Raw genomic sequence first — 144,179 nt, 5'->3', positions numbered from 1 at the left:
CCCAGGAACAGAAAGGACTACAAAAAGTGGTGGATACAGCCCAGTCCATCACAGGCAAAGTCCTCCCCACCAATGAGAACCTTTACCACAAGAAAGCAGCAACCATCATCAAGGACACCCACCATCCAGGCCATGCTCTCTTCTCACTTCTACCATTGGGCAGGAGGTACAGTAGCCTTAAGTCTCACACCACCAGGTTCAGGCACAGTTATTACCCTACAACCACCAGGTTCCTGAACTTGTGTGGATAACTTCATTCCCCACAACTCTGAAGTGATTCTACAACTTACAGACTCACTTTCAAGGACTCTATTTCAGATGTTCCTTGTACTATATTTTATTTGCAGTTAGTTTTCTTTTCACATTGGCTAGTTGTTAGTCTTAGTTTATGTATAGCTTTTTTTTGTGAATTCTACTTCTTTGTTTTTCACGTAAGAAACATGAAACCGAACCGAAATATGTCTTTTGATTTTGCATTTTACATTCTGTGTTTTCACTCACTTTTTTGTTGCGTATGGGAGGGGGCTTTGATGCTTGATATTCTTTGAACAGGTTGATTCCATGGTTCTTGTTTCGTGACTGTCTGTGGGGAAGATGAATTTCAGGATTGCATACTGCACACATGCTTGGGTAAAAAAAAGTACTTTTATTCTTTGAATAAAATGAATCTCAAGGTAATATATGGTAGCATATTGTATTTTTTCATAGATAATAAATTTACTTTTAACTTTGAATTTTGAAACTGACCACCGTACCTCCCTTATTTGGTTCCATGCTCCACCTTCCTTACCTATCAGATTTCATCAATTACAGCCCTTAGTTGCCTCCACCTGTGCCCCCCAGCTTCTGTCACTATTTCTACTCTTCCCTTGTGCATCTGGCTATCAAACCTCCTCACCCAGATTTGCGTATCACTTGCCAATTCTTGCTCCACCCCTCCTCCTCACGATTCTGTACTGGATATAGAAACATAGAACATGGGTGCAGGAGTAGGCCATTCGGCCCTTCGAGCCTGCACCGCCATTCAGTATGATCATGGCTGATCATCCAACTCAGAACCCTGTACCAGCCTTCCCTCCATACCCCCTGATCCCTTTAGCCACAAGGGCCATATCTAACTCCCTCTTAAATATAGCCAATGAACTGGCCTCAACTGTTTCCTGTGGCGGAGAATTCTCCTCTCTACTTTTTCAGTCCAGATAAAGAATCTCGACCCAAAATGTTGACTGATCACAGATGCTGCCTGACCCACTAAGTTCCTCCAGCATTTGTTTCTTGCTCCAGATTCCAGCATCAGCAGTCTCCCATGACTCCGTTTTACTTACATTTAACATTTAATATTTCCCTTTGTTAGTGCTGATAGTAGGGTTTACTTTCAGATGCGATTGAGGAATCTGCTGAATACGGTCTGTGTAAACCAATTGATTTCACCACAGAAGGTGAGTCCTACTAATATAAGGATTCCTTAATGATAAACTTATTTTCTCTTCATACTCTTTGACAAGCTCACATATAAACAAGAAACTACTAAATTTCGAAAATTTGCCTGTCACAGTTATTAAATTGCAGGTAATTTCCTTCTGGGTCTTTTTTTCTTCTCACTCTAATCCAATCTGTATTAAGACTGAGGTTCAGGTTTGCAGTGAATGGCAGAGCAGGGTTCAATAGTGTGCCCCCGCTCCTATTTATCTATATTTCATATACATCTTCTCTTCTTTACAGTATTTCTCTTTGCCTGTCTGCATTCATTATGTTTTTCCCTCCTTTGTTCCTCTGTTCTTCTCTCCCTGCTATCTTTAAACCTCTTTCATTAAGGAGATAATCAGTCAGTCCTTGCATTTACTAAGGTCCCAAATGCCCTGTTATTTTTCTTCAAGCTGAAGGGCAAGAAATAAAATTTGCCAATGGGTCACACTGCAAGATTCTTCTGCTCTAGCAGATTCTGGGCCAATGTTTTAACGCACTGTAAAGCAGCGCAATTAAGAACCTTCTCCAAGTAACTCATTTGTTAAATGCTATGAGCATTATTGTAGCAATACAAATTAAGAAGCCTCTTGATTTCTTTCAAATGCAAGATATTACTTTGGAGTGCACTGTAGTTTAGGATACAACAGGAGAAATGAAAAACCCAAGGGCAATCAAAATTTTACATCTGAATGTTGGCCAGTTGTAAAAGATACCAGAGGAAGTAGTAGCCACAAAATCTGACAGTGTTCTACAGAAAAGCTTGTCTATGAAAAATAAAATTTTTCAATATTATTTTGCAGATTACTGTAATAACATTTAACCCATATAGTGCATACAACTCAAACTATGATCTGAAAAAAATTTGAGAGTGAGTGATTGAGCTTTTGACAGCTGTAACCAACTGAAACAGTTTTACATCTGCTGAGTTACGTACAGTCAGAAACATGTGCATAAGAAGTAAGAACATAGAAATGGAAGCAAGACCAAGCTCCTTGCTCCTACTCTGTCATTCAGTAAGGTAGATTGATGCCATTTTCCTGCACTAACTCCCTATCCCTCTATTTTCTTAATATCTGAAAATAAGCTGATCTCTGTCTTAAATATACTTAGCAACTCAGCTCCTACAACCCTCTCTTTGTTTAACCCTTTTGGTTAGAAGATTCCTCAAAGATTTGCAATCCTCTGGATGAAGAAATTTATTCTCACTTCTGCCCTCAGCCATTATTTTGAGATGGTGACCTGAAGTTTAAGACACTCTGACTAGGACAAATTATCATTCCAGCTTGTACCCTGTCATGCTCTGTAGTAATTTTGTATGTACACTGATATCATCGCCCATATTTCTAAGTTGTAAAAAGTATTGGTCCGGTCCACTTAAACTTTTCACATGGGACAATACCGTCTTCCCAGGAATCATCTAGTAAAACTTGGCTGCAGTCCCTCTGTTGCAAGAATACTCTTGCTTAGGTAGTATTGTAAATGATATTTCCAAGTGCAGTCTCATCAAGGCCATTTATAATTTCAGGAAGGTGCTTTTACTCATATATTCATATCTCTCTGCAGTGATGGCCAACATTACATTAGCCTTTTAACTTTAAATAGTGTGTTACAAGGACACACACAAAATGCTAGAGGAACTCAGCAAGCCAGGCAGTATCTATGGAAAAGAGTACAGTTGACGTTTTGGGCCAAGACTCTTCAGCAGGACTGGAGAAAAAAAAGATGAGGAGTCAAGAGTAGGGGGGAGGGGAGAGAGAAACATAAGGCGATAGGTAAAACCGGGGGATGGGGTGAGGGATGAAGTAAAGAGCTGAGAGGTTGATTGGTGAGAGATACAGGGCTGGAGAAGGGGGAATCTAATAGGAGAGGACAGAAGGCCACGGAAGAAAGAAAAGGGGGAGGAGGACCAGTGGGAGGCGATAGACAGGCAAGGAGATAAGTTGAGATTGGGAAAAGGGGATGGGGAAGGGTGAAGGAGGGGCAGGGGCAGTTCGAGAAATCAATGTTCATGCCATCTGTTTGGATTCAGATGGAATATAAGGTGTCACTCCAACCTGAGTGTGGCCTCATCACGACAGTAGAGGATGCCATGGGAAGTGGAATTAAAATGGGTGATATCGGTAAGACCCGACCTAGGTTGGAAGATGTTGAATCCTTGAGGTTTGAATTTAAAAAACTGCAAGGGTAAAAGGACCCTGATGGCAGTTATATACAGGCCTCCCAACTGTGGCTGAGAGGTGGACCACAGATTACTACAGGAAATAGAAAAGGTGTGTCAAAAGTGCAATGTTATGATGGTCATGGGAGATTTCAACATACAGGTCGCTTGGGAAAATCAGGTTGGTAATGGATCTCAAGAGAGTGAGTTTGTTGAATGCCTAAGAGAAGGCTTTTTAGAGCAGTTTGTCGTTGAGCCTACTAGGGGACCAGCTGTACTGGATTGGGTGTTATGTAATGAACCGGAGGGGATTAGGGAGATTAAGGTAAAAGAACCCTCAGGAACCAGTGATCACAATATGATTGAGTTCAACTTGAAAATTCATAGGGAGAAAGTGAAGTCTGATGTAGCAGTATTTCAGTGGAGAAAGGGAAACTACAGTGGTATGAGAGAGGAGTTGGCCAAAGTAAATTGGAAGGAGCTGCTGGCAGGGATATCAGCAGAGCAGCAATGGTGTGTGTTTCTGGGAAAAATGAGGAAGGTGCAGGATAGACGTATTCCAAAAGTGAAGAAACACTCAAATGGCAAAATAGTACAACCATGGCTGACAAGGGAAGTCAAAGCTAATGTAAAAACAAAAGATAAGGCATACAACAAAACAAAAATTAGTGGGAAGATAGAAGATTGGGAAGTTTTTAAAAACCTACAGAGAGCAACTAAAAGAATCATTAGAAGGGAAAGGATGAAACATGAAAGCAAGCTAGCAAATAATATCAAGATGGATAGTAAAAGATAATAAAGGTAAAAATGAGGCAGGAGAAATATAACTGCACCTACTTCTTTCCTTCACACAACATCTGGCACACTGCTAGTCTTCCACAGTGAGGACAGATGCAAAATCCTAATTTAGTTCATCTGCCAAATGGCCTACTTCTGCTCCTATATCTTATGGTCCTAATTGAGAATAAATTTCTTCATCCAGAGGAGGGACAAGATGACAGATGAACTAAATGAGTATTTTGCATCTGTCTTCACTGTGGAAGACACTAGCAGTGTGTCAGATGTTGTACTGTGCGAAGGAAGAGAAGTGGGTGCAGTTATCATTACAAGGGAGAAGGTGCTCAAAAAGCTGAAAGATCTAAAGGTACACAAGTCACCTGGACCAGATAAACTGCACCCTAGGGTTCTGAAAGAGGTAGTGTTAGAGATTGTGGCGACATTAGAAATGATCTTCCAAAAAAATCATTGGATTCTGGCATGGTGCCAGAGGACTGGAACATTGAAAATGTCACTCCACTTTTTAAGAAAGGAGGAAGGCAGCAGAAAGGAAATTATAGACCAGTTTGCCTGATCTCCGTGGTTGGGAAGATGTTAGAGTCAATTGTTAAGGACGAGGTGATGGAGTACTTGGTGACACAGGACAAGATAGGACAAAGTCAGCATGGCTTCCTTAAGGGAAAATCCTGCCTGATGAACCTGTTGGAAGTCTTTGAGATGTTGTGTATCTGGACTTTCAGAAGGCCTTTGACAAGGTGCCACACATAAGGCTGCTACCAAGTTAAAAGCGCATGGTATTACAGGAAAGTTACTAAGATGGTTAGAGTATTAGTTGATTGGAAGAAGGCAGCAAGTGGGAATAAAAGGATCCTGCACCTAAAGGTCGACTGCACCTCTTCCTAGAGATGCTGCCTGGCCTGCTGCGTTCACCAGCAACTTTTATGTGTGTTGCATAAAAGGATCCTTGGTTGGTTGGCTGCCAGTGACTAGTGGTGTTCTGCAGGGGTCGGTGTTGGGACCACTTCTTTGTACACTATATGTAAATGATTTAGATGATGAAATAGATGGCTTTGTTGCCAAGTTTACAGATGATACAAAGATTGGTGGAGGGGCAGGTAGCGTTGAGGAAACAGGTAGGATGCAGAAGGACTTAAATAGATTAGGAGAATGGACAAGAAAGTGGCAAATGAAATATGCCGGAAAATGCATAGTCATGCACTTTGGTAGTAGAGATAAATGTGTGGACTATTTTCTAAACAGGGAGAAAATCTAAAAATCTGAGATGCAAAGGGACTTGGGAGTCCTTGTGGAGAACACCCTAAAAGTTAACTTGCAGGTTGAGTTGGTGGTGAGGAAGGCAAATGCCATGTTAGCATTCATTTCAAGAGGTCTCGAATACAGGAGCAGGGAAGTGATACTGAGGCTTTATAAGGCACTGGTGAGGTTTCACCTTGAGTATTGTGTACAGTTTTGGGCTCCTCATCTTAGGAGAGATGTGCTGGCATTGAAGAGGGTCCAGAGGAGATTCACAAGGATGATTCCAGGAATGAAAGGTTTATTATACGAGGAACATTTGATGACTTTGTGACTGTACTCGCCAGAATTTAGAAGGATGAGGGGGGATCGAAACCTTTCGAATGTTGAATGGACTAGACAGAGTGGATGTGGAAAGGATGTTTCCCATGGTGGGAGAGTCTAGGACAAGAGGACAGAGCCTCAGGATAGAGAGGTGTCCATTCAAAACAGAGATATGGAGATATTTCTTTAGCCAGAGGGTGGTGAATTTGTGGAATTTGTTGCCATGTGCAGCTGTTGAGACCAGGTTGTTGGGTGTATTTAAGGCAGAGACTGTTAGGTTCTTGATTGGACGTGGCATCAAAGGTTACGGGGAGAAGGCCAGGAAATGGAGTTGAGGAGGAGAAAAAAAGGATCAGCCATGATTACATGGTGGAGCAGACTTGATGGGCCAAATGGCCTAATTCTGCTCCTATGTCTTATGGTCTTATAGATTGGGAGACCACTTTGCTGAGCACCTACATTCCATCTGCCAGAAAAAGCGGGATGTTCCAGTGGCCACCCATTTTAATTCCACTTCCCATTCTCATTCTGACAAGTCAATCCATAGCTTCCTCTACTGTCGCAATGAGGCCATACTCAAGTTTGAGAAGCAACACCTCATATTCCGTCCAGGTGGCATCCAACCAGATGGGATGAACATTGATTTCTCGAACTTCCGGTAATGGCTTCCCCCCTCTCCTTCACCATTCCTCATCCCATTTCCCTCTCTCAATTTATCTCCTTGCCTGCTCATCAACTCCCTCTGGTGCTCCTCCCCCTTTCCTTTCTTCCAAGGCCTTCTATCCTCTCTTATAAGATTCCCCCTTCTCCAGCCCTGTATCTTTCTCACCAATCAACTTCCCAGCTCTTTACTTCACCCCCCACCTCCCAGTTTCACCTATCACCTTGTGTTTCTCCCTCCCCTCCCTTCACCTTCTAACATCTTTTTTCCTCCAGTCCTGCTGAAGTGTCTCTGCCCAAAACACCGACTGTACTCTTTTCCATAGATTCTGCCTGGCCTGCTGAGTTCCACAAGCATTTTGTGGGTGTTGTTTGGATTTCCAGCATTTGCAGAATTTCTGTTGTTGTGATTGTGTTGCAAGGACACCCAGGTCTCTCTGAAAAGTAATACTTTCCAATCTCTCACCATTTAAATATTCTACTTTGTCTGCCAAAGTGGATGACAGCACATTTTTTCATATCACCTTCTTCTTTCACATCCTCACCATTCATTTTGGTTCATCTTTATCTTCCTACCCTTCATTTTCAGGAATCTTCTTCTAATAACATTTTGTGAAAAGGCCATGGTACTCCTAAACATCCTAAACTTTCCATCCATTTTTTTTGTGCTAACTTCAGTTGAAAATCAGCAAATACCTCAGTTTCATAATTTATCAGGGATTTCTGCCAAATAGCCACTATAATATGGTTCCAGGCTAGGATGATCAACGAGCAACTTCCCAAATAACATCTCTTGAACCGTGTCACACATAGGAAGCAAGAGCTTGAAGGTCTGTGGTTAGTAGATATTCGAGTTAATAGTGTTAAGCAATATGAAGCAAAGGTAAACACAAGTGATTAAGATACAGATCAACAATTACGTAAGTAAACGATTGAAAGGAATAAGAAGCTAAACGTTCTCTTCCTGCTTCTATTTTGTTATGATCAATTTCTCCACAGACATCTGAGGTATACAGTACTTCAATCTCCAACTTGGCTTTTGGTTCCTTTGGAGCCTAAAGTTAAAGATTTGTCTATTATTTGCCAAACAGGCAGTCCAGTAACATACGCACATTGAAAATGAGTTCCAAAATTCATTTCTCCTGAAGTCAATGAAACAGTTAAAGATGCAATTTCAATGAAATCCTGAATGGCCTCCCTCATATTACTCTCTATCTCTAAAGTTTCCCAACTAATGCCAAATCTTTGATGAATTTAGATCATGTATATACAATGTTCTAATAGTTTTCACATGATTGACAGATTTTTAAGGCAGTAGTAACCTCAGAAATATCAAAAAATATAGTACAAATACATTTACCAACCAATATACTTGAGTTACAAACCAATATACCACAGAGGCTATAGAGTAGTCATAAGAAAGTTAAAGCTTAGCAAATTCCTCTCTGTTATTTTAACTATATTAAAAAAAGATTTAGTTCTACTACGATATCGAGTTTGGTACATTGATATAGCTTTTTTAATAATAGTATTGTATTAAATATTTATATAGGCATCCGTTAGTCTCGTGAGACCATGGATTTGCGCCTTGGAAGGTTTTCCAGGGCACAGGCCTAGGCAAGGTTGTATGGACCAGCAGTTGCCCATGCTGCAAGTCTCCCCTCTCCATGCCACCGATGTTGTCCAAGGGAAGGGCACTAGGGCCCATACAGCTTAGCACCGGTGTCGTCACAGAGCAATGTGTGGTTAAGTGCCTTGCTGAAGGACACAGCACGCTGCCTCAGCTGAGGCTTGAACAAGCGACCTTCAGATCACTAGACCAATGCCCTAACCACTTGGTCACTTGGTAATAATTAAATATTATTCCTAACATTTTACCAGATCTTAGTGAATATATCTGTATTTCTTTGGCCCACTGTCTGGTTCTATATTTTTTCTTCTCTCCTGTTTGTAATTTGTCTGGCTGCTCTCAATATATGACTCATTCTTTTCTCTCTGGATTGATATATCTACCTAAATCTCTTCACATTTTTTTTCCTTTTCTTATTTTGCCTTTAGCTCACAATCATCTTTTTCTTATTATTTTTCACATCCTGTATCTTGTCTTCTTTCTATTATGCACTTGCTCCTCATTCCATTCAGCATATTGTTCTAAATTACAATGCTTTAAACCAACAGCTAAATATATGATATTTAATGTCTCTATAGTGAAATGGTCTATTGGACACTGTCATTAATTTCCACAATGTGATTAATATATTGATTTATATTATAAATATTTCCAGATATCCTGATTTACAATAAACAGCCTTCTTTGTTTAAATTTTTATCAAATTATATTAATACATTTTATGTGAAGAATAATATCAAAAGGCAGTTAAAGCATTATTGGATTTTGTTCTGGAAGGGTTTTTTTTGTTTATTTCCGAAACACTATCATTGTTTGCAATAATTTTTTTTACTCTGTCTGACTGGTGTGATTTTTGACTGTGGTATTTACTAAAGCTATAGTTTAGGATGAAATTCTGAAGTGCAATTGTCAATTATTTAAATATTTTCTGATCAATTTGAATGTAATCCCTACTGAAAGACTTAGAACTGAAGGTAACAGCGAATGTGTTCACTTACTTCAAATGTATTTTGATTTCGCAAACTTGGGTCATACTCAACACCCAGTCATCAATGTGACCCCTGCCATAAAACTGCTGTAGTTTCTGAGGTAGAAACTGAATATGGTTTTTATGGCTGCACCTGTGCATGGTGACTGGTCGGATGAAGGAGGGTAATGTTGCTGGGTTGGCAAGTAGTAGTGCTTATAGGGCTTGCAAAGATTCTCTGCTCTGTACAAGCCCAAATCCAGTTTCTTTAAGTTGCCCTTCATTTGTTTCTGTAATGGACCTGTCATATACTTATTCCAAGTACAAGTGATTTTAATTTTAGAACTTAAGTCTAGCTATGAAGATCCAGAATTGTGATGTAGGGAAACAAATCTGTTATGGAGCATCTATGGCTTATTTCCTTCACTGATCCTGGAAACAAAATAGAGGCCAGAGGTAATGAAGAAATCAGTGTAGACATTAAGAGATATCTACTATTGGACTTCAAAATGCACAAGCACCCGTCAGCTCTGGTGGCACATAGGAATGGTAACTATTCATTTGGGAATGTCAACAGAGTGGTCAACTCCAGCATAGTTAACAACTGTGTTAAGATGTCCACATACTTAAATTTCTCTGATAGAGCTAACGATTGGCAATCAGGAGTGGAACCCAGAGCTATGTAGTCCATCTCCTAGCTCAGCAACGCTGTGACAAGAAGTAGGTGTTCTGGCACCAGTGAGATCAGTTATTTTTGTACATTTCCTCCTGAGAATAATGCCTCCTTTGCAAGAAGAATGGCGAGACTGCCACTACAGTATATCTCCTCACAGCTAAGCAAGAAACAAAGCTGTCAGCCTGCATCACACATTAAAGTTGCTGGTGAACACAGCAGGCCAGGCAACATCTCTAGGAAGAGGTACAGTCGACGTTTCAGGCTGAGACCCTTAGTCAGGACTAACTGAAGGAAGAGTTACTAAGAGATTTGAAAGTGGGAGGGGGAGGGGGAGATCCAAAATGATAGGAGAAGACAGGAGGGGGAGGGATGGAGCCAAGAGCCGGACAGGTGATTGGCAAAGGGGATATGAGAGGATCATGGGACAGGAGGCCCGGGGAGAAAGACAAGGAGGGGGAACCCAGAGGATGGGCAAGGGGTATAGTCAGAGGGACAGAGGGAGAAAAAGAGAGAAAGAATGTGTGTATATAAATAAATAACGGATGGGGTACGAGCGGGAGGTGGGGCATTAGCGGAAGTTGGAGACCTAAAGCCAACTGGAGTAAGTTGGCGACGGAGGCACGTTCCAAGAAAGGAAATATGGCTGTGATAGCGAGTCTGAGTCGAAATGTGGCCGAAAAGTTGAAGAGCCGAAGAAATTACAGATGGGGAGCGGTAAGAGATGGTTTCACTGAACTCCCGTCGAAGAGAAGATTTAAACTTCTTCGGTGTAGGCATCACCGGAAGAGGCTTCGCAGTCTGAATAGTCAACTCTTTAAAGTACATCCAAGGGGACTTCTATATTACAACTCTATATTATTTCTGGCATTAACAAATTATTGGAGTAAAACATTCATTTATTCTAAATTTGCCCATGTTTGTAATAGCAGTAATCTAGTATTAGTCAGAGTGAGTCACCTCCTCACAGATATGCTCCAATGTCAAGCAACCAATGGTGGCTGCCTCACTTGACATCAAGGAAAACATCATTGCAGCTGTATTTGGAATTTTCACCACATGATTAAAAATACCTCATCAGTTTGAAAGAGTGGGAGGTATTCTGACAGTCAGGTTTTCTGAAATATTCAGTGCAACTTCCATTTTGGTGAGGGAAAAATAGCTGCTATAATTTCAATGTCTGTACTAATCTGTTTTTGAAACAAAGGTCCTCCAAAGGATCAAAGAAACAAGTGTGAAATAGATGAAAGGCGAAGTTTTAATTTCAATCAAGGTTGGAAGACAAGAGAGCTGTGACAGACTGAGATTAAATGTTGAATGAAGGTATTTTCTCAATTTTCTGGTTTTCTAATGCTATAGGGATCTGATGCCAATGCTAATTTACAACTGCTAAATTGAATACTAGCACAAAAGTGTAACGGCCTTCTGAAAAAAAAAGAGAACACATAAAATAAATTATAGTATCTGAACAGGTTATAAATCCTTTAATACCTTTCCAGTGTGGTGCAGTTTTAGGTGTGAAATACTGGGCTGCTTGAAGCACTGAGGCATACTTTATCATTGACTCTGATAGATTTGTTTTCCCAAGGACTGAGATGGAAAAGAAAACTATTCCAGAAATTCTCTTTTTTAAATTAGAAATGCACATCTAATACATGGTTAGAGGACAACAAGGTGGTATAAGGTCAGGAAATAACATTGAGCTGTACTTTACACTCTCTCCTTATTTTATAGATGTGGCAAATCTAACATTACAGAATCTAGTCATCTCCTACCTCTTGCAAGTAAATACACCTCATCTGTGATCTTGGACAGTGTTCAAAGTTCAAAACTACAAGGAAGTCTGCAGATGCTGGAAATCCAAAGCAACAAACACAAAATGCTGGAGGAACTCATCAGGCCAGGCAGCACCTATAGAAATGAATAAACAGTCAAAGTTTCAGGTCGAGACCCTTCACCAGGATTGAAAAGGAAAGGGGAAGACGCCAGAATAGGGCAATCAGGATACCTAGAAGGTGATAGGTGAAGCTAGGTGGATAGTAAAGATAAAGGGCTGGAGAAGAAGAAGTATAATAGGAGAGGAGAGTGGATTATAGAAGAAAGAAAGTGTGGAGGGGTCCCAGGGGGAGGAGAGAAGAGAGAAGAGGCTGGAGTGGGGAATAGAAGAAGAGGGGATTGGGAAGAAACTTTTTAGACAGCAAGGAGAAACTGATATTCATGCCATCGAGATGGAAGCTACCAAACAGAATATAAGATGTTGCTCCTCCACCCAGAAGGTGGCCTCAGCTTGAGACAGGAAATGGCCATGGTCCGACATGTCAGAACAGAATAGGAATTGGAATTATCCTCCACCACTTCTGTCATCTCCAAAAAGATCCTACTACCAAACATATTTTTACTACCCCCTCTCTCCACTTCCCACAGGGATCACTCCCTTATCCATTCATCTCTCTCCACTAATCTCCCTTCTGGCACTTATCCCTGCAAGTGGCCAAAGTGCCACACCTGCCCATTCACCTCCTCCCTCACCTCATTCAGGACCACAAATAATCCTTCCAGGTGAGGCATCACTTCACCTGCAAACCTGCTGGGGTCACCTTTGTGTCTGATGCTCCCGATTCGGCCTCCTCTAAATTAGGAGACCTACCCTAAATTGGGGGACTGCTTCATCGATCACATTCCACTCCATCCTCCAAAAGTGGAACTTCCCAGAGATCAATCATTTTAATTCCAATTCCCATTTCCATTCTGACATTCCGTTGTGCAAAGGTGAGGCTCCTGTATCTTTTTTCTGATGAGAGCACTTCCAGGGAGAGGGAGTTCCTGATGATGGATGTTGTTTCCTGCGACAACACTTCGTGCAGACGTGCTCAGTGGTAGAGAGGGCTTTACCCGTGATGGACTGGGCTGTATTCACTACTTTTTATAGGCTTACCTGTTCAAGGGCATTGGTCTTTCCATATCAGACCATGGTGGAACCAGTTAGTAGACTCTCCACCACACATCTATAGAAGTTTGTAAAAATGTTAGATGATATGCTGAATCTATCCAAACTTCTAACAAAGTAGAGACACTGCCATGCTTTCTTTGTAATGCCACCTAACATGCTGGAGCCAGGGCAGATCCTCTGAAATGATAGCACCAAGGAATTAAAAGTTACTGGCCCACTCCCTCTCTGATAACCCAATGAGGACTGGCTCATGGATCCCCATTTCCTCCTCCTGCAGTCAATAATCACCTCCTTCGTCTTGCTACATTGAATGAGAGGGTGTTATGATACCACTTAGCCAGATGTTCAACCTCCCTGCTTTATGCTGATTTGTCACCACCTTTGATTCGGTCAATGACAGTGGGGTCATCAGCAAACTTAAATTTGGCATGGGAGCTGTACTTAGCCTCACAGTCGTAAATATAAAGCAAGTAGAGCAGGGGGGCTAAGCACACAGCATGTGGAGCACCTTTGCTGATGGTGATTGTGGAGGAGATGTTGTTGCTGATCTGAACTGATTGGTGAGGAAATCAAAGATCTACTTGCACAAGGAGCTATTGAGGCCTAGGTGTTGGCGTATATTAGTTTTGAGGGGATCATAGCATCCAATGCTGAGCTGCAGTCAATGAAGAACATCCTAATGTATGCATGTTCACTGTCCAGATGTACCAGGTTTGAATGAAGAACCAATGAAATGGCATCTGCTGTTGACCTGCTGTTATGGCCAGCAAATTGAGGTGGATCCGAGTCACTGCTCAGGCAGGAGATGATATGCTTCATTACCAAGGGGCTGATTATTGACTTCAGGACGAGGAAACCAGGGGATCAGAGGTGGAGAGGGTCAGGAACTTTAAATTCCTCGGTATTATCATTTCAGAGGACCTGTCCTGGGTCCAGCACATACAGTGCCCATAGAAAGTGTTCACTCTCCTTGGACGTTTTCAAGTCTTATTGTTTTACAACATTGAATCACAGTGGACTTCATTTGGCTTTTTTGAAACTGATCAACAGAAAAAGACTTTCCTGTCATATTGAAGACAGATCTCTATAAAGTGATCTAAATTATTAACAAATATAAAACACAAAATAATTGATTGCCTAAGTATTCACCCCCTTTAATATGACACACAAAATCATCACTGATGCAGCCAATTGGTTTTAGAAGTCACATAATTAGTTAAATGGAGATCTGTTTTTGGAGACTTGTGTTGTGTGCAGTCAAGGTGTTTCAACTGATTGTACTAAAAACACACCTGTATCTGGAAGGTTCAACTGCTGCTGAGTCAGTATCCTGTCATAGACTACACCATGAAGACAAAAGAACACTCCAAGCAATTCCATAAAAAGGTTATTGAAAAGCACAAGTCAGGAGATGAGCACAAGAAAATTTCCAAATCACTCAATATTCCTTGGAGTACAGTTAAGTCAATCATTAAGAAGTGGAAAGAAAATGGCACAGCTGTAAATCTGCCTAGAGCAGGCTATCCTCAAAAACTGAATGACCATGCAAGAAGGGGACTAGTAAGGGAGACCAAGAGACCTATGATAACTCTGGAGAAGTTACAAGCTTCAGTGGCTGAGATGGGAGAGACTGCACATACAACTGTTGTCTGGGTGTGTCAACAGTCACAGTTTTATGGGAGAGTGGCAAAGAGAAAGCCACTGTTGAGAAATACTCACCTGAACTCTCAGCTAGAGATTGCCAGAAGGCATGTGGGAGACTCTGAAGTCAGCTGAAAAAAGGTTCTATGGTCTGATGAAACCAAAATTAAGCTTTTTGGCCATCAGACTAAATGCTATGTTTGGCGTAAGCCAAACATCACACATCATCAAAAACACACCAAACCTACCATGAAGCATGGTGGTGACTGCATCATACTGTAGGGATGCTTCAGTGCAGTAGGCCCTGGAAGGCTTGTGTAGGAAGAGGGTAAAATTAATGCCGCAAAATAAATGGTAATCCTGGAGGAAAACCTGATGCAATCTGCAAAAGAACTGTGACCTGGGAGAAGATTTGTTTTCCAGCAAGACAATGACCCCAAGCATAAAGCCAAAGCTACACGGTAATGGCTTAAAAACAATGAAGTTAATGCCCTGGAGTGGCTAAGTCAGAGTCCAGACCTCAATTCAATTGGGAATTTATAGTTCAAGTTGAAAAAAGGCTGTTCACTCAGGATCCCCATGCAATTTGATGGAACTTGAGTATCGTAAAGAAGAATGGGGAAAGATTGCAGTGTCCAGATGTGCAAACCTGATGGAGCCCTATCCACACAGACTCAAGGCTGTAATTGCTGTCAAAGGGGCATCTACTAAATACAGTACTGACTTGTAGGAGGTAAACACTTTTGCAATCAATTATTTTGTGTTTTATATTTGTAATTCATTTAGACCAGTTTGCAGAGATCTGTTTTCACCTTGACATGAGTCTTTTTCTGTTGATCACTATCAAAAAAAAGCTAAATTAAATCCACTGTGACTCAATGTTGTAAAACAATAAAGCATGAAAACTACAGGAATTCTGCAGATGCTGGAAATTCAAGCAACATACATCAAAGTGGCTGGTGAACGCAGCAGGCCAAGCAGCATCTATAGAAAGAGGTGCAGTCGACGTTTCAGGCCGAGACCCTTCGTCAGGACGTAGGGTCCCTGACGAAGGGTCTCAGCCTGAAACGTCGACTGCACCTCTTTCTATAGATGCTGCTTGGCCTGCTGCGTTCACCAGCAACTTTGATGTATGAAGCATGAAAACTTCCGGGTGGGGGTGGGGTGAATACTTTTTATAGGCACCATAAGTACCATTTCAAAGAAAACACAGCAGTCCATCCTACAAGTCTTTCAGAGGTAAATTCCTTCCCTCCATTGAGCACATCTACATGAAATGTTGTCACAGGAAAGCAGCATCAATCATCACAGACCACCACTACCTAGTTGGTGCCATGTGGAAGAAGGTACAGGAGCCTCAGGACTCACACCACCAGGTCCAGGAACAGTTATTACCCCTCACCATCAGGCTCCCAAACCAAAGGGGATAACTTCACTCAACTTCATTTGTCCCACCACTGAAATGTTCCCACAACCTATGGATCCACTTTCAAAGCCTTTTCATCTCATGTTCTCAATATTTATTTCTCATTTATTTATTACTATTATATTTTTCCTTTTTGTATTTGCAGTGTTTGTTGTATTCTGCACACTGGTTGAATGCCCAGTTAGCGCAGTCTCTCATTAATTCTATTATGGTTATTATTCTATTATGGATTTGTTGAGTATGTCCGCAAGAAAATGAAACTCATGATGGTGTATTGTGACATCAATGTCCTTTGATAATAAATTTACTTTGAACTAACTTCTCACAGAGGATGTAAGTGCTACCAGATGATGGTCATTGAGAACCTTAGTAGTTCTTCTTAGGCGCTGGTATACTTGAAGTCTGCTTGAAGCAGGTGGGTATCTTAGACTGCTGAAACGAAAGGTTAAGGATGTCACTCAACCTCTAACCAGTTGATCAGCACTTGGCCAGGTACCCCATCTGGGCTGGATGCTTTACATGGGTTCACCCTCCTGAAAGATGCTCTTACATAGGCTTCAGAGACTGAAATCACAGGTTGGTTGGGTCCTGTGGGAGTCTGTGAAAATGCCTCCATGTGTTGATGGTCAAAGCAAGCATAAAAGACATTGAGTTCATCTGGAAGCGAAACCTTAATTTCACCTATGTCACTTAGTTTCACTTTATAAGAGCAATAATATTCAAGCCCTGCCACAGCTATCAAGAATCCTTCAGTGAAACAAGTTCAGAATCAGAATCAGGTTTAGTATCACTGGCATATGCCATGGAATTTGTTAACAGCAACAGCAGTACAATGCAACACATGATAATGTAGAAAAACATAAATAAATAAATTAACGTGAGTATATATACGTAGATTAAACAGTTACATTTAAAATAACGCAAAAAACAGAAATGATATAAAAGAAAAAGTGAGTTAGTGTTCATGGGTTCAATGTCCATTTAGGAATCGGATGGCAAAGGGGAAAAAGCTGTTCCTGAATCGCTGAGTGTGTGCCTTCGGACTTCTATACCTCCTCCCTGATGGTAACAATAAGAGGACATGGGGGTCCTCAATAATGGGCGCCACCTTTCTGAGTCACCGCTCTTTGAAGGTGTCTTGGAAACTACGGAGGCTAATACCTATGATGGAGCTGACTAATTTCACAACTTTTTGTAGCTTCTTTCAATCCTGTACAGTAGTCCCCCCATACCAGAGAGTGATGAAGTCTGTCAGTACAGTAGTCCCCCTATACCAGAGAGTGATGAAGTCTGTCAGTACAGTAGTCCCCCCATACCAGAGAGTGATGAAGTCTGTCAGAACAGTAGTCCCCCCATACTAGAGAGTGATGAAGTCTGACAGAACAGTAGTCCCCCCATACCAGAGAGTGATGAAGTCTGTCAGAACAGTAGTCCCCCCCATACCAGAGAGTGATGAAGTCTGTCAGTACAGTGGTCCCCCCCCATACCAGAGAGTGATGAAGTCTGTCAGAACAGTAGTCCCCCCATACCAGAGTGTGATGAAGTCTGTCAGAACAGTAGTCCCCCCATACCAGAGAGTGATGAAGTCTGTCAGAACAGTAGTCCCCCCACACCAGAGAGTGATGAAGTCTGTCAGAACAGTAGTGCCCCCCATACCAGAGAGTGATTAAGTCTGTCAGTACAGTAGTCCCCCCATACCAGAGAGTGATGAAGTCTGTCAGAACAGTAGTCCCCCCCCATACCAGAGAGTGATGAAGTCTGTCAGTACAGTAGTCCCCCCCATACCAGAGAGTGATGAAGTCTGTCAGAACAGTAGTCCCCCCATACCAGAGAGTGATGAAGTCTGTCAGAACAGTAGTCCCCCCATACCAGAGAGTGATGAAGTCTGTCAGAACAGTAGTCCCCCCACACCAGAGAGTGATGAAGTCTGTCAGAATGCTCTCCACAGTACATCTGTTTTAGTTTTCAAGTGTTTCAGGTGACAAAACAAATCTCCTCAAGCTCCTAATGAAATATAGCCATTGTCTTGCCTTAGTTATAGCTGCATTATTATGTTGGAATCAGGTTAGATCCTCAGAGATCTTGACACCCGCTCACTCTGTACACTTCTGATCCCTCTATGATGATTTGTTTGTGTTCCCTCATCTTACCTTGATGAAGGCCACAATCAGCTCTTTGCTCTTACTGAGATCGACTGCAAGCTTGTTGCTGAGACACCATTCAATTAGCTGGTATACCTCACTCCTGTACACCCGCTCGTCTCCACCTGCCATTCTGCCAATAATGGTTATATCATCAGCAAATTTAAAGATGGCATTTGAGCTATATCTAGTCACACAGTCATGGGAATAGACAGAATAGAGCATTGGGTTAAACACACATCCCTGATGTGCACCAGCATTTATTGTCAGCAAGGAGGAGATATTATTGCCAATCTGCAGAGTTTGTGGTCTTCCAGTTAGGAAGTTGAGGATCCATTTGCAGAGGGAGGTACAGAGGTCCAGGTTCTCTGGCTTATCAGTCAAGACTGTGGGAATGATAGCGTTAAATGCTGAGCTATAATCATCAAACAGCATCCTGACATAGGTGTTTATATTGTCCAGGTGATCTAAGGCTGTGTGAAGAGCCATTGAGATTGCATCTGCCGTAAATCCATTGCGGCGATAGGCAAATTGCCATGTGTCCAGGTCCTTACTGAGGCAGGAGTTGATTCAATCTATTACCAACCTCTAAAAGCATTTCATCACCATAGATATTAGTTCTACTGAATGACAGTCATTAAGGCAGCTCATACTACTCTTATTGGGCACTGGTATAATTGTTGCCTTTTTGAAGCAGGTGGGAACTTCAGCCCATAGCAGTCAGAGGTTGGAAATGTCCTTGAATACTCCCACTAGTTGGTTGGGACTCCATCAGGGCCTGCCACCTTGCAAGGGTTCACCCTCCTGAAAGACAGTCTGACATTGGCCTCTGAGACAGAGATCACAGGGTCACCGGACGCAGCAGGGATCTTCACGAAGCAGGCATAGAAGGCGTTGAGCTTGTCTGGTAGTGAAGCATCACTGCCATTCATGCTATTAGGTTTCCAGAAGTTTGTTCCAGAATTGCCATTTTGCATGTGAGATGGCTTTCCAGAGGTCATACCTAGACCTCTTATATTTTAGTTGGTTGCCGGAACTGAACACCAGTGATCTAGCCCTCAGCAAATTGCAGATCTCTTGGTTCATTCTGGGCTTCTGACTGAGGAAGACTCTGAATGATTTTGTAGGGTCACACTCATCTACAACTGTTTTTATGAAGTCTGTGACTACTGTGGCGTATTCATTCAGATCCTCTGATGAGTTCTTAAATATGGTCCAGTCCATCAACTTGTAGCAATCCCATAGCTGCTCCTGTGCTTCCTGCAACCAGCCCTCTGTTGTCCTTATCTCTGAGATACGGCCTACTGATAGAATGGTAGGCAATTCTAACAGCGGTCAAGTGTGTTGGGACCCCTTGTGCATGTGTGGATGACAACTGGGCAGAGATTTCTCCAAGCAAGCCTGATTGAAGCCCCGAACAATGATTTGTTAACTGCTGCACTCAATACCTTGAGTGTCTGCTTAACATCAGCCGTTGGTAATATGTAAACTGCAGCCAGGAATACAAGGAGATCTCGTTTGGTAAGTAGAATGGTTGGTACTTAATCATTAGATGTTCCAGGTTGGGGGACATGAGTGCAATAAGACCGCTTAGTCAGAGCACCAAGAAAAGTTTATCATGAAACACAGATCCTCCACCTTTTGCTACCTTTGAATCATCAATCTAGTCTATTTGGTGTATTGAGACACCCTTGGGTCTTACCGATGTACCCAGTATGTCTTGAGTGTGACAGTGAGGGTAGCTGGCCACCTGAGCATAATGATTACAGTAGTTGTTAGGAGAAAAATAACTTGGTTAAAAGGCAAACAATTTTATTCAGACTGAAATTTACCTTTGATCTCTAGAATGCTTAAAACTATAATCCTTACCCAAAATATGCCAGTCCCTCTTTCAAAGTTACTATGAAATGCTGTGTTTCATATCTTGCTCAAGGACAGTTTCTTTCCAGTTCCACTCTTACCTCATTGTCTTCGGGCGTGGAAGCCTCTGCAAACGTGACAAAGCTGATCTCTCATCTACTCTGTATAGTTCCAAAATAAAGAGGTTAGCAGGGCTAAACACTGTAGATTATGATCCATAATAACCATTTGTTAAATTTGGGAAGACAGTCATCTCTGGTTGCCACTACCAAATACACCGGTTGTACACATCCTTTCAGTGGACTGTCATATTCAACGTTAGACACAGATTGCTTCTTGAACGCCATATAGGTAAATTAATAATCACACACACACACACACACACACACACACACACACACACACAGGAACATGAGCATCCCTGCGGAGCTAAGTTTGTGGTGATGACAGCAGTACATTTGCTAATATTCTAACATACTGTATGTAGTAACAAGTGAAAAAGGTTCACAATGCAGAATATACTCTTCAGAACCATAGGAAGTGTTGGAAGTTTGAATTCCAGTGCAGACTTAGTTAACATCAAATATTATCAACCAAAGTCTAATCGAAGATGAGAGTTGATTGAGATAGAAATGCTGGTTGGTGCTGTGTAGTGTGTATGTTATACATTTCTGAACAGGCAGGGAAATTACTGAAGCAGTTGCAAAGCTAATTGGAAAGATTGAGATGTTAAATTCAGCAGAGGCTTGGTCAATAAAGTGATAATAGACATACTTATAAACTAAGCAGAATGACTTGAAAAAGTACACGTGCTCCTTACTAAGAGAAGGCTCTCGACACACTTCCTACTAGACAATAAATTCACCTGTTTCAAACAGGCATAGCTGGAGCCCATCACCTTGTAGTATTAAAGACAAATATTTGAGCCTAGAAATTGAGCTTTAGTTATTTTTAGTGCACTAAATGTGTGTTGGAAGTCACAAAATAAATCAAAAAACTAGGACCTTTTGCTTTTTTGTTCTCATGTTGTGCTTCTCTTTCAGAGCATTGTGACCTATCTACTTGTTCTGCAGATGTTAAAAAGCAGGCAGCTCCTGTTCTATCTGGGTCCTGACACAGAGGAACTGGTTCTGTTCTTTTAGAGAGATGTCTCCATGGCAGCCTGTGTGAGGAAGGCTGTGGAGAATGGTTCTCAAGAAGCTTCCTGAGTATGAAGCTTGCTTGATGACAACCTGGTGGTCACAAGGTGCCCCAACACCTGCTATCATCAGCAGTCTTCTGGCCTTCAGGTCAGAGTTGTGACTACAGGTCTGTGAACTACAGAGTTGGTTTTTGGCACATTTTTCTTTTCATGAGAATCTGAGAAAATACTTTTCCATATTTAGACAAGAGTCACATCCAGTGTTAACCGTAGGAAAAGTGGGGAACAAGACAGCTCGTCACTTCAATTCACATAGTTCACTACTTTCATTGTGAGGTACACCAGGTCCTTGTGACTCCTGACTGGTTGTCTGTGGATCTGTGTAATCTGGGCATTTTGGTAAATACAATGCACTGCTCCAGAGCCTTTCTTGGTGCCTAGTGAATCCTTCTTGCTTGGAGATAGATTATATTTGATGTCATGCTGAAAAGCAGGGAAATATAAAAATTGGTGTGTAGCCACAGCTGGGGTATGAATAAGGAACACCAGGTGTCAAGATCTTGGCATTCCTAATGTCATTGTCAGAGATCTTAGTGATATCTGCATTTTTTGTTGTTATCCATGATAAATCCATGCTCCTATCCCTTGTCCCTTATCTTCCGGCCAGATGGTGATGCAATCGGTCGCAGTGGCTTTTACAGGGTCAACCAAAGGTGTTATTGTCTTTTTAAAATGTATTTATTTACAAATACAAGACCGTGCTGGATATTAAGAACTTAAAGTTCTGCAGGCCTACCCCATCAGTGAGTTACTTGTTGGCGGCGAAACTGAAGGAGCTGGACTTGTTGCAGATCATGCCTGCATTGCAGAAGTTGGTGCACAAAGGCGGTATACTCTACCAGTGGGTGATCATCTTAGTCACTCTTCTTGAGTTGAACATTGTTAATGGGGAAAACTGCAAATCCAATTTAATGATGGCAGGTGCGGACAGCAGGGGAGCTGCATGGCCTCGGTCATAGCAAAGATAAGGCCTTAAGCTGCGCTGTGGCCTGTTCATAGCTGCCCGTTTGCAGACTGCTGTAACATTCATGGACTCGGGGTATGGGACTTTTTTTTTAATATGACTGCATTTTACCAATATCTTATACATACTTGCTATCATACTTGCCTCATGCTGTGTATGACTGTTGGTACTGTGCTTTACACCCTGGCCCTGGAACAACACAGTTCCGTTTGGCTGTATTCATGTATGGTTGAAAGGCAATTAAACTTGAACTTGAACTTTCAAGTAATGAGAACCTAACTCACCACTTATGACGAAGGGTCTCGGCCTGAAACGTCGACTGCGCCTCTTCCTATAGATGCTGCTTGGCCTGCTGCGTTCACCAGCAACTTTGATGTATGTTGCTTGAATTTCCAGCATCTGCAGTATTCCTGTTGTTTACGTTTAAATTCACCACTTATGACCGAATTTCTGACATAATTTGAAATATTTGCACACCATGATCATATCCTATCTCACAGTTAGGGCATTTGGAAAATTAAATTTGTTATAGTGAAATGTGACAAAAAATTCATGTTCCAATTCTCTGATAGATGAGAATTCGGCATGAAAGAGCCCAATGTTTTTTTTTATGAACGATAAAAATGTTACCAATGAGTCCAATTTCTGGGCATTGAAGTCTTAATTAAATCTTTTAATTATCTAGGGTTGTATTTTGGATAATTCTAGACTAATTGATTGACTGGAGACTGCTGCTCAGGCAAAGGTGTTTATCCATTTGCTTTTCAACATTAATAATATGCTGTAATAAGGCACCAGGGTAGCTTTGCAGTTAGTGCAACACTATTACAACCCGGGCGTTCCAGAGTTCAGAGTTCAATTCTGGCGCCATCTGTAAGGAGTTGGAGTGTCCTCCCCATGGAATGCGTGTGTTTTCCCCAGGCGCTCCAGTTTCCTCCCACAGTCCAAAGACCTACTGGGTAGGTCAACTGGTCACTGTAAATTATCCCATTATTATTAAGTTTGGGTTAATCAGGTTTGTGAATGATTGCTGGAGTGGCATGGCTTATAGGGCCAGAAGGACCAACTCCGCACAGTACTGCGAAATAAATAATATAAAATTAACTGTAGCTCCCCAATATTGTACCAAGGGAGAAATTACCACAGTAAATTAAAGAGCAGTTATTACTCTGAGAAATAACAGTCTTTCAAAGACTCAGTGGATACAGAAGATAGATGTTGCAGAAGAGATCTCTGAAATATTCCAGCTTCATTTCATGTCCCATTAATTTAGAGGGGTTTCAACAGAGTTCATGTTTCGTAGAATAATTTAGCTGAACATGTACTTGGCTCCAGTGATGTCAGTAAATACCAAAAATGTATTAATAAATTTTGTATAATGTTATTTAAATGCAAACTAATAAATTGATGGATTGGAAGCTTTATACTTTTTATAAATAGTACATTCATTTTACATATTTGTAAATGAATCTTAGACACTAAAATGTTTAATTTATAAATCACTCTTTTTGTAGAGCTTCAGCAATAGACAATCTTCCCGTATGACTCAGATGGTAATTATATACCACCAAAACAGGAAAATCCCAGTTTTATCTTTGACTTGTGCTGAGTTAAGTCAGACTTCTAGAAAAATTGATCTTGCGGAATGGGGTTGTGAGTACCAAAGGCACACATCTATTGCCTGTCCTTCAATATGTTTGAGAAGGCTGTCCTGAGTTGCCTTAAACCACTATATAATCCAACTAGTGAAGGTACTCCATGCAGCTAGAGGGAAATCAGAGACACAGGACACTGCAGATGTCAACAAACAACCTGTCAGAAGAACTCAGTAGGTGGAGCATCGCCTGTGGGAGGAAAGGGATTGCTGGAACCCTGCATCAAGACTGAGAATTGAGAAGCAAGATAGCCAGAATAGAGAACAGAAGGGGAGCAGTAAGAAAGGCTTCCAATGTACTTGGTAAACTAAGGAGAGGCATAAAATGACAGGCAGTTCGTGCCAGACAGGGAAGGTAAGCAGCAGTGGATTTGGAGACAGTGGCAGGTGACTGATAGATGGAAGCAGACAGAGAGGAAAAGGGAGGCGGGAGCAGTTGCAGGAAAGTGGGGAAGGGATGGGAGACAGCTGCTAGAGGGAGGTAAGCAGAAACACAAAGCATTACGAAAGCTGGATTCTGATAGGTAAGGGATGTGAGAATGGGAACCATTAGGGGAGAGGTGAATGGCACCTGTAACCAGATTAGGTAGGTGGAGGGAGTGAGGGTTGTTGAGACACGAGTTGAACTGCTCCCTACGGAATATCCAGCATCTGAATGGCTACAATTGGAACACTGTTCACTGTGGCCAGCTCTGAACTTTCAGATCGAGGGCGATCTCCAAGATGTTAATGTGGGGATTCTGCGATGATACTGTAATGAAAATCAAGGGTATTGAAAGATTCCCTTTAATTTCCTGGTGTGGCTTGAATACTACTTGTCTGCTTCACTCATGACTGAATGACAGCCTTAGTTCTTTGGAGCACAGACTGGCTCATTATCGGAGAAGCTATGAATAGGTATTGAATATTGTGCAATTAATAAACATCACTGCACCTGACATTATGATGCGCAGAGGAGTTTGGGGGTGGTGGTGAGGATCATCACCACATGGATATACTGTAATTGTCCTTGACTCTCTTTTGAAGAAAACTTAGTGCTGTCTTGGAACTAAAATGTGCTTCCTTTGCCTGCACCCTGAGGAGAATTTTCCACTTAATTCTTAATAATTTTGATCTCATTCCGTAGTCTTGTTGTCATTCTTAGACATATTCACCTTGCTATCCGAGTAATCTCTCACTTCTGAATTCAACTCTTTATCGATGTTTGGACTAAAAATATAATGTGGTCTGTAGTTAATAGATTCTATTAATACCCAAATGAAGCATGTGCACTAGTTTTTTGTTTTGTCATAGTTTAGGACAGAGGGAAGCAAGGCCAAGAGTTTCCACACAGGGAAGAGGAAATTACTAATAGATAAAGTGATATATACATCCACAGTGAGTGACCACTTTATTAGGTACACCTGTACATCTGCTCATTAATCCAAACATCTAATCACCCTATTGAGTGCCAGCAACTCAATGCATGGCCAAGAGGCTCAGTAGGGTGCTGTTTAGACCAAACATCAGAATGGGGAAGAAATGTAATCTAAGTCACTTTGACTGTGGAATGATTGTTGGTGCCAGGTGGGGTGGTTAGAGTATCTCAGAAACTGCTGACCAATTTCCTAGGGTTTTCACGAACAACGGTCTCTAAGGTTTACAGAGGATGATGCGAAGAACATCTAGTGAGCAGCGGTTCTGTGGGTGGAAACTTCTTGTTATGAGAGAGGTCAGAGGAGAATGGCCAAGCTTGTTCAAGCTGACAGGAAGGCGACAGTAATTCAAATAATCGCACATTACAACCATGGTGTGCAGAAGAGCATCTCTGAATTCACAACATATTGAACCTTGAAGTGGATGCATGACGGCAGCAGAAGACCACAAACATACTTCGTTAGGTACAGGAAGTAGACCCCTAGGTGTAAACCCAAAACTAAGATTTTTACCTCTCCAATCAGGTTGCACAATTTATTGTTCTCTTTTTCTCTTAAAACAATAAGGCTCCGGAGGTCGCAAAACATTAGGATTTACACAAACTATTTTAACTTGTTACTCAGCTTCATCCTCGTTCATAAAAATTACATCACCCAGTTTTGTCTTCTATTATAAGAGGCCTAGAAATTTATCTATGAATATTCATCAGGAAAAGTATTATGTATTATGCAAACATAACGTTAATAAATTTTGCCAATCACAAAAGCATACTTAATTTTTTCCTGTAATGTTTTTTATACACCTTGGCATGGTTCTTATAGTGTCTGGCTTATCCAATTGATATCAAGAGTACATAACGGCCAGAATTCATTACAACTAAGATGTTGCCCCATGTTGAGCTTAACAGCTACTGCTGCTGTTCAATCCGAGTTTACAGAAGCACTAAGTGTCCATTATTTGAATGGTGAGACATATTTCTGTCATAACATTTTCTCCTAAATCTCAAATGAACTGATCTACAATGGGATGAGGGTTACAACACCACCAGATGGTGTCAAGAGAAATACAAGAAGAAATTCTTCAAAAGAGAAGTGCTTTTACATTCTCTGGAGGAAAAATGTTTTTAAAAATGAGGATATTTGATAAAAGAGCTGGCATAGAAACCTTCACCCAGGCTTCACCATCATCTTCTCATCAACACTTCCTGTAGCAACAATAATTGCAGAAGATGAAAATCTTAAACAAAAACAGAACACATAGTCAAAACACACAGCAAGTCAAGCAATATCTGTGGAAATGGAAACAGTTAATGTTTCAGATCAACACAAATGTTGCCTGACCTGCTAGGCCTTTCCAGTATTTTCTTACTTTCCTTCAGACCTATGGATCTTTGCAGGCTGTCCCTGCTGATATATATATGTAATTCATGACATTTTGCTGCTCATTGGTGCTTGCAGAATTCAAAAAAGTAAAGCCTAACTGACAAAATGCAGAACCTTCCATTTCTCAATGCAACAATTAAAGCATCTGAAAGACTTCTGGTTATATTATGAAGTGACCCTTTAAGGGCACTTTGGGTCAGAGAAAAGTTGCTACTTACGTAGAAAATTCAATGCCTAATGCCTGTTGTTCTTCAGACAAATGTTACATGAGGGAACTTGCACAAGCTATTTGGAAATGATAGAAATGAATTTTACAAATTTCACTGCATTTTAATAAACAGCATCAGGGAGACTAATAACACTTTTTACACTGGAAAAAATTGTGGTATAGTTAAGTGAGTATGACATTTAAGATTGCTGTTGTGATTTGAAGGAAATAGGGTCCTCCAGTAATCTTAAATGTCATTATTCCTCTCTTTCCCTCCCAACCACTAGACTTGGGATTCCGTAATGATAATGCAATTTAAATTACTGAGAGACTCTCTTTTGCTGGAGACAATTGTTGCCTGGTATTCGTGTGGTTTAGATGTGTCTTGCATCCTCAGTCTATCATTGAATGGTCATATTGCATGTGGATTCCTTACATGAGAAGTTGTGAATAGACATTCAATATTGTGTACATTAAAGCAGATTTTTAAAAAAAACTTCTCCATTGTTTTGTATTAAGCAAAGTGTTATGGGGACACATTTGTAACTGATTGCCATATAGAGAAGATCTTAGTGGAATAATTATTTCTTGTGAGTTAAGTTGGCATTCGAGCGAAGAGTTCGAGTAGTATGGTCAGCAGTCCTGAATTTAAAAGTCCTAGCCAAAGGAATAACAACAGGAAGAATACAGTTAACCTTAGATTTCCTTGGTTCTTCCAATCAGACAATATTCTGTGGGGCCTGAACCGGCTAAGAAGGGCAGTATAGGACCCACAGTGTTTGCCAGTCAGGGCAGATGTTAGACAACATGAACTTCTTGCTCCTCATGCTTATGAAGAATGGATTCGAGACTCTCAAAGGAATTCCATATATGTTTTCTTCATTTTGGGTGGTCAGGGGTCCAAAATTGCCAGGATTCAGTGGGGATCTTACACCTACAGTTTCATTCAACAAATTGGAAAGCTGAAAGAGGGTCTGGCTTACCTGTGATCGTTTTCCCACAGTGGAACAACCTGCTGAACACTCATTGTCAGATTTTCGGACTAAAATGATGTGTTGAACAATATCTTAGCAAAAAAAAAGCAGCTTCAGGCAGCTGTCCTATTCTTTTTATGTTTTATTATCAGATTTATTTCTGCATCGCTGTTTTGCCTGGCCCAAAAGAAGCAAAAAGCGGAGGGGGCGCTCGCGACACCAAGATTCCACCCCTCCCTTCATCATTTCAGTCCCAGGAGTCCTCCGGAGGAATTGCCAGCTATCCCGGCAACCCCAGCAGTCGGGCCAGGGGGTGGGGAGGCGTTGCGTTGGGAACGAGGCTGGTAACGAGGTGAGGGGTCAGTGGCGGTGCTGAGCAGTGGATGCGAAGTGGTATGTTGTTGTGAAATAGATTGAAAGTGAAGACAGACATAGCGCGACGAGAGTCGGAAGCGGCCAAGTTCTCACAAAAACAATCCTGTAGAGGTAGGTTTGTACTTTCCTGCGGCCCCGAAAACGATTCTAGAAGAACCAGGACAGACAAATATTGGGTTGTGTTGCAGCCCTTGGATCGCTAACCTCAGGCAACGCGTCTCCCCGGGAGTCAGAGCAAAAGCTGGGGGTGGAACATTAGACTTCGTTTCACGGCTAACTTCCTAAATAACTTCGTCCTTTTATTTAAGTTGACTTTTGGTTTCACTTAAAATAAGAATGGGTTAAGATAACTTCTAATGGTCTAATTCTGTGCGTGGTTACATATTTTGAATGTAAAATTTCACTTCGATTTTTGCCGTGTGGTTACTGGAGGTACTTTGCATTCAATCCATTCAGGGGCACTTCCCATTAATATTGCTCGTTTCCTTTCTTACAATAAACTTAGCTTTCGTATCTGCTGCATACTAAATACATATGATCTGGTTTGCTGCGGATTAATTAGGGGAGCATAATTCTGTTTTTGCTTTGCAGATCTGTTAGGCTGAAAACGGATTTAACTATAGACTGTAAATCGATATCTAATTGTCTTCTGAGGTGATTATTTTAAATAGGATGTTCTGTTAAAATGCTGTTTGAATTTATGATTGTTTATTAAATGCAGGAATGAACTGTTACCTTGATTATAAATCCTATACAGCAACTTGCAAATTTAACTGTAGATGCATATATTTTTAAAATTAGATTTCATTTTTAAATCCTTTTTATTAATTATTATTGAACATCAACAAAAACATTAAGGTAATCAAGTCAACATGTCAATATGTACAATGAGGAATTAAATTACCAAATAACTGATTAACAAAGCTAAACAATATATCAATAATAAGAAAAAATAAAGAAGGGAAAAAGAACCCCTACTAACTAAAACAAAAAAAGCCCTGCTAACAAAAAAAACCATTGGGAGCACAACCCCGGAGCTATACGCCATACAAGCTTCCAGAAAAGAAAAACATCAATCTGCCAACTCAAATCCATTTAAACAAGAATCAGAAGGAAACCATCTCAATTAACTCAAATCAGATGATAGTAGCGGGCAAAAGAACCCCACCTTTTCTCAAAGTCAAATGGAGGATCAAAAGTTTGACTTCTGATTTTCTCCAAACTAAGACATAGCATCACCTAAGAGAACCATTGTATCAAAGTGGGAGTAGAGGCATCTTTCCATTTCAATAAAATAACCCTTCTGGCCAATAATGTGACAAATGCAATTACATGTTGGTCTGATATAGAAATACCATGAATATATTGAGGGATTATACCGAACAAAACTGTCAACTTATTAGGTTGTAAATTAATTTTTAAAACTTTAGAAATTGTAGAGAAAATAGATTTCCAAAACTTTCAATACAGAATTTGAAATTAGATTTGGTGCTTTAATGTAAAAATGAATTTGGCTAATTTGTAAATGTTATAGTTTAGCAAGGGCTGCTTACTGATTTTTAAAAAATGTGTTTTGATGACTAGGTTTTCATAATCATTATGGGAATACTAAGTGGTAAAATTATTAAAATACATGTCATTGATGCTAGTGATACATGATTAAACAGAATAAAGGGAAAGAGCAGAAATAAAAAATCTCACATTGATATTTTTATCTATTAATATCACCTGAAATGCAAAGAATATTACTGTGGTGTGAGTTGTGATGTGTTGAGGTAATGAGTAATGTATCGTGAATCATGACAGATGTTTAATTATTTATTGAAATTAATAAATTAGTTTGAAAAAACAAAAGGCATAGGAATTGGGTGTTGCAAGTGTAGTCCTAGTTTCCAGTCTTTACTTTTCCAAGCAACAGGGATTCAATCCATGCAACACACACAAAATCCATACATTCCCGAGGGAATCCATGCTTCCGTGTGAATCCTCTCAGAACTTTCAGCTTGACTCTGCAAATGTCATTTATAAACTGTAAGAAAAAAAAACTGCACTTCTTAAAGTGCTAGAGATGACTGCTATCTGAAATAGTCGTAGAATCCTTCACATTCATAATATTTTATTTCCATTTCACACTTGTGTCTCCAGTGCCACTCCCTTATTGATTATTTTTTAGTTATGTTAAATGGTCAAAGATTTAGGGGAATTCTAGGGAGCTTTAAGTGATGTTTGCTTCAGTTGTACATGATAGGCTTGTGTTGGCCTGCATAATTTCAGGATGAGTGTTTTCAGATTTTTAGTGCAATTACAACAATGCAGGCTTCTGGCTTTGCTAATTGGATCATCATTCCTTTGCCCAAATGAGCAAGTTTTTCCTTAAGAAACTTAATTTAATTAGCGCAGCCTTCAGTAGATTAAGATTTGAAGCAAGATTCTGAATTTGTAGACATTTTCTAGGTTTGAACCATTGTCATTGAAAACAGCAGTCACAAAACAGGGTTTATGTTGTAGGTGTTAATTAAGTGTTGATCTGATCAAACTATTGACTAGAATACTTCTGGTTCGCAGCACTTCAGTGCCACTCCAAGCCTTTGTCCATTCTCTCTATCTCCCCTTCTTAACACAAAAATTTACTCATGGGTACCATAGTTATAGTTATTTCCCTGAAGTCTTAGCATTTTGAATGTTGGTTGGGTGGGGGGGGGGGGCAGGGAAAGGGTTGCCCTGCCAAGTGCTGCTATAAATCACCTGAAGCAATATTTTAAAAAATACCAGAATGAACTTCTTTGTTATATAAAAGGGGCTTTTTAATTTAGTTGTTCAAAATTAAATCCAAGTGGTATCTTGATCCATGTTCTTGTAACAGTTTGCCTTTGCAGCCTTTTTTTTAAGTGGGCTGGGTGTCTTTTGTTCAATTTATATTTGGATTCTGAGATGAGAAACTATGCTAAATAATACCTTCCACCACGCACCAGAGACCCCTTAAGAACACGAGGTAGCTGTCAAATTTTTTTAGGCTTCTGGGAGAATAGCTTTTTAATGACACATGTTAAAACCTACATTATATTTTCAACATTTTTTTATTTTGTTGTGTTGGAACCTTGTCCTGCTTTTGATACCCCTAGATTGGAGTATTACTCTATTATATTAGCTCTCCTTCCAGCTTTCAAACAGTTACACACACTTGAGTAGACACAGATATCAGCTTGCTAAGCTACAGGGGGTGAGTGATGGATTGAAAAACGGATTCAATAATTTCATTTTAAAACAGTTATGGAAAAAAAAATTGTCCACTAATTAAAGTCCTAAATTGGGGAAAGGTTCATTTTGATGCAATTAGACAGGAATTTTGAAAGTTTCATTGCAAGATGCTGTTGCAAGTAAAGAGACATCTGAGAAGTGGGAGGCTTTAAAAGTAAGATTTGGAGACATCAAGGCTAGCATGTTTCTGTAAAAGTGAAGGACAAAGCTTGGTCAGGAAAAAGGAGGCATATGTCAGGTATAGACAGCTGGGAGCGTGAATCCCTTTAGTGTCAGAGATTGTAGGAGTACACTTCAAATGAAATCAATGAGGTGGCTTTCACGGGTGAAGTAGGACGACTGTAGGTGCTGGAAGTCTGGAAGCAGTTGATATTTTGAACTGAGACCCTTCCTTCCATAGATGCTACATGACTTGCTGAGTTTCTTCATTTTGTGTGAGAGTCTGTTTCTGTAAGTTTATAAGAGCAGAAAGGGAACTAGGGAGAGAATATGGCTCCTTAAATAAAGATCATTGTGGTCGTCTGTGTGGAATCACGGGAATGATATTAAATAAATATTTCTTGTCTGTATTTACTATGGTCAAGGTCATGGATGCTAGGGATTTCAGGAAGAGAATAGTGATGTCCTGAAACATATTCACATTACAAAGGAGGAAGTACTGGGCCCTGACACTGATATTTTTTATCGTCGTCATCTGTGGGTGAGGTAGCAGGAGATTGCAAAGTGGTTGATGTTGTATTTCTACTTAAGAATTGCTGCAAGGACAGGCCAAGGAGCAACAGGCTGATAAGCCTTACATCAGACGTGATTCTGAGAGACAGGATCTGCATTTGTAAAGACGAGGACTGATTAAGGATAATCTGGCTTGGTCATTGAAAATCATATCTTATGAATTTGAGCACAAAGATTGATTAGGGCAATATATATTGTTTACATGAACTTTACCATAATTTTTCTGAAGGTCTTGCTGATAGGCTAGTCACATAGGATTTGGAGTGAGATAGTGAACTGGATACAAGATTGTCTTGGTATTAGGAGTCAGAGGACATTAGTGGAGGGTTGTTTACAGATCAGAGAGCTGTGGTATGTGCAGGGATTGATGCTTTGTCCATGTTATTTATCATCCAAATCCTTAACATGGGTGACAGTGTGGTAAGGTTCGAAGGTTTATTGGTTACACCACAATTGGTAGTGTGTACAGTCAAGAAGATTATTTAAGATCCAGATCAATTAAGAAAATGGGCCAACAAAAGGGAATTTAACTTTGGTAAGTATAGAGTTACATTTGCAAAGTTAAGTTTGCACCATTAAGTGGCAGGCCCCTGGAAAATGTTGTGGAAGAGAGAGACCTAGAGGTACAGATACATAGTTTCCTGAAAGTGCTGATACTGGTAGATAGGATGGTGAAGAAGGCATTTGGCATGCTTACTTTCAGTGGTCATGGCATTGAGTACGAGAGTTTGAACATCACGTTACAGTTGTTCAAGTGAGAATGCACTTGGAGTATTGTGTACAATTCTGGTTTTCTAGCTAGGGGTGCCACAGTAGCGTAGCGGTTAGCTTGGGGCATTCGGAGATCAATTTTGGTGCCAAATTTGTACGTTCACCCTGTGACTACGTGTTTTTTCTCAGTGCTCTGGTTTCCTCCTCCAGTCCTAGGATGTATTGGTTAGTAGGTTAATTGGTCTTGCAAATTGTCCTGTGATTTAGTGTTAAATAGGTAGGTTGCTGGACAGTGCAGTTTATTGGGCTGGAAAAGCCTGATCTCTAAATAAGTATATGTAATTTAAGCTGGACAGGACACAGAAAAGATTCAAAGGATGTTGTCAGGACTGGCGGGCCTGAGTTATAAGGGGAGATTGGATTGGCTGGGATATTTTTCCTCTGGAGCTTGGGAGGCTGAGGGGTAGCAATACAGAGTATATAAAATCATGAGAGGGCATAGATAAGGTGAATAATCACAACTGTTTTCCCTGTGTATGGGAGTTTGCAACTGGAGGGCATAGCTGGAAGGTAAAGAGGGGAAAAGTTTAAAGGGGACCTGAGGGGAAAAATTTCACACAGACATATTAGAGTCTTAGTGTGATGGAATATTAAATAGTTTTCAGCAGGAAACCTGATTGTCCCTGTGGATGGAACACAGGTGTTCTGTAGAACAGTTACCCAAAACTGAAAGTATCTGGTTATATCAATTATAATCAAGTGTGCCAAAACTACTCACTTTTGTAGAATCATCCTGGAATGCAAAGACAACCTCCAGCTTGCATTCTGTACCTCAAACCTGTCTTCTGAAGTTTGTCTGGTGTTTTGTTTATTTTCCCCACCATTGGTACTTTTTCTTTAAATCTGAGACAACTGATCAACTGCCTCAGTTTCCCCCCCCCCTTACTAAACCAAGTGGGCCAAATTTCCTTTATGGCCTTCCTCTACACTCTTAGACTGTCTCTAATTTCTCTTATATTCTTTTCTTGTTCTTCCTGAGCTTATTTTTCCATGATAGCCACCTCCAGCTCTCTCAGTCCTACTCCAAATAAATCACTGACATCAAGCTTCTCTTTCTTGCTCTCATGTCAGTTATTGACTTTGTTCTTATACTTGATTTCTAAACTGTGGACTTTTCCAAATCCTTTCTGTTTCCTCATTTCCTCCTTTCCTCCACCATTCCTATCCCTAATCATGGTTTTGGTTATTACCATAATATCATCTTTTGTATGGTCTAATTTATTTTGGTATTGTTTTTGCGAACTGCCTTGACATTCTTAAAGGCATTTTAAATATTGTATGTTTAATTATTAAATCTATAGATAAAATTAATTGGTGGCTTCAGTTTGTCTGTCAGGGAAGGTAGAGAGGAGACCTGCTTTATATTTTCAAAGTTATGAGGAGCATGCTCATGGCAAGCATTTAAAGGTTGCATGGATGAACTACAACAATTGTTCATCCCAGTTTGGCAAAAGAATAAATCAAGGAAGGTAGTGCACCCGTGGCTGACAAGGGAAATTAGGGATAGTATCAATTCCAAAGAAGTAGCATACAAATTAGCCAGAGAAAGTGGCTCACCTGAGGACTGGGAGAAATTCAGAGTTCAGCAGAGGAGGACAAAGGGCTTAATTAGGAAGGGGAAAAAAGATTATGAGAGAAAACTGGCAGAGAACATAAAAACGGACTGTAAAAGCTTTTATAGATATGTAAAAATGAAAAGACTGGTAAAGACAAATGTAGGTCCCCTGCAGACAGAAACAGGTGAATTGATTATGGGGAACAAGGACATGGCAGACCAATTGAATAATTACTTTGGTTCTGTCTTCACTAAGGAGGACATAAATAATCTTCCAGAAATAGTAGGGGACAGAGGGTCCAGTGAGATGGAGGAACTGAGCGAAATACATGTTAGTAGGGAAGTGGTGTTAGGTAAATTGAAGGGATTGAAGGCAGATAAATCCCCAGGGCCAGATGGTCTGCATCCTAGAGTGCTTAAGGAAGTAGCCCAAGAAATAGTGGATGCATTAGTGATAATTTTTCAAAACTCATTAGGTTCTGGACTAGTTCCTGAGGATTGGAGGGTGACTAATGTAACTCCACTTTTTAAAAAAGGAGGGAGAGAGAAACCGGGGAATTATAGACCGGTTAGCCTAACGTCGGTGGTGGGGAAACTGCTGGAGTCAGTTATCAAAGATGTGATAACAGCACATTTGGAAAGCGGTGAACTGATCGGACAAAGTCAGCATGGATTTGTGAAAGGAAAATCATGTCTGACGAATCTCATAGAATTTTTTGAGGATGTAACTAGTAGAGTGGATAGGGGAGAACCAGTGGGTGTGGTATATTTGGATTTTCAAAAGGCTTTTGACAAGGTCCCACACAGGAGATTAGTGTGCAAACTTAAAGCACACGGTATTGGGGGTAAGGTATTGGTGTGGGTGGAGAATTGGTTAGCAGACAGGAAGCAAAGAGTGGGAATAAACGGGACCTTTTGAGAATGGCAGGCGGTGACTAGTGGGGTACCGCAAGGCTCAGTGCTGGGACCCCAGTTGTTTACAATATATATTAATGACTTGGATGAGGGAATTAAATGCAGCATCTCCAAGTTTGCGGATGACACGAAGCTGGGTGGCAGTGTTAGCTGTGAGGAGGATGCTAAGAGGATGCAGAGTGACTTGGATAGGTTGGGTGAGTGGGCAAATTCATGGCAGATGCAATTTAATGTGGATAAATGTGAAGTTATCCACTTTGGTGGCAAAAATAGGAAAACAGATATTATCTGAATGGTGGCCGATTAGGAAAAGGGGAGGTGCAACGAGACCTGGGTGTCATTATACACCAGTCATTGAAAGTGGGCATGCAGGTACAGCAGGCGGTGAAAAAGGCGAATGGTATGCTGGCATTTATAGTGAGAGGATTCGAGTACAGGAGCAGGGAGGTACTACTGCAGTTGTACAAGGCCTTGGTGAGACCACACCTGGAGTATTGTGTGCAGTTTTGGTCCCCTAATCTGAGGAAAGACATCCTTGCCATAGAGGGAGTACAAAGAAGGTTCACCAGATTGATTCCTGGGATGGCAGGACTTTCATATGAAGAAAGACTGGATGAACTGGGCTTGTACTCGTTGGAATTTAGAAGATTGAGGGGAGATCTGATTGAAACGTATAAGATCCTAAAGGGATTGGACAGGCTAGATGCAGGAAGATTGTTCCCGATGTTGGGGAAGTCCAAAACGAGGGGCCACAGTTTGAGGATAGAGGGGAAGCCTTTTAGGACCGAGATTAGGAAAAACTTCTTCACACAGAGAGTGGTGAATCTGTGGAATTCTCTGCCACAGGAAACAGTTGAGGCCAGTTCATTGGCTATATTTAAGAGGGAGTTAGATATGGCCCTTGTGGCTACGGGGGTCAGGGGGTATGGAGGGGGGGCGGGGTTCTGAGTTGGATGATCAGCCATGATAATAATAAATGGCGGTGCAGGCTCGAAGGGCCAAATGGCCTACTCCTGCACCTATTTTCTATGTTTCTATGCTTGGTGTAGATTAAAAACATCTCATAGCGCCGGTATCCAAAACAAGCAGGGAGTGGGTGGGGAGGTTACATTTAGGGTAAGAGGCAGGACGTTTAAAGGGAATGTGTAGAAATTTTTTTTTATTATCCAGGGTGTGGTTGGAATCTACAGTACAACACCTGAGGCAGAAGCAGAGGTGGGGACTGGCCATCTGTCAGTACTTTAAAAGTATTTGGATGACCACGTGAATTGCCAGTGTAAGGATGTGCTGAAAGATAGGATTAATATAGATGAATGTTTGATAAATGACTATGGGTGTGTATCTATGTTGACTTTCATACATAAAATAAACTTTTGAAGTAAATATTTATTTTTTAAATGTTCTGTGTGGAAATGAATGTGTTCTGTCTTGGGGCACAAGGCTCTCCCAGAGTGTCTTTCTTTCTGAACTGAATTTGCAGCTGCAGACCCATATAGAACTGGCAAATCAGACATAATAATAGTGAGAAGAACAGGAGGTTGGGAAAAGAGATTATCACCAGAGAAGTGTTGCATCAATAGGAATGACTATAATTTGAAGTAATTCTTCAGAATTAAAAAGTAGATTGGCAATTCCATACACAGGAGACAAGATCGCAGATACTGGAACCTGGAGCAACACACAATCTGCTGACCGAACTCAGATTTCTTTTAACAGATTGTGTGTTGCTGACAATCCATACAGTTATATGCAGAGTGATGTCACAAACTCCTCCCACTGTAGCCAGGGAGTAGGTGGTGATGAGTATCAGATTTGTCTTTAAATTTGAATTTATTTTTATATTGCTTCAATTTGTTTTCAATGAAAATATAACATTTGGAAGCTTATTTTCATTGTTTTCAAAGCTGAAAGCAATGACAGCTTGAACCAAATCAGAGCTGTAGAATAGAAATAGTACATGCAGCACAGTGTTTGTAATGAGGCATAAGGGAGCATTCGGCAGTTACCATGAAACTACACTGGTGCTGCACTGTAGGCAGCTCAGGTTGTATGATGTAATGACTGTTATCTCTGATTAACTGCACTGCAAAGTTGAATAATAAATGGATTGAGGACAGTAAATAACAGTTCCTATGGTTTGATTTAATACAGAATCAATTTTCAAATCCCTTTGTGTTCAAATCACTGCACAAAATGAAACATCTGTACAGATATTTCTACAATATCCTGCTCCCCAACAAATCTCAGAACTTGGCCCTCTTTCAAGGTCGTTTAATTACCATTCAACCATACATGAATATAGCCAAGTGAAATGGTGTTCCTCTGGGGCTAAGGTGAAGCACACATTGCCAACAGCACATAGCACAAATAGCACATATGATCATAATTTCAGAAAAACATACAGTCACAAAGGGGGAGAGAAAAGCTCTAGTCCCTGTGTGGCATGACTATACTCCTGGTACAGCTTGTTCTTCCACCAAGCAAACACCTGGGAGGGGGGGCAGCAGCAATAGGCCCCAACCCAGTACAGATTACATTGTGCCCCACAGAGGCGCTCCCATGCCTGGGCCAAGTCCTCACCACAACCAAGGCAATGCAACTCCCTTCCCCCTCCCCACTGTTGGCCACCCCAGTGAAGCAGTGAAACTGACTGCAGTATACTATACTACCAATATTTTACTGGGTCTTGCCATCTGAATAAAAAAGACTAAGACAATCATTCACACTTTGGATCATCTCAGCACAACGATACGTAAGAAATCCAGGTGACAACACAATGTTACGCAATAACTCCAGCTCCATCGCTATCGAGCAACTCACTGATGGGATAGTTCTGCAGTATTTGATGTTCTTGGTATCCAGCAGTGACTTGCAATCGTAGTAAAAAGATGTACATGATGGACAAATGCACCTTACCTTGATTGGACCCGCGGAGGCTGCTGCGTCCATGCACGCAACCACCTTACTGGGAAAAAAAAGAAATTCTGTTCTGTCTTTCTGCACATCTTCAAGTAATTATACTCACCTTCTTCAGCTACACCTTCATTTATCCAGATGTGAACTATGGCATTTCCTCCATAGGCAACTCACTTTTCCTACTTTGTTCAAGCTGCTTCCTGCTGATTTCTGCCCTAATGGGGCAGTGGTGCTGTGCCAGGAACTTAGTGCAAACCATTACTCTTTTGGCTACTGTGCGCTGCTGTTCCAGAAATTTGGAAGGCTCAGCCCTCCACTGGCGCTTTCCCAGCAATGAAAAATGATCTCATCTATTCATGGCATAGCTGGAGTGAGTCACTGAAGCAGTGTGCAAAGCTGCCCGTGAGGGCTGATGCTGGACAGAGTGTAAGTGGTGCAGTTCTCAGCATTGAGATACAGGCTCAGCACTGCGTCAGAGCTGCAACACTGCAGGTCATTGCTGGGGATTTGCAGCAGCTGCTCCATGTTTTCATAGATCACCAGATACCAAGGATCCTATGGTCTGTCTAATCACTGCCTGTTAGAAATGATAGAAGATGCTGTCTCCCACTCTTGAAATGAGCAGCTCTTTCCCTCTGGGGTTCACAGACCCCTCGGTTAATGGTAGGAGTCCATAGCATAAAAGGGATTATGAACTCCTGACTAACTCAGCAGTCATTTCTGCAGCAGGAATACATGATAGAGACTGTAGGTTCCCAGTGATGTTTCAACACATGGAGCAAGCCATTTTTGGACCCCTGCAATAGTCCGCATTCACTGTGTTGGCCAAGTTGCAACATGAGCCTTGAATTTCTAGTGTGTGGCAGCACAATCCTCATGTGTAGCCTAATTGTCTCAGTGGCTCACTCTACACAAAGCCATGCAGCAGTGAGGTAATTGCTTCATTGCTGCAGTGTGAGATGAAGAGGGTTTACCAGGGCAGGATTGTGGGGGGTGGGGGGGGGTGGCAGGGGAGGGTGGATGCATTGTGCCAGGATCCAAACAAAACAACATGCACGGTGAGTTGATGTCTTTTTAAAGTACGGTTAGGTACCTGTGTTTGGATTTCCAGACATATTGCTGCTTTGCAGTAGGAGAGTCTGTAGCATCAAGTGGAATACCAGTCTATGTTGAAATATACATTTTTAATCTGTAGTATGTGCGTTCAACTTTATAGTCAACACTGCTTTACTTTCCTAGTTACATACAGTTGCAAGAAAAAGTTAGTGAACCCTTTGCAATTACCTGGATTTCTGCAATAATTACTCATTAAGTATGGTCTGACCTTCATCTGAGTCGCAATAATAGACAAATACAATCTGACTAAACTAATAACACTGCACTTCCTCTTGTCAATATTGAGTACATCATTTAAACAATCACAGTCCAGGTTCAAAAAAGTATGTGAACCTCTGGGGTATGCCTTCCACAAAAGCTATTTGGAGTCAGCTGTTCCAATCGCTGAAATGAGATTTGAGGTGTGGTTTGTAGAGGTGCCGTGCCCTAGATATAAAAAAACGCACACATACAAAGTCAGGTTACTGACTGAGATTGCTCTTCTTAAGAAAGATCTGTTTATGTGCACCATGCCTCGATCAAAACAACTTTCAGAGGACCTTAGAGCAAGAATTGTAGGGACACATGAAGCTGGAAAAGGCTACAGAAGCATTTCTAAAGACCTGAGTGTTCATCAGTCCACAGTAAGAGAAATTGTCTACAAATGGAGAAAATTCAGTACTGTTGCTATTCTCTCTGGGAGTGAGCATCCTATAAAGATCACACCAAATACAACATGCAATGCTGAAGCAAGTGAAATAGGACCCAAGGGTAACAGCCAAAGACCTGCAGAAGTATCTAGAACTTACTAAAGTCTCTGTTCATGTGTCCACTATAACAAAGACACTGAACAAGAAATGGATGTTCTACAATTGTAGACCAGGTGGTCTTTTAAAAACTTGAGACATGCAGTGATGTGTTTTTTTTTGGAGCACAGTGGTTTCCTCCACGGTGTCCTTCCATGAACGCCATTCTTGTTGAGTTTTTTTGTGGACAGATGAGACAAAAGTTGAATTTTTTGGCACAAATGCACATTGCTATGTTTGGAGGACAAAGGGCACTGCACACCAACACTAAAACCTCATCCAACTGTTAAGCATGGTGGAAGGAGCATCATGGTTTAGGGCTTCTTTGCTGCTTATGGCCTGGGTAGCATCCAAATGTTGAGTGAACAATTAATTCAAAATGGTATGAAGACATTTTACAGGAGAATGTCAGGGTAGCGTCCATCACCTGAAGCTTAATAGAGGTTGGATGGTGCAACGGAACAACGATTCAAAACACAAGAGTAAATCAACAACAGAATGGTTTAAAAAGAAGAAAATTTGTATTTTGGAATGGCATAGTTAAAGAGTCCAGGTCTTAACTGAATTGCAATGCTGTGGCATGATCTGAAGAGGGCTGTTCATACAAGGTTTCACAGAAATACTGATGAACTGAAGCAGTTTTGTATGGTCCAAAATTCCCTCTCACTGTTGTGCAAGTCTGATCAGCAGCTACAGGAAACATTTGGTGGAGGTTATTGCTGCTAAAGGCAGTTCTACCAGTTATTAAATACAAGCGTTCACATATGTTTTCCAGTTTGGACTGTGAATGATTAAACAATGTCTTCAATAAAGACACGAAAAGTACAATTGTTTGTATGTTATTAGTTCTGGCATATTGTTTTTGTCTGTTGTTATGACTTCGATGAAGTTCGGACCTAATTTTATGAGCAATTAATGCAAAAAACTGGGTAATTGCAAATGCTTCTCAAACTTTTTTGTGCAACTATACGTCACATTAAATGTGTACTGCTTTAAATGCTTTGCAGCATGTTCCCAATTGCTACCTGTTCAGAACTGACCAAAACCAGTTTTGCCTGTTTGATGTTGGGCAAGAAATGCTTGAGTATTTCTCTTCTTAAATAAAACTTACTTTGTTCCAGTTTTTAGTTTAGTTTTAGAAGCTGTATACCACAGGCCTCTGAGTGATACTGTTACCAATAGTGTTTGCTAGATTTTTAGTTACTTATGCCATTTATTCTCCACTTAAGGGTCATAATTGCTAGAGATATAATTTTGCTACACACTTAATCTGGAAGGTTCTACAAAATCACCATGAAATTTAAACAGGTGATCATATTTTGAATCAGTTGCAACTTGGCTTTCTTGCAGGAGTTCTCAGGCCAACTTTTCTTCTGTAGCCGTGTTCTGAGCCACCTAATTCCTCTTGGAAGTAATTGAAACAACCAAGCAACTCAAATATTACATGTCTATCTTTATCCAGAAAGCTTTTTAGGCCGCTGTCTTGGTTCTATCTTGCACCATGGTCTCCAGCCTAACTGAAATTGTTATGTAAAAGTACATCCTGTAGAAGGAATACTGGCATCAACTATTGTTATGGACTTCAGTGCTCTCCTGCATGGATTTAACTAACCATGCTAAGAGTGAACTTTCTAACATCTTTTGGTCAGGACGATGTCCCTGTGCAGTTAATCAGCACCAATAGGGTGCAGGATAACCCTGCCATCTATTAAGGTGTAGGCTGCTCTATAACAGGCATTATACATGAGTCCCGCTGACTATGGGCTTTTTTTTGTCTTACTTGTGTTCTTTGTTGTAAAAATTGTGTATTGTTTATATTTAATGTTGTGAATGCTTTTTGTATGATGCTGCTGCAGGTAAGTTTTTCATTGCACATGCATTTTCTTGTGTATATGATAATAAACTAGACTTGGGACTTAAAATTCTATGTTTGGCACAATGAACTTCACCTGGTCACAAATAATACCATGGCTTAGCTTAGAATCCTTGTCAACACAACTAAATAAACACAGGTCCAGAAAACCTCCAACAGTTAATGCTAAACATGAGATTTTGTAGATGCTGGAAATCCAGAACAACAAGCAAAATGCAGAAGGAACTCAGCAGATCAGGCAGCAGCTATGGAGGTGAATAAGCAATTGGCGTTTCTAGCCAAGACCTTTCATCAGGACATGTAGTTAATACAATTTCATTGCAAAGCCACTGCTGCTTTCGATTTAGTTATTTGTTAATGAATGGGTTTTTCTGCTAGTATTTCCTTTTGTGAGTTGCTGGGCAAATGTGAGGTGATTACATCAAATACTCTGGAGTTCACCACTACATTTTCAAGGCAATTTTGTGGAACTTTGTAGTCCGTTGTGCTAAAATTAAATACTTTTGTCAATAATGTCTTTATTGCTGAGCCATTTTTCATTTTAATGGACCTGTCAAATAATTCATCCTTTATTATATTCTGATGTTTAGTCTTACACTAGTCTTGCATCTACTAAACCCAAGTATAGTAATCATTGTTTCAAACAGAAAACTACCAGGTGTTCTGTATGCAAGCTCATACTTCAGAATTATAGGGAATGATAACTTGTTTTCATTGAGTTCAAAAATAACATCTGGTAAAGCTTGAAAATAAGACAACTTTGTAGTTCTAAGAATGACTTAAGTGTTGTTATCAATAATGTGAGGTATTGTTTTAGTCTGTTCTCATTACTTGATGCCTGGATTGGTTTTCCTCTCCAGTGATCCAGAATTATACAAGAAGTCCAGGTACAACCTATGAAGACTATTTTAAGAGTGTGAAAAAAAACAATTCCAATTGTGGTTAGAGACGGAATTGATGCACATCAGCTCTGGTGGGATCTACAGGCCATTACTTCCTACAAAATGAAACCCAATATCATGAATGGCTGTGATGCTTCTCTCCCAGATGAGCTCAACACCTTTTATGCACTCTTTGAAAGGGAGAATAAAACTACACTTGTGCAAATCCCTGCGGCATCTAGTGACCCTGTGACCTCTGTTTCATAGGATGACGTCAGAACATCTTTCAAGAGGGTGGACCCTCACAAAGCATCAGGCCCCGATGGTGTACCTGGTAGGGCTCTGAAAACTTGTGCCAGTCAAGAACATCTTCAGTCTCTTACAGCTGCAGTTTTAGATTCCCATTTGCTTCAAAAGGGTGACAATCGACAAATATACCAGTGTCCAAGAAGATCAAGATGAGCTGCCTCAACAATTATTTCCCGATGGTACTCACACTCATTATGATGAAGTGCTTTGAGAGATTGGTCATGCTAGAATCAATTCCTGCCTAAGCAAGGACCTGCACCTTTGCAATTTTCCTATTGCCACACTAGGTGTCCAGCAGATGCAATCTCACTGGCTCTCCATTTGGCCCTGAACAATAGTAATACCTACACCAGGCTGTTGTTTATTGATTACAGCTCAGTGTTCAGCACAATCATACTTCAACAAGCTCCAAAACTTGGGCCTCTGTACCTCCCTCAGCAACTGGATCCTTGACTTCCTCCCTGGGAGACCACAATCTATGTGGATCAAAATGAACATCTCTTCATTGACAGTCAACACTGTTATACCTCAAGGATGTGTGCTTAGCCAACTGCTTTACTCTGTCTACACCTACAACAGTGTGGCTAAGCGCAGCTTAAATGCTGTCTATAAATTTGCTGACGAAACAACTATTGTTGGCAGAATTTCAGATGGTGTCTAGAAGGCATACAGGATTAAGATAAATTAGCTGGTTGAGTGCTGTCGTAACAACAACCATGCACTCAACATCAGTAAGACCAAGGAATTGTGGACTTCAGGAAGGGGAAATCGAGGGAAAACTCACCAGTCCTCATTGAGGGATCAGCAGTGGAAAAGGTGAGCAGTTTCAAGTTCTTGGGTGTTAACATCTCTGAAGATCTATCCTGGGTCCAACATACTGATGCAATTACAAAGAAGACATGACAGCGACTATATTTCATTCAGAATTTGAGGAGAGAGGTTATGTCACCAAAGACACTCACATATTTTTACAGATGTACCATGGAGAGCATTCTAACTGGTTGCATCACTGTCTGGTAGAGAGGGGCCACTGCTTAGGATCGGGAAAACCTGCAAGAAGTTTTAAACTTAGCCAGCTCCTTCATGGGCACTAGCCTCTGCAGCATCGAGGATACCTTCAAAAAGGTGGCATCCATTATTAAGGAACGCCATCACCCAGGACATGCCCACTTCCCATTGCTACCATCAAGGAGTCTGAAGAGACACACTCAACATTTCAGGAACAGCTTCTTTCCCTCCGCTATCAGTTTTCTGAATGGACAATGAATCCATCGACATTACCTCACCATTTTTCCCTCTCTTTTTTGCACTAATGTAATTTTTAATATATTCTATATTTTGTAATTTATAGTTTTTAAATTATGTATTGCAATGTATTACTGCCACAGAACAGCATATTTCACAACGTGTCTGTTATATTAAACCAGATTATGATGCCCCTACTTGTGATATAACTTTAATGTGAATATTCTTCATTGTGCAGAAATGTTTGAAATGATTTTTTTTAATCCTGTAAGCTCTAAACCAAATGTCACAGTAAGATTTCCTCAGTCTTTTGATTCAGCTCAGGCCGAATAATCAGAGAATAAGAATTCTTAATCTCGACATCAGCCTTCTCAACCCTGTCCTCAGATCTGTTGGCTATCCCTAACTCCTAGCCTCTCATTTCATGATCTCATGTTAATTTATATTTATCACTCAATCTTCTCATCTTGATTTTGGATGCCTCAAAATTCTGCTTCTTACGAGTCCCACCAGTAAAGGCTACCAGTTTTCCTTTGGATACCGCATCAATATCTAAATTATTGTATAAAGTTATGGCTTTTAGTTAACTATTCATGTGGTTTTAATAACCAAACTCATAATCTGATTTTATTGACCTGTTAGAAAGATTGTGGGGGTCTCTGAAATTGGTACAAAGATTTTGCTCTGTGTGCATTTGTTCTATGCTGATTCTTAACACTTGCACAGAAGTGACTTGCAATTTATTCACTTACACAGTACTGTTGAATTTTATTTGAAACTTGCTTTTCACTCATTTGAGGTTAAGCTTGTGTTCTCAGTCTCTTATTTGTAATATAAATATTATACCATTTTTGTTAAGATATCTGGATTCCCACTGCATTCATTAACTTCGTGTATTGGTTGTATAGATTGCTGTAGTCTAGATGCTATTTATATATTGAAATTCTATTTACTTTTAATTGCATTTAATTACATGGAGAAAAAAATGGCACTTGATTAAAGTTCAAGTGCAGGAATTACTATTTGTTTTATTTGCGATGATGGATTGGCAATAAACATTTTGATTGTATGAACTTTCCTATTTCATATTGGATTATTCATATAAGAGAAGGTGTATTTTCAAAAGCAAGATAAATTGGGAAGTATTCTGGATAAGTTATAGGAAAGATTTTAGAAAGAATACTTGGGGATAGGAAATGCGCTCATTTGGAAAGGCATGGCCTGCTTATGGGCAATCTGCGTGGCTTTCAAGATTTCAGTGGACAGGTCACACCTAAAATGTAGTAAGGTTTTTGATAAGATCCCTTATGGTAGTTTGATGCAGAACATAAAGATCTATGGGATTCAGGGTAAATTGCAAGTTCAGATTCAGAACTGACTTGCTCATAGAAGACAGTAGGGGTAGAAACTGTTATTCTGGTTGGAGGTCCTTGAACAGCACAGTGATATTTATCAATGATTGGATGAAAGTGTAGATGTGTGGATTAGCACGTTTGCAGGTGACACCAAGACTGGTGGAGTGCAGACAGTGTAAAGGGCCATCAAAGAAAGGTCCTTTATAGAGTATAGATCAGTTACAGATATGGACAGAAATGTGGCAGATGGAGCTTAATCCGGGCAGTGTAAGGCATTGCACTTTGCAAGGTTAAATGAAAGAAAGAAGAGTAGATAGTTAATGGTAGGCCCCTTATTAGTATTGAGGTGCAGAGGGATCTTGGGTCTCTATCATTCACAAAGTGGATAAGGTGGTAAAGAAGGCATATGGCATGCCTTGGTAGGGCTATTGAGTGTAAGAACAAGGAAGTTGTGCTGCAGTTATAAAGCTTTAGTCAGTGGTATTGTGTGCAGTTCTGGTTATCCCATTATTAGGAGGATGACTACGGAAAGAGTGCAGAAGAAGTTTACGAGAAGTCTACATGGTTTAGATGGTATGACCTAACAGGGCAGGTTGGACAAACTTGGGTTGTTTGACCTAGAATGTCAAAGCCTGAGGAGAAACCTGATAGAGATTAAAATTTTGAGAGGCATAGATAGGGTTGACATGCTTTTAAGGTTCCGGTTGGGATTGGGAGAGAGGTTTTAAAGTTAGTCATAGTCATACTTTATTGATCCCGGGGGAAATTGGTTTTCGTTACAGTTGCACCATAAATAATTAATAGTAATAGAACCATAAATAGTTAAGTAGTAATATGTAAATTATGCCAGTTAATTATGAAATAAGTCCAGGACCAGCCTATTGGCTCAGGGTGTCTGACCCTCCAAGGGAGGAGTTGTAAAGTTTGATGACCACAGGCAGGAGACGCTCTGTGTTGCGTCTCTGGCTGAATGTACTCCTGTGCCCACACAGTACATTATGTAGTGGATGGGAGACATTGACCAAGATAGCATGCAACTTGGACAACATCCTCTTTTCAGACACCAAGTTTTGTGAAGGGCAAGTTCATTTTTATATAGTTGTAAGTACCTGAAATGAGTTATTCCAGCATCTTGTGTATTGCAGTTTGGAAGTCTTCGGGTTGCTTCTTTTAAATATGAACCTGAGCTGAATATTAGCACTTGACTAAGTGTGTTAAGAAATCTTAGTATAAGTATGATCACAGTAAAATTTCATCTCAATGGAATCAAGGGGAAAAGTTTTCAATCCATTGGAATTGTACCATGCACAAAGAAAGGTAGCTATTTGAGATGAATAAATTCTGCATAGGACATTATTCCAGTGGTCTCCTAATTTCCATTATCCACAAAGCTGAAATCAAAACTTTAATGGAATAGTCCCTGGGCTGGGCAGATGCATCTGTAGTACTTAAAAGCCTGATACTATCCAGGCAAAGCAGTCCATTTGATTAGCGCCATGTCAACCACCCTAAATGTTCATTCCCACCACCATTACCGTTGCTCTAGTACTCTGTTGTATATAGCATTTACAAACTACATTGACTACAGAATAGCTTCTCCCAAACATGTATTCTTTATTGCCAAAATGGATAAGAGAAATCAAAATATCACTACAAGTTATAGGTGAAATATCATTCTTATTTAGAAGCATGCCACCATTTGAAAAGGGATCTAGTGTTTTCCCACCATATATGACATATAAACTCTTCTCAGGCTTCCAGCCGGATATGGGTATTGATTTTAACTGATGTTTCGATGACAAACTCCACCATCGTCATCAGGGTTGCCACCTTCATATATATCCTCATCATCCGTCCTCCTGATTGGCTGAGGACTAAGCAATAAGGAGGGACAGGTAACAGTACATATACACCATTGGACCACATGCCTAGGGATCAACCCTGATGAAGATGGCAGAGTTTGTCATCGAAACTCGCTTAAAATTGATACCCATATCTGGCTGGACATAGTTTCTTATCTTATATCTTAAATCTTAAAATTTTCTTTCCAAATGCATTGAGGAAATATCTTCTGAAGGACTGCAGCAAGGAAGGGCATTAGATGCTGAGCTTACCAGTGATACCTTCATACTGAAAAAATAATGATTTGTGTTTGTTTATATTTGCAGTTCAGTCTCAAAAATCATGTAATTCTGTACCAATTAAATATGTTCTATTTCACATAGCTTTTATTTGTGAAACAACGTTGATGTCTAAATTAATGGACACTAAAATTTTCATACATGTTGAATTGTTAGCCCTATATTGGCACTTTTGTTTTGAATAATGTCATTTCATACTGCACCTCATGCATGGCTTTGGAAACAACTGAACAGCTTTTTTGGTGGGTGCTCTAAAGGCAACTGTAATAGTATTACCTAATTTTTAATACATATTTTTTCATATTCCTCGAGAGTTCTTATAGAACAGAAAGCAGCTTTTGGCAGTGTTAATTCCACCTGGAACTGCTCAGTGATAAATTATTTCTTACCCTTTTACAACCAGCTAGTGTAAATAGAATGACTGTAATGCTGGTTATTTAGATTGCATTCTATGCCGCCTCAGCTTTCTCATTGCATTCCATGAGAATTATTACTTCGGAACTTCTTAATGTAAACATTTTTAAGATGCATATCAGAATGTGTCTGAGCATTAGAAATAGAAATTAGTGTGAGCCATGTGGTCCCTTGAGCATACTCCACCATTTAATAACATCTCATTTGATCCTAGCACACTTCCCCACCCAGTCCACTTTCCCATCCAGTTTCCTACTCACTGATTCCTCCAGTGTACTAGAAAAACATCTAGTTTCAGTCTAGAATGTGTTAGCTAGAGTAACCCAAATTTGCATAGGTGAACAATCCTAATTCGGATTCAACTCTGGTAAGTGACATTGATTATAAATTTTGTTTAAAAAAACACTTTTCTGGAGTATCTGTAAGGGTTCTCATTTTCATTAGCTATTGACATTTTGACAGATGCTGTATTAAGCCGATTCTAACCAAGCTTAGGAGTAATAAAAAATATTAAAGCTGGACGTTTATGAAATAGTGGAATTTTATAGCGTAGAAGAAAGGATTTTGTCATGTTCCTCATGCCAATTGTTTGAAGGTTTCTCTACATCTTATTATTTTGTTCTTATTTATTCAGGGTCACTTTTTAAAGACCTGTAATCTGCTTCCACTAGTGTTTTTAGTAACTTGTACTTTTGGGTTAGATTTTGTGATCAGCTGCAAATTAATAGTTTCCTCCCTGTTGATCATCAAGAAAATTGTCTATAAAAATCTACTGGTCCTTGGCATTGATTTAACCATTCCTAATGTTGATTATTTTTAAATGTCCATTCTGAGGCCAGGCCATCCATTGGTCGGGTCGATATTGTGTCTAGGTGATCCGCAAGGCAGGGCAGTACGATATGGAGAGCAAGCTGTTGTCTATGTAGCAGGCTGCTCCTCTCCATGCGGCTGATGAATCCAACGGAAAGGCAAGGACCAATACAGTTTAGCACCAGTGACATCGCAGGAGTTGTTTGTCAGCATTGAACTGAACATAGGACTGCCTTAGGGACTCCAGCTCCAGAATTTTCTTCATGGTTTACTCCCAAGACCTTCCTCATGAGAGGGTATAGCCACAGGTAGCAGAGGTTTGAGATCAGAGTTTTCCATCTAGATAAGCTGCCAACCAGGGCTGACAAGCCCCATCTGACCGAAGCAACTGGTTTAAAGTTCCAGTAATCTGCCTTTGCCCCTTCTCCTGTCAGTACAAACTGTTCTGCTGGGCTTAGGAGGCTGGGAGCTGGACTTGGTTTTCAGAGGCTGTTGTGGGATGCAGGCTATTCAGAGCATTTAATAGGTAGCTTATCCCCACTACCTTGCCCAGCTATGACAACTTAAAGTATTCTAAAGATATGGCAGCATAGAGTGAAATAAAAGCATATCTCACATCAATAAACTTAGTAAATGAGACTGCTTAATTGATGGGTAATTTTTAATTTAGAACTTGCTGAACATGTGCACTCTGAATTTGTGTCCAGTGAAGATTTCCTTTGTATGTAACCATGAAGAGTAGGCATTAAGGCCTAGCCTAGCGCACAATCTTCATAATGCCAATGAATTAAACATAAATCAATTGGTATGATTCTTTTTAAATTTATAAAATGGAATTCCTGTTTAAAAATGTCTCCAAGAGGTATTCTTCACATGGTATTTTTCACACGGTATTTGAAGTATGAGGCTTAAATTCTCTGACATTCCTTAGATGCCTCATAGCAACCCCCAGAATCAAGTCATTTCATTCTTTCAAGATCTGCTAGTATGCCACTGAGTTAATCTTAAGGCTATTTCTTCATTCTAATACAGCCTGTTGTAATTCAGCTATAGGGCAATTTATATAGTTATAGAAAGTTGAAATTGGATCTGTCAGTAACTAGTTTTGCTTTAGTCAGTATAGCAGAGGTAGTGTGAATTCAAGTAAAAATACTGAGATAATTTTAATCAGTCTGCCATACTGTTCTCCCAAGCATGGTTGCCCCATTCAGTTGGACAATCTACACACAGTGACCACTTTATTAGGTATGTTTATTTGTTATTGTAAATATCTAATTGGCCAATCATGTGGCAGCAACTCAGTGCATAAAAGCATGCAAACATAGTCATAGTTAAGTGTTGTTCAGGCGAAACATCAGAATGGGGAAGAAATGTGATCTAAGTGACTTTGACCGTGGAATGATTGTTGGTACCAGACAGGGTGGTTTAAGTAACTGCTGATCCCCTGGAATTTTCATGCACAACGGTCTCTGGAGTTTACAGAGAATGGTACGAAAACAAAAAAAAATATGGTGCTGTGGGTGAAATTGCCTTGTTGATAAGAGAGGTCAGAAGAGAATGGCCAGACAGGTTCAAACTGCTAAGAAGGCGACAATATCTATGTGTTACAACAGTGACATGCAGAAGACTATCTCTTAACGCACCTGTCGAACCTTAGTTGTTGTTGTAGAAGACTATGAACATACGCTCAGTAGCCACTTTATTAAGTACAGGAGATAGGTACTCCTGTACTTGATAAAGCGACCACTGTGTGTAGAGTGGTTCTTGGTTCTTGATCCTCCAAAATATTCCGCATGGAATTTAAACTGGAGGTGATGGAGGTGTGGGCTTAAGAAGGAGATTGTTGAAGAAGAAAAGCAGGTGACCAAGCAGTTTGATTGGGCAATCAAAAATTAAAAAGCTCAAACAAATAAAAAGAGGGGTAGCTCAAGCCGAGCGGCCAGTGAGTGAGTGGGCCAGTGAAGGAGTGGAGCTTTGAGACTTTGGCTCGAGAGGTTCTGGCAGTTTTTACAGTTGGATTGTGCAGTCAAGTCAATCAAGGTTTGAATAGTTCAGACTCAGCAGAAAGCAGTTGATTGGGCAATTAAGATTTGAATAGCTCAGACTCAGCAGAAAGCAGCTGATTGGGCAATCAAAAATTGAGAAGCTCAAACAAATAAAAAGAAGGGTAGCTCAAGCAGAATGGCCAGTGAAGGAGTGGAGTTTTGAGGCTTCGGCGAGCAGAGGCTGAGGACAAGCTTGCTCCCAGTGAGGTAAGGCCGGGTAAGTTTCTTTAATTAATTTAATTAACTTAGGAGTTGGTAATGGAGGCAGTAGATAAGGCAGTCCAGTGCTCTGATTGTAAGATGTGGGAAGTCAGGGACAGCACAATTGTCTCTGACTACACCTGCAAAAGGTGCATCCAGCTGCAGCTCCTGTTAAACTGAGTTAGGGAGCTGGAGCTGGATGAACTTTGAATCATTTGGGAGGCAGAGGCAGTAATAGGTCAGAGTTTCAGGGAGACAGTCACCCCTAAAAGTCAGGAGACAGGTAATTGGGTGACTGTCCAGAGAGGGAAGGGCAGATCACTCCTGTGGCTGTTCCCATCAACTTAAGTATACTGTTTTGGATACTGTTGGTGGGGACGACCTACCAGGGACAAGTTGTGGCGGTCACATCTCTGGCACCGAGACTGGACCTTCAGCTCAGAAAGGAAGGAGGGAAAAGAGGGGAGCAGTAGTGATAGGGGATTCGATAGTTAGGGGGACAGATAAGAGGTTCTGTGGGAGAGATCAAGAATCCCAGATGATCTGTTGCCTCCCTGGTGCCAGGGTCTGCGATATCTCGGATTGAGTTCTCAGTATTCTCAGGAGAGAGGGTGAGCAGCCAGATGTCATGGTCCTCGTGGGGACCAATGACATAGATAGGAGTAAGGATGAGGTCCTGAAGAAGGAATATAGGGAGTTAGGAAAGAAGTTAAAAAGCAGGACCTCAAGGGTGGTAATCTCAGGATTGCTGCCTGTGCCACGAGACAGAGAGGGTAGGAACAGAAAGTTATGGCAGATGAATGTGTGGATGAAGAGTTGGTGCAGGGGGTAGGGGTTCAGATTTCTGGATCATTGGGATCTCTTCTGGGGAAGGTCTGACCTGTACAAAAAGGACGGGCTGCACCTGAACTGGAAAGGGACCAATATCTTGGCGGGCAGGTTTACTAGAGCTGTTGGGGAGGGTTTAAACTAGTTTGGCAGGGGGGTGGGAATCAGAATGTGAGTGCAGAAATTAGGGTAGAAGGACAAGGGCATGATGCTATGTGTTCTGAGTTGGTGAGGAAGGACAGGCAAGGGACAAACCATAAATGTAGCCAGTTAGAGGGGTTGAAATGTGTCTATTTCAACGCTAGGAGTATTAGAAATAAAGGGGATGAACTTAACATTGATCAGTATGTGGAACTGCAATGTTGTGGCCATTACTGAAACTTGGCTGGAGGAAGGGCAGGATTGGCTGATGCAGGTATCGGGGTTTAGGTGTTTTAAAAGGAATAGGATGGGAGGTAGAAAAGGGGGGTGGGGGGAGTAGCATTACTGGTCAGGGATAGTATCATGGCTATAGAAAGGGTGGACACTGCAGAAGGAGTAAACACTGAGTCGGTATGGGTGGAAGTCAGAAATAAGGGATCAGTCACTGCTGGGAGTAGTATATAGGCCCTCATATAGCCCTCAGGACACCGAGGAGCAGATAAGCAGGCAGATTTTAGAATGGTGCAGGAAATACAGGGTCGTAGTTATGGGTGATTTTAACTTCCCACATGTTGACTGGCACCTCCTGACTGCAAGGGGGATAGATGGGGCTGAATTTGTCAGGTGTGTTCAAGAAGGATTCCTGACAGTATGTGGACCGGCCGACGAGAGGAGAGGCCATACTGGATCTAGTTCTGGGTAATGAACCTGGTCAGGTGGCAGACCTCTTGGTGGGGGAGCATTTTGGTGAGAGTGATCACAACTTCCATAGCTTCAGCATAGCTATGGAAAAGGATAAAAACAGACAAAATGGGAAAGTGCTTAACTGGGGAAGGGCTAACTATGAAGGGATGAGGCAGGAACTAGCAAGAGTATATTGGAAACAGATGTTCAAGGGTGAAAGCACAGAAGTAATGTGGAGGAAGTTTAGGGATCACTTGTGCTGGGTTCAGGATAGGTTTGTCCCACTGAGACAAGGAAAAAATGGTAGGAAAAGGGAACCGTGGCTGACGAAACGCATGAGGCAACTCGTCAAGAGGAAGAAAGAAGCGTATGTCAGATATAAGAAGCAGGAAGGGCTCTTGAGAAATGTAGGGTAGCCGGGAAGGAGCTTAAGAAAGGACTTAGTAGAGCTCGAAGGGGGCATGAGAAGGCTTTGGCATGTAGGATTAAGGATGATCCCAAGGCATTCTGTACGTATGTGAAGAACAGAAGAATGACAAGAATGAAGGTGGGGCTGCTAAAGGATAAAGAAGGCAACATGTACCTCAAGGCGGAGGAGGTTGAGGAGGCCCTAAATGAATACTTTGCTTCAGTATTCATAAGTGAAAAGGACCTTGATCAGGGTGAGGTTGAAATAGAACAGGCCTGTGTGCTGGACACTGTGGAGATTAAGGAAGAAGTAGTGTTGGATCATCTTAAAAACATCAAGATTGGGTTGCTGTGGGAAGTGAAAGAAGAGATCGCTGGATCAGCAGCTATGATCTTTGAAACCTCTTTGGCTGCAGGGGAGGTGCCGGAGGATAAGAGAATGGCAAACATAGTTCCCTTGTTTAAAAAAGGTAGTAGGGAGAATCCTGGGAACTATAGACTGGTGAGTCTTGCGTCGGTGGTCTGCAAGCTATTAGAAAGGACTCTTAAGGATAGGATCTACGAGCATTTGGAGAAGTACAGTCTACTCAAGGATAGTCACCATGGCTTTGTGAAGGGAAGGTCATGCCTCACGAGCCTAATTGAATTTTTTGAAGAGGTAACAAAAGGAATTGATGAGGGTAGGGCGGTAGATGTGGTCTACATGGATTTTAGCAAGGCATTTGACAAAAGTCCCTTACGAGAAACTCATCCAGAAAGTCATAAGGCATGGGATCAGTGGAACCTTGGCTGTTTGGATAAAAAATTGGCTTGCAGGAAGAAAGCAAAAGGTAGTAGTGGAAGGAAAGCATTCTGCCTGGAGGTCGGTGACTAGTGGAGTACCACAAGGATCTGTCCTGGGACCCCTGCTCTTTGTGATTTTTATAAATGACCTGGATGAAGAGGCAGAAGGATGGGTGAGTAAGTCTGCAGATGACACGAAGATTGGAGGAGTTATGGATGGAGCTGTAGGTTGTCAAAGGTTACAAGAGGATATAGACAGGATGCAGTTGGGCAGAAAAGTGGCAGATGGAGTTCAATCCGGATAAGTGTGAGGTGATGCATTTTGGAAGGACAAACCAGAAGGCTGAGTACAGGGTTAATGGTCGGTTACTTAAGAGTGTGGATGAACAGAGGGACCTTGGGGTTCAAATCTATACATCCCTCAAGGTCGCTGCATAGGTTGATAGGATAGTTAAGAAGGCCTATGGGATGCTAGGCTTCATTAATAGGGGGATTGAGTTCAAGAGTAGAGAGGTCATGTTGCAACTCTACAAATCTCTGTTGAGACCACAGTTAGAGTATGCCACCAGTTGGTCACCTCATTATAGGAAGGATGTGGAAGCTATGGAGAGGGTGCAGAGGCGATTTACCACGATGTTGCCTGGGTTGGAAAACAAGTCTTATGGCAAGGTTAACAGAGCTGGGACTTTTTTCTTTGGAGCATAGAAGGATGAGAGGGGACTTGATAGAGGTCTACAAGATTATGAGAGGCATAAGTAGGGTGGATAGCCAGTACCTGTTCCCCAAAGGCACGAATAGCAAACACCAGAGGGCATATGTACAAAGTTAAGGGAGGGAAGTTTAAGGGAGACATCAGGGGTAAGTTTTTTGCACAGAGGGTTGTGGGTGACTGGAATGACTTGCCAGGGATGGTGGTGGAGGTTAAAACATTAGGGGTATTTAAGAGCCTCTTGGACAGGCACATGGATGAAAGGAAAATTGAGGGTTACGGGGTAGTGTGAGTTTAGTACTTTTTTAAAGGAATATATGGGTCAGCACAACATCGAGGGCCGAAAGGCCTGTACTGCGCTGTAGTATTCTAGTGTCTAGTGTGTATACATTCCTCTAAGTCTGTTCTTTGACAAAATGGCAAAAATTTCAAAATGTAAGTGATCTAACTTTTGCGAATATCTGATTTTGTGCTATTTTCATGAAATGTTCAAAGGTATGTGTCTGAGTAATTTTAGAGTTAAAGGAATATATTTTTAATACTGCATTTCACACATTGTTACTGAGTACTTCAATAATGCTATATAAAGCAGTGGTAATCAGGATATCGTTAATTAAGCTTTTACTCTCTGCAGTACAAAGTAATATTGTATACATTAAAAACTTTAAACCAAATATAATCTCTTCCTTTTAAATATAAACTTTAAAATCTTCTCTTGGGAATTCATTTGTATGCAGTGGACAAGATATTGTGGAATACACTTTGTTGATTTGTGCTTGAGATGCTGGAAAGGCTGTCAGACGTGCGCAAGTTGCTGCAAGGTACCCAGCCTCTGAACTGTTCTCATCGTCACATTATTTACATTGTTCATCAATTTGGACAACTCTAGAATTTTGATTTGCTTGAATTTCTAGGGTAATTATTTGGGCACTCTCAGTGGAGATGGTGATTGCCTGACAGGTGTAGTGCAATTGTTATTTAGCACTATGCCTAACTGTTGTCTAAGCCCTTTAGTATCCAGGCATTGGCTATCAAGTTGTGAAAGTAACTGAATACTGAAATTGCCAGTGAGCATCACCACTTCTGGCATTATGATGGAAGGAAGCTGCTAAAGGGATATTTAAAGTCACATCTTCCAGTGCTCTGCTGATCAAGCAGATGAGCCTGGATGACTATGCTGTTCTTCCCAAAATTCTGACCTTTTTCTCTCCTCATTAAATAATATTGCAAGAGGGACAATTTAGGACAATAGAGCCTTGAGTTTTCATTTGTAATGCTCCTGGGCATCCATTAGGTATAGAGGGTGTAAGTGATAACTTCCTTTTTTGAACTGCTTTAGTCCACTTCATTGCTACAACCTTGCTACAGCTATCCTACGTTTATGAACCTGAGCAAATCTTCAAAAATTGTCAAGTAGGTAAATAAGGGTGGCTTTGAAATAAAAGATCAGGTGACATACACATTACTGAAATTACTCAGAGAAGAATGCTTAAGTGAGCAATTGAGTTCATGGGTGTGACTCACTGAATTCCCCACATTTTCTCCCCATATTAAGAAAGTAATGACCATCTTCGAAGATAACTCCAACGCAGAGCAGTGTGGTGTAAAATGTTGTTTTGTTACAAAGAGCTTTATTAGATCAGTAAGAGCAGAGTTGTCCAAATGTCTCATTCTCAAGCCTCATTCATCAGCCAACTGGCAGTCACAAAAGGAAGCTTGCCTTTAATTGTACAAGCTCCATTAAGCTCAGAATTAAATGTACCACTATTATCCAAACTCCAGTGACAACTCTACCTCTTGTTTCCATGCTCTTTCCAACCCTACATGTACAGACACCACAAATTATGAGCAGAACTAATTCACTCCATCTTTCAAGTCTGCTATGTCTAATAAGATCATGGCTGATCTGAATGCTGTACTTCATCTCTGTATTTCACATTACTTGCTGTAGCCTTTTGCCTCTTTAGCTAGAATCTGTTTTAAAGAAGATTGTGCTTCTGCCCACCCTTTGAGGAAGAGTTCAGAAGAACTATAACTGGCAGAGAAGGAATTTTGTTTCATCTGTCTTACATGGGAAACCCTTGACTTGAGCCAGTGATCTCTTGTTCTAATTTTTTCCACAATAGAATGACTCCACCCTTTGTGCCCCGGTCAAGATTTTGTAAGTATAACTGAGTATTGTGAAAGGGTGCAATAATAATGTTTATTTTGTCTTATTAAAAATTATTTTAATAATTTTTATTATTTTGAATATTTGTGATTTATTTTAAATGTTAAGGTGTTTTAAACCAAGACTTTTGATATCTGGAGAGTAACCAACATTTTTACATATAAGCTACTAGGAAATACCTTTGTGTTTTTGCTTAATCGTTTTTCAGGGACATGCCTACTTTGTTAATCAAAGAATCCGTAAAAATTGACACCATTTTGACAATGTTACTAGGAGTTACCATGCAGATCGCAAAGAGAAGACCAAAGATAGGTAAAGGTAAATTTTTGGCTTAAGAGAAGATGGTTATAATTGGATGGATCAAAATGGTGGCAGGAAAATGCAGGCTCGTTCTGGTGAATAATGTTAGACCAGAATATTATTTTGAATAAAATTGAAGTGTGTAACCATATCAGCACAGAAACTCTTTGCTTTTCTTGCATTACCTCAAGCCTCAAGATACCAAACCCCAGGGACATTCAGGTGTTCAGTTTAATGCTGGTTCAACTGAGCAATATTGACACGCCAGTCTCTGTGATCTTTTTGGTACAAATATGACCGTTCTCTTCTGGAGATCTTGGTGATACTGCTTTTGTAAGTTAAGGTTGTGCAGATACAGCATATGATAGTTTTTGAAACCCTAACCAGAATATGTACGGTGACTTTGCCAAACCTGTTCAGGCACCTGAAGTACTGCATCATCAACAAATTTTTGCTGATTACTTTGGATGCCATATCTCATTACCCACATGCATACCTCCTGCTAGGAATAGTTTAAGGATGTTTTATAGTCATTACTACAGAGGATGTACTTGATTATACAGGAACCATCCTAAAACTTTCATTTATCAAATTTTGGAGGGTTAGCCAACTATCTCAAAACAAAGATTATAATGATGGCTATCTGGGAAATGAATATTGAAGTGCATATTTAGACTTGGACTGTTGTATGCAGGCTGAATACTGTACTGGAGTATATTAATAAAACTCTAATTCCTTAGACCTTCAGAAAATAGCATTGTTCTCTCATCCTTGTGGACTTCAGGGACGTAGCTGAACTTTGCTCATCAGTAGAAGTTACTACAGATAACAAAATGTTTGTGTTGCACATGTCCATTGTTGGAAGCTAAAGTGATTTCAAAGCATACAAGGTTTTGGAGATGATAACTTTGTTAAGCTGTAGATCTTCTTGATCCATGTAGTTTAATTCTCATAGATTCCTATTCAAGTCAAAGCCACACAGTGCATCTTTGACATATTAAGTTGTTTACCTGCACACCTCTATCTGGAAAAAGAAGTGTTCTGTTATATTCTGTTCAACATTCCTCTGATTACAGAGGAGAACACAATGCATGGTGACAATCTAAGAAACAAAATGCTGTTAAAGTTTCAGGCTAATACTATTGGGAACTCAAGACACTGGTACTCTGAATTATAGAAAATTACAGAAAATGTTAGGAAATTCTCAGTAAGTCAAGTAACATCTGTGGAAAGAGAAACAATTAATGTTTTGGGTGGCAGACCATTTGTTCAAACTGGGAAAGTGAGTAAACAAGCAACACACATGGTGAACGCAGCAGGCCAGGCAGCATCTCTAGGAAGAGGTGCAGTCGACGTTTCAGGCTGAGACCCTTCGTCAGGATTAACTGAAGGAAGAATGAGTAAGGGATTTGAAAGTTGGAGGGGGAGGGGGAGTAACAAGACCACTTGCAATGCACTAGAAAATTGTAGAAGTATCACTGAAAATAAAGCCACTCTCTCAATATAGTAACTTTAATGTATCCGATTTCCCCTAGTAATGTACATTCCTAATGATCAACTGCATAGATATGTAGCATGCAGCTTTTTCCAGAAGATAAATGTCTTTGCATGCCTAAAATCGTTTATTATTGGCAGGGAATCTACACTCAGTGGCCACTTTATTAGGTGCACTTGTACGGCAGCTTGTTAATGTGAATTTTTAATCTGCCAACTATGTGACAGCAACCCAGTGCATAAAGGCAAGCAGAAATGGTCAAGAGGTTTAGTTGTTCAGATCGGACATCAGAATGGAGAAGAAATGTGATCTTAAGTAACTTTGTGGAATGATTGTTGATACCAGACAGGTTTGAGTATCTCAGAAACTGTGATGTCCTGGGATTTTCACGCACGCCAATCTCTAGAGTTTACAGGGGATGGTGCAAAAAACATCCAGTGAAGGGTAATTCAGTGGTCGAAAATGCCTTGTTAATGAGACAGGTCAAAAGAGAATAGCAAAACTGGTTCAAGCTGACTGGAAGGTACCAGTAACTCAAATAAGTGTTACAACAGTGGTGTGCAGAAGCACATCTCTGAATTCACAACACGTCAAACTTTGAAGTGGATGGGCTGCAGCAGCAGAATGAGATACCTAATGAAGTGGCCATTGAGTGTATATTTCTGTTATCCTGACAACATTCAGATGTCTTGAAATTTATTTCCTGTAGTGATTACAGTAGGTAGTTTTTGGATCCAGAAAGTAGCAGGAATCCCACTGTCTGGATATTTATAAGTAACTTGCTTTCATGCTTTATTTTCCATGCAGACTTAAAATAATAATGGTAATGAACTAGATTATGATTATATCCATGGTATGTACTTCTATTAAAGAAGCGTTCTACCACAGTTACAGTATCAGAAAATGTTATACCTCTAGGTGGTGCTATCAACATGTGGTTCTGCTGATGTAGTTTATAGCAAGAATAATAAAGCTATCTATCTGAGCCTTGAAAGGGAAAATAACTATTAAAATTCCTTTTAAAAAACATAGGGTATCTTAAAGAAAACCCGACATGGTAGCATAGCGATTGACGCAGTGTTTTACAGCGCCAGTGATCATTAATTCCCGCTGCTGCCTGTAAGGAGTTTGTAAGTTCCTCCCCTGACCTCATGGGTTTCCTCTAGGTGCTGTGGTTTCCTCCCACATTCCAAAGGTTAGTGAGTTGTGGGCATGCTATGTTGGCATCAGACTTTTGGTAATACTTATGGGTTGTCCCCGGGATAATTCTTAGACTGTTGATACCGACGACTCATTTCACTCTGTATTTCAATGTCACATGTTTATTTAAAGAAACAAAGCTAATCTTTATCAAGTTTTGCCTCTGCCACTGAAAACAGTCCTTCTTACTTCACCACTATTGTAAACATTAATTTCCAGCCCTCTGCCCATTCCCAAAGAAGATGAAATTTACCTGCATCTGTTTTTGGCCACTTCTAACTTATAGTTCTAAGGATCTTTCAATTTTATCTTATTGTGGAAAAAAATTAGAATCTACTAATGTAACCATAATAGTAAGGAAGCACAAAACATAAAAGAAGCAGTTTTAAATGTATTTCCTTTAATGTCATTTGCACCAGCGATAACTGAAGATCCTATTCTGTTAAATCATTAACTATGATGTCATATATGTTTCCTGCTATAATTCTGAACGGATGAAGGGGTGTGGTTGGTGATTTCATAGCTGGGAAAGGCTATGCAAGTTTGCCAAGTGTTGGGGGTGTTCACTGCTAAGACAAATATACATTCAAGAAAGAAATACAGGTTAATTGGGGCACAACGGGACCAGTACATTATGGCCCAGTTAAGTGGCTGGCCCAATTTGCCAAAGTCATATGGTAATATTTTAAAAAGTATATATAAAAAAAAACAAACGGAGTAACAAATTATGTATTTAAATAAAATATAGAAGAAATTGGAACACTACCAATAGTATTACAGTACTATAAAACTGTATCAGTTCCTAATAGTTATCAATGGAGGAATTCATCCAGTTTATGCAATGAAATCAGCGCAGACACCTAATGCATATAATGGACTGCCTTTATAGAATGCTGTGGACAATTGCATCCTCCAAATTTTCATTTTCGTTATAACGGTCAAGATAATTGTCGATACCTTCAAACTCTTCTTAGTTCCTAAACTGTTGAAGTAGTGAAATCATTTTGGTTCAAGAATCACTGCTTATAATAATGGTCAGAGGCACATATAGATCTGTATTTACTGACAAATACCTTTATTGCCTCAACAGAAGACCACATGAACTTACACAATTAAAACGTGTGCACACCAACTAAGTTTCCTGACCTTCGATGAACAGTCACATAACTGAAAAGATACTACGTTAAAGAGGAGTTTCTGTTGCTAGACTTGTTCCTTGTAGTTCTGTTTCAAATCTTCACCTTTCCATGGGGCACCTCACATCCACGATAGTTGTTATAAAGATACTGCCACCAGCAGACTGCTTTTATATTCATTTCTTACCAATTCAAATATCGCATTCCAGTGTCATTGGCTGTAGGTCATGTGACTGACCTTTAACACCTTTTTATTAGAGCTGCTCCAGGCTAACATTCATTTATTGCCCTCTTCCTTGCAAATGACAATCAGTAATTTGTGCCTCTTTGTTCTCAAGCAGCCAGCAGCTTGTTTCATGTAGAACAGATACTGACTCCAACAGTCAAAACCTGCATGTTATAAACAACCAAACATCTCACAAGTACCTTCTTATCAGAATCGGGTTTGTTATCACCGGCATGTGTCATGAAATTTGTTAACTGAGCAGCAGCAGTTCAATGCAATACATAACATAGAAGAAGAAAAAAATAAGTAAATCAATTACAGTATATGTATATTGAATAGATTAAAAATCATGCAAAAAACAAATAATATATTAAAAAAATGAGGAGTATCTAAGGGTTCAATCTCCATTTAGGAATCAGATGGCAGAAGGGAAGAAGCTGTTCCTGAATCGCTGAGTGTGTGTCTTCAGGCTTCTGTACCTCCTACTGATGGTAACAGTGAAAAAAGGGCATGCCCTGGGTGCTAGAGGTCCTTAATAAGGGACAGTGCCTTTCTGAGACACTGCTCTTTGAAGATGTCCTGGGTACTTTGTAGGCTATTACCCAAGATGGAGCCAACTAAATTTATAACCCTGTGCAGCTTCTTTCGGTCCTGTGTAGCACCCCCCCCCCATACTAGACAGTGATGCAGCCTGTCAGAATGCTGTCGATGATGCACCTACAGGGACGAGGTTCAGCACCTGGCTGCGTGGTGAGCCGACGACAACCTGGCCCTTAACACCCAGAAGACCAAGGAGATCATTGTGGACTTCAGACATGCTAGGAGCCACACTCACATCCCCATCTACATTAACGGAGCTGTAGTGGAGCGTGTATCAAGCTTCAAATTCCTTGGTGTCCACATTTCCGAGGATCTCACCTGGTCCCTGAACTCCTCCATCCTGATCAAAAAGGCGCAACATTTACCGCTGTACCATTGAGAGCTTACTCACCAACTGCATCTTGGTCTTCCAGACCTCAACTTGACCTCCACCGTTCCTGTTAACTGCCATTTCTTAATTACATTACGAACTGAGGAAACGGCTACCTGAAAACGCTTTGCTATCTTCTTATAGCCTTCTGCTTTGTGGGCATCATTTATTTTAATTTTCAGAGTGCTAGGCAGCTGCTTAGAGGAGCCCATGGCCACTGATTGTTGGGACAAGGTTTGAGCAGTCAGGGTGTTTATAAACCTTTGAAATTTGCATCACCTGGCCTTTCCTAACCCTGACTGTGAACAAGCCATAGCCCTAACAAGCTAATTAAAGTCTGAGACCTTGGTAAAAGTTATCTGACAGCTCAGATCTCTTGGGGTGCCCAAACTTTTGCTTGGTGCTTCTTTCCTTTTTTTCCCCACTCTAAAATTGTACAAAACAAAAATAATACACTAATCTTGCTTAAAATGTTGAAAAGAATGTTTCATCTTTAACTTTATGACATTTGGAGATCAGTTCATCTTCTACTCACTTTAACTATTCACAGTAACAGAAATTTTGACAGGGGTGCCCAAACCTTTGCATGCCACTGTATATAGAGAGTAGAGCAGTGAGCTAAGCACGCACCCCTGAGGTGCACCAGTGTTGATCATCAGCGAGGAGGAGATGTTATCTTTGATCCGCACAGACTGTGGTCTTCCGGTTAGGAAGTGGAGGATCCAATTGCAGAGGGAGGTACAGAGGCCCAGGTTCTGCAACTTCTCAGTCAGGATTGTGGGAATGATGGTATTATGCTGAGCTATAGTCAATGAACAGCATCCTGACATAGGTGTTTGTGTTGTCCAGGTGGTCTAAAGCTGTGTGGAAAGCCATTGAGATTTGGTCTGCCGTTGACCTATTGTGGCGATAGGCAAATTGCAGTGGGTCCAGGTCCTTGCTGAGGCTGGAGTTCAGTCTAGTCATGACTAACTTCTCAAAGCATTTCATCACTGTTGATGTGAGTGCTACTGGGCGATAGTCATTAAGGCAGCTCACATTATTCTTATGCACTGGTATAATTGCTGCCTTTTTGAAGCAAATGGGAGTTTCTCCCCATAGTGTCAGAGGTTGAAAATGTCCTTGAATACTCTCGCCAGCTGGTTGGCACAGGTTTTCAGAGCCTTACCAGATACTCCATCGGGACCTTCCACCTTGCGAGGGTTCACTCTCTTTAAAGACAACGTAACATCGGCCTCTGAGGCAGAAATCACAGGGTCATCAGGTGCAGCAGGGATCTTCACAGCTGTAGTTATATTCTCCCTTTCAAAGTGGCCATAGAAGTCGTTGAATTAATCTGGTAGTGAAGCATCACTGTCATTCATGCTATTGGGCTTCGTTTTATAGGAAGTAATGTCTTGCAAACCCTGCCAGAGTTGTCGTATTTGGAAATGATCCCTTGTTTAGCAGATTACCTGAGGCATCATTATGTCTATTTTAAAACACTGATCAAGCCAAGTGACTGACTTGCAAAATGGAGAACTCAATCTCTTCATACAATGGCAGCCTCCATCTCCTACCTTATGACAAGAACGTAGGCATTAGTTCATTTGCTTCCTCTGTCATTGATTCCTTCAAATTCACTGATTTGCAGACTGTAGTTCTTTCTGGCCAACAGGTTAATTTTCACTTTTGGCCATTTCTGGCAACTCCAAGACTGAATTCTTGAACCACAGTGAGCAAAACAGTTCTGAATTGTCTTGCTGCTTACTTCTCACCAACTATTAATGACTAAAATCACTGCCTTTTGAATACAAACACACGCAAATGACGCTATTTTAAAACTTAGCTGTAAGCACAGTGCAGCATCTAACAGCCATACAAGTGCGTGCAACTTACGTTATTTGCAACCTGTTCAGCAACAGTCTTCTGCCCCAATTAAGCAGCATAGTATCCCAAATAAACAAGGATAATCCCAGCAATTTTCTTGGTTGTTTTTTTGTTCAAATAAGCAGCTGCACCAATTAGCCAGAATCCACCGTATTCTTTTTTGGAGCAAGTAATGTTTTTTTTTGTAAGCTGGTAAAGAGCCACTAGTAGGATCCTGATGCAGTGTCACAAGCCAAAATAACGACTTATTCTTTCCCTCCATAGATGCTATTTGACCTTCTTGAGTTCTTACAGCAGTGTTGTTTTGAGCCATTAGTTGTAATTAGCTTGGGTTTTAACCCCCAATTATGTTTGTTCTATATAAAGTTTTATGTTGAACATTTCTGCGATATCTGCTAAGCTTGGACTTGTATAATTTGGTTCATTTGTATTTGTAAATACTTTCAAGAATTATTGCATGATATTTTTTGAGCATGGTAATTTCTTCTACAGGGTTATGCTTCCTCTTAAAGCTTTAAGTTCACAAATACTTCAGGTGAAGTATATTTTGAATGAAACAGAGTGCATGTATGTGAATGGTAGATTGAGGCAATCTAAAGAAAATGTTCAGAAGAATGCAATATTATTTTAATAATATCAATGTCTGAGGCTTAAAAGAAAGTTTAACAAACTTCCAATCTCAGAATAAATATTCCATTTCAGTGGCTCCCTTAAAATATTGATAATGAAGCTTGAAGACATTCATGTAACATTCCCTTAGGTTGATATAATTAACCTTCTACTGCTTTATAACTTTATGCTGTGATGAATTAGTGATGTGGTATCTTTATAATCAGTAATTTAGAAGTTCACCCAAATTTTTCAAACAAGCTGATGTTTACTGTGGTCTTGCTGCATTTGTGTATTAGTGAGTTAACACTGGTACCTTAAATTCTTACATTCTAAATTCCTTTAGTGCTGTTCAACTAAACCATTAACAGCAGTAATCTACTCCAAACATACAAACATATTAATCCTTGCTTTCCAAGGCTACTTCCACCCTAAACAGGATAATTTTGAACACACTGGTTTCGTGTAAAAATGATAAGCGTCCACACCAGGCATTTTTGAAAATACCCCCGTCCACATTAAAGCGGGTATTTGGGCGAATCTCCTCCTACTGGGCATGTGCCCGACACATCTGCAGAATTCATCCGCTTCGACGAGTGCGCCCAACTCCAACAGTTTGGACCAAGCAACAGGTGATGACTGCGACATGTTTGGTGTCGAATCTCGTCACGAAAGACTTGGTGCGCATTTGTCCAGTTACTAGAAAAACTTAAGAGGAAATTGCCAAATGATGGACAGCTGTTGGCTCTGGTGCAGGAGGACTTAAAACTAAAAAAACAAATACTGGAGCGTATGGAGGCAAAAGCGAAATTTGCTGATGCCTCATTTGTTTGCCTTTTGCCATGTCCTTCTGTATTATTTTGCGTATTTAACGTGCAATTAAACGAGTTACTGGGCAAAAGTGATTTTATTTTTACCTGAGTAAAAGTGAAACTTAGTTTTCCTTTTTCGGCCTTAACATTTTCACGTCTATGCCAAACATAAGCTACTACTTAAAAATAACATTTTGGAAGTAGTGACAATTGCATCTGTTGAATGTTTGCACAAGCAATACATTAATAAAGCACCTTGTTAAATGTATAAAACATGTCTGCATCAGTGTTATCTTGAATTTCCATACAATGTTACATTAGGCTGTTACACATAGATTGTCAGAGAAGTACTTGCATAAATAGGTAAACCACCTTCATACAAGCAAGGACAGAAAACAGGGCAGAGTGAGTATACCTATTATTCAATATTCAGTAAGTTATGGGTCAGAGCATTTGGTGAGTACATTTCTAACTCTTCTGGCTTCAATCTCATTGCTGTCTGTCCTGAAGTTGTTAGGTTGTGTGGGGGGTTGAAATTAACGTAGACAATAAATTAAACAACACACGTATCTAGCCGTCTGCCATTGTCGTTGTGGTGTTGGAGGTTGCGTTCAAGAAAACAATGAAATGCCACGCTGCCGCCACCATCTGTTCTGGCACGTCATGATAGTGTTTTTAAAAAGAGCCAGTTTCCCCATACTACTGCACTGGCTATTAGACGTTTTCAGATTTGTTCACTCTGGAGAACATTTTTGAAACGCTCCGTTTTCAGGGGAGGAAAACGCTGTTTCAGTGTGGACGGAGGGTCAAAACGAAGAGAAAAAACTTTGGTTACAGATTTATCTGGTCTAGTGTGGACGTAGCCTAAGAAAAGGAAGGTTGTGCCCTCTGAAGCAGCATGTGCTGTGTATTCCCCCCCATTGTCAGATTGTTTGCACAATATTCAAAGTCAAAGTCAAGTTTATTGTCATGTGCACAAGTATTTGTCTGCACAGTAACATTCTGTTCTGTGATAGTTGAAATCTCCCTCAATTAAGTATTCGGAAAACCAATGCCATTTATTACTTGTTTCTGGGGCACTTTCTCTTTCCTGGCCACAGGAAACCACTCTGTTCACAATGATTGGATATTTAATCACATGCTCAGCATCACAAAAATTGCCTCCATGGTAGTAGTGTATTGTGTTTTTAATATACCTTCATATTGTTCAAATACTTGTCCATTTTTTTGCAATTTGCTGACTTGCCTCCAAGTTCCCAACTGCTGTGAAATTGATCTTATCAAGTCTTTTTTACACTTCTGTGTAAGAGCTGTTCACCCATTATTTCAATCTCATTCAGTTATGTTGTATCATCCACCATTACATCATCTCCCTCTTTGTTCAGATTATTCCAAGTCTATCTCTATCCAACTGCAGCACAACAAACCTTCAGTAATTTCCATTTTCTTTGGTCTACTATTACTCTTAATCTTTCAGCAAACTCAGTCCCTTAAGATTTGGAATTCCTTATGTTAAACCATTCTGTGACACTAAAAAAAATTCCTCTTTGACCGCTAAGAAGGCATATACAGTACCTTGATGTTTGATTGAATGCGGATTTATGCCTGCTTGTGGTCCATTTTAGCATTCTGGAAGATTTTACTATCATAAAGGTGTTTTATAATTACACATTGTTGTTGCATAGCAAATGAGTGCTAAGGGAAAAACTACTGCAGGTTACTGGCATGTTCATATTGCCAAATCGTAATAATCTTTTGTCACCAACCAACCAATCAGAAGAGCATTTGATCCAAGATGTTCATTTTCCAGTTAGAAGACATGTGCCAAAGCAGGAAAATGCCAGATTTAATTGCGTTGAATTGTTTAAGTGGCCAACTTTGTTTCAACAAAGTAATATTGTGCTTTTGGAAACGGGGTAAAACGAAACTTGTACTTTACTCTTTAGTAATTATACCTCCAGTCAGATTATAAATCTGGAATGTGTGTCTTTCCATTTCAATTGTATGCAAGCAAGGTTACAATTTAAGGGGAAGGAGGAAATGAACGTAATTATTAATAATCTTTAATTTGGTGATGGATGGCACCTTATTCTGACTTCAACATGAAGTTTGAGAAATTTTAGAATTTCCTTCAAATATTGACCCTGACTTAACTTTCTGCCAGACTGATCTGGTGGCACAGTTACAATCCCTTCCCACCTGTATCCCATACCCAGTTTATACATTGATAATTGGTATTGTTTACTAGTTTCATACAATGGATTATTTCTTGCTAAATAGGAAACGAATGGAAAAGGCAAAATTGAATTATTTTCTATTTACAGAATTAAAATATGATTAAGACAGTGTTATACTTTGGAACATTTTCTTGAATCCCAAGTATTGGCTACCTGCTGTAATGAAATAATTTTTTTAAGTGAATGTTGCAGATTATACTTGCCAAAAGAAAAACTTTAATTGATAACTTTTCTTTATTACCTTACCCAATACTCCCCATTCCTGATGTCAGAAATACAGCAGACTGGTTTACTCCGTGTCTATCTTGAAATTAGCTACTTCAATTTATATTGGAACCAAATTTATTGTAGATGGCTCACTTCATAGCACTTACCAGGCACAAAATTTCTGTGTGTCAGGCAGATTTTCATTCTTCTCCTTTATTTAAAAAATATATAGTAACTCAGAATAGCAAAGAAATTTGTTTTGAATCTTAAACATATTATTTCAATTTCAGTAGAAAATATTTCTATGGTGAGAGTTGACTGGTTATTCGGAAATGCTGGACTTAGCCAGTGGTCCACAGCAGCATTAATAGATACAATATAAATAGTGTGATTGCAAAAACAAGCTTGATCATTAACACAAAAAATTCTGTAGGTGCTGTAGGTCCCAAGCAACACAAACAAAATGCTGGGAGAACTCAGCAGGTCAAGCAGCATCCATGGAAACGAACAAACAGTTGACTTTTCGAGCCGAGAACCCCCCCCCCCCAACCCCCCTTCAGGACTGGAAAGGGGAAGACACCAGAATAAAAAGGTGAGACAATAGACAATAGGTGCAGGAGTAGGCCATTTGGCCCTTGGAGCCAGCACCGCCACTCACTGTGATCATAGCTGATCATCCACAATCAGAACCCTGTTCCTGCCTTCTCCCCATATCCCTTGATTCCACTATCTTTAAGAGCTCTATCTAACTCTTTCTTGAAAGCATCCAGAGAATTGGCCTCCACTGCCTTCTGAGGCAGAGCATTCCACAGATCCACAACTCTCTGGGTGAAAAAGTTTTTCCTCAGCTCCATTCTAAATGGCCTACCCCTTATTCTTAAACTGTGGCCTCTGGTGCTGGACTCACCCAACATTGGGAACATAGTTTCCTGCCTCTAGCGTGTCCAATCCCTTAATAATCTTATGTTTCAATCAGAATCCCTCTCATCCTTCTAAATTCCAGAGTATGCAAGCCCAGTCGCTCCAATCTTTCAACACATGACAGTCCTGCCATCCTGGGAATTAGCCTTGTGAACCTACGCTGCACTCCCTCAATAGCAAGAATGTCCTTCCTCAAATTTGGAGACCAAAACTGCACACAATACTGCAGGTGTGGTCTCACCAGGGCCCCGTACAACTGCAGAAGGACCTCTTTGCTCCTATACTCAACTCCCCTTGTTATGAAGGCCAACATGCCATTAGCTTTCTTCACTGCCTGCTGTTCTGCATGCTTACTTTAGTGACTGATAAGCAAAGACACCTAGATCTCATACTTCTGCTTTTCCTAACTTGACACCATTCAGATAGTAATCTGCCTTCCTGTTCTTGCCACCAAAGTGGATAACCTCACATTTATCCACATTAAACTGCATCTGCCCACTCACCCAACCCGTCCAAGTTACCATGCATTCTCATAACATCCAGCTTTGTGTCATCTGCAAATTTGCTAATGTTACGTTTAATCCCTTCATCTAAATCATTAATGTATATTTTAAATAGCTGCGATCCCAGCACCAAGCCTTGTGGTACCCCACTAGTCACTGCCTGCCATTCTGAAAGGGACCCGTTAATCCCTACTCTTTGTTTCTTGTCTGCCAACCGATTTTCTATCCATGTCAGTGCCCTACCCCCAATACCATGTGCTCCAATTTTGCCCACTAATCTCCTATGTGGGACCTTATCAGAAGCTTTCTGAAAGTCCAGGTACACTACATCCACTGGCTCTCCCTTGTCCATTTTCATAGTTACATCCTCAAAAAATTCCAGAAGATTAGTCGAGCATGATTTCCCCTTCGTAAATCTATGCTGACTCGGACCGATCCTGTTACTGCTATCCAAATGTGCTGCTATTTCATCTTTTATAATTGACTCCAGAAGTGAGGAAGGCACCAGAATAAAAAGGTGAGGAAGGAGGAAAGCTGGAAGGTAATAGATGAAGCCAGGTGGATTGGAAAGGTAAAGGGCTGGAGAGGAAGGAATCACATTAGTGCAGTTTGATTGCACACTGGTATTAAGTTGTTGCCAGCATGTTCTCTTAATGATTGAAGTATATGTTGTGGATAATTTGTTGAAAATGTGTAAAATATGTGCAATTCAACCGTAATTTATTTTTTCACATGCCAAGGGTTTTAACACTTCCAGTAATTGATTTTGGAAGTGCCGAGAACTGTGTATATGCAAAACCTGCTTTATGTGCCAGACATAAAACTTTAAATTCTCTTATCTGTTTTACAGCATTGGTGCATTACAGCAGCTTTTCCTTGGGCAATTTTAGTCACTTACAAACCTCCATGCCTTTGTGCCTTTTTCTCCCCATGCTGAGATTCCAATCATACTATGAATTACTAACTTCATACTTGGAAAAATGCCAGAGCACTGGCATAATTTTCATACAGTACTAGCATTATTCTTAGAACTCCTTTTCAATTTGGGTGGAGTGGGGGTCGTGGAATGTGTTTAAAAAATAAATTAAATTCTTTAACATCATATAATATATGTGTAGATAACTATTTTAACAAGAGAAGGAAGAAAAGCCTTGGGTTTATTATAATATTGTAGGATTCCAAGCCAGTAAAAAGTTCTTTACTCCTTGGCTGACTGTGAAGGTAACTAATTTTTCACTGTTACTGTACTACAAAAATAAAAGCTTAGTTTTTGATTCTTGTATATTTTGATTTCTACATTGGTATTAGGTCTGTTTTTTCTATACTGTTTCCATTACTATTTTGTGTTCTTCTACTTCCTATACTTTTCAGTTTGAAAGCTAACATTTTAAATTTTCTCCAATATAATTTACATTGGCTGACATGCCTAAAAGTTAGGGTTCTTTTAAGATGCTGTTTGTAAGCTTCATCTGGAAATACTACAGCCTTTGAGGGTTAGAAATTAATCTGGCCCAATGATACCCAAACACACAAACTTTGTAGGAAACTTTGGGGTTTCACAGTCACAGATAAATGTGAATTCTTAGTGGGCTCAATAGAGCAGATGAGAAGATGATATTTTCCCCCAGCTATGAAGTCTACAACAAGAGGTAAGATTCTGAAAATGAGGGTAAGGGCACTTAGGAATGAACCAAAAAGCATCTTCAGAGGATGAGAAATCATCTTTTAAACATTTTTCCCCTGGAGGGCTATGGAGGCTCAACCATTAATTGCTGTCACAACAGATCAATAGATCTTTGGATATCAATGGAATCATGTGAAATAGGGTTAGGACAAGAAAACTGTTATTTAAGGTAACACACACAGAATGCTAGAGGAACTCAGCAGGTCAGGGACCACCTGTGGAGAAGAATAGAGTTGAAACCTTTCATCAGGACTGCAAGGGAAGGGGAAAGAAGCCAGAATAAGAAAGTGGGGGAAGAATAATGAAGTTAGAGTGGATCTTGGGAGAAAGGGAAAAAGGAGGGGCACCAGAGCGAGGTGATGGACAAGTAAGGAGAAGAGAAGGGATGGGGGTGGAGCCAGAATTTTTAAAAAAGAGAAGGGGAGGGGGTGAAATCGATCTTCATGCCATCAGGTTGGAGGCTGTCCAGATGGAATATGAGGTGTGCTCCTCTAACCTTAGACTATCCTCATTGTGACAGTAGTAGAGGCCATGGACCAACAAGTTGGAATGGGAAAAGGAAGTAGAATTAAAATGGATGATCAGAATCAGGTTTATTATCACAGGCAAGTGATGTGAAATTTGTTAACTTAACAGCAGCAGTTCAATGCAATACATACCATAATCTAGCCGAGAGAAAAAAAATAAAAATAATAAATAAACAAGTAAATCAATTACGTATATTGAATAGATTTTTTTTAAAGTGCAAAAACAGAAATGTTGTATATTTTAAAAAGTGAGTTAGTGTCTAAAGATGCAATGTCCATTTAGGAATCGGATGGCGGAGGGGAAGAAGCTGTTCCTGAATCGCAGAGTGTGTGCCTTCAGGCTTCTGTGCCTCCTACCTGATGGTAATAGTGAGAAAAGGGTGCTGAAGGTCCTTAATAATGGACGCTGCCTTTCTGAGACATCGCTCCCTGAAGATGTCCTGGGTACTTTGTAGTATCCAAGATGGAGCTGACTGGACTTACAACTTTCTGCAGCTCCTTTCAGTCCTGTGCAGTAGCCCCTCCATACCAGACAATGATGCAGCCTGGCAGAATACTCTCCACGGTACAACTATAGAAGTTTTTGAGTGTATTTGTTGACATGCCAAATCTCTTCAAACTCCTAATAAAGTATAGCCACTGTCTTGCCTTCTTTATAACTGCATCAATATGTTGGGACCAGGTTAGATCCTCAGATCTTGACACCCAGGAACTTGAAGCTGCTTACTCTCTCCACTTCTGATCCCTCTATGAGGATTGGTATGTGCTCCTTTGTCTTGCCCTTCCTGAAGTCCACAATCAGCTCTTTAGTCTTACTGACGTTGAGTGGTTGTGCTGCAGCACCACTCCACTACTTGGCATATCTCACTCCTTTACACCCTCTTGTCACCACCTGAGATTCTACCAACTATGGTTGTGTCGTCAGCAAATTTATAGATGCTATCTGAACTATTCCTAGCCACACAGTCATGTGTGTATAGAGAGTAGAGCAGAGGGCTAAGCACACACCCCTGAGGTGCGCCAGTGTTGACCGTCAGCGAGGAGGATATGTTGTCACCAATCCGCACAGACTGTGGTTTTCCGGTTAGGAATTCAAGGATCCAATTGCAGAGGGAGGTACAGAGGCCTAGGTTCTGCAACTTCTCAGTCAGGATTGTGGGAATGATCGTATTAAATGCTGAGCTATAGTCAATGAACAGCATCCTGGGGTAGGTATTTGTGTTGTCCAGGTGGTCTAAAGCCGTGTGGAGAGCCATTGAAATTGCATCTGTTGTTGACCTACTGTGGTGATAGGCAAGTTGCAGTGGGTCCAGGTCCTTGCTGAGGCTGGAGTTCAGTCTAGTCATGACTAACTTCTCAAAGCATTTCATCACTGTTGATATGAGTGCTACCGGGCGATAGTCATTAAGGCAGCTTATATTATTCTAATTAGGCACTGGTATAATTGTTGCCTTTTTGAAGCAAGTGGGAAGTTCCACCCATAGCATGAGAGTTTGAAAATGTCCTTGAATGCTCCCACTAGTTGGTTGGCACAGGTTTTCAGAGCCTTACCAGGTACTCCATCGGGACCTTCTGCCTTGCGAGGTTTCACTCTCTTTAAAGACAGCCTAACATTGGCCTCTGATGTGGAGATCACAGAGTCATCAGGTGCAGCAGGGTTCTTCATAGCTGTAGTTCACCACTGAGAAATTCACCTGTGTAGTGCTAAATGAAGTGGTCCAATGAACTGATTTAGAGGATGTCACACTGGGAGCACCACATACATTATATGACCCTATCACACTTTTAGGTGAAGTGTTGCCTCACCTGCAAGGATTGTTTGGGGCCCTAAATAGTGGTGAGGGAGGAGGTGAAAGGCCAGGTGTCGCACATGTCCTGCTTGCAGGAATAAGTGCCAGGAGGGAGATCATTCAAGAAGGGATAAGTGGACAAGGGAGTCAGAGTGTGCAATCCCTGTGGAAAGCAGAGAGTGGGGATTTCAGAAAGATGTGTAAAGTGTAAGAGGCTTGTGGTGTGGTAGGTAAAGACAGAGGGAACTCTATCCCTGTTATGGTAGCTTGGAAGATGGGGTGAAAGTGGATGTCTCGGAAATGGAGAAGTTGTGGGTGAGGGCAGCATCAGTGGTAGAGCCCAAAACGTCTTGACTGTTTATTCCTCTCCTTAGATGCTGCCTTGACCGGCTGAGTTCCTCCAACATTTGGTGTTTTTCTGTAGAATTCCAGCATCTGCAGAATCTCTTTTGTTTCTGATGTTTAAGGTGGAACCTATGAAGTAGGAATATACTGGGTAAACTTAAGGACCGAGAGACCGTCTCCTACTTCGTATGTTGTGAGTTCCACTTGGTCAGAAAACGTTAGGTAGCTCCAGCATTACAGAGGTGCAGCATTCTTAAAAGACTATCTGTATTGTTACTTCTTGTAATGCAAATTCTTGTTTCTTATCGATTCCCATGACATTAATAGAGATGTGCTCATACACAAAGTTTTTCTCTCAACAGGGATCGTACTACTGCTGGTTCATGGCAGCGTCCACTTGAAAGATTGCCTTGTCATTTTCCAAAACAAACCTTAAGTGGCTAGCAGTTGCATTTGAAGACAGCTCACTGTATTAAGTCTTTTCTGTCAGATAGCTCGGTGTCAGCTTTTATTGTTTATTTAACTGAATTGCTTTGCACGTAATAACTGGAAACTCTTCCAAACTATATCACGGAATCAGAGCTATACAGCACAGAAATGTCCTTGTTAGACTAACTCATATATGCCAACCAAGATGTCAATCTGAGGTAGTCCCATTTGCTTGTCTTTGGCCCATATCCCTCAAAACCTTCTCTATCCACATATCTGTCTGTGCCTCATCAATATTGTACCATCTTCTACAGCAATACACACAAAATGCTGGAGGAATTCACCAGGTCAGGCAACATCTATGGATAGGAATAAACAGTCAATGTTTCGGGCCAAGACTATTTATCAGGCCTGGAAAGGAAGGGGGAAGACACTTGAATAAGAAGGTGGGGAAGGGGAGAGTACAAGCTAGAAGGTGATAAGTTAAACGAGGTGGGTGGGGGAGAGGGGATGAAGTAAGAAGCTGGGAGGTAAGTGGAAAAGGTAAAGGGATGGAGAAGAAGGAATCTGAAAGGAGAGTAGACGATGGGAGAAAGAGAAGGAGAAGTGACACCAGGGGGATGTGATAGGCAGGCGAGGAGAAGGGGTAAGAGTGGACCAAAATGCAGAAATGAAGAAGGGGAAAATTTACTGGATTTTTATCAAAGGTCTTGCTAAAGACAATGTAAATGATGTCTACTATCCTGTCACCTTTTAATGAAGAGGATTGATGAGAATGATGTGTTAGTCATCAGGGCTCCACTTGGAAGGTGTGAAGGAAAAATTAATTTTGGATAATACAGAAACGCCCATGGCTTTGAATGACTGTTTTGCTCAGTCTTCACAAGGGAGGATACACTTAACATGCCAAAGAGCAATGTTATTGATATAATTATAGATGAGGACCTTGGTACAATAACTATCACTAAAGAGGTAGTGCTGAGCAAACTAGTGGGCCTGAAGATAGACGAGTCCCCTAGTGCTGATGGAATGCATTCCAGGGCACTGAAAGAAATGGCGGAATTTACCACAAGTTCTCAGTATGCCAGCCTTGCTTTCCACTCTAATGGGGGTGTGCTGTCCCTGGACTCTGTCTCTAATTAAAGGCCACCCATTGGCCAAATGTTGCTTTATCTGCTAAGGGCTCCTAATCAACCTTTGCAAGTTCCTGTTGCTGCCTTCAAATTTTGCCTTGTCTCAGTTTAGCATTTTCATTGGTGGACCGTTTCTATCTTTTTTCCACAACTATTTTAAAACCAAGACTTATGGTACCATAATGCTTCACCACTGACATGTAAGTCACTTGCCCAGGCGCATTTCCCAATTGGATATCCAGTGTTGCCCCTCCCCCTTAATCTCATTGTCTATATATTGCTTAAGAAAAACTTTCCTGATTACACTAAAAAAATTACTCTGATCCAAACCCTTTGGGCTGCTGAAGTCAATATATTGAAATGACATTCAATTACAACCCTTTCCGTCTCACTGCTTCCTGCAGTCTTCTCGCATATTTGTTCCTCCAATTCCCACGAACTATTGGGGAGCCTATATTGTAATTCCATCAAAGTGACCATCCTTTCTACATTCCATCCATATGGCTTTAATGGTCAATCCCGTAAGATTGCATGATTGCAGTCATCTTTGATTGTTGTCTTCTGCATTAATTTTCATAATCTAGGTAATATTAAAATTGCTGGAATAAGTGTAAATTTTGAGATTCTGATTTAATTTTACTTGAGTACTGTTATGTTTTGTAACTCCAAAACATAAGAACTAATTGATCGCAAAAAGGCCAGAGGTAAGGAGAACCTGCTAGTTTCAGTTTTATTTTAAGCAAGGCACGCACGTATCACATAGTGGCATGATAACTTGTAATGAATTATTTGAACATCAAAGAACGTGTATCCAAACAAGATATTCACAATATTACTTAGATATTACTGAAATTGAAAATCTGGCTGAGTGGTGCCATAACAACAACCTCTTAATGTCAGCAAAACCAGGGAGCTGATTATTGACTTCAGGAGGAGGAAACTGGAGGTCCATGAGCCAGTCCTCATCGGAGGATCAGAGGTAGAGAGGGTCAGCAACTTTTAATTTGAGGACCTGTTTTGGGCCCAGCACACCAATGCAATTACAAACAAAGCACAACAGTGCCTCCACTTAGGAGTTTGTGAAGATTCGGCATTACATCTAAAACTTTGACAAACTTCTATAGATGTGTAGTGGAGACTATATTGACTGGCTGTATCACAGCCTGGTATGAAAGTACCAATGCCCTTCAACAGAAAATCCTACAAAAACTTAGTGGATACTGCTCAGTCCATCATGGGTCAGGCCCTCCACCATTGAGCACATCTACATGAAATGTCGTCACAGGAAAGCAGCACCTGTCATCAGGGACTCCCAACACCCAGAACATGCTCTCTTCTTGCTGCTGCTATCATGAAGAAGTGCTGGAGCCTCAGGACACACACCACCAGGTTCAGGAACGGTTATTACCCCTCACCATCAGGCTCTTGAACCAAAGAGGATAATTTCACTCAACTTCACTTGTCCCATCATTGAAATGTTCCTACAACCTATGGATTCAGTTTCAAACACTCTTCATCTCATGTTCTTGATATTTATTGTTTTTTTTCTTTGTATTTGCAGTTTGTTGTCTTTGGCACATTGGTTGAATGCCCAAGTTAGTGCGGTCTTTCATTGATTCTATTATGGTTATTATTCTATTATGGATTTATTGAGTATGCCCACTAGAAAATGAATTTCAGGGTTGTATATGGTGACATATATGCACTTTGGTAATAAACTTACTTTGAACTGTGAACTTTGAAATATTAAATACACAAGTACTAACTGCATGTTCGACTCCAAATTACTGTTTATTAGGTGTTGATAGCAAATACTCAGGGTACGTCTACACTACGCCGGACAATTTTGAAAACGAAGCTTTTTCTCTTCATTTTGCCCTCCCGTCCACACTGAGCCGGCGTTTTCAGCCACCGAAAACAGAGATTTTCGAAAACACTCTCCAGAGTGAATAAATCTGAAAACGTTTAATATCCGGCATAGTGTGTACGGGGTAAACAGAGAGATTTAAAAACGCTGTCATAACAACACCACAACAACAATGCTTTTTTCTGCTTCTGCTTGGTACTGCACAAGCTGTTATAACGCGCAGTTGGTGTGAACGGCGTGAGAGTTAAATTGTAAAGTGAGCTTTTTTGGCTATTTAAAAACACTGTCATGACGTGCCGGAACAGATGTTCGTTGTTTTCTTGAACGCCACCACCTAACAATTTCAGAACAGACGGACGAGACTGAAGCCAGAAGGGTTAGAAATGTACTCACCAAATACTTTGACCCATAGCTTACTGAATTAATAAGTATACTCACTTCGCCCTGTTTTCTGTCCTTGCTTGTATGAAGGTGGTTTACCTATTTATGCAAGTACTTCTCTGACAATAGATGTGTAACAGCCTAATGTAACATTGTATGGAAATACAAGATAACACTGATGCAGACGTTTTATACATTTAACAAGGTGCTTTATTAATGCAAGAGAGTTAATCAGTTTTTCAATGTTCATCGTCAGCTGGGTCATACTGTCTGTGAACTCCCTGTCGGTTGCCTCCATACGCTCCGGTATTTGTTTTTTTTAAGTTTTAAGTCCTCCTGCACGAGAGCCAAGAGCAATTCCTTTAAAGTTTTTCTACTCTGTAACTGGACAAAAACACACTAAGTATACCGTTTCCTCTTCGTTTGTTTTCTGTGTGTCCTGCGCATACCCAGTAGGAGGAGATTTGCCCAAATATCCGCCTAATGTGGAGGGAGATGGTTTGAAAAACGCTTAATGTGGACGCCTGTCGTTTTTACTCGAAACCGGCGTTTTCAAAATTATCCGGCATAGTGTGGACGTAGCCTCAGATTGCAGTCCATCAGTAAGGCAGAACTTGTTCTTTAAAGCTCATTTGTGCTGTTGATCAAACAGAGAAAGTTTAATCTTCTCTCTGAGCCACCACTTGCTGTGTTGTTGTGATGCAAGCTTCATTAATGCTCCAGGTGGAATTTGATCATGTATCTAGGAGACAGGTTAATTTGTATAAAATGGAAAGAAATAATAGTTTCATTGTGGCATGCTTTTTGTTTTGAAAGCTATCATCACTATGAGGAAAATATACTTTTTTTGAATGGTGGTTGTGAACGAATGTTATCCTTTTCATTTTTTGTTCAATGAGTAAACCATGCAGAGAAAATTTTAGTATCATAGTTGAGTCTGTTGAAAGCAACTTTAAAACAACGCAGGACTATCAGAAAAATTCTGTTTAAAATTTTGAGGTAGTAAATAAATCTCTCTCCTTTTCATAGTCAATTCAAACAGAATTTGAATGACAGGTTGACCTAAATGCAAACTATTTCACCACTGATCACATTTTCATGGTCTTCCTTCTGTTACCTCCATTAATTCCATCACCTCCCTCAACACTTCATTGCCACCACAGCCCCTCTCCCCAACTCTCTTTCCATCTATACTAAGACTCAATAGAGAAATGGGGGAGAGAGCTCATTTATCACCTTGTTCAGATGATCAATTGAACACCTTTCAACAAGAGAAATAGAAAGTGGATGGAGCTGTAAAGTTGTGGGAGAGAAAAGCACTAAGCTTTTCAAATAAAATACAGTGGATTATGATTAATTGGGGCACATTGGGACCAGTACGTTTTGACCCAATTAAGTGACTGCTCCAATTAGCTGAATTTTTATGTAAATAGTTAGAAGTTATAGAAAAGACAAACTACTGTTTAACTGAGTAGCAATTTATGTATTTAAATAAAATACAGCATAAATTCAGGTACTGACAATACCTCTACAGTACTATAAAACTGTGTATTAGTTAATACTTATCAACAGAGGAATTCATTTAAGACAATAAGATATAGGAGCAGAAGTAGGCCATTCGGCCTGTCGAGTCTGCTCCGCCATTCAATCATGGCTGATCCAATTCTTCCATTTACTGTGTTTTTTTGACTGTAAATGAAGAAAATCAACACAGGCACCTCATGCAGATAATGGACTGCCTTTATGCAATCTTTTCAACATTTACAACTTCCAAGTCTCCATTTTCATTGTAATATTCAAAATAATTATTGATACCCTCGTAATTCCTAACGTTGAAATAGTGAAATTATTTGATTTGCACTCCCAGGTGTTTCTGACATCTCCAAGCCTGAATGCTTGAAACAGCAGTGAGCAAAACAGTTCAGAATTGTCTTACTGCTTATTTCTTGCGTACTACCGGTGACAAAAATCACTGCTTTTTTAACACACTGATGCGGTTTAAAAACAGATTGCTCTAAGCGTGTGTTGTGTTTGACAGCCATGCAAGTGCATGCAACAGATGCTAGTCAGAAACTGGACGGCAACAGTCTCCTTCCCCAATTAGACCGCATGTTGCCCCAAATAAGCAAAGGGAATCCCAGCTATTTTCTGTTTAATTTTTGTTTTTTTTAAGACTGTTGTCCCAAATAAATGGCTGCTCTGATTAACCAATGGCCCAATTAACCGGAATCCACTGTACTTCTGTGGTAGCTTGCTCATAATTAATGATGGTGGCAAATTTTGCTTGATGTTGAAATATTAGTTGAATCATGGTGAACTTTATTTATTTTCTGTTTTGGTTGGTGTCCCTCAGAGTTGTGTACTAAACCTCTTCCTTTACTCTCTGTATACCCATGATTGCCACCACCCGCAGCTCCAATCTGCTAATTAAATTTGCTGACGACACTACACTGATTGATCTAATCTCAAATAATAATGTGGCAGCCTACAGAAAAGAAGTCATCACCCTGACACAGCAGTGTCAAGTAAACAACCTCTTCTTCAATGTCACAAAAACAAAGGAGCTGGTTGTGGACTACAAGAGGAATGGAGACAGACTAGCCTCTATTGACATCAGTGGATCTGGGGTTGAGCGGGTGAGCAGCTTTAAGTTGCTTGGCGTAAACATCACTGAGGATCTCAGGTGGTCTGTACATACCAGCTATATGAAGAAAAATGAATGCACGACAGCGCCTCTTTCACCGCAGGCAGTTGAAGAAGTTTGGTATGGACCCTCAAATCCTAAGAACTTTCTATAGTGGCACAGTTGAGAGCATCCTGACTGACTGTATCACTGCATGGTATGGGAGTTACACTTCCCTCAATCGCAGGATTCTGCAGAGAGTGGTGCAGACAGCCCAGCGCATCCGTAGATGTGAACTTCCCACTATTCAGGACATTTACAAAGACAAGTGTGTAAAAAGGGCCTAAAGGATCATTGGTGACCTGAGTCATCTAACTGCAAACTGTTCCAGCTGCTACCATCTGGGAAACGGTACTGCAACATAAAAGCCAGGACCCAACAGACTCCGGGGACAGCTTCTTCCATCAGGCTATCAGACTGCTTAATTCATGCTGCCTCAACTCTATTTCTATTATATTGGCTATTCTGTTGTACATACTATTTATTATAAATTACTATACATCGCACATTTAGATGGAGACATAATGTAAAGATTTTTACTCCTGTATATGGAGGATGTAAGAAATAAAGTCAATTCAATTCATGTTGGGTCCAGAGTAATTATTGCCCTTGAAGTTAATGAACTGCTGTCCAGTGATATCCAGAGATAGGAAAAGAACAGTCATATACTTCCAAGTCAAAACTGTGTAGCAGTAAAGTGGCAGTGTGCTTGTGCACTATTTGATCTTGCTGAGTTTGTAAAGTAGCCTTGTTGAGTAAATGCAGTGCATTTTATGTCACTTTATGAATCTTTGCAGAATCATCTCTTCATTGCTAGCCAAGTAACTGGATCTTTGTTTGACATACGATGACCGGAGCCCCCTTTCCCACACTCCCTTTAAGTGCACTGAGCCCCTGGAAAATTTATTATGTCATTGAATAAAAAGTTTTTAAGAAGTGAATAAAAAGTGTTGGAGTGTGCATTATTAATGAGTAATAGTTAATTGTGATAAACCTGTCAATCTGGCACCACCAGACTTCCAAGATGCCAGAGTTTTACAGTAAATTGTTGAGCAGAATCATTTAAGACTCATCGGTGGCTCAAGCAAGCATTACTGTTTATTCCCATGGCTTCTTTAGCCATGGCTCGAAACAATGTTGCTTTTTGATGAACTGGCTGTACTTAAAGTATTTATTACAGCATACAAGTTTCTAAATGAGGTGGAGGAGAAGAAGCCGTTTGTTGTTCCAAATGTACAAACGTTTGTACATGTTACAAAGTATCAGTAAAGTACATAAAGCCATAAATAGGACATACAGAGCATAGGGAGAGTGTTCATGTCTGAACGAACGAGTAGAACTAAAGCATAGAAATTATGTTAAATTTTGGATATAGTCTATGATAATACCACAGTGATTAAATCCATTAAAGCCTCCATATCGTAAAGAGGAAATAAATATTGGAAGATGTGAGGAAGTTTTTCTAGATTGATACCAGGCTGAGAAGTTGTATGCTTGTTGTAACAAGGTGATCCATTTGATGTTAGGTCTCTGCTGGGTTTCTGTCAAATCCAGTCAATCCCATTTGCGCTGATGTATCCCTGTAGTCCTGCAAGTGTATTTTCCTCAAATTCTTATCCAGTTTTCTTTTAACTCTGTTCTTCCACCTTTATAAACAGCGATGTCCAGGTCATTGACTCTCATTGTGTAAAAACAAAGCAAAGCTATTTCCCAAGACCATACATATTTCAGAAATAGTCTTTCAACACAAATCGGAAAATTGATTCATTGTTATCACATATACCTGAGTGGTGAAAAAACTTTGCTTTGTATGCCATCCATATAGGTCATTTCATTGTGCCAGTACATGGAGGTAATATGAGAGAGAAGCAATAACAGAATGCAGAATGAAGTGTTACAGTTGCAGGGAAAGTGCAGACATACAATGTGCAAGGCTATTATAAGGTTAGGAATCTATTTTAACATACAAAGGGACCATCTAGTAGCAGGATAGATGCTGTCCTTGATCCAAGTTCTTGATTTTTGGATCTTCTGCCTTGATGGATGTCTGTGTGGGTGAGGTCTTTGATTATGTTGGCTTTTTCACTAATGCAGCAAAGTATAGACAGTTTATGGAGGGGGCCGCTGGTTTTCTTGTTGAGATGTGTCCACAACTCTGCAGTTTTTTTTGTGATCTCAGACAGCCATTGCTATGCTCTAGGATGCCTAATTTTGCTGCGTGTCTTATGGTCCTATGGTCTTATTGGAAGTAGATTTCTTTATTTCTATCTAAAATTCTTTTTCCTAATCCAAGTAAGTATAGGTGGTAGGTTACATTTCTGCAATGCAATAAAATATTTTGAAAATTAACACAGATGAAGTAAGTAATAAAGTGCTTATGTTTGTTCCCACAACATATACTTAAAACAGTTATTGTTGCCAATTTTAACCTATTAACTTGTCATGGCATCCAGTTTGATATTGGATTGGGAATAAGAGTACAATATACTTGAAACTGTATAGGGTTTAAAAATATATTTTGCTTTCTGATCTTTTTATTGCATGTTTGAGGCCAGTATGGAATGTATATTTTATGCTGTCTGATTCAAAACACTACGCCGGATAATTTTGAAAACGAAGCTTTTTCTCTTCATTTTGACGCCCTGTCCACACTGAAATGGCGTTTTCATCCCCCAAAAACAGAGATTTTCGAAAACACTTTCCAGAGTGTGTAAATTTGAATGCAATTGTTTGGCGTTGTAGTGTGGACGGGGTAAACGGAGAGATTTAAACACGTTGTCATGACAACACCACAACAGCAATGCTTTTTCTGCTTCTGCTTGGTACTACGCAAGCACTGCCGGACGGCTGTTATAACGCGCAGTCGGTGTGAACAGCGTGAGAGTTAAATTGTAAGGTGAGCTTTTTTGACTAGATCCCCTAAATTAATGTGATTGAGTCTATCTTTAAAAATATTAATGTCAGAAATACTGTGCCGGTCTGGCGGCAGAAGATTCCAATCTATTGTTGATCTTGGGTAAAGGACGGCTACATGCGTGTGTTGTTTATTTTATTGTCTACGTTAATAGTTTGTTTGGAATTAAACATCTCTACTGCTTTGCTGACTTTGTAGTCATTTGTAACTCGCAAAGACAGCTCAACTTCATTGTCTGTCTAAGCGAAGAAGTCCAGTCTGATTTTTCCAGCAGAGGTTTTCTTTGTATCCCTCGAAGACATTGTTGAAAACTTTCTTTTGCTGTTGTTGTTGGTACTGTAGTTTTATTCTATGGAAATAGCACAATGCTGCTGCAGAAACGTAAATATTATACCGTTTCCTCTTCGCTTGTTTTCTGTAGATGTGTCTGTGCATGCGCAGTAGGAGTAGATTCACCCAAATATCGATTTTGGTGTAGACAGAGATATTTTGAAAAACGTATAGTGTGGACGCCTGTCGTTTTTACTCGAAACCGGCGTTTTCAAAATTATCCGGTCTAGTGTGGACGTAGCCAAAGTCAGAGTTTTCCAGCTGCTTAGTTGCTACCCAGTTCTGGCTGGTGAGGCTACACATCTAGACAATAAGTACACACAACTACTTTGGTTCAACTATGGTTTAAAAATCCAGTGCATTAGGAGTTATGAACTTCCAATGTTTCTGTGAGTCTAAGGAAGGGGAAAGTCCCACGAATGGTCATTAGTTTCACACGATAATGACTGCCCCTGACATTTGTGAAATGGGACCTTTGTTGTCAAGTCAGAAAAATATTTGTCTCTGTTCTGTGATTCTTGGATATAAAAACACTCATTAACCAGGTGAAGGGTCATTCCTTTGGTTTCTACTGGTTAAAGTCAATCATTTCTTGTGGTGGGGACTGGAAGAACAATGGAGAGAAAGCTAGTTTTTTCAGTGTCTCCTATGGAGGCTCAGTGATCAGTTGTTTCTCCTTGAGGCTTGCTGTTGTGACAATCATCTAAGTTGCAATTTCCTATGGTTGTCTACTTTCTTTGCTGCTTTTGTGTATCACGGTTTTGGCTTCAATGTGGTTGGAATAATATATTTTTCCTAAGGCCAGGATAGTCAAACCAACTGCAGAAATAGACTATATTGCTATTATAATTTTAGTAATAGTTATTGTGTTGGTTGTTCTGAGAACTAATCAAGGTAATGATACATTAGTTGCTAACTGTGAAACCTGAAAACCACTGACTTTTAAAAGTATGTGTAATTGTTGTTAATTTAGTTGGAGAATTTTAGTCTATTTTTGTTAAATGGATGGTTTGTGCTATTCTTACAGAAGGGTTAGCTATTATTTATACACTTTTTGTATTCCATTATCTGTGGCATATTATTAATTCTTTGGACTAAGTGAGTCTTCAAACTAAATATGTCAGTGTCCAGAAAAAAGGTGGTTTACAAAGACAGATTACAGAGAGCAAAATCATCTCCCAGCTGTGTATATACATCTATTGATGCTTCTGGACACATCTTCAGTGATGTTCCTGGAATCATCGGGTGTTTCGGGTCTTTCAACATCATACCACATCCTCCAGGTGACCCAGCCGGGGCTGATCAGACCCCAGCTTGTGTCCAGTTGGCTAGCTACTTATGACTCCATGGCTCCCCTCTTTTGAGCCACAGCCATCTTGAGACACTCTCTGTCACATCGGTGGTACTGCGGATGGCTCTCCTCTTCCTCTCTCCCTCGGTGCCCAAAGTGGGTGAAGGCTCTAACTAAAGAACGGGCTACGATCCCCTACAACCAACCTCCACTGGGAGACACCTCGCTCTCCATCCAGCCTGCTGACAGTTGCTGACCAGTCCTGCGTACTTGGAGAGCTTCCTTTCAAAGGCCTCTTCCAAGCTATCTTACCATGGGACTGTCAGCTCCAGCAGCACCACTTGCTTAGTCGACTCAGACACTAGGACAATGTCTGGTCGCAGGGTGGTGGCTGCGATATGGTTGGGGAACTTCAGCTGCCCTTGGAGGTCCACCAACAGCTGCCAGTCCCTTGCAGAGGTCAGAATGCCTGCAGATGTTCTTTTGGCAGGTATTGGCTGCTCCCCAGCTCTGACAAAGGCAATGGTCTGCTTGGAGGGTTGGGACCGCTTCGCCCACTCAACTCCTGCGCTGACGGCTTCAGCGATGGTCTTCAGGACCTGATTATGCCTCCACTTGTAACGTCCCTCACCAAGTGCCCTTGCACAGCCGCTGAGGATGTGCTGCAGGGTTCCTCGCTTGGAGCACAGTGGGTACGCAGATGACTCTGCCTTTCCCCATGTGTGCAGGTTTGATGGGCTTGGAAGCACATCGTGCACTGCCTGGATGAGAAATTGGATGCGGTGTGGTTCGGCTTTCCAAGGATCATCCCAGGTCACTTTTCTCTCAACCACATTCTCCCATCTTGTCCAAGCTCCCTGTTGCTTCATTCCCACCGCCTTGCAGGCTCTCATCTCCTCCACTACTGCTCTCACCTCCTCCTGAACTAGACGACGCCTTTCCTTCCCTCTGGTGTCCATTTGGGGAGTTGGAAAGGATCCTAGCCCAGCTCGGCCTCATGTGACCACTCCCACCAGCCTCCTGTGATGCAGCCTCGTCTCTGCCTCCTGAACAGCTTCCTCTGCCCTCCACTTCCTGCCAGTACTTACTTGGATCCCTGCTGTAGCCACCTTCGGGTCACTTGAGTCCCTATACTGTAGCACTTCTCTGGCTTTTATTACCTTGAATTCTTCCTCCAAGGATTTGAAGGACAGTTGCAGTTTGTTGTGTCCATAGAGTGCGATTCTGCTCAGGCTCTTTGGCAGCCCCAGCCATCTCCTGAGGTGGTTGCTAACCCTCTCTAAGGTTTCGACTGTCGAGATCGGAACTGCATCAACGAGGAGGAGCCGCAGGATTCTGGGAAGAATGCCATGCTGATACATCCAGGCTTTAAACTTCTCAGGTAGGCCAGACTTGTCCACAGATTTCAGCCAGCCATCCAACTCGCTGCAGGTTGCCTGAATGGATGTTGTGTCCCTTAAAGAGCTGTCAAAAACTTTGCCTAAGCTCCTGACTGGCTTTTCTGTGATGGTTGGGATGGCTGTACCTGCGATGCTGAACCAGAACTTGTTCTCCACCTTCCCTTTCCTCAGCACCATCGATCTTGATTTGGCAGGTTTGAAATGTATCCGGGCCCACTCCACCAGCTTTTCGAGCCCTTGCAGAATCCTCTGGCAGCCTGGGACTGATTCTATGGTGACTGTGAGGTCATCCATGAATGCCCTGATAGGTGGTTGCCGTTGAGTGGAATTCATTCTGGGCCCTCTGCACTCTGGTTCAGCAGACTTAGTGAGCATGTTCATGGCTAGGGAGAACAGTGTCACTGAGATAGTGCACCCTGTGATGATGCCGATCTCCACCTTGTGCCAGGTTGATGTAATTGCTCCTGAAGAGACCCTCATCCTGAAGTTGCTGTAATAATCAACGATAAGGTCTCTGATTCTGCTGGGGCCGTGGTATTTGGTCAGTGTGAGCTGCACCAGCTTGTGCGGAATGGAGCCATTGCATTTGCCAGGTCGAGCCACAACACTGACAGGTTGCCCTTGTTCTCTCTGGCCTCCCTGATGTGCTGTGTCACCACACTGATGTGCTCCAGACAGCCCGGCATCCCTGAAATGCCACCCTTCTGGTCTGATGTATCAATATAGGTGTTCTTTGCTAGGTGCACATCCGGTTAGAAACTGCACTGAAGAAGATCTTCGCCTCGACACACAGCAGGGAGATGATGCGAAACTGATCTATCTGGGTGGCATTTTCCTCCTTCGGGATCCACACTCTTTCAGCCACTCTCCACTGTTCTGGGATCTTCCCCCTTCTCCAGAAGATTCTCAGGACCTTCCACAGACGCAGCAGGAGTTTGGGGCAGTTCTTGTACACTTTGTACGAGGTGTTGCTTGGTCCTGGAGCCGAGCTTGCCCTTGCTTTGCGGACGACCTCTCTGACTTCCTTTAGTTGCAGCTCTGACATGTCGAACTGCACATCCGGTTCAGGTGGGTCTTTTAGGATGTCGCACTCTTCCAACTCCTGCTCTCTTTCAGGATCATTATATATCTTCTTCAGATTTGGTCTATGTCTTCCTGCGAACAGGCCAGTTTCCCACTGCGCTTCTCCCCCAGCAACTCCTTGGTGAACTTGAAGGCATTGGCGATAAAGGCAGCACGTTTTCGGGCCCTTTCACGATGCCGCCTCCGATGCCACTCTTCCCGGCGGAGGACCCCGATCTTCTTTCGTAGTATGCACATCAGCTGGGCCAAGCCAATGCGCTCCTCTTCTCCTGCCTCCTTGTATTGGGACTTAAGCGCTTTCATCTCCTGCCTGATGTTGTGGATCCTCAATGCTCTTTGGTTCTTCAAGTAAGATATTTTGGAGCCTTCCTTCTCCTCTTCTCCGAACCGTTCAGCTGCGATACTGACAATAATTGTTGTCATGGCTTGCAGCTACCTATCAACCCCTCCCTTCGCCGTTGCCTCCAGAATTTGGTTAACATCTTCATCAAACTGCTTCCACAGTGAAGTCATGTTAGCTGCAGGCCATTTGATCCGCCTCCTGTTAGACTTCATGTTAGAGGGATTAGTTTGCAACACTTGGAGGTTCCGGGCACTATGGGGTGACTCCGGGCCTGGCACCTCCTTCATCTCACCAGGTTGGACTCCTGCGCGTTGTGCTGCTCTTGCTCCCGCCAAACACTTCATCCTCACTTGGTGGATCTTCAAGCCGCAATCGTTCTTGCAGATTTTGCCACATGCACACTGCTTCCTCATCGTCGTTTGTTCATTGCCTGGGTCTGATGTCATTGTAAGTAGCTTATGTTTTTAAGTGAGAGTAAAGGGTGATTTTTTTTTTAAAAGCTGCAGATGGTAGAAATGTAAAACAAAAACACCAAATGTTGGCAATACCCAGCAGACCAGGGTGTACCTGTGTCCAAACTCTTAAACTTTCAAGTGACACATAGATAAATAGATATACTTTATTAACCCCAAGGGAAGTTGGGTTTCGTTACAGCCGCACCAACCAAGAATAGAGCATAATATAGCAATACAAAAACCACAAACAATCAGACAACAAAATTCAAACTGTGCCAGATGGAAAGTAATTCCAGGACCAGCCTGTTGGCTCAGGGTGTCTGACCCTCCACGGGAGGAGCTGCAAAGTTCGATGGCCACAGGCAGAAACAACCTCCCAGTGCTGTATCTCAGTGGAATATGGCCGAAGTCCAACAGCAGAAGTTCAATATCTGGTCTACAAACACATTCCTCGATCGTAATATGACCCGGATTGCAGCATCTGTTGTTAACCAGAACAGTAAGCACCCAACTCCTTTACGCTTACCACTCTCAGTGCACTTCCGGTCAGCCCGAACGGTCTGGAAGCCGTCCATGGAAAAGTTTTGTTCGGTTATGTCCTCGTGCAGCCCCATTCCAGTGAAACACATAACACTGCACTCCCGAAATGTTCTCTGATGCCTGGCTAGCGCCGTGAACTCATCCATTTTATTACCCACCGAACTCCTCTTCTCCATAAGTCTCTGTTGTCTCGACCCGATCTTCTTTCCTTGCCTTTGTTATCCCCCTCTGCACCTTCTGTGTGTTTTCCTCCAGATTTCAGCAGGGGTGTCCGCCACTCTGTTCACTAAACCGGCCGGCATAAGCTCAATCAGCTAGTCCCTGGAATACACAATGCGACCATGCTTCTGTCCCACTAATGAGACGTGTCGGAATGTAACTATTTCCAGCGCTAAAAACCCAAATAAAACTCTCTCTACCAGCATGTTAGAGAAGTTGCAGCTTCAACGTGTTACCATGGGAAAAAAATACAAAAAATAACGTAATTTAAAAAGTAAGAATACTGGTCGGAACGGCTGTAACAGGCTGCATGCACGACCGGCGCGTGCACACTTTTTCATTCCCTTTTACAAGATGTAGAAATACTAAAGCAAATTGCATTAAGCTCCTTGAGAAAGTATTGAGTTGAAGGAGAAAAAAAATACTGTAATTGCTCCTTCATGCATAGATTTATGAAATTTCCCTGATGAATCCCCTATCACCACTGCTCACTCTTCTCCCCCTTCCCTTCTGAATCACACAGTCTGACTCAGTGCCAGAGACTTGAACACTGTGACTTTCTTCTGCCTAGGTCATCACCCCCCCCCCCCAACAGTATCCAAAGTTGATGAGGGGGTTTGCCACAGGGGTACTCTGCACTGGCTTTTTAACCCTTTACCCTTCCTGGCTGTCAGCCAGTCTTCTGTGTCCTGCACCTTGGGTGTAACTACCTCTCTAGACGTCCTAATTATCAGCCTCCCGAAAGATCCAGAGTTGATCCAGTTTCAGCTCCAACACCATAATGCAGAGTGTTAGAAGCTGCAGCTAGATGTACTTATTGCAGATGAAGTCAGGGATACTGGAGGACTCTCTACCTTCCCACATGTCACAAGAGGAGTATTCAGCTATCCTGCCTGGCATTCTTACTGTTTTAACTATGCAATATAAATAAGCAAAGAATAAAAAATATATCTGCAGCTTTTTTTGCCTTGTCTCACTCAAACCTTTACTTGCTGAAGCCTCGAAGTACTAAAGCCTCAAATAACCACTCTAACACTGTCCACTCCAACAATAGCCATCTCACTTGCACTGCCTTGTTTTTTTTCCCCTTCTTACCAATCAATCCCAATCGCTAATTGGCTTCTGTTCAAATGTCAAACTGTCACAAATTGATGCCTTATGTACTCAATAAGTACATGACTACTTAAGATTTGTTTGTTTGATGACTTGCAAAAATATAAATTAGATTGTAGATTTTAAGAAAATTCATTTCAAATTGTTTTTTTTCTATCAATATGATTCTGGTAATTTAAGTAATACACTGATTTTGCTTAGAAAAGAGAAAAAAAAAGTCCTTTTCACTCTGGAGTGTTGTTACTCCACGTCATGGATGAGCCCATGAAAAGGCCAGGCATTTGAATTGGTCATGACATAAAGACATATTCTGTCAAATCATTGCTGCATATTTGCTCTCTCTACTGCCAGGATACCAGTACTAAAATAGAACTGTCTGACACTAGACAAGCTACCACGTGATAGTCATATACAAACTCAGAACTTTCAGCTAGTGCTAGTGACACCCTTTCATAAATGCTATCCTGTATGTAGGACCCTCGATAGTAACAGTAACCTTTTGAAATGTCATGGGCCAGGAACAATAACAGTAACAATAACCCTTCAGCCATTTGATTCTTAAACCAACCAGGAAAACCCTAATCACAGCAGTTCAGCAACAATATGACCACTTCAATCAGTTTAGAACATAGAACAATACAGCACAGTACAGGCCCTTCGGCCTATGATGTTGCGCCAAACTTTTACCTTCTCCACAATCAATCTAATGCTTCTTTTCCACATAACCCTTTCTTTCATCCATGTGCCCACTTTAAATATCCCTAATGATATCTGCCTCAACCCCCGGCACAACATTCTACATACCCACCACTGTGGTTTTCTTCTTGATATTCCCCCTATACTTTCCTCTGATCGCCTTAAAATTATGCCCTCTTGTATGAGCCAGTTCCCTCCTGGGAAAATATCTCCAGTTGTCCACTCAATCTATGCCTCTTATCATCTGTACAACTCTATCGTCACCACTTATCCTGCTTCTCCCCAAAGAGAAAAGCATGAACTCACTCAACCTATCCTCATAAAACATGTTCTCTGATCCAGGTACCCTCTAAAGATTCCACATCTTTCCAAAAATGTGGTCTAACCTGGGTTTTATAGAGCAGGAACATTACCTCACAGCTCTTGAACAACTGAATCCCCTAAGGAAGGTCAACACACCATACATTTTCTTAACAACCCTATCAACTTGTTCGGCAACTTTTCAGGGATATATCAACGTGGACTCCAAAATCTCTCTGTTCTTCCACGCTACTAGGAATCCTGCCATTAACTCCGTATTCTGCCTTAAGATTCAACCTTCCAAAGTGAATCACTTTGCCCTCCTCTGGGTGGAACTCCAGCTACCACTTTTCAGCCCAGCTACACATCTTGTTACTGTCCCATTGTAACCTATGACAACCTTCATTAGTGGACAAGATTACTCCACTAATCATTGTGTTATCTGCAAATTTACTAACCCATACTTAGGTTTCCTCATTCGTGATTGGTCAGTATGACCTTGTGGGGATCACTGAGTCGTGGCTGAAAGAGGGTCATAGTTGGGAACTTAACATCAAAGGATATCCTTTATCAAAAGCAGTCAGGAAGGCATTGGCAGTGGTGTGGCTCTGTTAGTATGAAATAGAATTACATCTTTAGAAAGAGGTGCCATAGGGTCAAAGAATGTTGAATCTTTGTGGGTGGAGTTAAGAAACTGCAAAGGTAAAAAAAACATTATGGGAATTATATATAGATCTCCAATAGTAGCCAAGATGTGGGGTTGAGATTGCAAAGGGAGCTGGAAAAAGCATGTAATAAGGGTAATGACACAATTGTAATGGGAGATTTAAATATGCAAGGGGATTGGGAAAATCAGGTTGGTGTCAAATCGCAAGACAGGGAATTTGTTGAATGCCTACAACAGTGGTCCCCAACCTAGTACCTACTTTGCTGCCAAGTACCAACGGGCCGCGAACTGGTGCTAGGCCGCAAAGCATGTAACCGGGCCGCGAGGAAACGATATGATTTGGTGACATGACCGTGTTGCCGACTTGCTGGTTGGTGCCTTCTTGCCCAGACTCTTGGCAGCAGAAATATTGCCAAATATAACTGACCAAAAAACATTTTTCTTAAAGAAAAATGTTTTAGAAAAAGGACGGTATGTAATTTTCGTGCAGATAATTTTAGTGTGTAAAAAGGCAGGAAAAAGCCCAAAAGACAAATGAATTTTCTAACGCCAATCAAATTGGGAAAAAGCCAGATTTCTGGAATTTGCCGCTGGGAAAGTCAATCTAGTAACCCTGTAATCAGTCAGCTGCACCTTTCCTCATTCTCTGTCACACCCACTCTTGAACTTGAACATGCGCAAGGTCATTACACACACATCATCCATGTCAGCACAGGAAGAAGATCAACTCCTCCAGCTTGCAAATGACAGCAGGCTGAAAAATATGTTTGACATAACATCTCTGCCGGCATTCTGGATCAAAGTCAAGGCTAAATATCCTGAGATAGCCATGAAAGCACTGAAAACATTGCTTCCATTTCCAACATCATATCGCTGTGAAGCAGATTAGACTGGACATAAGGAGCCCCATTCTAGTATCGCTGTCTCCCATCACCCCTCCGTGGGACCATCTTCTTGTGGGAAACAAGCCCAGGACTCCCACTGATTCAGTCATATTGGCAGTGTTGCAATGATTTTATATGTTCTGTCATGTGTGAAGCCAAGCAGAGCTGCAGAACGGATGACACTAATGAGAGAGATAACGAAAGACAATGGAGAAATATTCAAAATGCTAATAAGAGAGAAGAGAGAGATTAACGAGAAAGAGACATAACTCAGATGTTGGCGTCTGCCACAGACCATTTGCTTTGAACCTGAACTGTTTGAAGTTTGATGGACAGGTGATACCCCATCGGGGGATAAAAATAGCGGGTTTGCTAAGGCACGAGACACACACCTCGAGACCCTGGAAAGGGCAGTGTGCCCCACAAGGTGGTGTGAGTTTGGAGGACCGGTTCGCGGGAATCGGTCAGAGGCTCACAGGGTGTAAAGGTACGACCGGCGGGAACCTGGTGTGTGTCTGCCCTTGCCTGGGAGCCGGGTTCAGCACGGAAGAAAGATCGCATCCAGAACGGAGAGGTCACAGTCGGTGACCACAGCTGGATCAGAAGGCATCGAAAAGGTTTGCCTGAAACCATCTATCCATCCATCTATCTATCTCTCTATCTCTATCTCTATCTCTCTCTCTATCTCTCTCTCTCTCTCTCTCTCCTCCTCCCTCTCTCCCCCCCCCAACAGTACAACAACAGCGATTACTTTGAACTGCACTAGACTGAACTGAACTCTGCTTCACTTAAGACTGATCATTTAACCCCTAGACTGCAATAGAGCTTGGTTGATTCCTATTACCCTATTTCTGTGTATATGTGTATACTATCATTGCTAACCTGTTACATTTATATCCTTACGATTAGTGTACTGTATTACTTATTTCTTTAATAAAACTTTATTAGTTCCAAGTAATCACAGACTCCAACAGGTGTTCCATTTCTGCTGGTTTGGCAACCCAGTTACGGGGTATGTAACAGTTCATACAAGGAAAGTATGTGCTGTGTGTTTAATATCCAAACGTTACTTAAAATGTTATGATGCTATTGACTTATAAATGACTTATAATTGACTTATTATATTCATGCGAGGAAAATAAGCACTGTGTGTTTAATATTAAATTCGTTAGATAAATGAAATTGAGTTTATTAGCCACTTATAAGTGACTTATAGTTGACTTATCACCTATATTCCCGTCTTGATTAACACCCCGCTCCCACCCCGTCAGCCAGTCCGCAAGAATATTGTCAATATTAAACTGGTCCGCGGTGCAAAAAAGGTTGGAGACCCCTGGCCTACAAGATAGCTTTTTAGAGCAGCTTGAGCCTACTTGGGGAAAGGCAATCTTAGATTGGGTATTGTGTAATACCAGCCTTTATTAGGGAGCTAATATGATTGATATGGTCATAATATGGTTGAATTCATACTGCAGTTTGAGAGGGAGAAACATAACTCGCATGTATCAGTATCATAAGGGGATTACAGAAGCGTGAGAGAGGAGCTTGCCCAGGTAGATTAGAGGAGGACATTGGCAGGCATGACGGCAGAGCAGAGATGGCTGAAGTTTCTGGGAATAGTGCACAAGATGCAGGATAGATATGTCCCACGGGGAAGACGTTAGGATTTGCACTAAAATGGTCTTTTTTGTTCTAACTACACTCTTTCTTGTTAAAAAAAATGTGTAAAATTTGTTTTGTGTGTGAATACTGCTTGTATGGCTTTGTGCCTGAGATGGATGGTGCCATGAGTCAGTTTTTCCTTACACTTGCATATACACATACCACTTGTGCACATTTCAGTTAGCAAATGGTACTGCTTGCAACTTGTAGGTGTTTATTGCTCTTTTGGTGCAACAGTTAAAAACCATATCTGTGCCAGCTGTGAATAAATTTAAATTCCGGTTGGAAAATGTTTTGAGTCAATGCTGTGAAACAAATAGTTGACAGATGATACCAGTTCAAAAATCCTTGCAATCTGGATAGCATGAACAAGTGACAGAAAATGTTTGCTTGCTGTTGAAATATGAATGTACAGAATATAAGGAGTATTATCAGAGCTTTAGCTCACTATGGTAGTACGTGCTAGAAATGGTGGGGATGTAAGAACCATTCAAATTTCTTGCAGCATGTTCTTGAGTTATGTCAGTGGGGATCCAGGCGAGTCTGTGGAAATTTGAATTGTGGTAACATACTTCACTCTTTTTGTATTTTACGATTAAATAATACTTGTTATGGAGGAAATTAAGTATTTCCTTTACATCTAACACCCTCATACAAGACATTGTTCTATTATATGGCTACTAAATACATATAAAGATTTAATTACCTGAGGTGCTGCTCAAATCGTGGAATTCTTTTGAGAATATATTGTATGTTAATCCTTTCTAATTTGTAAAAAGAACAAACATTTTGACTCAAATTGCTTCAGATGATTTGAATCAGTTAATTATTTTGTTAATTCCAAATGTTATAGAATGTATTTTGATATACCATTAACTAACATAATGAGCTATCTTTTGCAATGTCTCAAAGAGTGAGCAAATCTTGGTAAGGAAGTTTGGTTAAATGTTCAGATTTTTATGATTCATCCAATGTATTACTTCAGTTTGTGTGTTCCAGGACTGTTTTAAAAAAAAAGTTACGACAGTTCCTGGAATATCACCACACACTACTGCCAGTTGGATGTAATGTTTGAACTAAACTGGCTGTTTGTGAACACTGATCCATGAGAAAGCTTGTCTATATGACTGCTAATCAGTTGCATTAACATAACAATTGCAGATTGTGAAACTGATTGCAGTCTTATTGCAAAAATCTAATTTGGTCTGAAAATAAAATTGAAACGTATTTTACATTTTTCAGAGGCTTCAGCTGGTTTTCCTTCAAAGCTATTGAGGGTAAATATTTAGAACAGCAGTCAGACATACAGAAAATAACCATAGTTATCAGGCACTGAACTGTGAAATCTGTGTGCTTTAGAAAAGGGACTATCTTGGAAAACAGAAATCCAGTTGCTCTATATTTTTTGAAATCTATAGTCCTGGAAGATTACTACCTATATTCCTAACATCCTCAGTTTTTCAAAATGTGAAAAGCAGTCACTCTCTAGTTACTTGTGCTATGTTCTCTGCTGTTATTTCATCAGCAGTACTGTAATGATATAGTTGTTCCACAGGGATCCGTAATGGGACCTGCTTTTTGTCATCAATTGACTTAGGATGAAAAATGTAGATGGTCGAGTTATTCAGTTTACAGGTGACGCAAAAATTGGTGTATTCTGGGTAGTGTAGAACATTGCCAAAGGATACAGCGAGGTATAAATCAGTTGCAGATATGGATAGAGAAGTGGCAGATGGAGTTTAATCCAGGCAAGTGTGAGGCATTACACTTTGGGACCAAATGTAAAGGGAAAGGTAATGGCAGGAACCTTAAAAGTATTGACGTAAAGGGAGATCTGGGGGTCCAAGTGCATAGATCCCTGAAAGTGGCCGCACAATGTGTTTGGTGGTTTAAAATAAAAAGGTGTATTGCATGCTTGCCTTATTTGTCAAGGCATTTATTTCAATAGTCAAGAAGTTGATCTTGCAGCTTTATAAAACCCAAGTTGGGCCACTTCTGGAGTATTGCATTCAATTTTGGTAGTCCCATTATAGTAAAACTGTGGGGATTTGGAATGGGTACAGAAGGTATTAAGAAGGGTGCTGCCTAGATTAGAGGACATGCTATAAGGAAAAGTTGGCCAAACTTCTAGGAGAAGCAGGGCAAACTGCATTGGAGAGATGAGACTGCAGATGCTGGAATCTGGAAGAACAAACAATTTGCTGTAGAAACTTAGTGGGCCATGCCATATCTGTGAGAGTAAAGGAATTGTCAATGTTTCCGGTTGAAACTCTGAATCAGTACTGAGAATGGAAAGGTGAATTGGCCAGCATAGAGAGAATGGGAATGGTGAGAAAGGATTTCGGTGGACTGTGGAGGGGTGTAAGATGACAGGCAGGTGATGTAGGTAAGGAAGTTGAGCGGTGGTGAGTTATTTTTAATTTCTGCAGTCTTTCTAATGAAGGCACTTCTGCAGTGCTGTGTGATGGAGAGTTCTTGCATTTGGACCCAGTGAGGAAGGCTGGATGATTTTCAAGATGGGTGTTTAGGCTTGGGAGGAAACAGGTAGCTGGAGTTTACAATGTAACTGCTGCTTTTGTCCTCACGGATGATGAGGAACAGCTTTGGGAAATGTCACTGTAGCTTTTATATGTAACTGTTATTGATTTTTTAGGTGGTGCATTTTAGCCACTATATGCTTAGTGGCGGAGAGAGTGAATGTTACGAGTGGTAGGCAGGATGCTAGTCAAAGAAATGTTGAGCTGCTCAGCTGTGTTGAACCTGCCATCATCTAGACAAGTGAAGAATATTGCATCATATTCCATTTATGCCTTGGAATTGCAGAGAAGGCTTTGGGGAGTCAGGAGATGAGTCATTTTTCTTATAATGTCTAGGCTCCAATCTGTTTTTATGTGGCTGATCCAGTTAAGCTTCTGGTGAACGACAATGATAACTCCAAGAATAGCTTAATCGTACCTGATCCCATGCCAATACTTAGCCCTCAAACAACATTACTGGAAAAATCTCGATTATTTGGGCATTATTACCTTGCTTTCACTGAAGCTTGCTGTGTGCAAATTGCATGCCATATTCCCTACAGGAAAACAGAAACTACCCTTCAAAAGTATTTTATTGGCTTAAAGAATTTGAGAAACCTTGAGGTAGTGAAAGGCTGTTTTGTAAACACATCTCATTTTTTCCAGTTTTGATAATGTTATACAGACAATATTTAACACCGAAGTATGTTGTGTCAATTTTTTTTAAGACTTGTTTCTCAAATTTCTTAAATTTTAAAGAGGAAAATCTAATAATGAAATTGTAATTGGAGTTCTTCACATCCAGAATTGTATGAATGTATTGACATTATTAACTTCATTTTAACAGCACTAATTAGTTTGGTGTAATATTTGTGAGCTTCAAGGCCTGTTTCTGTGCTGCACTGCTGTATGTTAGGAGACAGTAATATTAATTTCACTGTTTTATACATTTGATCAATATAACTTTATTCATGGAATCTCTTACAACTTGTATTTAGTGATCTAAAAACCAATGTAATACACCTATACCAAAAAAACAATTTGTAGTTGGGAATAATGTTGCTTTAATTTTGATCCTCTATATTCATTGATACTGAATTTGTTTAATTTTGCAGGATTTCATTTCAACGCCACTAAAAATCAGCAATATCTTTGAAGAGTCAAAGTAGGTATATAATTTTAAAGTGATATAAAAGTCCATTATGTCTCTAGTTTTGTGCATTTGCACTATTGTGCCTCCTTTTCGTGCAGGTATCAACTTTGAAAGTATTAGCAAGAATGGCTAGCACCAACAACATAGCACAAGCAGCAAGGACAGTTCAGCAGCTTAAAAAAGAGTCAAATATTGAAAGGATAAAGGTAAGGAATTTGATCTTTTATCAGAACAGATCAAAATTTTTATGGCCATTTCTGAAAATACATCTGTTTTAAGTTTAGTAATTTTCAAACAATTGAAACATGGTAATGAATTACTGCAAGTTAGATGTTTGAGCAGACCTCCAAACACCTTTGTTTACATTTGATGGTGCCGTTCCCAGTAGTTTAAGCAATTTAGCTTGTCATTCCACCGAACACTGGAGGGTAGCATCGACAAGAGATGACAGCTCCCAACAGAGCATGGACTCTGCGCTATACTGCCTCCAGTGTTTCCTCTCCTGGAATGCAGTAGCAGAAAAGCGCACGGCCTGGGGCTTAGTCCTTGCTACAACTGAAGCCACACAGCTCCCCGCTGTCTGTCACGCAAACAAAGGAAACGGGCCCACAGCAGCTTACATTATCAATGTCCAACAGGTTGTTGTGATTACAAGTGAAATGTCCAAGACAATCAACGTTACACTGCATGCTGCCTTCATGCATCAATTCCAACGCCTTTCTGTATCAGGTAGCAAAACGGTCAACACCAAGACTATTTCCTCCGCCAGCAAGCAGCTTGCTGACAGGGTAAACTTGCAGTACCAAAGTTCTTAAAGTACAGCATTGTCTTGCGATCACAAAAAAAAGGTGTTTAATAAAAGACAGAAACGCCTTTGGTTGGCCCCCGAGAAGCCAATGTGTCCAAACTCACTGCCATCTTACCAGATAAGATCCAGCGTGGCTAACCTCTCCCTATAACTCAAGCCTTCTAGTCGAGGCAGCATCCTCGTAAATCTCTTCCATGCCCTCTCCAACTTGACACTTGACATGCCAGTGAGGGTAAGAACAGGATGATTTAGCAGATGAATATGTGGCTGAAGAATTAATGCAGGGGACAGGGTTTCAGATTCCTGGGTCATTGGGATCGCTTTTGGGGAAGGTATAACCTTGTACATAAAGGGCAGGTTACACCTGAACTCAAGGGGGACCAGAATCTTTCTGGGCACATATGCTAGAGTTGTGGGCGGGTTTAAACTAGTTTGACCGGGGATGGGAGCCAGAGTGATAGGGCTGAGGATGTGTCAGTTGGTATGCAACGCAATGCAGTGTGTAGTGAGACTGTAAGGAAGGACAAGCAGCTGATCAGGCAAAATTTCGGTCAGTGGGATTAGTTAAAGTGTAACTGGGTCAAATCAAAAAGAGTAATGAATATGGGACTGAAGTTGTTATATTTGAATGCACACAGTATACGGAATATTGTAGCACAGTTAGAGATTGACGGGTATGAAGTTGTGGGCTTCTCTGATTCATGGCTAAAAGATGATTATAGGCCTAACGTCCAAGGATACACATTGTATCAGAAGGACAGGCAGGTAGGCAGAGGTGGTGTGGTTGCTCTGTTGGTAAAAAGTGAAATCAAATCCTTAGAAAGAGGTGGTGTAGGGGTCGGAAGTTGTAGAATTCTTGGAGATAGAGTTAGAACCTGATGGGATTTATATACAGGCCTCCAAGCAGTAGCCAGGATGTGGGCTACAAATTATAATGGGAGATGGAAAAGGCATGTTAAAAGGACAATGTTATGATAGTCATGGGGATTTCAATATGCAGATAGATTGGGAAAGTCAGATTGGTGCTGGATCCCAAGAGAGGAAATTTCTAGAATGCCTACAAGATGGCTTTTTAAAGCAGCTTGTCATTGACCCCATCAGAAGAACAGTAATTCTGGATTGGGTGTTATGTAATGACCAAAATTTGATTAGGAAGCTTAAGGTAAAGGAACCCTTAGGAGACAGTGATCATAATATGATAAAGTTCACCCTGCAGTTTGAGAAGAAGCTAAAGTCCCTTTACAGTGGAGTAAAGAGAATTAGAGGCTTGAGAGTGGAGCTGGCCAAAGTTGATTTGAAGGGGACAGTACTTGGGATGACAGCAGAACAGCACTGGCTGGAGTTTCTGGGGGAAATTCAGAAAGCGCAGTGTAGATGCATCCCAAGGATGAAGAATTCTAAATAATACTTCTAAATGAGGCAACCAGGGCTGAGAAGGGAAGTCAAAGACAGCATAAAAGCAAAAGAGAGGATTTGCTGCCATTGGAGAGGATCCAGAGAGGCTTACAGGAATGATCACAGGATTTAAAGGATTAATATAAGGAATATTTGATTGCTCTCGCCTGTACTCGCTGGAGTTTAGAAGAATGAGGGAGGATCTCATTGAACCATAATGGATATTGAAAGGACTAAATAGAGTGGATGTAGAGAGGATGGTTCCTATAGTGGGGTATTCTAGGACCAGAGGGCACAGCCTCAGAATTGAGGGATGCCCATTTAGAACAGATGAGTAAATATTTCTTTAGCCACAAGGTGGTGAGTCTATGGAATTCATTACCACAGGCCAAGTCATTGAATATACTTAAGGTGGAGGTTGATTAAGTTCTTGACTAATCAGGGCGTCAAAGTTTACAAGAAGAAGGCAGAAGAATTGGGTTGAGAGGGATAATAAATCTGCCATGAATGAATTTTGGAACAGACTTGATGGACCATATGACCAAATTCTGCTCCTATATCTTATGGTCTTTCCTATAACGGTGACTAAAACTGTGCAATATATTCCAAGATTTACCTCGCCAAGGTTTTAAATAACTGCAACAAAATTTTCCTAAACTCTCTGTACTGGCTGGTGAAGGCTGCAATGCAGAACACCTTCATGACCCTGTCTATTTGCGTGACCGCGTTCAGGGATCTGTGCACTTATATTTCCAGGCCTCTCTGTTCCATAACACTCACAGCACCCTGCTATTTACTATATAAGCCCTATCTTGGTTTAACTGTCCAAATACATCACCTCATGCATAACTTAAGTTTAAATCCATCTCTGTTCCTTAGTCCACCTCCCTCTTTTGCAGTTAATTAATAACCTTCTTCACTATCAACAAGAGCCCTTATTTTATTATCCTTGGCAAACTTGTTAATCGTGCCATGTGCATTAATTTCCAAATCATTTACATACATGATGAAAACAGAAGTCCCACACTGACCCCAAGTGCACCTCACCAGGCCTCCAGTTGAAGATTTGACCTTTAACCATCACTGTTTCCTATGTCTAGCTAATTCTGAGTGCACTTCACTGGCTCCCCGTGAATCCCATGTGATCTAAACTTTCCAGATTAGCCTTCCATGTGACTGAAGTCAGTACAGACTACATCCATAGCCCTGCCTTCTTCTATCCCTTTAGTTACCTCTTCAGAAAATTCCAATACTAATCGGACAAGAACTCCTGCACACAAAACCATGCTGACTATTCCTGATTAGGCCTTCTAAATGTCAATGAGTACAAGCCCAGAGCCATCAAACTCACCTTGTACATTGACCCTTTCATTCCCAGAATCGTCCTCATGAGCCTCCTCTGGACCCTCTCCAATGCTAGCATATCTTTTCTTTGACGGGCCAAAACTGCTCACAGTACTCCAAATGCGGTCTGACTAATGTCTTGTAATGTCTTAAAAGCTTCAGTATCCTTGCTGTTGTATTCTAGTCCTCTTGAAATGAATGCTAACACTGCATTTGCCTTCCATACCACCAACCAAACCTGTAAGTTAATCTTTATGGAATCCTGCACAAGGATTCCCAAGTCACGCAGGACTGGTCAGCTAATGTCGGCAGGCTGGATGGAGAGCGAGGTGTCTCCCAGTGGAGGTTGGTTGTAGGGGATTCACAGCCCGTTCTTTAGCCAGAGCCTTCAGTAATTTGGGCATCGAGGGAGAGAGAAAGAGGAGAGCCATCTGCAGTACCACTGATGTGGCAGAGAGGGCCTCAAGATGGCCGTGGCTCAAAAGAGGGGAGCCATGGAGTCATAAGTAGCTAGTCATCTGGACACAAGCTGGGGTCTGATCAGCCCCGGCTGGGTCACCTGGAGGAGGGTGTATGATGTTGAAAGACCCGAAACACCCGATGATTCCAGGAACATCACTGAAGATGTGTCCAGAGGCATCAGTAGATGTATGTACACAGTGTACATCTGATTTCAGAATTTTCTCCCTGTTTAGAAAATAGTCCACATCTTTATTCCTCCTACTAAAGTGCATGACCATTCACTTCCCTATACTATATTCCATCTGTCATTTTTTATAACCCATTCTCCTAATCTGGCCAAGTCCTTCTGCTGACTCCCTGCTTTCCTCAACACTAACTGCCCCTACAGCTATCTTCATATCATCCGCGAACTTAGCCACATAGCCATAAATTCCATCATCCACATCATTGACGTATAAAATGAAAAGAAGCAGACCCAACTTCAACCCCTGTGGAAAACACCAGTAGTCACTGGCAGCCAATCTTCTATCCATGCTAGTCTTTCTATAATACCATGGGCTCTTATCTTGTTAAACAGCCTGGTGTGTGTCAACTTGTCAAAGGCCTTCTGAAAATCCAAGTAAACAACATCCACCGACTCTCCTTTGTCTATTCTGCCAGTTATTTCCTCAAAGAATTCTAACAGATTTGTCAAGCAGGATTTCCCCTTAAAGTCATGATGACTGCGGTCTACTCTAACATGTGCCTCCAAGTACCCTGAAGCCTCATAATGGACTCCAGTTGTCTTTCTAAGCACTGAAGTAAGGCTAACTGGGCTATAATTTCCTTTCTTCTGTCTCCTTTCTTGAAGAGTGGAGTGACATTTGCAAATTTTGCAGTCCTCCAGAACCATTCCAGAATCTAGTGATTCTTGAAAGATCATTGCTAATGCCTCCATAATCTATTCTGCTGCCTCTTTCAGAACCCTTGGTTGTAGTCTATCTGGTCCAGTTGAATTTTCTACCTTCAAACCTTTCAGCTACACAAACACCTCAGTAATAGCAATGATATTCACTTCTGCCCCCGACACACTAAATTTTTGGCAAAGTGCCAGTGTCTTTCACGGTGAAGACTGAGACCAAATATGCCATTTCATTCACCATTTCTTCGTCCCCCATTACTACCTCTCCAGTGTCATTTTTCAGTGGTCCAATATCCACTCTCACCTCTTCTACTCTTGATATATCTGAAAAATGCTTTGGGTATCCTCTTTTATATTATTGGCTAGCTTATCTTCTTATTTCATTTTTCTCCTCATGACTTTATTTTTCAATTGCTTCTGTTGGGTTTTAAAAGCTTGTCAATCCTCTTAACTTTCCATTATTTTTTTTCTATATTATGCCCCCCCTTTTGCTTTTGTGCTGTCTTTGACCAGCTTGGCCAGCAACAGTTGCCTCATCCTTCCTCTAGAATACTACTTCATTTTGGGGATGTTTCTATTCTGCACTTTCCGAATTGCTCCTAGAAATACCATTCACTGCTGTTCTACTGTCATTCCTGCTCGTGTCCCCTTGCGTTCAACTTTGGCCAGCTCCTTTCTCATGCCTCTGTAATTCCCTTTACTCCACTGTAATACTGATACATCTGATTTTAGCTTCTCCTCTCAAGCTGCGGGATGAATTCTATTATAATCACTGCACCTTAAGGGTTCCTTTACCTAAACTGCCTATTCAAATCTAGTTCATTACACAACAGCCAATCCAGAATAGTGGGCTCAACCACAAGCTGCTCCAAAAAGCCATCTTGTAGGCATCCTGCAAATTCTGTCCCTTGGGATCCAGCATCATCCTGATTCTCCCAATCTACCTGCATATTGAAATCCCACATCCTGGCTCCGGTTTCGGGGCCTGTGTATAATTGTCATCAGGATCTTTTTACCTTTGCAGTTTCTTAACTCTACCCATAAGGATTCTATATCTTCCAATCCTGTGTCACCTCTTTCTAAGGATTTGATTTTTTTTTTATAACAAACAGAACCACCCACCCTCTCTGCCTTCCTGTCCTTTTGATACAATGTGTATCCTTGGATGCTAAGCTCCCAATTATGATCTTTTTTTAGCCACGACACAGTGATGCCCACAGTGTCGTTCCTGCCCATCTTTAACTGTGCCACAAGCTCATCTACCGTAAACCGTATATTGTGTGTATTCAAATATAACGCCTTCAGTCCCATATTTATTACCCTTTTTGGCTTTGCCCCCATGTTACAGTTCAACTCATCCCACTGACTGCAATTTTGCCCTATCAATCTGCCTGTCTTTCCTCTCGGTCTTATTGAACTTGTTTACCAACTGCTTCATCCGCACTCTTATCACTCTGGTTCCCACCCCCCTGTGAAATCAGTTCAAACCCTCCCCAACAGCACTAGCAAACCTGCCTCAAGGATATTAGTCCCCCTTCGGGTTCAGGTATAACCCATCCTTTCTGCACCTTCTCCAGCAGAAATCCCAATGATCCAGAAATCTGAAACCCTGCACCACTTTCTCAGCCACTCATTTGTACTATCATACTATTCCTGTCCTGACTAGCATGTAGTACAGGTAGTAATCCAGAGACTACTACCCTGAAGGTCCTGCTCTTTAGCCTCTTCCCTAACTCCCTATACTCACTGTGTAGGACCTCTTTCCCCTGTTCTACCTAGATATGTCAATGATGCCAATGTGCACCATGACCCTCCCCCTTAAGAACATTCAACAGCTGCTCTGAGACATCCTGCACCCTTGCACCTGGAAGGCAATGCACCCTCTTAGGTTCTCTTTCACAGCCACAGAATCTCCTTTCTGTCCCCTTAACTATCAAGTCTCCTATCACTTTTGCTCTGCCTGAACCTCTGAACTGGCTACAGTGCCACTGGCCTGGCTGCAGCTGCTGTGCCCCAGTAGGTTATTCTGCCCCTCAGCAGTATCCAAAGGGGGTTACACATGTTGAGGGGAATGGCCACAGAACCTTGCACTGAATGCTTATTCCCCTTACTTCTGGTGGCCACCCATCTGTTACCTGAAGCCTGCACTCTGGGTGTGACCACCTCATCTATGAGGTTTTCAGCCCCCAGATGGTCGTGAGTACATGCAGCTCCAGCTCCAGTTCCTTGCCCTTGTTAGTCAAGAACTGAAGTTGGGTGCATTTCCTGCAGATGTAATCATCAGGGAGACCATTAAATACCCTGAAATTACATATCTCCCGAGAGGAGCATTCTACTGCCTGAGAATGTGCATTGAAGTAGATGCTATTTATGCAGTGGTCCTATCTGTCCTCCTCCTGTAAGCATGGCTGTTCTGATTGCTTGGCTTGCATTCATTGGTTGCAAAATGTTTCTCGGTTTTTTTTCACTGAATTCACTCCCTTGAGTTGCACTACCTCTGCCGATCTAATTTGCATCCTCCCAGACAGCAAAAGCAAATTTCCCCACTAGGATATTGGTCCCCCTTCTGTTTCAAATATGTTTCTACATTAAGATTAAAACAAAGTTTAATGAACTATTAATTTTGAACAAAAGGTTTCTTTTAATTTCTCATCAGCTTTCCTATCAACCAAATAGAACATAGAAATTTACAGCTCTATTTCAGAAATCTCCATTTTTGGGAAGTTCCTTTATTGCAGGCTCTACTGGAAATTGAAAAATTGTTTTCAGAGCCATGTTATTTTTATTGTCTATTTTTTAATTAAATTTCCATTTATCAAGTTAAGATGATGGATGCATACTACATACTCTTTTGAAATTATTCATTTTTAATGAAAATAAGAACATTGCGAATTGAAAGTCGATGCCATGTAGTTCATATACCATATTCTTGGTCACAATAGTACATATTGCAACTGGCGTGGAATAAGTTACCAAAGGATCAAATTTAAAGAAACATTTTGCATATGAACATTTGAGGACTAAGTATTTCACCCAAATAAATTTCAGATGGAGACCAACTTGATATTCATTTCCAGCATCACTTGTTCATAAAGCATTAGCTGTTCTCAATGAACTTAAAATATTATTTTTGAATGAAAAGTATTTTGAGCCAACCAGCAATAATTTTATCGGACTGATTTGTGAAAGTCCTCGCATGTACTCCTCAGCTTTTCTTTGTTACAGGTATCAAAGGCTTCAGCAGATCTTGTGCGCTACTGTGAAGAACATGCCAAGAATGACCCTCTGCTTAATGGCATCCCAACTTCAGAAAATCCCTTCAAAGACAAGAAGCCTTGTATTATATTGTAGTCCTGATTTGTGCTTTCTACCTTTTTTTAAAAAAAACTGACCAATAATAGAACAGATAATGATGATACTATCTTAATGCCCTCTAGTTTCCACATAAAAATATTTTCCACATTAAATTTTCACTTTTTCCCTTGTCCATTCCAGAAAATAGATTAGGGTATATATTGTGCATTTAAACCAAAAGGACATGTTAAAAAATAATAAGCATTTGTGCCACAAAAGAGTAATGAAGATTGAATGTAACAAATAACATGCCTTTATATTTACTTTTTCCAACATTAATGTAAATGTATGCAGTTTTTAAACTTGTAGATGTATTTGAGTATACTTAATTAAGACCAACATTGTAATTAATTTTGAAGTGGATCTTTCCAATTCATTACTATCCTGATTTCTGTCTGAAGTGCCATATCATGCCACCGCTTTTAATTTGCATGCCTCTGCCTGTCTTTCCTTTCACCTTGCCATAGGTGGCAGAACCTTCACTTGGCTCAGCTTGACTTGTTCGAACTCCTTACTTAAAGCCTTCTACCATCTAAGCTGCCTTAAAGCCCATGCTTTTACAATTTCTCAATTTTTCCCATCAGTTTAGTATCACCGTATTTTTCATTGAGAAATTGTTGAGATCCATAAGCACAACCTCTTATTAAGAGTTCTGGAATTTAAATGTCATTTTAATCTAATAACTGAAGTGTGGATTGGTCCATTCCAAGCACAATACCAGATCGATGTTGATCATCAGTGTTCAATGACTCAAATGTAGGTGTATAATGTTGGGAACTTTTTTGTTAAAGGCCAGAACAGAAATAAATAATTTAGTAATTGAACATTGCAAGAATGTTCAATAATGTGTTGTTCAGAAATGTCCAGTTTAGCATGGATAAGACTAAGCTTTTGAGGAAACTGGACTAATTTATGAAGGGGAAATATTCTCAAACCTTGCTTTTACACCTATATTTGACAAACTAGGATATTTGTTGCTCATTAGCTGCATTCTCTTTTGTGCTCATTTTGCACCTTTTGTATCTGAATTTGGAAATTTGGCAGCATGACTTTAATTTCTGATGTTCACAGAATTCTGAATATGCAGTATTAAATACAACATTGCTTTAATTCAACATCAAAGCAAAATGCCGCTTAAAATAATTTGCCAAAATGAATATTGTAATACAAAGCTCAAAGGCCATCTTTACTATTTGAAAGTTATTGTATTAATGTGTGATATTATATCTCAATATGATTGGTAGAAGTGAAGTAAATTAATCTTACTGGGGCAACTGTCCTATCCATAACATACAGTACTTGTGCTTAATGTAAAATGTTGTTGTTATAACAAAGTGTTCCTGGGCTTTAGTTGTTTCACATTTCAGCAGCTAATCCCCCAATATTTAAATTCAATTTGCAGTAACTGCAGAGACTTCTGTATTACTTTAACCTGGTTTTTGTAAGACAACCACCATCTTTTAGGGCAGTAAATTCTAACAACATTACCAAATAAGCCTCATTAAATGTTCCATCTATGACCTACAGTAATTACAACTGAAATCAAATTGTAATGTAACCATTTGAATTTTTAACTCCTACAAAGGAATGGCCAGGATTTCAATTCATTTATGCATGTTCGAAAATAACCAAACTGCCTAATTAAAATATCACAAACATATTTGCAGATCTATTAATCATGGCATTGCTTTAGGGATTTGTTTTCTATGATTCAGATGCAAGCTTACATATATTTATTAAAATCATTTACACTTGCATGTGAGACGTAAATGGTCTTTTTTGTATGCAAGTCCACTCCAGACTATAACAAAACGACATAATCTGAGAACTATTCATCATGCCCACTGTGCATAAATCGAGCATTCATAAATCAAGGAGGGCATATAATCCTAAGCATCAGCTTTGGATATATATTTTTCCTCTACTGATTACAGTTTATTATGGTATTTAAGACTTGGGTCTCCAAGTAATTTCTGTTGAGTGTCTATATTTAGCTTGGGACATGACAGAGCTCCCAATAATCAAGTATTTTCTACCTGAATTACCAAATTTTCCAGTTGGAACTTTCCCATGGGAATCTTTGGTGATTGTTCTTTAGCACTCTGTTGCCATGATATGACAATTTTACTTTTCATTCCAAATCTGAATCTCAGGAGACAACCTGAAACACTAATGGTGCTCTGAACTGGAAGCCAAGCATAGCAAAATGTCAAATATTTATTATGACAATACCAATAATTTTTGCTATTTCCTTAAGCGCCTTTATACAGCCTGCACTATTTTTAAAATTAAACAACAAAATTCAATTTTAATTATACTTTCCATAGACTTCCATCTCCTACAATGGAAAACTGATCAAATGAATCCATAGAATTTTGTCCACGTTAGCCTCCATTGGCTAATTAAAACCACAAAGTGCTTTCTTTGACTCCATTCAGCACTTAATTTAAATTTATTTTAGATCACTTAGGTATAAATATTTCTTTTTATACTTTAACTTTACTTGTTGGAGGGTCTTTCACTTCAAATACTACCTTTTACCTACAAGTTATCCATTTCCTTTTGAAGTCATTGTGACTTTTCATTATGACTCTATCTACACATAGAATAATCAAAGCGCTCATCCTTTATGACTTTCTGGAAGAGTCCTGTTATTTTACATGTAAAACTCCAGTAATCTGGCATTCTCCAGGACTTCATTGCTGCACTAGACTTTACACACTAATGGATATTTCAATGCAGCTTTAAATATCACACGGTAGTATAATAATTTTTCCAGTGAACCATGTGAATTTAAAAGGATCATGGAAATGGGGACCTGGTAGGTTTAACAGAAGTATGGGTAACAGAACCAGGTGAGAGATGCTGAACTATCAGGTATTTAAACAAGCATTGTCAGAGACTTGCTGTTGGTCCTTATCCATCTCCCATAAACTCCAGAACATGTGGCATCAGTACACTATTACCAAAACCTTTCCTAATCCTTTGCATTTTATGAAGTGGTTCAAATCACTAAGATGCTCTTCAACTGTTTTTCTTCAGTGTTTGTCTTGCATTTGGATTGGGAAGTAATTATTCATTGCATTAGCAAACGTTTCCTGGGGACTTGCGATCTGCACTTATTTTTGTTTGTCTACCTTCAAATCTGCCATCTTCACATTGAGTATAAGTGGAGTAGACTTATTTGTGATTCATTGTCCATAATGCAGAGTATAGTGCTTTCAAAGTCTGTTACTTTTTCTGCTAACATACATTGCTTTTGCATAAGATACTGCTATGTAATGATTTTCGCATTGACACACGTGAATAAGAGGATCAGGTGTGCAGCATATATCTCTGGGTCTTCTGTTGAATAGATTATTAACCTTTTGCATTGAGTGAAAAGATATTAAAGGGGGAAAATTGCACAGCAATGATAAATTGAACTTTATATGTCTTGGTGTGCAGGAAAAGACACAAATTTGGATTGTATACAAGACTATTTTAACCATTTTAAAACCTCATTTGTGTTCAAGTTGAATGAAAAGCTTAATGGCCAAAATAGCACGTTTGCCCTTATTGTCAAATTTACATTGATTTGATTTTATATTAGATGCCTTATGTTTTTAAAAGAAATTGCAAGAAAATGAAAAATAAGCAGAAGAAAACTTGGGGATGCAGCAAGTTGAGTTTATTCACTGAAATCGGAATGTGAATCTAGCTCAGGCTGATTGTTTGTTTTGGAGTGATTGCAGTCTAGTTCAGTCAGCACTAGCAAAGTCATTTCAAAATTGAGAATGTTTAATTTGAATCCTGGATTCCAGTACAATTGAATACACAATTTCCCAGTCCTTCCCTTGCTGGCCCACAGTATTTCAGAGAACTCGATAGAACGCATGAATCTATTATTTGGGTCTGATTGAAGTCATGCATGAGGGCTGCTTGCCACTTTGAGTCTCTTGCCATAACACCCAATGCTGCACATTTCTGATGTTTATTTTATGCCTCCGAATTATTATCCATTTCCATCTTTGATTGAAACTCAGTACAGTAAAACAAGGCATACTGTGTTTCCTAAACTCTTAATTTGCTATGATGTGAACTAAGAAGCCCAAATTATGTTGTATTTTCATTTATTCTGTAGTTGCCATTCTGCATTAAACCTAGTTTCTGTATACTTGGTTTAATCTTTGTTTCAAAATTAACTTCCTCTTTAAGCATACTCATTTTGAAGGGAAAAATTTCAATACAATTTTTAATTTTTCTATTAATGCTATTTTCCAACACTACAGTTGACTTACAAATAATTGTAGAAGTATTGCCTTTTATTTCCCCTGTTCAAATATAATTGTGAGAAAGGTAATGTATTATACTCTGTGATGTGAATGTGTTCAGTATCGTGGATGCAATTACTCCATTTATTAATAAACTCATTGCATTTTATAACTTCTATTTTTATTCAGCACTATTAAGAGTACTTGAGCATCTATGTGTCCTACTCGATTGCTTAAAGTGAAAAATTAAAGTTGTGGGCTTTTCATGTAAAAACCTAAAGATGGATCTTCAAGAGATGCACTACTATAATAAAAACAGAAATTGCTGCCAATCTTCAATTGATCAGAAAGCATCTGTGCGAGGAGTTATGTTTTGGGCTAATGACCTTTTATCAAAATGGAAAAAGTGAGAAAACAAATGAATTTTAAGTTAAGAGGGTAGATGGAGAGAATAACTAAAGTAATCTGTCAGGTGGGGATCATAATTGTCCCAGTGACACAAATACCGAATGAAGTATGGGGAAGTACTAGATTTAAATTAAACCATCTTAAGGTGGATGTGAAGAGAGAGACTTGGGGTACTTATGCACAAATTTTCGAAGGTGACAAGATGGGTAATGATGGCAATTAATAAAGCACATGGACTGCTACTTTGTAGAAGTAGCAGCTTAGATGTGATGGATATAAAATTACGCTAGCCCAATGTTATTTTGATCTCAGCTTAACTGATTTTTCCTATTCTATGCATTAAAATTCAGGAATAACGTGCATTATTTATAGTGGATATAGACAGGTACTAGAATATTTGGAGATGAGCAGGATTATAGTTATATGAATGAATTGGAGAATTTGGGAAATAGGTAGACTGCATTGAGAAGATATTTCAAGAGGTGAAAAGGTCTATAACCAGATGGCATGCATTTCATATGACAACAACCAAAAATGTTGATAAATACAAAATTCAAAAGGGAAGTTGGAGAACACTTTAAAGGTAAAAATTGCAAGGGAATGAGGAAGTATCTAGAAGTAGGTGTCAACAGATGACTCATTGAAAGAACAAGTGCATATCTGAATAATTACTTTCTGTGCTGTACATTTATCATTCCAAGTGAACAGTAAAAGCAGTTTCTGGGAAAAGGTACAAAAAGAAGCTCTGAGCAGTTCCTTTCTTTATGAAATACAGTTTTAAAATTAAAATGATGGAAAATTGGCAAGGTATAAAATGAGTGTGTATACCTCAAGGCAGGGAACTGAATTTAGAAACAGAAAACCTACAGCACAATACAGGCCCTTCGGCCCACAATGCTATGCTGAACATGTACTTCCTTTAGAAATTACCTAGGGTTAAGCATAGCCCTCTATTTTTCTAAGCTCCATGTACCTATCCAGGAGTCTCTTAAAAGACCCTATCATTTCAGCCTCCTCCGCCACCGCTGGCAGCCCATTCCACACACTCACCACTCTCTGCGTACAAAAAAAAACACAGCAGCTTACCCCTGACGTCTCTTCTGTACCTACTACCAAGCACCTTAAAACTATGTCCTCTTGTGCTTCCCATTTCAGTCCTGGGAAAGGGCCTCTGACTATCTACAGGACCAATGCCTTTCATTATCTTGTACACCTCTATCAGGTCACCTCTCATCCTCCATCGCTCCAAGGAGAAAAGGCAGAGAAGATTAAATCCCCAAGTAATGTCTTTTTGCAGACATTTATTTTATTAGTAAGTGGCAAACCCAATATTTACTCCCCAGTCCTCTGTCCCCATGAGAAGATGACGATGAGCAAGGATTTGGAAAATTCCTGGTGAATATATTTCCACACTGTTCTTTGTATGGAGCTAAATGTTGGTGAAGGAGCAACCATTATTTTGAAGTCAGTATGAAGATGGTGATTCTGAATTGGCTATGTTCATGTCTGCTACCCACGTCCTTGGTTGTAGTTTTGAACCTCAGGAGGTGCTGTCATTTTAGCCTTGGCACATCACTGCAGTGCAATGAACACGAGGGGAAAAAAGTGCATCAGGAGACCATTTTCCCTCTGTACATAGCTCTGCCAATCATTAAATTCATAGTTAAATATTTATCGTGATGGCACCTTCCAGCACTAACCTTGTATCTCTTGGTTTGCTTGAACATAGAACAATGCAGTACAGTACAGGCCCTTTGGCCCATAATGCTGTGTCACCCTTTACTTGCTCCAAGATCCCATCCCTCCCACTTAGCCCTCCATACCAGGAGATCACAGTGAATTGGAGACAGTTCCTTGTGGACTTTACGCACCAGTTTTAAAAACCAGTTTTTGCACTAGCCTCCCACAAGGGCCAAGGGAACATCTCATCATGCTCAGGGATTTATCTACCCTAATTTTCCACAAGACATCAAGACAGAGAACACCTCCCCTTCCATAATCTGGATATGGTCCATGGTCTCTCTTCTCTTTTTTTTTCCTCAGGTCTGAAGACCATGTCTGTCTCTCAAGTAAATACAGGTATTAAAAAAACATTTAAGACCTCCCCATCTCTTTCAGCTCTGTCCATAGATAACCACACTGATCTTCAAGAGGACTAATTTTGTCCCTTGCTAACCTTTTACTCTTATTGTAGCTGTAGAAGCCCTTGGGATTTTATTTCACCTTGTCTTCCAGAACAACCTTGTATCCTGTTTAATCCCACCTGACTTCTCTCTTAAGTGTCCTCTTGCATTTATTATACTCAAGGCATTTTCATGGAACCTATTGGAAGATGTCCTTGGGTCAAAACAAATCGCTGCACTTTACAGTACACTATCACATGATATGAAACCAAACCTCAGTGCAAACACAGGGACTTGGGACAATCCACTTACAAGATTAGTTGTGTTTTCATCTGTTGATTCATTCATCCCAAATAAGCCCAAGTAGGCACTGATGGCAGGTGTGTCACCGGCATGTCTTGCCCAGTAAAGGGTCCAAATGACAGCTTGTCCTTTCGTGCAAGGATCACATTGAGGCACAAACCTGGGTGTATCAATAGCAAGGAAATTGCAAGAGGCATATCGGCAACTTGGTGTGGAACTGACAGGAAAGGTCTTAATACTGCCTATTGCAATGGGAGGGATGGAGGAGTCCAGTTAGGTTGCTGGTGGAGAAGTGGACCACAGAAATGCAAGAAAATTTAAAAACAAGACTCAAATGTGCATATTGAAGTCAAAAAGATTGCCATGCAGTCTGAGCTTGATTAATGCTGTAAGCAGAGTTAACAGATATCTTGTTTCATGGTTTGACAAGTTGTCTCTGAACTGACCAAGCTCTCTGGTATAATCATCCAAAAGCAAAGTAGTAAACATAGAAGAGTACAGCACTGGAACAGGATTTTTAGCCCACAATGGTGTGCTGAACCAATTAAATTAGAAATCAAATTTTTTCTGCCAACAGAATGCCCATGTCCTACCATTTTCCTCATATTCATGTGCCTATCTAAATGAGTTTTAAAAGTCTACAATGTTTGTGCTTGTACCAGCACTGCAGGCTGTGCATTCCAGGCACCCACTGCTCTCTGTGTAAAAACAAAACTTGCCCCTCATATCTGCTTTGAAATTACCCCCCCCCCAACCCACCACCACCTTAAATGCATGCCCTCTGGCATTAGATATTTCAATCTTGGGAAAAAAGATATTGTTTGTCTACGCTATACCACTCATGATCTTATAAACGTCTATAATATCACTCCTCAGCTTCTGCTGCTCCTGACAAAACAACCCAAGTTTGTCCAACTTCCCATTATAGCACATTCCCACTAATCCAGGCAGTCAGTCAGTCAGTGGGTGCCGTCCCGAGTCCGCGGTTGGCAGTTATACACCTCCATCTTCTTCGATCTTGCGACAGCACCGAGTAATCCAAGCAACATCCTGTTACACCTCTTCTGCACCCTCTTCAAAGCCTTGACAAAATTCCCTTAATGGGGTGATTAGAACTGTATGCCATAGTCCAGATGTGGCCTAACTAGAGTTTTGTAAAGTAGCAACATCCTGTCTTTTGAGCTCAATGCCTTGACTAATAAGTGCAAGCATGTCATTGGGGCTTCGTAACCAGCTAAAAATCTGTGTAGCCACTTACAGTATGGTTTGGTGGGTGGTGCGAGTATGGTTTGATTTCAAGAGAAATTTGATTAAGTACGCAGGTGGGAGGAATATGGAAGTTTATGGTCCAGGTGTGGGTTGATGGGACTAGGCAGAATAACTGTTAAGCATGGACTAGATGGGGCAAGGGTCTTGTTTCTGTGATGTAGTGTGCTGTGACTCTATTTAGTTGTGAAAAGTCACAGTGCTCCATTGATCAGCAACTGAAGTGGAGTTAGTGAATGTCTGGTAGAGGGAATTTTAGTTCTATCATTTGTTATCAGCGAATCCAACAGGAACTGAGATATACATAAAGATGCCACTTATTTCAGCTTGTTATTGTCATCCCTGAGCTGGACTATTTGTGGTGGCCTACTCTCTTGTATACGTGATCTCTTCCTCAAGGCCTGATAAAACAGATGTACAAGTGTGGGAAGATCAGCTTAGTGTGGGAGCCGGTGGGAACTGGTGTGCCTTGTATTTGAATTAAGTGGCAAAATTGGATGGACAAAATGGGGAGATGATGTTATTCGCCAAGAGTTGGGGTTGCTGGAAATTGACAGGATGTGAAGAGCAGTGTCATGAAAAATAATAAGACAGCAAAGGTTCAAGGGTTACTTTTATTATTGAAGTATACAACTCTGAAATTCTTCAATTTTCTGGGTAGCCGTGAAACCAAGAAAGAAAAGAGAGGCAGCACAAGCATGAGGACAGAGAAGAGGGGTGCTTAAATTAAAAACATCACTGAATCAGGAAATGTGCTCACTTTTCCTCCTGGCTACGCTCAAACACTTTGCAGCCATAAACAGGACATGGTACTCCTGCTACTCAATTTCTCTTGGATATTAAAACTTTTCTCTTCCTCCTTACTCTTGGCGGGAAATGTATGCCCTTTCTGTCTACATTCAGGAACAATTCCAACAAAGCCTTGTTAAATCTGGTTGATGACCTTGCTTTCTGTTCACCTCCCTTAATCACAATTATTTCCATTTGTGCACCATTCCTTTAAATAGGGCCAAGGTCTGCATCAAGTTCACTGTGCAGCCTTGGGAGCAAGGCCACGTGCATTCACACACCATTTCCAAGGACAGGTGTGTAAAAAGGGTCCATAGGATCATTGGGGACCCAAGCCATCCCAGCCACAAGCTATTCCAGCTGCTACCATCTGGGAAGCAGTACAGCAGCATAATAGCCAGGACCAACAGATTCCGGGACAGCTTCTTCCACCGGGCCATCAGACTGATGAACTCAGGTTGACTTGAGTGTACTCTATATTACATTGACTGTTCTATTTATTTTAAATTACTATGATTGCACATTTGGCTGGAGATGTAATGTAAAGATTTTTACTCCTCATGTATGTAAAGGATGTAAGAAATGAAGTCAATTCAATTTAGAAGTCAAAAACAGCCAGTGCAATTGAATTGAGATTTCAGATTTCCATTTACTGAGATTTTTCTGTAGTATTCTTGCAAGACTGCACTGCTTGGATTTATCACTCATCCCTAATTGCCTTGAAAATTTAATAGGAAGCCACCTTCCTGAATCGCTACAGTCCCACAACACTGTTGGTGAGTGAGTTCCAACATTTACACTCTGATAATGAAGGAATGGTGATACATTTCCAAGAGGGTAACTGCAATGCATTATGTAGATAGTACTTATTGCAACCACTATGGCGTGATGCTGGAGAGTATAAATATATAGCATGTTAATAGGGTACTGATCAAAAGGGGTTCTTTGTTTTTGGTGCTGTATTTCTTGAGAGTTGGAGCTGCACTCAACCAAGCCTGTGGAGAGTATTCCAGCACACTCCTGATTTGGCCTTGTCGTGTTGAAAGGCTTTGGGATGAGTCAGTCACCGCAGAGCACGCAGCTTCTGTCCTGCTCTTGCAGCCTCAGTAATTAGGTTGCAAATCTGGTTGTATTTCTGGGTATCTCCAAGCAATTCCAGTCAACATCAATGCCTAAAAGGGTATCAGAATATAAAATAAGTCATAGTATTTTCCATCCTTAATCTATAATCTCTGTTATAAATTCCATTTACACAACTATCTTGTCCACATTATCATCTGTTTGTGAACCTCAAAAAGATCTAAACAGGTAATTATTTGGGATTACTAATGTCTGATTGTAGGGAATTCACATGGAATTGAAGGGTGTGTTACTCACATTACTTGTAGTTTGGCTTGGAATGTTTGATTAAAGCTTTCAGACTGGACCCTAGTGGCTAACTGTGACACAATGTGATTAGAAATATTTTATTATTCCTATATATAGCATAGAACAACAACTCGGTTTAACAATGATTCCTAATTATGATTCATGAACACACCCAAATATTCAATGATCTCTCAATGTATTCATGTTCCTGTCCATAATAGGGTAAGTTCTGCACCGGGTATCTTGACTGATTTCATAAATTTAAATTACAAAAAAAAATCTAATTTCGTTCCCGCCAGTTAAAATTGGTTTTCACGATCTTTAAATGAAGTGATCAAAAGCAGCTTAGAGTAAGTTGTTTGTACTGATGGTTCAAGGACAGGGGTTCAGCATTGAAGTATATGAAGGGGAACATTAAAAGTAAATAAGGATTTTGTAGAGACAGGAAGAAGAGACTGTACTGGGTAATTAGAAAACAGCTAAATTAAGTAACAATGAAACAATAATTTTGTTTTTCTAAATATAACAAGTGCAGTAGAAATTGTTGGGAAGAATGAGTAATTTAAATATTGTTAGTAAAGTGAAATCCTAAACAAATTGAGAGTACAGCAAGCTAAATTTTAAAAATAAATCATCCAGAACTAGATAGTTGAATCCTAGGATTTCTGAGAGATGATCTCATAAATAGTGGATGGGTTAGTTGTGATCTTCCAAAATTCCTTAGTATCTGTGGTCATCTCAACCGATGGAAAACAGCAAAATATCCAAGAGAGAAAGTTGAGAATTTATTAAACCAATTAGTTTGATATCAATTGTTGAAAAAAAGATGGAATCCATGATTAAAACATAGGCTGTGTGGGTAATACAAGCATGATTAGGTAGGACCAATGGGGTTTAATGAAAAAGAAATTGAGCATGACTGCTTGAGTTTTGTGGCAATGTTAGCCAGTGTATTTTGTGTATTTGGGTTTTAAAGGAGCCATTTGTTCATGTGTCAGAATAATATTATTACATAAAGTAAGGGTTTGGGTGTTGCAATAAGTGAATAGAAAATTTAGTAAAGATAGAAAACAAAGAGTAGGAATAAATGTGATAACTTTAAGTTGGCTTTTACTGATGCAAAGCTACAAGGAAAAATACTGGGTCCATAACTATTTAAAATCTATTATGATATTTGATTGGCTGCAAATTCTTGAGGAGAAAAATGGCAAACAGTCAAAAGTGGTTGTACATGTTGGAACAAACAACATGGGTGGAACAAGGGATGAGGTCCTGCAGACTGGATATAGAGAGTTAGGTTAAAAATTAAGAAGAGTAACCTCCAGATTACTTTCCAAGCCACGTGCTAGTAAGGCTCAAAATAGAAAGGTAGTCCAGGTGAATTTGTGGCTGAGGAGCTGGCACAGGAGACAGGGATTCAGGTTCTTGGACAACTGGGATCTCTTCTGCAGTAGAGGCAATGTGTCACAGTAAGGGACAGGGGTTGCACTTGAATCAGAAGGGACTTTTGCAGGGAAATTTACTAATGATACATGGGAAGGTTTAAATTAGATTGGCGTCTGAGAAGGAGCAAGTTATGGGCTAAAGCAGAAGCCAACAAGAGCAAATTTTAGTAATCAATATAGCTGGGGGCACAATAAATGCATGAGGTTTAACTGCTGAGGCAGACAAATTCAGAATGTTGATTGGCTCTGAGGACTGGGATGTTACAGCTGAGAGAAGGGCAAAATGCAACTCAATATTCTAGGATTCCAATGCTACAGATGTGGCAGATGTTCAGGTAAGCCCAGAGGGAGTGTTACTTTTCTTTATAAAGGAAGATGGAACACCAGTACTTAGAGATGAAATTAGAACATAGAACATAGAATAGTACAGCACAGCACAGGCCCTTTGGCCCACAATGTTGTGCCGACCCTCAAACCCTGCCTCCCATATAACTCTCCACCTTAACTTCCTCCATATACCTGTCTAGTGGTCTCTTGGGGATCATCTACTGAGGTCATATGGGTCTCACCTTAGTGGGTTGTATTATAGACCCCCTAATAGTGGGAACTTGAGCAGGCAAGTAGAGAAATTACTCATAATTATAAGAATAAAAGAATTGTATTAGTGGGTATTTTTAATTTTCCCATTACTTGACAGGACCACCCAGAGTGTTAAGGGCCTGGATGGGGTGAGAATCTGGGAAACGTGTCCAGAGAAGTTTCCTGAGTCATGTAGAGGTCCCTCTACTTCCCGTGCCATGTGCTCCACTTAGGAGCGTGCGATTCTTGACCTCTTGGAGAACAAGGCAGAGCAAGTACTGAGCGGCGGTCAGGGAGCACTTTGGTTCTAGTGACCATGCTGTCAGCTTTAAGACAGTGATGGAAAATGATAAAACAGGTCCATAGGTTAGGATCCTGCACTGAAGCAGAGACAATTTTGAAGGAAATTGGGTAGGATCTAACAGAGGTCAATTGGGTAAGTCTGTTTGATGGGAAAGGAATGACCGGCAAGTGGGAGATTTTTTAGAAGTGTGATACCTAGAGTCCAGCAGCAGCATGTTCCCGTTAGGATGAAGGGTAAACCTGACAAATTTACTGATAATAAGCTGCATAAGCCAATCCCTTTACAGTGGGATACAATGGATTACAGAAACATTGATGAACTCCAACCATACCATCAAATTTGTGAGAAGAGGCTAATCATCAAGTGAGCACATGACACTCCTGGTCCACCCTCGAGAAACTGGCTCAGACAGAGGACGATGGAGCCAGGAGGACATGGATGAACTGTGCTCCACTCGGAGCTAAGAGCACAAGAAGAAGAACTGATAAAAGAGATTGAGGCTCTAATCAAAAAAAAGAAGGAAACATATACTGAGCTTAGGAGGTTGGGGGTGAGTGAATGCTTTGATTATAAAAATATTAAGAACATTCTTAAAAGGGAAATCAGTGCAAAGAGAGAGTATAAGATGGATTTGTTAAGTAAGTTTAAGGAACACCCAAGAGGTTCTTCTGCTATATTAAGAGTAAAAGGGTAGCTAGGGAATAGAGTAAGTCCTCTTAAAGATCAGCAGGATTGCCTATATCTCGAGCTGCAGAAGATGGATGGGATTTCCAAATCCTTCATGTTTCCTGATGAGAAAATCATAGTTACTCAAGAGATGGGAAGGAAACAAGTGATGACATTTTGAAGGACCCGGAAAGAGGTACTTGCCCCTTACAGTGGATAAATCCCCAGGACTTGATTGAGTCCATCCTCAGACTTTATGGGAAGCTAGAGAAAAAGTTGCAGGAGGCCATCAGAGATACTTGCTTCATCATTCTCCACATGTAAAAATTCTCAAAGACTGGAAGGTACAATGGCATGCAAAGGTTTGGACGCCCCAGCCAAAATTTCTGTTACTGTGAATAGCTAAGTAAGTAAAAGGTGAACTGATTTCCAAAAGGCATAAAGTTGAAGGTAATACATTTCTTTAATATTTTAAGCAAGAAAACTTTCATTTCCATCTTTTACAGTTTCAAAATAACAAAAAAGGGAAAGGGCCCGAAGCAAAAGTTTGTAACAGTACTTAGTAACAGCCCCTCTGGCAAGTATCACAGCTTGCAAACGCTTTTTATAGCCAGCTAAGAGTCTTTCAATTCTTGTTTGGGGGATTTTCCCCCATTCTTCCTTGCAAAAGGCTTCTAGTTCTGTGAGATTCTTGGGTCGTCTTGCATGCACTGCTCTTTTGAGGTCTATCCACAGATTCTCGATGATGTTTGGGTCAGGGGACAGGGGTCAGGGCCATGGCAAAACCTTCAGCTTGTGCCTCTTGAGGTAGTCCATCGTGGATTTTGAGGTGTGTTTAGGTTCATTGTCCTGTTGTAGAAGCCATCCTCTTTTCATCTTCAGCTTTTTTACAGACAGTGTGATGTTTGTTTCCAGAATTTGCTGGTATTTAATTGAATTCATTCTTCCCTCTACCAGTAAATGTTCCCCGTGCCACTGGCTGCAACACAAGCCCAAAGCATGATTGATCCACCTCCGTGCTTAACAGTTGGAGAGGGGTTCTTTTTATGAAATTCTGCACCCTTTTTTCTCCAAACATACCTTTGCTCATTGCGGCCAAAAAGTTCTATTCAAAAGGTTCAAAGGAACATCTAAACAAGCCTGATGCATTTTGGAACCAAGTCCTGTGGACTGCTGCAGTTAAAATAGTTTTCTTACTTAAAATATTAAAGAAATGTGTCATCTTTAACTTTATGCCTTTTGGAAATCAGTTCATCTTTTACTCGCTTAGCTATTCACAGTAACAGGAATTTTGACCAGGGAAGCCCAAACTTTTGCATGCTACTGTAACTATGTCATTTCATTGTTTGAGAATGGACAAGCCAATGACCTACAGGCTAGTCAAGCTGTCATCAGTAGTGAAGTTACTGGGAGGGTTTCTGGGGTACAGGATCTAACAGTATTTGAATAGTCAGAGTCTGATTAGTAGGAATAGCATTACAATGTGTGTGATAAGTCATGCCAAACATGTATTTTCTTAAAAAAACTTTGAAGAGGTAGCCAGAAAGGTAGATGAGTACGGAGTAGTGGGTGTTGTCTCAACAAGGTTCTCATGATGGACTGGTCTGGAAGATTGGGTCCAATGGAATTCTGGGAGAGCTAGTCAAGTGAGTTCAAGCTTGGCTCAAAGGTAGGAAGCAAATGGTGGTGAATGAAGGTTGCTTCTTGGAATGGAGACTGGTGATTACTAGTGTGCCGCAGGGGTTGGCTTGGGACCCTTGTTATTCAAAATTTACATAAATGGTTTGGATGTAAATGCACAAAGCTTGATCAGTAGGTTTGCAGATGACATGAAATTAAGAAGTATTGTTAATAGTGAAGATAGTATTGTTGATTATAGGGGAATCTTGACCACTTAGGGAAGTGGGCCGAGCACTGGCAGATGAATTGCAATGCAGATAAACATGAAGTAATGCATTCTGGAAAGTAGAACCAGTGTAAGGTTTATACTGTAAATGGTAGGGCACTAAGGAGCCTTAATGGAAGAGAGGAACCTGGAAGTTCAAGTGCAGAGTTTGTTGAAAGTAACATCACGCGCAGATGGTGGAAAAAAGCATCTCGCAAGTTGACTTTCATCGGTCAGGACATTGAGTATTGGAGTTGGGACATTATGCTGCAGTTGTGTTAGTCATTGGTAAGGCACCACTGGGAGTACTGTGTACAGTTTTGGTCACACTATTATAAGAAGAATGCGGTAAACTGGAAAGAGTGAAAAAAGGATTTACGTGGATATTTCCAGGACTAGAGGGCCTGAGCAATAGGGAGAGGTTGGCCCGGCTATGACTTTATTTCTTGGAATGTTGGAAAATGAGGGGTAACCTCAGAGAAATGTTTAAAATTATAGATAAGGTCGATGGTAACAGTCATTTCCCTAGGGTAGGGCAGTCCAAAACTAGGGGGCATAGGTTCAGGGTAGAGGGGAGAGATTTAAAATGAACCTGAGGGCTAACTTTATTGCACAGGGTGGTAAGTACGTTTGTATATGGAACAACTTGCCAGAAAGTGGTTGAGGCATGTACAGTAGTATCACATAAGAAGCATGCGGATAAAGGCGGTGGGGGGGAGCTTACGGGATATGAGCTTAATGAAGGAAATTGGGACCGACTCACCAGCATCTCTACTTCTTTAGGAGGCTAAAGAAACCTGACATGTCCCCTGTCACCCTCATTATGTTTTAATTAATGCACCACAGAAAGCATCTTGTCTGGATGCATCACTGCTTGGTTAGGCAACTAACTGCTCTGCTCATGACCTCAAGAAAAGTGCACAGAGTTGTTGACACAACTCTGCATTTCATGGAAACTAGCCTCTCTTCTGTGGGCTCTGTCTACACTTCTCACTGCCTCAGTAAAACAGCCAGCGTACTCAAAGGCCCACTCATCCCAGACGTACTCTCTCTTCTCCCCTCTTCCATGGGGCAGAAGATACAAAAACCTGAAAGCCCATACCACCAGGCTCAAAGCCAACTTCTATCCCTGTTAAAAGACTATCGAACAGTTCCCTACTACAATAAGACTTTGGAGTCTACCCCGATCTGATCTTGTACCTTATTGCCTGCCCACATGCACCTTTTCTGTAGCTGTAATACTTTATTATACGGTGTAAAAGTAGTAAGGCAGAAGGGCTGAAGTGTGTGTACCTCAATGCAAGAAGCATCAGGAACAAAGGTGATGAGCTGAGAGCTTAGATACACACATGGAATTATGATGTAGTGGCCATTACAGAGACTTGGCTGGCACCAGGGCAGAAATGGATTCTCAATATTCCTGGATTTCAGTGCTTTAAAAGGAATAGGGAGGGGGGAAAAGGGGAGGAGGTGTGGCATTATTTGTCAGGGCTACTATTACAGCTACAGAAAGGGTGGGTAATGTAGCAGGATCCTCTTTTGAGTCAGTATGGGTGGAAGTCAGGAACAGGAAGGGAGCAGTTACTCTATTGGGGGTATTCTATAGGCCCCCTGGTAGCAGCAGAGATACAGTGGAGCAGATTGGGAGGCAGATTTTGGAAAGGCGCAAAAATAACAGGGCTGTTATCATGGGTGACTTTAACTTCCCTAATATTGATTGGAACCTAATTAGTTCCAAGGGTTTAGATGGGGCAGAGTTTAAGTGTGTCCAGGACGGATTCCTGTCACAGTGTGTGGACAGGCCGACTAGGGGGAATGCCATATTACATCTAGTATTAGGTAATGAACCGGGTCAGGTCACAGATCTCTCAGTGGGTGAGCATCTGGGGGACAGTGACCACCACTCCCTGGCCTTTAGCATTATCATGGAAAAGGATAGAATCAGAGAGGACAGGAAAATTTTTAATTGGGGAAGGGCAAATTATGAGGCTATAAGGCTAGAACTTGCGGATATGAATTGGGATGATGTTTTTGCAGGGAAATGTACTATGGACATGTGGTCGATGTTTAGAGATATCTCGCAGGATGTTAGGGATAAATTTGTCCCGGTGAGGAAGATAAAGAATGGTAGGGTGAAGGAACCATGGGTGACAAGTGAGGTGGAAAATCTAGTCAAGTGGAAGAAGGCAGCATACATGAGGTTTAGGAAGCAAGGATCAGATGGGTCTATTGAGGAATATAGGGAAGCAAGAAAGGAGCTTAAGAAAGGGCTGAGAAGAGCGAGAAGGGGGCATGAGAAGGCCTTGGCGAGTAGGGTAAAGGAAAACCCCAAGGCATTCTTCAATTATGTGAAGAACAAAAGGAAGACAGGAGTGAAGGTAGGACCGATTAGAGATAAAGGTGGGAAGATGTGCCTGGAGGCTGTGGAAGTGAGTGAGGTCCTCAATGAATACTTCTCTTCCGTATTCACCAATGAGAGGGAACTTGATGAAGGTGAGGACAATATGAGTGAGGTTGATGTTCTGGAGCATGTTGATATTAAGGGAGAGGAGGTGTTGGAGTTGTTAAAATACATTAGGATGGATAAGTCCCCGGGGCCTGACAGAATATTTCCCAGGCTGCTCCATGAGGGGAAGGAAGAGATTGCTGAGCCTCTGGCTAGGATCTTTATGTCCTCGTTGACAAGGGGAATGGTACCGGAGGATTGGAGGGAGGTGAATGTTGTCGCCTTGTTCAAAAAAGGTAGTAGGGATAGTCCATGTAATTATAGACCAGTGAGCCTTACATCCGTGGTGGGAAAGCTGTTGGAAAAGTTTCTTAGAGATAGGATCTCTGGGCACTTAGAGAATCATGGTCTGATCAGGGACAGTCAGCATGGTTTTGTGAAGGGCAGATCGTGTCTAACAAGCCTGATAGAGTTCTTTGAGGAGGTGACCAGGCATATAGATGAGGGTAGTACAGTGGATGTGATCTATATGGATTTTAGTAGGGCATTTGACAAGGTTCCACATGGTAGGCTTATTCAGAAAGTCAGAAGGCATGGGATCCGGAATGTTTGGCCAAGTGGCTTGCCTGCAGAAAGCAGACGGTCGTGGTGGAGGGAGTACATTCAGATTGGAGGATCGTGACTAGTGGTGTCCCACAAGGATCTGTTCTTGGACCTCTACTTTTCGTGATTTTTATTAACGACCTGGAGGTAGGGGTAGAGGGGTGGGTTGGCAAGTTTGCAGACGACACAAAGGTTGGTGGTGTTGTAGATAGTGTAGAGGATTGTCAAAGATTGCAGAGAGACATTGATAGGATGCAGAAGTGGGCTGAGAAGTGGCAGATGGAGTTCAACCCAGAGAAGTGTGAGGTGGTACACTTTGGAAGGACAAACTCCAAGGCACAGTACAAAGTAAATGGCAGGATACTTGGTAGTGTGGAGGAGCAGAGGGATCTCGGGGTACATGTCCACAGATCCCTGAAAGTTGCCTCACAGGTGGATAGGGTAGTTAAGAAAGCTTATGGGGTGTTAACTTTCATAAGTCGAGGGATAGAGTTTAAGAGTCACGATGTAATGATGCAGCTCTATAAAACTCTGGTTAGGCCACACTTGGAGTATTGTGTCCAGTTCTGGTCACCTCACTATAGGAAGGATGTGGAAGCATTGGAAAGGGTACAGAGGAGATTTACCAGGATGCTGCCTGGTTTAGAAAGTATGCATTATGATCAGAGATTAAGGGAGCTAGGGCTTTACTCTTTGGAGAGAAGGAGGATGAGAGGAGACATGATAGAGGTGTACAAGATAATAAGAGGAATAGATAGAGTGGATAGACAGCGCCTCTTCCCCAGGGCACCACTGCTCAATACAAGAGGACATGGCTTTAAGGTAAGGGGTGGGAAGTTCAAGGGGGATATTAGAGGAAGGTTTTTTACTCAGAGAGTGGTTGGTGCGTGGAATGCACTGCCTGAGTCAGTGGTGGAGGCAGATACACTAGTGAAGTTTAGGAGACTATTAGACAGGTATACGGAGGAATTTAAGCTGGGGGGTTATATGAGAGGTAGGGTTTGAGGGTCGGCACAACATTGTGGGCCAAAGGGCCTGTAATATGCTGTACTATTCTATGTTCTATGTTCTATTACGTTATTGTTTTACCTTGTACAACCTTAATGCACTGTGGTAATGAATTGATATGTATGAATGGTATGCGAGACAAGTTTTTCACCATATCTCAGTACATACAACAATAATAAATCATTTACCAATAAACCTCTGTATGTTAAGTTAATCACACCCAGTTAGCAGGCTTCAGATAGAAGACGGGTGACCACCAGGAAAAGTAAGGAGAGCAAGAGTTGGTGTAAGATTCCCCTGTGGCCATTCTCCTCATCTACAAGTATACCCACTTCGATACTGCTGGGGGTGGGGAGAATGACAGACAGGAGATTTATGTGGCCACGAAAGAGATGCCAGGATAGTGTCTTGCCTCCCAGGTACTAGAGTCCAGGATGTCTCAGAGCAGTTGCTGAATGTTCTTAAGGGCGAGGGTGAACAGTCTGAGGTCGTAGTGCATCACCAATGACATAGAAAGGGGAAGAGCTACTGTGCAGTGCGTATAGAGCGTTACGAAAGAGGCTGAAGCGCAGGAACTCCAAGGTAGGAAACTCTGATTGCTTGCTCCCAATGCCACATGCTAGTCAGGGCAGGAATAGGATTATAGTACAGATGAAAAAGTGGCTGAGAAACTAGTGCAGGGGACAGCGTTTCAGGTTCTTAGATCATTGGATCTTCTGGGGCATGGATGACCTGTACGAGAGGACAAGTTGCACCTAAACTGGAGGGGAACCAATATCGTGGCTGGTGCAACTGGGAGGTTTTAACTGGTTTTAGCAGGGGAATGGGAACCAGAGCACCAGGTCGGAAATTGGAGAGATGGAAGGTTGACCTTTCAGTGAGTGAGCAGTTAAGGAACAGTGAGCGCAAATCTTTAAGCTTTAAGATAGCTATTGATAAGGATAAGTAACATTGCAGGAGCATTTTATATTGGAGTAGTAAAAATTATGAGAGCATTAGACAGGAACTATGGAGAGCCAACTGGGAACAGCTGTTTTTAAGCAAGTTCACATCTAACATGTGACATCTGCACAAAGTACAGGGCAGGCATGTTCCAGTCAGAAGGAGGGACAAGGATGGGAAAGTAAGGAAACCTTGGATGTTGAGAGCTGATGAATTTAGTAAAGAAAAAAAAACAGAAATATATACAAAATTTAGGGGGTTAAAATTAAACAGAGCCCTTGAAGATTATAAAGAAGATCGTAATAAGACCATAAGACATATTAGCAAAATTCGGCCCAGACAGTCTGCTCCACCATTCCATCAGGGCTGGTTTATAAGGCCTCTCATCCCCATTCTCCTAGCTCCTGCCTGACCATTGAAGCCCTGACCAATCAAGAACCTATCAACTTCCACTTTAAATATACCCAATGACTTGGCCTCTACAACTGTCTGTGGCAATGAATTCCACATATTCACCATCCTCAGGCTAAAGAAATTCTTCCTCAACTCTGTTCTAAATGGATGTCCCTCTGTTCAGAAGTTGTGCTCTCTGGTCCTAGAATCATCCACCATAGGAAACTTCCTCTCCACATGCATTCTGTCTAGGCCTTTCAATATTCGATAAGTTTCAATGAGATCCACCTCGTTCTCTAAACTCCAGTGAGTACTGACCCAGCACATCAAATGCTGCTCGTACATTAACCCTTTAATTCCCGGATTCATTCTTGTTAGCCTCCTCTGGACCCTCATTAATGCTAATACACCCTTTCTTAGATAAGGGGTCAAAAACTGCTCACAATACACCAAGTGAGATCTGACCAATGCCTTATAAAGCCTCAGTATTACATCCTTCTCTTATATTCTAGCTCTCTCAAAATGAATGCTAACATTGCATTTGCCTTCCTAACTTCCAACTCAGCCTGCCAGGGATCTTTAGGGAATCTTGCACAAGGTCTATCTGATAGAGGTATATAAGATTACGAGAGGCATAGGTAGCGCCTCTTTTTTTCCCAGGGTTGAAATGTCTAATACCAGAGGGCATATATTTAAGGTGAGAGGGAATAAGTTCAACGGAGATGTGAGGGTAAATATTTACACAGACAGTGTTGGGTGCCTGGCATGCACTATCCTGGGTGATGGGAGAGGCCAATAGATTACGGACTTTTAAGAGACTTTTAAATAGGCACATGAATGTGAAGGAAATGGTTAGTCATTGTGTTGACAGAACGGGTTAGTTTAGTTGGCCATTTAATTGGTTCGGCACCACATTGGGAGCTGTATGTCCTGTTCGTGTGCTGTATTATTTTATGGTCTATGTTCTAACTGCCATGGACACCATGGTTGACGTGGGCTTGTTGGACTGAAGGGCCTGCATCCATGCTGTTTTGTATTATGATTCCATGCATTAGATGAAACGATCAATATGGGGCATCCAAATTTGCTGATGACGCAGAACTAGGTACAAAAGTATATAGTAAATACAAAGAGAGGTCAAATGGCTGGGCAAGAAGATGTCCGATGTCTTTTTTCTCTTTAGTAGATATTATAGGAAAACAAAATATTTTTGGATGGTGCAAAAGTAGACATTTATGATCCAAGTATGCTGTAAGTTGACATGAATGTACAATAAGCAATTAGAAAGATGTATGGTATGTTGTTATCAGAAGGGATCTGGAGGACAAGAAGTCTTCAGGCATTTATTGGATGTTTTGTTGAAACCACACCTGCAATGCACTATGAAGGTTAGGCCAACATAGCTCAGAAAGGCTATGGTCACCTGCAGATAACACAAAGTACATTCAATTGATTCCTGGAATTGGCCTGTACTTACTGCCTTTCAAAGGACTGAGATGTTATTTCATTGAAACATATTCCTGAGAAGCATAGTCAGCAGTAGATGCTGTGTGGCTTCTTTCTCTGGTTGGAGAGATAGCAGCTTGAGGGAATAGTCACAAGATAAGATGTCAATATTTTAAAATATGGAAAAACTTCATTATTGAGAGGGGTGAAGACCTTTGGTATTCTCTACTTCAGGGCTATGTGTGTCAGTGCTGAGATCAATAGAATTTAGACTCTAAGGAATCATGGAAAATGGGAATCGGATATGAAGTCAAGGAGACTGCTGTTGAAGTAATTGTCATTGTCAACAATAGAATAAAATAACTAAAATAAATGGTCCCAGAACACGCACACTGTTACGACTCATGCATTTGTTTTTATTTTACTTGTGCACAAGGAGAACAGTATCGGCCCCTGTCACCCACACTGTTCTGAACAGTAAACTACTATTTTATACAAAATTAACTTATCAGTTGCAGATATTGATCATTGTAAATTCTACATGTTTTAATTGCTTACTCGCAAGTTCAATTGCCACTCACATTAGAGGTGTTAAAGTCAATCAAAACTTCAAGCGGACAGCTGATAATATTTTGAAGCAAGTAAGGACAGCAGAGCCTTAGTTATTGGGCATGTTTCACATCATTATGTTATCTTGTTTGTCTCAGGCACCCCTATTGTGTAAAGGGGAACTATGTTTTGGGAAGACGTTTCTGGAAAAGTGTCACTACAGAGGTCTCACTCATCTGGTTTGACTCCATCACAGTCAACCCAGTCTACCTGATCTGTAGTAAGCAGAGGTGTCTCCAGAGGTCTCACTGACTACAGGATATCCTTGCTTTAATCTTGGTCTTACTGCAACTTCCACTTTGCTGCAAATGGAGAAGATGCAGACCTTGAGGAATGTGACTCACCTGACACTGGCTACATCACACCCGGATGTCGGTACCTCAAGAACAGTCACGTCACAGCCCAACCAGAAGCCCTGGCTGAACACAGAGTTGCACTCCCTATTAAAAGCCCAAGGCACTGCCTTCAAGTCTGAAGACAGAGCAGTTCTCCAACCAGCTAGGAGAAACCTCATTCTAGTCATCAAGAGGGCAAAGACTTCCTATGCACAAAAGAATTCAGGAATACCTGTTCAAGTAGGAATCCCTGGCATATGTGGTTGGGTATCAAGGGCATTACTGACTACGCAAGGGGAACACAGCATTAACTGTACCAGTGATGCCACACTCTTCAATGGTCTAAGCAACTTTGAAGCATGTGTCACAACATCAGCCACGAAAGCTACCCTCCTTGCAGGGGAGCAGCCACTGTCAGCAACAGCAACAAACGGGAGAAGGACTCTGCGGAGCATAAACCCCGTAAGACTGCAGGGTCAGACAACATCATGGGCTGAGTACTCACAGAGTGTGCCTACCAGCTCACTAACATCTTCACAGATATCTTCAATGCTTCACTCATCTGGGCATCTGTCTCCATATGCTTCAAATCAGCCACCATCATCCCAGTACCGAAGAATTCGACAACATCAGAACCGCACGACTTCCACCCAGTGGCACTAACTTCAATCATCATGAAGTGCTTTGAACAGCTGGTAATTGCACACATCAAAACTTCCATTCCTGTCACACTGGACACTCACCAATATGATTACGAACAGAACTGCTCTACAGCAGATGCCATAACTTCTGTCATGCACCTGGCTTTGATACCCCTAGAAAATAAAGATACTTATGTCAAAATACTGTACCTGGGTTTCAGTTCAGCATTCAACACTATTGTCCCACAAACTTTCGTGTACAAGCCCCTACTCCTCAGTCTAAATACACCACTGTGCAACAGGGCGTTGAACTTCATAACAGACCTCAGATATCCTCCCTCTCATCGTCATCAACAGGGGCACACCCCAGGGCTGTGTGCTGAGCCCACTGTTCTCCAGTCTGCCCACCTGTGACTGCATGGCCAAACACCCAAGTACTCACATTGCCAAGTTCACCAATAACATAACAGTGGAGGGGCTCATCACCAACAACAGTGAGACAGCCTGCAGAGAGGAGGTGGAGGAATCTGAGCTCTGTGCCAGGCACGTTATCTCTTGCTCAGCGTCAACAAGACAAAGGAGATGGTTATTGATTTCTGGAGAACTCACACCACTCACACCCCTCTTTACATCAACGGCCCAGCAGTGGAAACTGTGAGCAGTTTCACAATACTGGGGGTGCACATCTCGCACAACCTCTCATGGTTCCAGAACACATCTTACACAATCAAAAAGCTCACCAGAGCCTCTCCTTTCTGAGGATACTGAAGAGAACTGGCCTATGCTCATTAATACTTGTGACCTTCTACAGATATGTAGTAGAAAACATTCTAACAAGTTGCATATCTGTATGATATGGAAACTGCACTGTGGCAGGCAAGAAGGCTCTGCAATGAGTAGTCAAAACTGCCCAACACCTCACCAGCTCCAGCATACCCGTCATCAAGGACATGTATATGGAAAAGTGCCAGATAAAGTCCAGCAGTAACAAGAAGGAGCCTAACCAAGCTGCTTGTGGACTGTTTGTCCCACTCCATCGGAGAGGAGGCTATGAAACATCCATGTCAGGACCATTAGATTCAAAAACAGTTACTTTCCCCAAGCAGTAAGGCTGATCAACACCTCCACCCACCACACCCACCTCCACCATGACGTTATCATTTCCTGTCAAAGTCACCTTATGCACAGACAATCCTGTACCTAGCATCATTTTATGTACACACATATAATTAAATCATATAATCATTTTATGTGCACCCATATAATCATATAAGCCATCCAATGTATTTATTGTGTGTGTTTTTTTTATTATTGTGTTTCTTTGTGCTGCACTGGATCTGGAGTAACAATTATTTTGTTTTCCCTTACGCCTGTGTGCTGGAAATGATACGGCACAATCCTGAATTATGAAGTAAGTGAAGTACAGGATCTGCTCCAATCTTCTTCATTGGCAAACCAGAATTTGGTGGGGTCAGCGAGGTCAGTCCTGGGGTGTTATGCTTGAATGTTCTTATATATTGAACCTTTGGTAACAGAGCTGAAGAAAGTCAAGTGAAGTTATTTGAACCAAAAAAGGGAATGAAGATTTCTGGAAATACTCAGGAGGTCAGACTACATCAAAAGCTGAGTTAACGGCTCAGATCAATGATTTTTCATCAGAACTGAAAAGAAAAGCTCCGAAATCAGTTTTATGATGCAGAGTAAGAGGATGGTGAGAGAACAAACGAGGAGTACACTACAGAGTGGAAAACAGGAGAGATTAAATGATTAAAGGGGAGATAGAGTAAGGTGAATGAGGATTATAGAAAACAAAACTGGAAAAGTTACAATGCAGAACATTTATCTGAAATCACCAGAGAAATGTAAGTAAGCAGTGGAGATATGAAACAAAATCCAGGAAATGCAGATCTTCTGGATTTTTTCAATATGCCAATGTACTGAAATGCCAGGATTTGGTGGAAAATTTTCCATTTTTGCTGTTGTATCAACTGTAGTAGAAGGTCAAAGCCTTGGCTACGAGTTATTGTGATCATTCCTGAAGGCAGAAATGTGTAGTCTTTCCTTCCTCTCCTGAAACTGGGCTTGGGAGGTCTACAACTAACATGAGCCTGTGGCTGGTAAAACCTTGGGTGCCTGAAGGTCCATAATCCGTGGTGGGCATCACACCAGCCGGAAGGCATGACAGGGGAAGGTGGATGGACCTGAATGGCATTTGAACGGTGGGAAGTATTGGAGGTGGAGAACAGAACATTGAATTTGGTTATGAAATCAGGAATATTGACAAAGAGATGTCGGGGCGGGATGGAGATTGTGAGGAAGTGAATGGCAGTAATATTAGGGGTGGGGTATCATGGCTCTAGAGGCAGCACAGCTCAGAGAAAATATCATGAGAGAGGCTAGAAGTTGAGGTGTTGCCATTGGCTTTAGTGCTGTGGAGAAGTATCATATGATGAAGGCAAAAGTACTTTCCTTATCTTGTTGGCTCATAGGTGATCACCATGGTAATAAAAACAAGTTGTCCTTTGAATACCAATAACAGGTTCTTCAAGGACACAGAATATTGAGTTCAGAGTGATGTTGTTATGTGTCTCTCAAAAGACATCAGGGATCAAAAGGATGCTCAAGACAGGAAGTGTCCAATAGAAATTTCCTATTTGCCATTACTGAACAGTCAAATGGTTAATAAATCTGAATGGGTTGTTTCTGCTTATTTCTTCGTGTTCTTATGTGTTTAAAAGTCATTTCCTCCAAACAGATTATATCTTTTTTTCATAAAGAGCTGAGAGAATTCAGTCTCTATGCACTGTTCCTTGAGCTCGGTTGGAACAGTATTAGTGAGGACAGAGGAGTCAAAGGTTGAGTGACTGGAAGCTCAGGGTAATATGTAGACTGAATAGAGGCGGTCCATAAAGTGATCACTCAACCTGTATTTCATCTCCCCAGTGTAGAGCGCTTAATTACATTGATAAACAAATATAGTTTGCTAAATATAGTTTGCATCCTGGACTGAGAAAGGAGGAAGTTAGTGAGCGGTTGGTACTGTTGCATAGAAAGATCCCCAACAAAAGAGTTAAAGCACTCCTGACAGGTTTATAGGCTGTCAAGTCTTTCAGGACATATTTATTTTATATATATATAGGAATTTAAATAATAAGTACCTAACAGGTGGCGCTAATGAAGGCAAGCCACAGCTTTTGAAAGGGAAGAAATTCGAGTAAAAACATTATTAGTAACACCTTTATTACCATAAACGGTGGTAAACTATCACTGTGAGCAATGAAGAGGCGAGCGAAAGCAAAGCAAGTGTGAGGGATCAGCCATAATGGTGTGTTGCAAAATCAATGCAGATGGTGTTGGAGTGAATGATTCGGAGAGGAGGAGTCAAAGCCGAGGAGTTTCGATGCCCGATTAGCTAACCTGGGTGTGAGATCGGATCATTCTAAGCACTGAGTGGATTTGGAATGGTTAAGAACCACTTCAGGCTGGGCAGCGAAGTCCAGGTCCAGACTGAATCGCTGGGTGGCATGGTCTAGGCCCAGGGCATTTCGATGAGGCGGTCTCAGGTATTAATGGGAGGCACGATCTGCTGTTTGATACAATTTAAATGCCAGCTGAAATAGACTGGAAAAGCAGAGTGCCAGGACCGGAGATGAGGGTGGGGCAGATTTCACACTGAGGCTATGAGACTGCCCAGCTGCTGTGCTTTCTATCTGTGTGTTTTGCAGCAATTTGCCCCTCTAATATGATGGACCGAGACTGAGGCTTTGGGCCTGCTCTGGGATTCAGATCTGAGGACTCAATTTGGTTTGGAATGCTGTTGCTTGCTTCTATTGTTTGCGTGATGCGTTTTTTTATTCTCTCTTCCACTGCGCATTGGTTGTTGGTCTTTATTTTTTTTAATTGGTCCTTTCAGGTTTCTTGCTTTGTGGCTGCCTGTAAGCAGGCAAATCTCAAGGTTGTATAAATTATACATTCTTTGATATTAAATGTACTTTGAACCTTTGAATAAGACCATAAAATTGAGGAGCAGAATTAGGCCATTCAGCCCATTGAGTCTACTCTGACATTTCATCATGGCTGATCCATTTTCCTTCTCAACCCCATTCTCCTGCCTTCTCCCCATAACCTTCCATGCCCTGACTAATCAAAAACGTATCAACCTTCACCTTAAATACACCCAATGACCTGGCCTCTACAGCTGCCTGTGGCAACAAATTCCACAGGTTCACCATCGTCTGGCTAAAGAAATTCTGCCTCATCTCTATTCTAAATGATCTCTCTTTATTATGAGGTTGTGTCCTCTGGTCCTAGACTCACCCATCATAGGATATCCTCTCCACATACATTATCTTGGCCTTTCAACATTCAATAGGTTTCAACGAGAGTCCTCCCTCATTCTTCTAAACTCCAACGAGTACAGGCCCAGAGCCATCAAACACTCCCCATATAGTAACCCTTTCATTCCCAGAATCATTCTCATGAACCTCCTCTGAACCTTCAGCATATCCTTTCTTGGATAAGGGCCCCTCAACTGCTCACAATACTCCTTATACAGCCCCAACATTACATCTTTGCCTTTATGTTCTAGTCCTCTTGAAGTAATTGCTAACTTTGTATTTGCCTTCCTCACCACTGACTCAACCTGCAAGTTAAACTTTAGGGAATCCGGCATGAGGACACCCAATTCCCTTTGCACCTCGGATTTTTGAATTTGCTGCCCATTTAGAAAATGGTGTACGCTTCCATTTCTTCTACCTAAGTGCATGAGCAGACACTTCCCAGCACTATTCCGTCTGCCTCTTCTTTGCCCATTCTCCTAATCTACATACTTTTGCTGCCTCCCAGCTTCCTCCACCTACCTTCGTACCACCCACAAACTTGGCCACAAAGTCATCAATTCTGTCATCCAAATCATTGACATAAATCACCAGCAGCCAAACAGAAAAGGCTCCATTTATTCCCATTCTTTGCCTCCTGCCAATCAGCTAATCTGCTATCCATGCTAGTATCTTTCTTGTAATTCCCTGGGCTCATAGCTTGTTAAGCAGCCTCATGTGTAGCACCTTGTCAAAGTCCTTCTGAAAATCCAAGTACACAACATGCTTTGCTTTGATTCTCCCTTGTCTACCCTGCTTGTTATTTTCTCAAAGAATTCCAACAGATTTATCAGGCAAGATTTTCCTTTGAGGAAACCATGCTGACTTTGATCTTCTTTTATGACGTGCCTCCAAGTACCCCAAAGCCTCATCATTAATAATGGACTCCAACATCTTGCCAACCCCTGAAGTTAAGCTAACTAGGTCATAATTTCCTTTCTTCTGCCTCCCTCCCTTCTTGAAGAGCGGAGTCACATTTGCGATTTTAAGGTCCTTCAGAACCATTCCACAATCTAGTGATTCCTCCATCCGCCAATACCTCCACAATCTCCCCAGCCACCTCTTTCAGAACCCTGAGGGTAGTCCATCCGGTTCAGTTGACTTATCCACATTCAGACCTTTCAGCTTCCCAAGCACCTTCTCCATAGTAATAGCAATTACACTTATTTCTGCCACGACACTCTCAAATTTCTACCATACTATTATTGGCTTCCTTAGTGAAGATGGATGCAAAATGCTTATGTAGTTTGTCCACCACTTCCTTGTACCCCATTACTTCCTTTCCAGTGATCCGATACTACAGTCACCTCTCTTTTACTCTTTTTGGTATCCCCTTTGATTTCATCTTTTCCCTCCTTTAGTTGCTTTCAGTTGGTTTTTAAAAGCTTCCCAGTCCTCTATCTTCCCACTCATTTTTGCTCTATTACATTCCCTCTCTTCTGCTTTTATATTGATCTTGACTTCCCTTGTCAACCACAGTTGCACCATCCTGCCTTTAGAATACTTCTTCTTCGGAACTTATTTATCCTGCGCCTTAAAAATTGCTCCCAGAAACTCCAGCCATTGCTGCTCTGTCACCCCTGCTGGTGCGCCCTCAAAAATCAAAATCAAAAACATATTTACAATCAAGGTAATGATACTTGCATGTTATGTATTTGCGTCCAAATATTAAAGTGTTTCTGATGTAATTCAGGACCAAGTATTTCAATTTTTGCATGCATGCAGTTAGAATGTACTATGCCTGTGGAATACAGGTTGTATTTGAAAAGGTGGAGAACTTCCTTGGGGATTGACATTTACAATGCACTTTGTGTGCATGTGCAAACATATAAGTCAAATGGAATGTAGGACTTTACTTTGATTATGTACTACCTGCCTAGCCCTTTCTGAGAGCAATAACTGATAACTAGGCTAAACTTAAATCCAAGAAACATGACTCAGAATACATTCCATTCACCTGTGGCATTGGATAGGAATTTAAGTAGAAGGGCAATAATTTAACCTAGTTTGTTGTGTATACTCCTATCCTGAATTAATCTCTTCTGAATACTTGTGTTCAGCCTGCACATGCTCCCAGGTACGGCCCTCACCTTGTCTTCATGCTACGGTCCACAAATTTGAATGCACCTGACAGATAACTGGTTAAGACATACACTGTGAAAAATCTCTAGACTACAAAAAGGCACGCAAGATCTGGCCTGACAAAAACTGCTCATTACTTCTGGATCATTCACAATGTAAAAATAACTCCTAGCATCCTTTATCCTACTGCAGAACATCTTAAATACTTTTGTACTGCCTCTTCTGTGCTCACCTCCATCAAAGAAAACAGAGACTTCCTTGCAACACACATAAAATACTGGAGGAACTCAGCAGGCCAGGTAGCATCTAAGGAAAAAAGCAGTCAATGTTTCAGGCTGAGACCTTTTGGCAGGACTGGAGAAAAAAAGATGAGGAGTAGATTTAAAAGGTGGGAGTGGGAGATGGAAACACAAGGTGATAGGTGAAACCGGGAGGGGGAGGGATGAAGTAAATATCTGAGAAGTTGATTGTTGAAAGTGATACAGGGCTGGGACCCCAGTTGTTTACAATATACATTAATGACTTAGATGAGGGAATTAAATGCAGCATCTCCAAGTTTGCAGATGACACGAAGCTGGGCAGCAGTGTTAGCTGTGAGGAGGATGCTAAGAGGATGCAGGGTGACTTGGATAGGTTAGGTGAGTGGGCAAATTTATGGCAGATGCAATTTAATGTGGATAAATGTGAAGTTATCCACTTTGGTGGCAAAAACAGGAAAACAGATTATTACCTGAGTGGTGGCCGATTAGGAAAAGGGGAGGTGTAACGAGACCTGGGTGTCATTATACACCAGTCATTGAAAGTGGGCATGCAGGTACCGCGGGCGGTGAAAAAGGCAAATGGTATGCTGGCATTCATAGAAAGAGGATTCGAGTACAGGAGCAGGGAGGTACTACTGCAGTTGTACAAGGCCTTGGTGAGACCACACCTGGAGTACTGTGTGCAGTTTTGGTCCCCTAATCTGAGGAAAGACATCCTTGCCATAGAGGGAGTACAAAGCAGGTTCACCAGATTGATTCCTGGGATGGCAGGACTTTCATATGATGAAAGACTGGATCGACTAGGCTTATACTCATTGGAATTTAGAAGATTGAGGGGGGATCTTATTGAAACGTATAAAATCCTAAAGGGATTGGACAGGCTAGATGCAGGAAGGTTGTTCCTGATGTTGGGGAAGTCCAGAACGAGGGGTCACAGTTTGAGGATAAAGGGGAAGCCTTTTAGGACTGAGATGAGGAAAAACTTCTTCACGCAGAGAGTGGTGAACCTGTGGAATTCTCTGCCACAGGAAACAGTTGAGGCCAGTTCATTGGCTATATTTAAGAGGGAGTTAGATATGGCCCTTGTGGCTAAAGGGATCGGGGGTATGGAGGGAAGGCTGGTACAGGGTTCTGAGTTGATCATACTGAATGGCGGTGCAGGCTCGAAGGGCCGAATGGCCTACTCCTGCACCTATTTTCTATGTTTGTATAAGGAGGAGTTTGATAGGTGGGATAGTAGTCTTGGAAGAAAGTAAAGAGGGGAAGAACACCAGAGGGAAGTGATGGGCAGGGAAGGAGATAAGGTGAGAGAGGGGAAAGGAGATGGGGACTGGTGAAGGAAAAAGGGCAGGTTTCTGGGGGCCATTACAGGAAGTTCGAGAAATCGATGCTCATGCCATCTGGTTGGAGGCTACCGATGGAATACAAGGTGTTGCATTTCTTGAACTTCCGGTAATGACCCCCCACCCTCTTCTTCACCAGACCCTATCCCCTTTTCCGTCTCTCACCATATCTCATTGCCTCCCTCTGGTGCTCCTCCCTGCTTCCCTCTCTTCCATGGTCTTGTTAACCACGCTCTCCTTAATTGAAATCTCTCTCTCTCCAGTAGATCTTATGCCACGGCCTCTCCCCTCAAAAAAGCATTTGACTTTCCATCCTTTCAAATGACTGCCCTGCCTCCAATCTCCTTTTCCTCTCCAAGGTCCCTGATTGAACTTCCAATTCTGTTTCTGCCATAGTACTGAAACAGCTCTTAACCAAACGATCAGCATCCAATATTGGCAATGATAAGCTATCCCTCCTCAAGCTATTGTACCCCCAGCCTTTGTTTCCTGCAATAACTCTCCATTGTTGTTTGGCTAGAAGCAAGCACACTCACTTAAGTTTTATTTATTCAGTCATTGCCAGAGATTCACTATCAGTGCTTTCACTTCCTATCACTGCACTGTTACCCTGGTGTTCTCCCAAGCTCCACACTTGATATATATCTAGTGCAGCCCGTAACCAATATCATCCAAAACCATAGCATCAGGATATGGGTGGCACCAAGCCCTTATCTATGTTCTCCCTTCCTCACCGTTGAACTATAATTTCTTTCTGTGGACATAGGTTATCCTCTGAACATTTACCTGTGGTCACTTCTGTCCAGGAATTGGCTTTGGTTTAGGGTGTTGATGGTTGGGATGACAGGCAAAGAGTAAAGAATCACAGGTAAACAGAAAAACACTGCAGATCCTGGAAATCCGAATTAACTTCTGGTGACAACCACTCCAGTGGTCTCTGTGATAAGAGGCAGGTATATAAACAATACCTTTCTCTCTCTCTATAGATTATGTTTAAATATCTCAGAGTACTCTTGTCCTTAACTGAACATCTCCACCAGGAATTCTCACTACAGTTACATGATCCTCAAGATAGTTAAATGGGTTAGTTTTTCCGTCACTAGTAGTTGGGTTCCTCAAGGTTTATCACTTCCATCCATGTTAATAGGTTCAACATGCAAGCTTTCCTTTTAGTTTTTGTTATTTCTACTAACTGACCAACCACAGGGCACTTTATATGTGGGAAGTGTCTTCAAGTGTCATGGTCTTTAGAGATACAGCTGCAGTGGTTAGAAATAACACACGTGCTACAGAATTGTTACCGAATGCAAGTGCAGTTTTTTGCTCCATTTTATACGATTACAGGCATCCTGAGAACTCAAATTCTATCTCTGTGCATCTTCCTTTAACACAGAAAGACAGGTACTGAATGAAAACAATTTAAAACCAGCAATCAGTCCCAATGCACTGTGTGGCAACAGTGTCCAATCAAAACAAGCTCCCACTATACCAAATTAAAATTCAATTACAGGGTAAATGGACGAATAATAAATTATCAAAGTGAATTTATTTGAAGTATAGCTGTTCACTTCAGTTAAACATAAATAATAAAAACTCCAGATATAAATCACAAAAATAACTTATTTAATTTCATACTATAACAGCAGCATGAAAATCATATTTGCAGTTGAAATACTATAAATTCTTTAACACACCAAAGGTCTGCACTTATAAAAACTTTGCTTTCAGTTCTTTGTCACCTTGTTACTGAACAACTAAATGAAACCAACGACATCGGTTCACCATCCATCCAGTTGTCATTTTTTTTGTATTTCTTTTCCCGAAATGAAAAGTCGTAATTCTCCCACAATTCTTCCGGAAATTGTTATGCTCTCTGCACTGAAACCAGCTCAAGGTTTGCTTCAGTTCCCGTCTGCTTACTCATTGCTACTATTTCCAGGCACAAACTGAAGCTGAGTCATAGTCCAGCTTCAGAGACAATTATTACACAGAGACGAAACTCCAGTCAAGCCCGCCCTCCGCAAAAAAAAAGTCAACCTTAATGTCCCAACGCCAACTTTTCGGGCGGCTATTCTGAAAACGTTCGGAGCTACCCCGCGTAAGTGAATGAATTTCCTAAATCCAATTTTGTGATTAAAATCCATTAAAAGATCTTCAACGTTCGGGCAGATTAATAATTGGGACCCACTGGTCGAGGTATCGGCTTTCTTTACAAAAGCAAGTGACTTTGTTCAAAGCTCCATCTTTCCATGGTGCTATTTGACTCTGAAATTTAAAAAAAACAAGTTACCCATATGGCGTTAACAATTATATTATCCAATATACGGTCACTGATTCATTTCCATTTCTATACTCTAAATTATCTATACCCGGACCTATCACCCCTCTCGTGGAATTATGACATGCCATCTTTCGGTGCAAAATTTTAGAGATACAGTAGTTACATCCAGCTGCAAAGATTTAAAAAAACTATCTGAGCACCTTTGTTGTGATTTGTTTTATGTGCAACAAGTGGGGTTTGCACGAGTTACTTTCAATCAGCTTATACGAAGGCAAGGAGTTGTTTCTTGTTTTATCTCCTTCAGAAACTGCACTGTTTGAAACTACACAGAAGCAGGATTCCTGTCACTCGGCTGCTGTACACGCTATTACTGGGAAAAGGGTAACACTTACTGTAACCAATATGCAATGGAGATCTTTGGGTTCGTCTGCCCCGTCCATCCCGCCGAGGATCTCCGCCAAACGATGCATATTGTTCACCCTCATGATGTTAATGTCATTTTCGCAACAAAAAGCTTGTATCAAAGTAAAATGAATTTGCAACGCTACGTCCACGTCATCCCCTTCATCCGTGGCAAGCAAACATAAAACAACATTGTCAGGATCCCTGTTGAAAAGAAAAAAAATATACAAATCAAGACGTTAGCAAACGACAAGTAATCCCTAAAAAATATGCCAATAAAAGTAGCCGTGCGGCAAATCTGTTTTTTTTAAATGGACACCTACGCGTTTAGGAGTTTCGCTGCCTCGTACACTCCGACTGTCATGCAGCCTTGTGCTAACGCGGAGGACAAAACTTCTTCCAGAGCTTTCCCCACTACATCCATCCTGTCAGAAAAGTCAGAAATTAATTAGATTCATCGCTGATAGTTTCAGGTTCAGCAGTGACACTACCAGGTTCAGCAAGGGAATAACTTAAAAAATCCTCTAAAAATGAATCAAATATGAGGAAAAAAATTCCAAACCGACGCTCAATGCAAATCAAAGGTCAGCCCTACGCTCTGAATATCCGTATCCGTCAAACATTGTTCCATTTTCACAATTAAAAAATGCAATCGATTAGCTTTGTAGCATTCTTTTTACCTATCTGCTTTTTGATCCCCCGCGAGTTCTTCAAAAGTCATTATGTTTAAACAAGTGAGGTTACACAGATTACAGTTGCTTCCTCTGCCTGCAAACGATGCACCGAGTCACTGCTACTTGCAGCCGAGCTCACTCTAAAGTCCTGTCTCTTTTACCAGTTCCTGCACAAAACTCAGCCCTCGCGGGGGAAGGGGCGGAGCCACAACTATGGGCCGGATGTAGCAAGTCCAACTCACCAATCCACTGATCGTATTTCATCGTATATTTGCATGGTCCCCACGCCATTGGCTGATTTTCATTATGCTAATAAGGGTTCGCTCTCTCCCTGACCTGCAGGGGACAAAGGGTCAGCCCGGCGGAGGAGGGGCGGGTCTTCACCACAGTACGCATCGTTTCATTGGATCTCTCTATCTGTCAGTCAACGGGCATCTTCCCTCTGATTGTTCGGGTTTGTCATTTGCAGCTTCGCGAAGTTATGCTTAGAAACAACTACCATTCATGTTTTGTTTGAAGGGAAATAAAAAACAGTGTGCAACAATGCTTAGATACAATAAACAAAGCTCCTCTGCAATGTCTGTCGCCAAGGGCTGGAGCAGCGAAATTAGAGAAGCACCATCACCTCGAACAACATCCCGCACCTGTTGGATCGGTGTCTTGACACCTAGTATTACTCTGACTATATTTTCAAAAGTTTAATTAAAACTCTCGGGAAAGCATTTCGGGACATAATAAAATCATTGTTAAAAGTACGACATATTTGCAAGTTTTTCTTTCCAATTTCATCGTTAAATACGTACTCGAGGAGCATAGAAACGCAATAAAAGTGGTCCTCCAAAGTCAGCTACAACCCAAGAGCAAATTTTAAAAATGTTTGAGTACGCTGATAAAACATTCGCTGTAGACATTAGAAATGGACACAAACACGAGTTATATATGTTACAAAACTTATACCCTAATGCATTATCAATTTATGTTAGACTTTGAGGGACAGGAGACTCGGTGCACAAAGTCCTGAAGGTGGCGGCACAGCTGGAAAGGTGGTGAAGAAAGCTTACAGAATAAGAGACTGCAGATCCGGAGCGAAAACGAAAGGTGGGGGAATTTAGTGGGCCAGGCAGCATCCTGGAGAGAAATGGGGGTTTTGGGTCGAGACCCTTCATCTGCAGTGAGATAGGAGATGGGAGATAGCAGTAAGACTGGAAAGCGATAGGTGGATCCAGGTGAGGAAGGGTTGATTAGTAGTGGAGGCAGGTGGGGAAGGGAGGGTGGATCGAGCAATGTAAACTTTAAAGTGTTAAATGGAGGCAAAAAGGGAGTGCAGATTAGGAAAAGAAGGTGGTAAGTGGATAAGGGAAGGGGGGGGGGTGGCCACATGCGAACAGTAGGGGAACCAGTGTGCAGATGATGGGCAGGAGGGGAAGGAAATTGAGCGACAGAACGTGGGGTGTGGGGTTGAAAAGAAAGGAGTGTGAGAGAGGGCTCAGGTAGATTAGAAGGAGAGAGAAAGGGGCCGAGTGGGAGCACGTTACCTGAAATTGGTGAGTTCATTGTTTATGTCATAAGGTTCCAGACTAACCAGGCAGAATATACAGGATACTTACTTCCATTTCCCAGGCATAGAATATACAGTAAAAACAGGCAGATAATAATACACATCATAAAACATTATTGGAGTTGCTGTTAGAGTGCAGTTCTGGTCACCAAAGTGTAGGAAGGATGTAACTGCATTGGAGATTCACCAGGGTTGTCTGAGATGAAGGCGAAGAAACTGGGTAGTCAGGACTTGTTTTTGTTGGAGAAAAGGAGGCTGATGAAAGACCTAATAGCGATAAACAAAGATACAAAGGACATAAATTGTGATGGTGTTGGGCTCACTGTCAGCAAAGCCCTAAACTCAAAAGGAGATTTTAAGCCTTATCCTATGAGGGGTGATTGACAAGTTCGTGGCCTAAGGTAGAAGGCGGCAATTTTAGAAAACCTAGCACGTTTATTTTTCAACATAGTTCCCTCCTACATTTACACACTTAGTCCAGCGGATCTTGGACCTCCAGGAAGTGTCCACAGCATGGGGTGATTGATAAGTTCGTAGCCTAGGGTAGGAGGAGATGAGTTATACAGCTCTCATTACATGCACGTGCAGTTCAACCCTTTGAGTGATTATGCAGAAAGTTTGAAGTTAAAAACTCATCTCCGTCTACCTTAGGCCACGAACTTATCAATCGCCCCTCGTCTATAGGTATCTACAGGTATCTTCACCTATGTCAACCTGCTTTTCAAAGACTAGCTTACTTCCCTGTCTCATTTCTGTGGCAAAGTCTAGCTGCCAATGAACACGATTTGAGTGGTGGGTCCCCCTCTCAGTGCCAAGGAGGAGATATTTCCAGCTAATGAGGTAGTTTAAATACAGTTTATTTTATTTGTAATGATACACATTTAAATTTAAATAAATAGTTCTTAGCACATATTTGCAGATGCATGAGTCATCTGTCACAGAGATCAAAGGTTAAGGAATAAATTCCAGTTCTTTTTTCTGTCACCCCATCTTCAGTCATTCTCCTTGCCATTCCTAACAATCCCCAAAGCTCCCTAATATTTACACTGTTCTTAATACACATTTAAAACTCTTGATTTATAGAAGTTTT

At 41.0% G+C, this 144,179-nt stretch overlaps 2 protein-coding genes across 5 annotated transcripts; one reads left to right on the top strand and one right to left on the bottom strand.

Annotated features, from left to right (window-relative positions):
• The first annotated feature begins 28,053 nt into the window (after window positions 1-28,053).
• Window positions 28,054-110,880, top strand: LOC134354832 (guanine nucleotide-binding protein G(I)/G(S)/G(O) subunit gamma-12-like). Its single transcript, XM_063064189.1, has 4 exons — window positions 28,054-28,213; window positions 98,000-98,049; window positions 98,136-98,243; window positions 106,173-110,880. Exons 3-4 carry the CDS (start codon window positions 98,163-98,165, stop codon window positions 106,296-106,298), a joined length of 207 nt encoding a protein of 68 aa, XP_062920259.1. The 5' UTR covers window positions 28,054-28,213; window positions 98,000-98,049; window positions 98,136-98,162; the 3' UTR covers window positions 106,299-110,880.
• Window positions 110,881-115,204: 4,324 nt separating this feature from the next.
• On the bottom strand, window positions 115,205-141,706 carry LOC134354831 (growth arrest and DNA damage-inducible protein GADD45 alpha-like). Of its 4 annotated transcripts, none has more exons than XM_063064186.1 (5): window positions 141,538-141,706; window positions 141,181-141,282; window positions 140,848-141,061; window positions 130,216-130,287; window positions 115,205-116,615 (listed from the first exon to the last, which is right to left on the bottom strand). In XM_063064186.1, exons 1-5 carry the CDS (start codon window positions 141,576-141,578, stop codon window positions 116,547-116,549), a joined length of 498 nt encoding a protein of 165 aa, XP_062920256.1. In that variant the 5' UTR covers window positions 141,579-141,706; the 3' UTR covers window positions 115,205-116,546. The 4 variants fall into 4 exon arrangements, 3 of the variants coding, with proteins under 3 accessions (XP_062920256.1, XP_062920258.1, XP_062920257.1); XR_010019900.1 differs by lacking the exon at window positions 130,216-130,287 and adding an exon at window positions 139,914-140,439 and having other exon boundaries at window positions 116,531-116,615; window positions 141,538-141,697; XM_063064188.1 differs by lacking the exon at window positions 130,216-130,287 and having other exon boundaries at window positions 141,538-141,701.
• Window positions 141,707-144,179: the final 2,473 nt, after the last annotated feature.

The sequence above is a fragment of the Mobula hypostoma genome, chromosome 12 (genome assembly GCF_963921235.1).
Source record: "Mobula hypostoma chromosome 12, sMobHyp1.1, whole genome shotgun sequence".
Taxonomy (NCBI): Eukaryota; Metazoa; Chordata; class Chondrichthyes; order Myliobatiformes; family Myliobatidae; genus Mobula; species Mobula hypostoma.
This window is presented reverse-complemented; position numbering and strand designations above follow the sequence as displayed.

Coding starts and splice junctions, on each gene's coding strand:
- LOC134354832 (XM_063064189.1), top strand. CDS start 98,163: ATGGCTAGCACCAACAACATAGCACAAGCAGCAAGGACAGTTCAGCAG. Junction 98,244..106,172: donor CAAATATTGAAAGGATAAAG/GTAAGGAATTTG, acceptor TCTTTGTTACAG/GTATCAAAGGCTTCAGCAGA.
- LOC134354831 (XM_063064186.1), bottom strand. CDS start 141,578: ATGACTTTTGAAGAACTCGCGGGGGATCAAAAAGCAGATAG. Junction 141,062..141,180: donor GCAGCGAAACTCCTAAACGC/GTAGGTGTCCAT, acceptor TCTTTTCAACAG/GGATCCTGACAATGTTGTTT. Junction 130,288..140,847: donor TCCATTGCATATTGGTTACA/GTAAGTGTTACC, acceptor TTTATTTTCTAG/GGGTATCAAAGCCAGGTGCA.